This window comes from Thermobia domestica, chromosome 15 (genome assembly GCF_964235325.1).
Source record: "Thermobia domestica chromosome 15, izTheDome1.hap1.1, whole genome shotgun sequence".
Lineage (NCBI taxonomy): Eukaryota > Metazoa > Arthropoda > Insecta > Zygentoma > Lepismatidae > Thermobia > Thermobia domestica.
Window position 1 is genome coordinate 150,539,477 of NC_137468.1, and position 144,179 is coordinate 150,683,655.

The 144,179-nt window shown below is 36.7% G+C and overlaps 1 protein-coding gene across 1 annotated transcript; it reads left to right on the plus strand.

Annotated features, from left to right (window-relative positions):
- Positions 1-10,768: 10,768 nt before the first annotated feature.
- Positions 10,769-72,810, plus strand: LOC145671917 (protein D2-like). Its single transcript, XM_081741125.1, has 4 exons — positions 10,769-11,480; positions 21,507-21,593; positions 59,345-59,390; positions 72,283-72,810. Exons 1-4 carry the CDS (start codon positions 11,256-11,258, stop codon positions 72,471-72,473), a joined length of 549 nt encoding a protein of 182 aa, XP_081597251.1. The 5' UTR covers positions 10,769-11,255; the 3' UTR covers positions 72,474-72,810.
- Positions 72,811-144,179: the final 71,369 nt, after the last annotated feature.

Sequence of the window (144,179 nt, forward strand, 5' to 3'; positions counted from 1 at the left end):
CATAAGCAGGGATCGAACCCAAACGCATTTGGATTTCAAAATAAATGTTCCTCCACCACTAGGACGGAACCGAAACCTCGAGTCTATACGTGCGTCACTCACCTCCGCCATAGACCCTTAGGAAGCTTATATACTCCCATTCTAAACAAGCAATAGTAATCCAATAGCCTCTGTTATAGGCGTAGGATTAAGCATCTAAAATAACAACTTATTTCTTAAATCCCTATCATTTGAATATCCTATCTAAACGGCCAAAGCTCAATTGCTTAAGCGGGCATCTGTAATGTAGTAGAATCACTATTCTCTCTACATACAGTCTCTAACTAGAGGGGACTCTCTCCAAACTGCACTATTCACTTCCAGTGCAGCGGACTGGCTGGCCAAGATCCTACATTCAGAAATCCTCAAATTGCACAGCGACGAAGATAGGGGAGGCAGCCTTTTTATACGTTTTGACCTGCTAAAAAAAATAGCAACAAAAATTCTTTAGAAAGTTTTTTTAGCGCCAACTTCTAGAATGGAAAATTCCCAGTAAGGGAGACTGAAATACAATGGTTTTGGCAGCTAGCCTCCTCGACAGGCTTCTAAGAGAAAAAGTTAGCATGGAAAAAAGCAACGATAGAACTAGCAAAAATGTAAATAATAATATGGTTAATTCTTAAATAATAGGGGATGATGCTCTAATATATATATACATAAATATACAACATAAATTGATTAAATATTTCCTTACACTAATAATAATAAAATAAATGAATAGATATATATATATATACCAATAAATTAATATACTCCAGGCCTGGATTTCTAACTTATAAATAAACACAATTATTAAATAGAGCAATATTTAAATTATATCAGTTATATATGAATATAATATCAGCAAGGTCGCAAGACGTACCTTGCAGGTTTTGTATATATTAGGTATATTGGAAGTTGGCACAACTGTAACAAAATATTTATTATTATTATTATTATATTATTATTATTATTATTATTATTATTATTATTATTATTATTATTATTATTATTATTATTATTATTATTATTATTCATAGTGAACATACAATTTAGCTCGATGTAGCTCTACTTAACGTATTAAATGAAATCATAAAATAAGAATATTCTTACCTTCTTCATTCTGAGAATTCCGTTCCATTCCCTCCGAGTCTGGAACAAATAACGCAGCCGCTTCTCTCCATATTTTTATTTTTAAGTCACGATTCATGTAGTTCGGATCTCTTAAATTATATAGGCATGGCCTATTTTGTATTTCGATTATAAACGCCTTGTGTTAAACACACTAACCATGATTGGAGATGTACACAGGACACGTTTTCAAACACAACTGAAAATTTCTCTTTGTGATTACACTTGTGGTTATCTGTTTGGGGGTGGAGTTCGAGCTTCGGAGATAGGGGCTCAAATTCAAGTTATTTCGTTGTTTCGTCTTTTCCCTAAAGCCAAATATTTTGCTTATAGATTACCATGGCACCAGCTAACTGTCAGTCAAGTGTATCACGAGAAATCACCGTGTTACATAGATTTTTCTGTGATTAGCTATTTTTCGGAATTTCCTTCTATTTTTGTGAATTTTCTTTTGTTATACACATACATACTTTATAATAGCAGAGTTCCATTCTCTGCACAATGCGTCTTCCAAGCAGCTGTTTCTTGCTACAATCCCCTTGCCTGGCAACACGTCTTTCCTTTCTGTCCTTCCTTTTGAAATCTTTTAAACAGCAGGCGGTCTATTGTTCCGACCTGCACCAAATACGCTCGAGCCGACGTTTTTTCAGCGATTTTATTGCTTTCGCGTTCATGTTTAGCCGCCCAGATTTAAATACATGGTCAGCGTATTTCAAGCATACGCATGAGCAACAAATACGCTTTGCGATCGCTTCAAATAGCCGCCTACTAAGATTCCTGAGGGAGTGAGGTACATAGAGTATAAGAACAAACGACACATTTTGGAAAACATGGTTATAAAGGCAGCTTACCTCTCCCTAGCATTCAAAAACCTCTTGGTGCTGAGTAAAAAGAGAAATATTGACCGTAGATCACAAAAGAAGGAAGAGAAACTCCCGCATATATATATATATATATATAATGGAGAGTATATATATAGAGTATATATATATAATGGAGACAACGGTTTTAAGCTGTCCTTTTGCAAAATTTTATTGGGCAGAAACAATGAAGTTAGGTCGTATGGCGGTAGTGATAGTTGCTTGGTGGCAATCGGCTCGTAGCTGGAATAGACGGTTCGCTTTATCCCTCCTCTAACCCCAGGCCTGAAATGCTCCTCTGTATATATATACTAAAAAACATGCCTCTTTCCCTGCCTGTTTATCTTTCTATATTTATTTTAAATGCATTTTATTACTATAAGAGAGAGAAGTGGGTTCGGACAGAACTTGGCTGGCGTCTTTCGCTGTGGACAATTTTGAGACAGTTCTATAACTGCGACATAGTGTTAGCGTGTGAAGTGTGTGGCTTATTTCAAAACTTTGAATGCAGGGTGTTCCTCATCTCACCCACAAGAAAACTTAAATTTTCTGTTGTTGTAAAACCTGAAAAATGTGCGCTGGGAGGAGACGGTAGAGACAATAGTGTTTATTGCGTGATTGTTCGATTTTGCGTGCTGTAACTAACTTTCAAATTACATTTTTTATGTTCTTTTTTTATTATTTATTTATTTATTTTACTTGAAGTGACAGATTGAAAATCGCAGTGATGAGCACAAAACGAAAAGCAGGTACTTTACTGTCATACTTTACCCAAAAAATAAAGCATGGGTCATCGCTCGAAGAGAGTTCAAGAGTACCAGAAGGCAGTCCCACTATTTCCTCATCTCACCCACAGGAGCCTCTTCCTTCAACTTCTTTTCACACCGGATGTTCTGCTGTACAGGGAAGATCGAAACACGAATAACGTTTCATGACTTCTTGGACAGATAAATACAAGTGGTTAGTTTATGACGAGAATCGGGGAGGTGCATTGTAGTGTGTGTTCAAGATATTATCAAAATGATTTAAACGTAGCACAGAAAACTAAAGGCGTATTCATTACAGTTCCGTTCACAAATTTCAGGAAAGCAACTGGTACTACAGGGAAACTCCACAAGCATGATTCCTCTGAATATCACAAAAGTGCGATGGTGAAAGAAAATCTTCGAATTTTACATGAAAATAAACCTATTCATTCAATTTTACAGCAACAAAGCAGCACTGAAATCGAAGAAAACAGGCTGTAAAAATTCTCTTGCGCAGTTTATATTTTCTTGTGAAAGAAGAAGTGGCTCATACGAGTAAATATGAACATATTGTAAGAAATTTGATGGCTCTGTGTATTCAAAGTTTAAACGACTGGCTTCAGATAAAGAGTGAGCGTGCAACATACTGCAGCAAAGACACAGCTTGTGAGATGTTGGAGTACATGGGAGAAGTGTTAGATGAGGAGTTTGCTGCTGAACTTAAAGATAAACCTTTTGCGTTAATGGCTGACGAATCGACTAACACAGCGAATAAATCAGAGCTTTCTGTCTGTGTGAGATATGTTACTGACAGCTGCGTAGTGAGGGAGAGATTTCTATGCATAACTACGCTTCAGGACACTACTGCCGAAACTATTACAAATTGTATTGAAAATGAAATAACCAAACGAAATTTGTCATTTGATAACGTTAGAGCACTTATATAAAGAAGGTGGAGATTTTTGTTCTTTGGCAGGTGGAATATTAATTGAAATGGAAAGCTCGACCTTTCTTCTAACATTGTGCTTGTTGATAGAGATACTGGGATCCGTGTCAAATCTAAGTAAGTATTTGCATAAGGAAGACTGTCAGTTAGCGAATTTACCCCAGCTGATTTCAAGTACTGAGGCTCACCTGCAGTCAATTTCTGAAGATGCAAATAAAGCAGCAAGACAAGAGTCTAGTACCATTTTTACTACCTACGACGAAATGAAAGTTCAGGAATCCGAACAATCAAGTCAGATCCATCTGAAGAAAAGAAATGTTTGGGACTGCTTGCTAAATTCGCTGATGCTGTAGCCACTGAAATGGGCAGAAGGTTTAATAAGCAAGCTATTGATTTGATTTCAGCGTGTTCATTTTTTCAATCATTTGATTCTATTCAACATATCAAAGAATCAGATGTGAAAAGTCTCTGTAGCATTCTGTCCGGCATAGATGAAGATCACTTATACGCAGATCTTGAATCTTTCAAATTTCTGGCACCAAATGTGAATGACAAGATATCGCCATTAAAATGTATTTTAACATATTCTTTTGGATACGATGAACTTAAAAAAGCCAGTGTAAAAATTCTAACAGTGCCAATATCAACAGCCACCGTTGAAAGATCTTTCAGTGCCGTGAACAGAATAATGACATCGTTGAGGAATCGATTAGGGGAAACTTCCTTGAACCATTGCATGAGAATTTCCATTGAAGGAGAAGTTCCTAGTGAAGAATTTCTCTGCAAAGTTATAGAACGTTATGCAACCAAAAAGCAAAGAAGAATGCGTTTACGTTAAGTGAAAAGTACTTTTAAAATAACTAATACCAATTGCCTTTTTATTTTTTATTTATTTATTTATTTTATTATTATTATTATTATTATTATTATTATTATTATTATTATTATTATTATTATTATTATTTTACGTGAGAATGAAGTTATTTTGTGATGTGAGTGTGGATGCGTGTATTCGGGAGGAAGAATTGTCTTACAGTTTGACTTACGTGCTTCACAGTTCAGTTTTTTAGTATTACATAATTATATGGATATTATGAAGTGTTAGTGATTGAACTGCAAACAATGGTGTCCATCTCAGAGTTGTCGGCAGGTTAGCTTTGAGGAACATAACAGGTAGAACTACAAATTCTTAATTTAAAAAAATCGCATGTTATTATAATCATTAGAATCATAAATGTACTATAAAGTAGATTTACGAGTACGAATCTAATTCTTCAATCAAGTACTAACTGATCAATGTGTAAATAGTCGAATGTGTTGTGATCTTGCCTGTGTGATGCGTATCTACGTAGGAATACAATGGTGACGGGGCCCTGCCGTGGAAAATCAGCGCCCGGGGCGAGAGTATACGACGGCGCCCCCATACATATATTCCAAGCAATTTTTCCTATCTTTTTTCATTTTTCTCTCGAATTTTTCGCCCCGTTACTTCGGTGCCCGGGGCCAACGCCCCGCTCGCCCCCCCCCGGGGCGGCCCTCATTGGTGAAAATCAAAACTGTTAAACACGGAGTCACCCATAAGATTAGCATTGATTACATATACAAACTAAAGTGAAGTACCATCCCGAAGTCAATGTGCTAAGTCATCCACCATGGATTCACATATTTCTGAACTTTTCGAAAATCATGTAGTATTTTTGAACACAAATGTTCATGCAATTAATCATATCAGGATATCACATATAACGTCCTTAGTATCGTACAAATATATAATCTAACAGACAATATAATTGTTTTTACGCAATATACAGTATTTTGCGCTATCCTTGTTTATGTATATACCCACCGTCGCTAACGCACCTGGTACATACGGACTCACTCACACGCAATGGTGCGCGCCCCTTCCTGTGCTCCTGCCTTAACTCGCTTAGATATAATTTCTGCTTCTTAGTGGACACCTAGCACAAGTTGGTTAGTGCGTTTTACACAATACTTCGTATCGTGTACACAATACTACGTAGCGAGCTCCTCCGTGGCTAAGCGGTTAGCATACGCGCCTTTGGCGCGGGAGACCCGGGTTCGATTCCCGGCGGGAGCTCATGTGGTTCGGATTCCACGTTAATCAGTAGGTCCACGTCTCATATAGCCTCGCTGCTGAACGGGACGTAAAACTAAAAAAAAAAAAAAAATACTACGTATAGAGAAGCCCCCCTAAAATGAATCTGCAAAGAAAGCTGCAAGTCTACACCCAACAATGATTTTTCAGATACAGATAGTTGATGTACTGTAAAGAAAATATATGTATAATGAATTTATGTGTGGACGTCTATAATAAATCTGCATCCCAGCTTGTTCTAAAATACAAAGAGATGAAATAATGAGCTTCAAGGTACTTAACATTTACCACTGTTAACACTTTTATGCCCGGTTGCACCAACCGAGGATTCATCCGTGGATAGGGATTAAACTAAAGTTAATCATCGCAGTGAGGATAATGTGTTGCACCAACACTGATCTGAAGATTATATTGCCAGATCGTAGAATTAAGATTAGCCATCGAAAACGGGAGTTTAATCCTTGATAACGTCGTGATCAGCTGTGTAACGTTTAAACTCCCAGTTTTTTTCCTCTAGCATTCAAATGTGATACAGTATTATTAATACAATCCTATTTTGGACATTTATAGGGAACAGGCCATTTGAATATATGTTTGGGCCAAACTACACGGCATTTTACAGATGCCGAATGGAATGGAATGGAATGGATCAGCTGTGAGTAGAGTGAATATGCTTGCAAAAGATTTGGATATTTTAGGTGAATCTGAAGTGCTTGAACAGATAGAATATGCTATCCGACCTAGAAGAATAATGAGACAAGGAAAATCCTTTTGAATACTTCAACGATGATGCATTTTGTAATTGTTTTCTCCCGTCGAAGTACTCTGTTTTGTTGCAGGATTGCTTGCAGAAGATATCAATAATTTGGCTATTTATGTGGTTATGTGGCTATAAATGGTGTTACTGTGCTTATTTCAATTGTTCCTAAAGCAAGAAAGTGATATTTGTATCAATAAATATCTGTCATTACTACAATGGACCGATTAAAGTAGCATACTTGCACTAATTCATTATATTCATTGACTTATTTATTATAGTTTGTGAATTGAAGAAGTGTAGTTTTTAGTGGCTACCTAGTAGAGTTGGACAATGTAGGTTAAATTTACCTCACATTTAAGGTAATTATATTTATAAGATTCGACCTTGCTGCAAGACGCTCTCTTGGGGTCAATTATATTTTATGGTATACACTGCAACATTCGTTCATTTAACAGGTCTATTGGCATTTTAAATCTTTACAATTTTGGTTTATTTGGGTTGAATATGCTCTTGTATATTAAATACTGCAGAAATAAGTGTGAAAAGAAAAGTAATAAACCGAAGCAGAAAATTGGAACATTAACTTTGTATCTCATACACTAGAATTGCTCTCATCCTTACATTAAATCTGCTAGCATGTTCTGCAAATTTTACAATAAAAACTATTGATTGCTGTCATCGTGCTTCTACCAATAATCGTGCCCCTATACTTGATGTGTATATATATTTTTAAAAAATATAAGCAAATTTTCATTATAATTTCCGGTGCACCTTTACTGCACGGATCCATAGATTTGTAAAATTTACAGAACAAATTTGTAATAATATTTTAACAGACTAATGTGTTACTAATCGAAATATGTTTTCTTCTTGCCTGAAGACATCCCAAATACATAGCTACGTAAAAATATATTAGTGAAAGTCGAACCTGTTATTCGCGGACTTGGCAAGATTCTAGATTACTGGTCCCCCTTCCCATTGATCAGTAATAAAGACAGAAATCAACGTGCCGTGCGGGGCTCTAACTCGCCTTCACTCGCTAACGCTCGCTCGGCTGTACTGTGTAAATTAAATGTATATACTTTAGTACAGAAAGAAATCAACCGAGCTACTAACCTACATGGGGGACCAGTAACCTAGAACCTTCACCGTGGACTTTCTTATAAGGTAGCTATTAATCACAGTATATGAAGTAAAGTATCTGAAGACAATGTGCTAATTCATACTGCGCAACGACAAATGTCTGAGCTTAAGAGGTTCACATAATTGTGAAATTTACGTTAGTAATGTGTTATGTTAATTTGAGCATTTGTGCTGTATCGCCGGACTACACGAAAATCGAAGCAAAAAAAATACATTTCGTTAGATTAGATTAGATAACATTATATTAGGTTAGTGTTAAGTTTAGACTTACCCCTCCGTTTTTTTATATAAAAATTAGGAAAATTTACAGGAGAAATGCAGTAAGAAATGATGATTTGAAGTTTTTATGCGTTGTTTAGGTATGTAACTTTGGCAGTAAAGTTATGTTTAATACGAGAAAAGATATGTGGAAGTGGATACTATTTGCAAGACGCGGAAGGTTCGATGATTCAGCAGCGTGCCCATTTTATGTCAAGAGCAGAACCCTTCTAACCCGTTCCTACTCCTACTCTCACTACTACTACTGCTTATACTGTGGATCCGGATAGTAAAATTGCACGTTTTGATGTTTTTACTGCTTTTTGTAGATATGAAACTGAAGGAGCAACTGTAAACTTAAGCCTTAGGTTAGGTTAGGTTGAGTTACAAGTCAATTATCTCGAAAAACAGATAGTATAAGCTTTTACAGCTTGGAATAAAAATTCAATATATTCGTATAAATATGGAGTCCGGATATAGGTATGGCATAAAAACTACAGTGCAAAAAACAAAACAACTTGTACTAGGTGGCCACTATAAAGCAGAAATGCTACCAACCCAGTCGGGGCAGGGCGAAGCTAGTGGACTCACACGATAGCGAAGAAGTGTATCCGAAAGGAGCGGGCACGGAGCGGCGTGTACGCGCGCAAGTGAGGGAGTGAAAACATGTGAATTTTGGTAATGATACGAGTTTCAATAGCACTTGTCATGGGTTCATACTAATAACTATCTGCACTGTTTGCAGAAACACATTGTCGTAGTGGCCACCTAGCAGGTTAGGTTGGTTAACTTACATTTAGTTAAGATATAATTCGATAAAACTCAAATATGAGTGTCTGAACTTTGACACATACGCGCCATAAATCATAGCAAGTGTACCTATCCGCCAAATAGTCCCTTCCGCCTACATATGTAATGCCGGTTACATCGAAAACAACCAACAACAAACACTTCCTTAACTTCAACTTTTCCCATCACATGACTTTCAATAATTCTTCATCAGAAATCAAAATAAATTAACCAATTTACCCGGTAAATTTCCTAAAACTGGTCCGGCGATACAGCACTTAACCCTTAATTTGGAACACAAATATACAAGCAATAAAAAATCGGGATATTACCTATAACGTTTTTACTAACGAACAAATACATTATTCAACATGTAAGGTAATTTGATGCCATATATAGTGTTTGCACTATCCTCGTTTATATCTATATCCACCTTCGCTAACGACACCCTCGTTACCGATCGGGTCACTCCTCTGCGCTCCTACCGTGACTTGCTTAAATAGCATTCATGCTTTTAGTGACCATCTAGCAAGAGTTGGTTAATGTCTTTTGCGCAATAGTTCTTATCGTATACATACACTGAAGTTCCCCTAAAATGAATCTGTACAAGGGAATGCCTCACCCAAGAATGATTATTTAAGATACAAAAGGTCGATTTACTGAAAAAGAAGTAAATATATGCAAGAAATTAGTGCTGGATCCATACGTAAATCAGCACCGCATCGCGAATTGGTAACATTATGCAAACCCGACAGTCAATTACTAAAATAAACTTTACTTTATAAAGATGACGATATTTACGTACACCAGTGCTACTTTCTGGAATGAAGTATAACCAACTGGCGAAGCAAATGTAAACTTAAACCTTTTTTTTAGCGGAACTGGCGAGGCAATGTAGATGTAAATCTATATCAAAATTTGGATTTTAAAAAGGTGGTTCGAACAGAGTCGTGGGGGGCGAGACGGGGACACATAACCTCATTGTTGATGTCCCTATTATTCCCCCACTCATACTCATATAACTGTTAAATACAGTGTGATGGTGAGACACGGCAATATGATGAGTTAACCTAAACTAACCTTTCCTACTCTTCTCTACACTTCAAAATAATGGCCTAAATATTGATTGTAAGGTAACCTAACGTAATGTAACATAACTTACTCTACTCTACATTTGGAGCGCTTACCTCTGGTGCGTGGGGTCCCTTGTTCGATTGCAGGCTAAGTAAATTTGTTTTGGACAAGATCGTGTCCGTAGGTTTTCTCAGGGTACTCCTATTTCTTCCAATTCTCATTCCACCAATTTTTCTATCATTCACTTGTCTTCCTTAGCCTAAGTGGCATAAACGTGGGACGTTAAAGATTTCATTTCATTTTTCTGCCCCAAATTTTAAAATAGTGGTTAAACATTGAGCTAACGTAAACTAACCTACTCTACCCTACCCTACATTTGAAAAAATTGGCAAAGCATTGAGCTAACGTAATCTAACTTACCCTACGCTACCGTATTCTATCCTAATATTCTCTACTTCTCCCTATCCTATCCTAACCTATACTTCAGTGCAAATACCGAACGTTGGATTTTAAACAAGACGGTATTTGTGTGAAACTTAGCGTAGTTTGTAGTCAAAAATTATTTAAGAAAAATGGACTAACCACCCTTACTTGAAAATGTCTCTTAACAGCCGGATAAAGGAGTTTGATCTGCTAGAAAAAGCTATTCTTCTATTTTTTTTTCAATTTAATATTTGGACCTTAGATATCTATATTGGATTTGGTTTGGAGTTTAGCATCCGTTTTAGCAGCGAGGCTATATAAGATGCGGTCCTACAGCTTAATGTAAGATCCGAACTACATGAGCTCTCGCCGGTTGATCTTCCACGTCATTCCGCTTATCCAAAAAAAAAAAAAAGCGATATATTTTGGAATATCAGAAACAGCTTCTTTTTAGTATTTGATATGACTTTATTATTATTATCATTTGTTAAAGGATATGTTTGTCCAAAAGCATTAAAACATATTTGCCTTCCCGAGCAGTAAACTTTACCCGCTTTTTTCCCATATCTAGTACAAAAGTTACCACATGCTACGCGAATCAGTTTTCAGTTGTTACTGCACTGTTTTAGCCAATCAAATGCATGATATCGCATGACGTCATGCCATAAACGTCATAGTTTTATACAGCTTCCGATTACTCGTGGATAAGTTAATCCTTTCTCACAAACTGTTGGTGCAACGATGTAAGATTCTTATCCAAAGATAAAAATAATCAATGGATTATCTTATCCGATCTTAATCTTCGGTTGGTGCAACCGGGCATTAATATATGTTAATAATTAACTTATTCTGGTTATCTGTGTTTAAAAATTGAGTACATGCCCAACTATTTGAAAGGAACGAGAAGGCAACAAATAAACTCACTGTGATTGGTAGCTCCTTGAAGTAGCTTTGAAGAGGGTAAAATTGAGCAAAATTTTGCAAAAGGAATATGAATTTTGCATTATTTGTGTTTCTAGTTTGCCTACAACCTGATCTTATTTATGCAAAAAGCAACAAATGTTCTCGCAAAGAAATCAAAGATTCGTGCCTTGAATTGAATTTTATCATATTAGATTTTCCTTGCGTTACTATAGACAATACCAATTGCGATGTTGTAGCGCGTACAAATGATTTTAACCCTGAACCAACTATCACATACCCTGATGCAGATAAGGTGAGTTCAAGTAGCACTAAATCACCTTGACTTTAGTTTCGTTTTGACTTTTGTTAAGTAGTGTTCAATGAACAATACATATATTCAGTACCTACTACACATGATTCTCAGGGATACTGTATATATTACTATTGAAAGTGATTAGAGCATCTTAGTATAACGATACCATTTGCAAGTGAAATTACCAATGCTGTTAAAAATATCCCAAATTTACGTGCAGCTTTATTTTCAGGCAGGCTAAAATTAAAAGTGTTTTAAGAATACTTTCGAAAATGGAAGAGAACAGTGTAAGGGTAATAGTATACAACAGTTCCTCATCGTGGTTCCGTACTCGAGGACAGTTCTTACTCTTGCACCACATACAGAAATGGTGGTGTGTCATGTACAGGTGGTAATAGAACACATAAGAAACACAGATCATGTTGTACTCACACTGAAATGTGCAGTATGAGTCATCTGCGTTTCTTATGTGTGCTATTACAACTTCTACATGAAATACCATCACGTTTGTACGTAATGCAACAGTAAGAACTATCCACGAACACAAGACATGCAATATGCGTTCAAGTCCCCCCCCCCTCCACACACACATAGTGAAATATAAAGTACAAGGGCACTACAGAGGCGCATGTCGTGGTATGTCATGTACAAGTTTCAGTCGATAAGTAAATGAAAGTCGCTTTGTTACCCCATTTTCAAGTTCCTAGATCCTCAATGAATAATCCGTAAAAGACTGAACATCGTGAGTCCTCGGAAAATGATGAGGAACTGTAGTATACTATATCCATTTTTCTTCATATTAGGTTAGTTTTTGTTAGATTAGGTTAGGTTAGGTTAGGTTAGGTTAGTTTATGTGAGTTTGGATTATTTTAGGTTAGGTTAGTTTATGTCAGATTGTGTTAGTGTAGGAGTCCAGCATAATTTTCCAAAAAATGATAGAATTTCGCATATTTCTGCTTATATTAGGCTAGTTTAGGTTACTTCAGGTTAGCTTAGATTACTTTAGGTTTAGTTAGGTTTGGTTACGTAATGTTAGGTCTAAGTGCTTGCATCATCTATTTCTCCTGTAAATTTTGTGCTTTTACGTGCTTCTGTTAAACATAACCCGAAACGTGACTCTACTTATGGAGATTTCATTCCTTTGTATTTTACCGCATTATAGGTGCTTTAGTATAGAGGAATGGTAACACAGCATATTAGTTACAAACAATATCTCATGTATAAACAACACAAAAACATGAGATCGTCACATATGAACAATGCGTCACATTAATATTACAAACAAATGTTAATTTACAGCATACTAACCATTGCTAACGCGCAGTGTAATAACTCGGAAGACTCGCCTGTGTGAAGTTGGCCCCCCAAAACTTTGGGCTACACGAGATATTTATTGGGCCAGAAAGTACTTCATTTGGGCTGTTTGGGCTAGCAACTTTTAGCGTTTGGGCTACTCTGGAAACAAAGTTACGGCCTCCCAAAGTTTGAGGGGCCAACTTCACGTTAGCCCCCCGAGTGTTTGGGCCAGACGAGATTTTTATTGGGCTGGGTAGTACTTCGTTTGGGCTGATTGGGTCAGCAACTTTTAGCGTTTGGGCTAATATAGTTTCCGAAATATGGGCTATTAAACTTTTGAAAAGTGATTTTTCTGCTTCTTTTGTCGGGGCCTACTTCACTAATATGACATTTCTGATAAACACGTTTATTGGAATTTACAATACTTTGTGTCGACTAGCAGTTTAGGAAGTTTCAAGATTTGGGCTGTGTTCGAAACAGAATTAGAGCATTACAAAGTTTGGGGGGCCAACTTCACATTAGCCCCCAAGTGATTGGGCCAGACGAGATTTTTATTGGGCTGGATAGTAGTTCGTTTGGGCTGATTGGGTCAGCAACTTTTAGCGTTTCGGCTATTATAGTTTCCGAAATATGGGCTATTAAACTTTTTGAAAGGGTTTTTTCCTGCTTCTTTTGTCGGGGCCAACTTAACTAATATGATATTTCTGACAAACATGTTTATTGGAATTTACAGTACTTTGTGTCGACTAGCAATTTAGGAAGTTTCAAGATATGGGCTGTTTTCGAAACAGAATTAGAGTTTCACAAAGTTTGGGGGGCCAACTTCACGTTAGCCCCCCAAGTGTTTGGGCCAGACGAGATTTTTATTGGGCTGGATAGTAGTTCGTTTGGGCTGATTGGGTCAGCAACTTTTAGCGTTTGGGCTATTATAGTTTCCGAAATATGGGCTATTAAACTTTTTGAAAAGTGATTTTCCTGCTTCTTTTGTCGAGGCCAACTTCTCTAATATGACATTTCTGACAAATACGTTTACTAGAATTGGCAATACTTTGTGTCGACTAGTAGTGTAGCAAATTTTAAGATTTGGGCTGTAGTTGAAATAGTTGGACCTTCACGAAGTTTGGGGGGGGCTACGTTCAAGCCCTTCCAAGTGACTGGACCTGACGAAAATTTTATTGGGCTGGATAGTATTTCGTTTGGGGTGATTGGGTCATCAAGTTTTATTGTTCTGGGTTATTAATATTTGGTCTGTATTTCAAAGAGGTTAGAGCTTCAGATATTTTGCTGCCGGAAATTATAGGTTTCAATGTAATAGGTAGGGATTTTTGTTGTCTTATAAACTGTTTGGACTATACATCGGTGGAACAACAAATGGTGAAGAAAGATGCTATGTTCCACACATTATGCAAGAGGTTTTGACACATAGTTTCGTCATTATTAATATCTACAATAGTACTAAATTTACATTTGGCAGAGGTTGGAAGTGGTCACCCAAAACCATTAAAATGATTCCGTTCGATTTCGCACTGTACAGTTTCACACAGTGCTCATTATCGAGCAATTTCGCACCGTCTTCTTTATCGGATTAATCATTCTGCAGGTGTGGTGCATTCTCACACGGTCCACCTGTTAATCATGTGATTCATCCTGAAACCGCTTTCACTATAGGGCAGGGAGGACAGAAAAATGTCAACTAAATAAGAACAGAAACTGAGCAAACACAATTTAAAATAAATACGAACAATTGAATTAATACTACCTTAATCGAGCCGATGGCTTGAGCAGGCTGGGTTGAAGTGAGTGCATCGGCTCGGTTTGACTAGGCTCAACTGAGCCGATGGCTCGAGCCGGCTCGGTTGGATGAGTTGTAAGCTCGGCCAACTTCTCTGTTCAGCTCGATAGTGAATGAGCTGTGACCTGAGCAGCTCGAGCCCTTGACAGCCCTAAATCCGGGCCGAGCATTTTTGAACATGTTTGCCCGATGCCCTATAACTTTTAATGATCTTTGGCTCGAGCTCGAATACTTGCTTCTCCGGAACTCAAACCGAAAAGCTCGTAAAGGGTGTCATTGCCTCCTAGACTCGCCTTGCATTTTGGTATTCAGATATAAACCGCCTGTTTTTTCCTCTTTATATGCTGTGTTGTTGTTGTTGTAGTTGTTAATAATAATAATAATAATAATAATAATAATAATAATAATAATAATAATAATAATAATAATAATAATAATAATAATAATAAGTTCTAGCAGTAGTAATATCATTGATAATAATTATATTGTCTATGTAGGATACTTGAAGGAAGTACTTGAAATTATACACAGAATTTGGCTCGATTTAGCTCAACTCGACTCGAAACTTAACCTCAATTTGTTGGAGGAAATTGTTCGAGCCGAGTTCTTGACTCAAGCTTAAAGATGTCTGTTTCGAGTCGAGTCGAGTTTCAAAAGAACTCGCTCAAACTTGCTCCTACCCATCTTCAAAACCTGGAATAATGAACTATGATTTGTACAAAATGGATTGACGATGTACAGAAGTATGACTGTTCTACCTCAGCAATGTATTGTTCGCTCGGAAAATATAAAGACGACAAGTTTCGTCTTCAAACTGCCTTGGAGTATAGAGCTAATGTTTTGTGTTTCACAAATAACAACGTTTTTCTATGCTTTGGGGCGGGCACATTTTTTTCGCTTTTTAAACTTCCTGACTGAATTCTCTGATGTGCTGCTTATTTTATTATTTGTTTATTTTAATTTGTAATTGTTCTATCTCCTATTTCTGCTGATTACAATTTTTATGTTCCTTTTCTGTTCTTATTATTTATTTTCATTTGCTATTCTTTTTTGTTTAAATCTATTCAATTTGCGATAATTTTTGTTATTATTTTTCCTATTAATTTCAATTTCATATTGTTTATGTTATTATTTTCTCTCCTTCCTTACTATAACTTAGGTTTGCTTATCTTTTTTCTGTCTTGTTCGTAAGTTATTTTAATTTCCGGTTATTTTGATTATTCTTTTTGTGAAAGTGAAACATTTCCTAAGCTGTCCTCTGTAGTATTAATTGCAATTGTTCATATTTAACTTGTGTTTGCTCTTTCTCTGTTCTTAGTTAGTTGACAGTCGTTCTGTGTCCTCCCTCCTCCTATAGTGAAAGCGTTTTCAAGATGAATCAAATGATTAATAGGTGGACCGTGTGAAAGTGCACGACACCTGCAGAATGATTAATCCGATAAACAGGACCGTGTGAAATTGCACCGTGAGAAACTGAACGTCACCATTAAAATGTAGGTCTTGTAATTACGACTCCCATTTATTTACGACTGTACCTGTGAGCACCGTGATCGCCTTTGGACAGGGGCATCGCCCCGGTTGCCCCAGCCTTGTTACGCTCCTGGACCGGCAAGACCAAAACCAAGACTAAATGTGTAAGAATACCAAGACTGCCAAGACTCCAGCAAAAACTAGACCCACCTGCGTTGATACTTTTATAAATAGGCGAAAAATATAGAAAAGCTTTATACTTCAAATTCATAATTTTGTATTTCGTTTTCAGCAAGGTGGAGCAGAAGGATTCAAGTACTTCCCTAGAAACATGAAGTGCTCATCGTAATCTTTTAAAATAAACGAAGTGAGAAAAAAAGATTGCTTTCTTATTGCTTTTCCTATATACAATATAATGTGGATGAATATTCGGCTTAAAAATTACAAAGAATTGTTAATAATAATAATAATAATAATAATAATAATAATAATAATAATAATAATAATAATAATAATAATAATAATAATAATAATAATATAAAGGAAACTAGTTACAATATTGTATGCTCCTTGAAACTCCATTGGGAATCAAACCTGGAGCTTTTGTATCAAACACAGGTATATATTATTCACGTATTCACGAAAGGCTTACGTAAAAAGGAAAGAATGAATGGATATAAAAATTATTTGGACATAATTCTTCAACGTTTGACGTAATTCAATTATGTATGTAGTATATATAATTTTCACCAGTGTCTTATTCATAGGTCAGATCACCGTATATAACCAAACAATTGTAAAGTTATTGCTTTTACAGTTTATTAGGACAGTAATTGTTTTCCAGTCTAAATTTAGGAGATTAAAGCCGATAACTACTTACACAAAATTACCGCTGTCAAAAAATCAGATTCACAAAATCCGGATTTAGAATTTCAACTGAAACCGAAATCCGAATGTCCGATAATAAAATGTCAGAAACCAAATTTAGAATTTCGGACAATGAAATGTCAAGAACCGAAAACGGACTTCGCATAATGAAATGACGAAAGCCGAAATCCGGATTTCGTATAATGAAATACTAAAATCTGGATATATGCATGTTGGGCAGCATTAGACAAAATCTTATAAAAAACAATTCCAAATTGTATTACATAAAGACGAAGAAAGCATCGTATATTTGAGTATATAGTAACTGGTATCCTAATCTATTTCAAATTAGTTGGCACAAGTATAATCTCCATTATAAATAACATTTAAAGAACTGAATAAAAGAGAGAGAGAAATTGCACTAATTAGTAAAAGTATTTGTGACAAATATCACATTAGTGAAGATAACCCTGACAAAAGAAGCATGAAAACCACTTTTCAAAGAGTTTAATAGCCCATATTTCGGAAACTATAATAGCGAAAACGCTAAAAGTTGCTGACCCAATCAGCCCAAAAGAAGTGCTATCCAGCCCAATAAAAATCTCGTCTGGCCCAATCACTTGGGGGCTAATGTGAAGTTGGCCCCCCAAATTTTGTGAAGCTCTAATTCTGTTTCGAAAACAGCCCAAATCTTGAAACTTACTAAATTGCTAGTCGACACAAAGTACTGTAAATTCCAATAAACATGTTTGTCAGAAATATCATATTAGTGAAGTTGACCCCGACAAAGAAGCAAGAAAATCACTTTTCAAAAAGTTTAATAGCCCATATTTCGGAATCTATAATAGCCAAAACGCTAAAAGTTGCTCACCCAATCAGCCCAAACGAAGTACTATCCAGCCCAATAAAAATCTCGTCTGGCCCAATCACTTGGGGACTAATGTGAAGTTGTCCCCCCAAACTTTGTGAAGTTCTAATTCTGTTTCGAACACAGCCCAAATCTTGAAACTTCCTAAATTGCTAGTCGACACAAAGTACGGTAAATTCCAATAAACATGTTTGTCAGAAATATCATATTAGTGAAGCTGGCCCCGACAAAAGAAGCAGGAAAGTAACTTTTCAAAGGGTTTAATAGCCCATATCTCGGAAACTATAAAAGCCCAAACGCAAAAAGTAACTGACCCAATCAGCTCAAACGAACTACTATCCAGCCCAATAAAAATCTCGTCTGGCCCAATCACTTGGGGGCTAATGTGAAGTTGGTCCCCCAAACTTTGTGAAGCTCTAATTCTCTTTCCAACACAGCCCAAATCTTGAAACTTACTAAATTGCTAGACGACACAAAGTACTGTAAATTCCAATAAACATGTTTGTCAGAAATATCATATTAGTGAAGTTGGCTCCGACAAAAGAAGCAGGAAAATCACTTTTCAAAAAGTTTAATAGCCCATATTTCGGAAACTATAATAGCGAAAACGCTAAAAGTTGCTGACCCAATCAGCCCAAAAGAAGTGCTATCCAGCCCAATAAAAATCTCGTCTGGCCCAATCACTTGGGGGCTAATGTGAAGTTGGCCCCCCAAATTTTGTGAAGCTCTAATTCTGTTTCGAAAACAGCCCAAATCTTGAAACTTACTAAATTGCTAGTCGACACAAAGTACTGTAAATTCCAATAAACATGTTTGTCAGAAATATCATATTAGTGAAGTTGACCCCGACAAAGAAGCAAGAAAATCACTTTTCAAAAAGTTTAATAGCCCATATTTCGGAATCTATAATAGCCAAAACGCTAAAAGTTGCTCACCCAATCAGCCCAAACGAAGTACTATCCAGCCCAATAAAAATCTCGTCTGGCCCAATCACTTGGGGACTAATGTGAAGTTGTCCCCCCAAACTTTGTGAAGTTCTAATTCTGTTTCGAACACAGCCCAAATCTTGAAACTTCCTAAATTGCTAGTCGACACAAAGTATTGTAAATTCCAATAAACATGTTTGTTAGAAATATCATATTAGTGAAGTTGGCCCCGACAAAAGAAGCAGGAAAATCACTTTTCAAAAAGTTTAATAGCCCATATTTCGGAAACTATATTAGCCCAAACGCTAAAAGTTGCTGACCGAATCAGCCCAAACGAAGTACTATCCAGCCCAATAAAATCTCGTCTGGCCCAAACACTTGAGGGGCTAACGTGAAGTTGGCCCCTCAAACTTTGGGAGGCTGTAACTTTGTTTCAAGAGTAGCCCAAACGCTAAAAGTTGCTAACCCAAACAGCCCAAATGAAGTACTTTCTGGCCCAATAAATATCTCGTGTAGCTCAAACTTTTGGGGGGCCAACTTCACACAGGCGGAAGACTCCAGCTTCCCCCTTGCTCTGAGCGAGATTAGACGCAAATGTAGTTTGATTAACTATCTCGTATAAGTTGATCTAGTGATCACCACTGTAAGGTCGTATCTGGCAATGAAGGAGCCAACGCTGGTTTGAGCCAATTTTTTCGAAATTTTAAGATGAAACGTGTTGATACACAAAAATCAATAACTAAAATAAATATTAGAAACAATTCACGTATTGATTCACAAAAAAAAAAAAAAAAAAGGATTTTTAACAAATAACTTATGTTTACTATATACCTTAATCTATTAATGTGATGCAAATCAAAACAAAACTGCAGTAAACAAAAATTTTCATACCTGAAAGTATGTAAATTTCAAACAATCAATAACCTGTTTCGGGAATTCATCGTATATCGAAACCAGGGCCGTGCCGTGGAAAATCAGCGCCCAGGGCGATAGTATACGACGGAGCCCCCATACATATATTACAAGCAATTTTCCTATCTTTTTTCCCTTTTTCGCCCCTTTACTTCGGCACCCGGGGCCATCCCCTTCCACCCCCCCCCCGGACGGCCCTGATCAAAACAATTACTCAATTTCCGAGTTCTATATTCCCTGCAATGACGAGTCGACCATGATTGACATGCATATCATATGAAAGGGCACGTCATAGGGTTTATAATTACCTGTGGAACATGTCTCTCCGAATGCAACACTAGTCGAATAACTGAACGCAACAACTAGGTTTCAAAGCACGGATTTATTTCGGGAGGGATTCAAAGCTTTTCGGGAGATCCAAATTCAATATGAGGATAAATTTTATTCAAATTTGTAAAATCTCCTCCAAAATTAGGCTAAATTTTCAGAAAACTCGGGATTTTGGAGAGTGTGTACCCCAAGGACCCCTCCTGTGTACGTGCGGAATAATTGCCACTAAATTTTCATTAAATCGAACGGTTTATTCGAGTTACAAAGAACTATTTCATGTTAAAATGGTGACTCCGCAACAGGAAACTTTCTCTGCTTTGAAATTGTACAGGGCTCACTCTGTAATTGCGGTGCAGCAGGTATTTATACAGTGTTATGGTATTAATCCGTCAACAGCTAAGAGCATTCGTCGTTGGTACCAACAACTCTTGTAAACAAACTGTTGCATTACATTCATGGACACAAAGGTTTCCAGACATCACACCATGCGATTTCTTCTCTTGAGATTACATGAAAAAACTGTGGTATTGTGCCTTCGTTATCAACCGACATAGATGACCTCAGAGGAGAATCATAGCCAGGGGCGGATCCAGGAGTGATCACCCTCCCAGAAGAGGGCGATCTTATTTTATATATGTATATAAATAAAACCCATCCCAGATCTCTTAAAAGTAGCTCTAAGTAACAGTATTACAACCCACCGCCCCCCAGAAGTCCGTCCTGGATCCGCCCCTGACCATAGCAGCAGTGAATTCATTGTTAGGCAGTCAGCAATTGGGGCATAATTCATCTAATGCTTCGGTGTTGTCAGTCGAGGGGATATAGAACACTTATAACATGCCGCGTAAAATTTGACTCATTAAACTATTTGCAACTTCTATAATTATTTTAACTCATTTCACTTGCATGATTTGAGTTTTGAAATTGGATCCATCTATTTGATATATCCTATATAAAATATACCTCTCTTAGTAATATACAGGGTGGCCCACAATTATGTATATTTTTTTCAAAGAGTGTGGTAAAGAAACTAGTAACGTAACTAGAACATAAACAGATTACTCTCGTACCTCGCCTTACAAGAATTTTAATCTGTTGTCCAGGCATGGCCCACCAATGTGCTATCCAAATCGATACATGTCTGGACACGAAGAGCAACGTTGTGACAAGCAGTTCGACAGACCCGTACTGGAATCCTAGGGTACTCTTCCGTGATAGCTTCCCGTAGTTCGACCAAATTGTGTATATGATGTTGATACACTTTTTCCTTTAAAACACTCCATAAGAAAAAAACAGGTGGTTAAAATTGAGAGATTGCCCTAACCACTCCACAGACTCACGTCAACCGACCCAGTGGTTCGAAAATGTTTCGTTCAGCCATTCTCGCACTAGTATATCATGAACGGTTCCAAGTCCACTCTCAGGCCACACAGTGTTGCCATATTGAAACTTTTGTCCAGAATTACAAACGCTACAGTCAGTCAAACATCAAGTACATAATTATTGGCCACCCCGTACGTATGTAAGGAAGGCTGAGAAAATTAAGAACTGTAATTCCATTACAGGGTACGAAGTATGCAATAGTGATGATTGACTTAGACACAGGAAAAAATGATACGTATAACCTTCATTGGATTATAAGCAATATCCAGGTAAAACAATGTTCATATTTTATTTAATATTATTTTATTGCTTCTATGTTGTAGAAACTTGTAATATTATGCTACAGATCAAATATTACTAAATATTTTGCTAGTTTTTTTTAATTACATTACTGAGTTGAAACAAACAAGTGATTAGTGTTGTTGGTTCAACCTCCGGAATTTTGGTTTCCAATTGCCGTACTGAGCTACCATGACTGGCGATTTTCTTTTCTATTTTGAGTTCAGCGTCCTACAATTATGCAACGAGACAAATTGTGACAATGTTAATGTTGATGAATGAAATGGTAGAATGAATAAAGTAAGAGAAAAACTGGAGAACCCTCAGAAAACCCACGTGTTTGTCCACCACGAAGACAGTGCGGATCGAACTTAGCCAGATGCGATCGAACCAGAAATTCCACGGTCCAGAAGTGAGCGCTCTACAATTGAGCCAAAACGATGACACAAAAAGACACTAAACAAGAGACAAAATGACTGGTGTTTGAAATTAAAAAGTCGCTAAAAATTGTAGTAATAATACAGGGTGGGGCAGAGGAAACGCATGCTTATTAACCGCTAGTACTCGGCGACGAGGAGGGGTATTTATTTTGAGCGACTGTTGGCAGACAGCTGAGACAATGCAGTTTCAGTCGCTACGGAGCGTTAGAGCGTAGAGCATCGTGTATTCGCGGTCAAGCAGTTCTTTAGAAACAATGATTCCATGGTCATGGTTCAACGTCTTTTCCGTCGAAAGTTTAATGTCGAACGCTGAGGTACAGTCCCAGATTGAAACTCAATACTGCGATGAGTTGAAGTGTTCAGAAGTACTGGATCTGTGATGAGAACGAAACCACCTGATCTCCCACGCTCAGTTCGAACTCCGTAAAACGTAGACACAGTGAAAGGGGCAGTTCTTCTTAGTCCGAAGCGATCCACTAAGCGACAGGCTGTATCGCTGGGTATGTCACGTTGTTCACTTCATCGCATCATACATGATGATCTCAAATTTGTTTTTCATAATATAATCGAAGTCTTCATTCAAAAGTAATCACCAGAGACCTGGGCATAACTATCCCACTATTTCACAAGCCGAAGGATTATCTTTTCCCGGAATTCCTGTGGCTGTGACAGCTGCCAGTCCACCACTGTCACCTTCAGTTCGTAGTCCGAGTTGAACCGCTTCCCTTTGAGATGTTGTTTTAGCGGACCAAACAGATTGAAGTCACAGGGTGACATGTCCGGGCTGTTGGGCCGATGCTCCATAGCTCCATAGCTACTCCCACTTGAACTTCTCCAGTACACTCTATGTAACCTAGAAGACGTGTAGACGAGCTTTATCTTGGAGCAGAATCAATCCCTCCGTTTGCTCTTCATGGACTTGCGTGAGCTACGGAGTGTCTCACAGTACACATCACTGAGGGCACAGGTTTGAATTTTTTAAAAGGAGGTGACGACGCATGATTCCATTGCATGATGTCTTGTTTTATCTCTGGTTCGAAGTTATGGCACCAGCTCTCGTCACCAGCGACAATCCGCTTCAGGAATGCGAGTTCTTCATGATACCAGAACAGGTGTTGCAGTGCTAGCCCTATATGGAGTTCCTTTTGCGGTTCACTGAGCATCTTCGGAACCCATTGCCAGCACACTTTCCGGTAACCCAACGTGCCGTGTACAATTGTACACACTGTTCTAACACTGGCCTCTACTATCTCTGCCAACATTCGCATTGTAACTCGCCAATCACTTCTCACCAGGTCGTTCACTTTGTCGATGAGTTCTCCCGTGATTACCGTGTTTGACTGGCCTGATCTCGGGCCATCACTCAAACTCTCCTGGCCTTCACTAAGACGGGAGCTCTATTTTTTCACTGACTTCAGTCTCCTCCCTATTACGGCCACCATCCGACGATGAATTTGATCCGGTTTAACCTCTTGCGCAGTCAGAAATCTGCTCCTCAATCCTCAAATTTTTCAATGTGAACGTCATACGTGCCTCACACGTACTGCTTCGTCAATTGGACGGAACGCACAACTGCCTGATTCTCTCTTGCATCAGAGACCAGAGTATATAAATTATGTAGCACACCATAATAAAAATTATACATTTGAGTGAAAGCCTGCACCTTAGCTTTGCAATAGGAAATAGACATATAACGAAGCGTGCGTTTAACATCGTATTTCCAATAGTCAGCAATAGTCTTACAAGGAGAACGCCGCTGAACGAGGCAATGCCAGGTGTCGGTAAACTTTTGTACATATTATTTTTCCTCTTGAATAGATGTATTGAGATACCAGAGACGTCTGCCTCTTGATATTTTGTTAACGTTTAAAAGAATACTTAAATGTGGTACAAAATGATCAGAAACACATGTGGAGGAAATTTGCATATGAAGTAGCCCGCGAAGCAGAGGTTGAAAAACGAAAGAGACAATCTATCCTGGACGAGCTTGTATGCGTGAAAAAGGTAAAAACTGGGGAAGCCGGATGTAACGTAATCTAACAGTCTTTTAAACCAAGGCCTGTTACCAACCTGTGCGGAGTAGCAAAATAATTGTAGTCCAGAATTTGCTGTGATTGATGTATGACACAATTAAAATCACCCCGTCAATAAGACCGTCATAATTTTCGGCACATTCCTGGGCAACCACTGTTTCGAAAAATTCGTTGCAGGAGCCTTTTGATTATTCCCCGAAGGTGAGTACAAGTTCAAAATTTTGACATCTCCTATCATACTACTAATTAAGCCAGATGGATGGTAATAACACTGTCAAACTGTATACCTTGATGAACAAGAATGGCTCTAAATGTAGCTTTGTAAGTGAAACTATTATAAACATTATAGCCGTTAATAGTCACAAAGGATGCAATACCAACTTCCTGTGAGAAGCAAACATCAATGGAATGACAACGTAAAAAGTCCTGTAAAGCAGTAAATTTAAGAATGCTGACAGATTTGTTAAAGTTAAGTATTGCAAAATGAAAGGGAAACATAAGATACCGAGTAAAAAAACTGGGGAATGTACAAGCACCAATATACAAACATCTTGGAGAACGAGGAACAGAGAAGTCACTCGTATCAATACGAAAATAAAACACCAAAAACGTAAATACTATGGTTGAGTAGGAACTGCTAAAGTAACCTTGGGAGGTAACTGACCTTCACTTGGTGCTTCTAAAGAAGACTTAACACCGTCTGAAGTAAGTACAAGTGACGCTTGCTTGGCTGTCGATACTTTTCGTTTTTTTGTTTCGACTACCTCTGTCTTCGACGGTAGGAAGCAATAGATTATCAGCACAATGTATACACAACTCTCAAAGTGCATTACCACCTGCTATTCCCCTTTTCCTGCAATAGCAGGCAACCCAAAAATCTCGGCGGTTGGGTTGGTTGCGAATTTGAAAGGCGTAGGAACAAACTTCAATTTTGTAACAAATATATCAGTGTGGCAAACTGCAAATAAGAGAATAAAACAAATTCTTAAAAATGACAATTTTATTATTGTGACAGAGTTGGATGACATCAAAAGTTACAAAATGATCCTACTTAAGCAGTTCAAACAAAACGAATGGCAACAAACAGATACCAGAGGAAAGCATTTCTCTTTCCCCCAAAAAAATAATCTCATAAAAAGAAAAACGTTACATAATGTAAAGTTTTAATATAAAACCCACACAAAAATTTAGAAAGTTGACACCCGAAAGGCAAGAAAAACTGAACCGAAGTGAACGAAATTGGGCACAGATATTGGAAACGTAAAATGAGGGAATACGGGTTTCGTATTTTCCTGGAAAAAATGGTTGAGTGGGGCACGAACACCTACAAACCTTTGATCACGGAATATCCAAAGAGCTAGTAACAGTATGTCAGATATGTATAAAGGATATGAAGAATTGCAACTAGGATTTGTGTATGGACAATACGCAAAATAATAAACGAATACTGTTATTTTATTTTCTGCGAAGAAACGGTTTTACGGAGCAAAACCCACACTTAAAACTTTTAAAGTTGACGCCCGAAAGGCAAAAAGAAGTGAACCCAAGTGAATGAAATTGTTCACAGATATTCTAGACACAAAATGAAGGAATACGGTTTCGCATTTTCCTTGAAAATAGGGTTGAGGGGCACGGACCCCTGCAAACATTTGATCACGAAATATCAAAAGTTCTAGTAACAATATGTCAGATGTGTGTAAAGGACATGAAAAATTGCAACATAACTTCGTGTATGGACAATACGCAAAATATAAACGAATACGGGTTTTTATGTTCTTCGAAAAAACGGTTTTAGGGGGCAAAAGCACTCACCCAAAATGTTGAAAATTAGGCAAAGGAGGCAAGAAGAGGGGAACCGAATTTAATGAAATTGTGCACAGATATTGCAGACGTAAAATGAGGATACGGGTTTCGTATTTTTCTGGATAAAACGGTTGAGTGGGGCAAAGACCCGTCCATACTTTTGATCACGAAAAATCAAACGTGCCAGTAACATTATGTCAGATATGTGTAAAGGACATGAAGAATTGCAAGGAAACCTTGTGCATGGACAACACAAAAAATAAAGGAAAACGGTTTGTTTTATTTTCTGGGGAAAATGGGTTTCATGTGCAAAAGAACGCCATCCAAAATTTTGAAAGTTGACGCCCGAAAGGTAAGAAGTAAACCAAAATGAATGAAATTTTGTACAGATATTGTAGACACAAAATGAGGGAATACGGGTTTCATATTTTCCTGGAAAAGACGGTTAGGTGGGGCACGGACCCATACAAACCTTTGATCACGGAATATCAAAAGAGCTAGTATCAGTATGTCAGATGTGTGTAAAGGATATGAAGAATTCCAACTAAGTTTTGTGTATGGACAATACGCAAAAAATAAACGAACACTGTTTTTTTATTTTCTGCGAAGAAACGGTTTTAGGGTGCAAAAGTCCCCACCTTTGAAAGTTGATGCCCGAAAGGCAAAAAGAAGTGAACTGAAATGAATGAAATTGTACAGAGATATGGCACACATAAAATGAGAGAATATGGGTTTCATATATTCTTGAAAAAAAGGGTAGGATGGGACACGGAACCCTCCAAACATTTGATCATGAAATATTAAAAGTGGTAGTAACAGTATGTCAGATGTGTGTACAGGACATAAAGAATTGCAACGAAATTTTGTATATGGACAATACGAAAAAATAAAGGAATACGTTTCCTGTGGAAAATCGGTTTCAGATGCAAAAGAACACACCCCAAAATTTAGAAATTTCACGCCCAAAGGTAAGAAAAGGTGAACCGAAATGAATGAAATTTGGCAGAGATAGTGTAAACATTAAACGAGGGTATACGGGTTTCGTATTGTCTGGAAAAAACGGTTAGGTGGAGCACGGACCCCTTCAAATCTTTGATCACAGAATATCAAAAGTGGCAGTAACAGTATGTCAGATGTGTGTAAAGGACATGATGAATTGCAACGAAACTTTGCGCAAAGACAAACCCCAAAAAACTAAATGAATAAGGGTTTTTATATTCTGCGAGGGAACGGTTTTAAGGGGCAAAAGATCACACCCAAAATTTTGAAAGTTGACGCCAGAAAGCTAATAATAAATGAACCGAACTTAATGAAATTGTACACATAAAATGAGGGAATACAGTGTTCGAATTTTTCTGGAAAAATCGGTTGGGTGAGGTACGGACCCCTCCAAACATTCTTTCACGAAATGCCAAAAGTGCTAGTAAGAGTATGTCCGATGTGTACAGGACATGAAGAAATGCAACGAAACTTTGTGTATGGACAATTCACAAAAAATTAAGGAATGCGGTTTTTTATTTCCTGTGAAGAAACGGTTTAAGGGGACAAAAGAACCCACCCCAAAATTGTGAAACTTGACGCCTGAAAGGTTAGAAGAAGTCAACCGACCTGAATGAAATTTCGCAGATATTTTAGACGTAAAATGAGGGAATATGGCTTTCGTATTGTCTGGAAAAAACGTTTGGGAGGGGACCGCACCTCTCCAAATCTTTGATCACCGAATATCAAAAGTTCAAGTAACAGTATGTCAGATATGTGTAAACGATATAAAGAATTGCAACGAAGCTGTATGGCCAATGCGCAAAAATAAACGAATACCAGTTTTTTATTTTCTGCGGAAAAACGGTTTTATGAGGCAAAAGCTCCCATCCAAAATTTTGAAAGTTGACGCCCGAGAGGCTAAACGAAGTGGACCGAAGTGAATTAAATGTGCACAAATATTGTACAGGTAAGATTAGGGAATACTTGTTTCGTGTTTTCCTAAAGGAAAAAAAAAACTGTTGAGTGGACCGAGGAGTTGAGTGGCAGGAGGAGTGGACCGAAACGAAGGAAATTGTATATAGATAGTGGATATGTAAAATAAGGCCTTTCGTGTTTCACAAGTGTCGTGTCTACATCCGATTAATTGAAATTTGGCATATCAACTACAAGCACAAAGAGTATAGTGTATTTTATAGTATTTCAGGAGGCACTTTTAACCCTTACAGTGTTTTTGCGCATAAACAAAAACAAATGTTGATTTATTTCTAGTTTGCTGTTGATCTGTAACACTTGAGATCTTACTTTACATAAAGTCTATATAATATCTACACACAATTTGATTTGCTTCGGTCCACCCCTTCCTGCGCTATTACGGTATTATTTGCTTCTTTTCGGATGGGGTCTAGGCCCCAACAGTGTTTTTCCGCAAATATTAAAACACGTTTCATTTATTGTTTTTCAAATTGTCCCTATACGAAGTTGTGTTGCAATTCTCCTTATTCTTTGCGAACTTCTAATGTATGCTTAATTGCAATTTTTATATTTTTAAGTAACGGTTTAGAAGGTCCGTGCCTCACTCAACAGCTTTTTTCAGAAAAATACGAAACTGAATTACCTCATTTACATCTGCAATATCTGTGCACAATGTCGTTCAATTCGTTGCACTTCTTCTTGCGATTTGGGCCTTAAATTTCAAAATTTTGGATGGGGGCTTTTCCCCTTTAAAACCGTTTCTCCGCAGAAAGTAAAGAAAATGTATCCGTTTATTTTTTGCGTATTGTCCTTACACAATGTGTCGTTCCAATTCTTCATGTCTTTCAAGCACTTCTGACATACTCTTACTAACACTTTTGACATTTCACGATCAGTTTGGTGGGGTCTGTGTCCCACCTAAACGGTTTCCTTTTTTTTTTTCAGGAAAATAAGAAACCCGTATTCCCTCATTTTATGTCTACAATATCTGTGCACAATTTCGTTCACTTCGGTTCACTTGTTTTTGCCTTTCGGTCGTCAACTTTCGGAATTTGGGGTGGGGGCTTTTGCCCCTAAGACAGTTTTTCCGCGGAAAATAAAAAAAAACACTTGTTCGTTTATTTTTTGTAGTATCAACCTGGCAAATTTTATCAAAATTGGAGTATTACATTTGGGAAGTGTTACTTGTCAGTCATTGTAGAATTATTTCCCCTGTTCCTCCATCAATAAGATAATGGCTGACAAGTAAGGGGTCCAAATGGATTAATCGAGTGTCGGGATGAGATGTAGAGCGACTGATAGAGGATGTGGAAATATGTATATGTGCAACGTTATAAGTGCTGAACGTCATAAGAAACGGAGGGGGTCAAAATTGATGGGAGAAGGGCTATACTATGTTATTGAAATACATCAAATAAACTATTGAATCGTGAAAATAGTGAAAGATAGACAATGCAAACGGTGGTAGTTTCACATATTGACAAAAGAAGAATAGGCAGAGTAGATCACGTACTTATTTGGAAGATTTAGGATAATCTTCATAGTTATTTACGAAAATCTAAGAGACTGATACTCGTATGTTGAAAGTTTGAATTATCACGAAAATACATGTAAGTTGAACATATCCAAAGCCAAGAAAACTAACCGCGAAATTTGATATCCAAGTTGTATATTACATTTCACTGTCGAATATCAAATTTCACTGTTACAAAGGGTATTCAAAAAGCTTTGCACAGTGGTCTCAACTTTTTTTTTATTTTTTGCAGGAAGAGAATGATTTTTTTCTGAACATACTTGGAACATTTAGCTAAGTTGGTATATAAAAGTTTTCTTTTATTTACAGGTGAGCCATAATGGACCGTGAAGTAGATGTCAGATAGCGACAACGGTCAGTGATGGAGTTCCTCTTCAAGACCGGCGATGACTCTACCACATGGATTCACAGGAAGTTGTTCCCTGTTTATGGGGAGGGACACATTGGATCGCAGCAGTATCCAGAGGTGGTTGCAGAGGTTTAAAGAAGGTGATTTCTCTCTACTGGACAATCCACGATGCGGTAGACCATTCACGGTAGTTAGTGATGTGAATAAGAAGACCATTAATCAAATCATCCAAAATGACAGACGTGTGACGACACGACAGCTTGCTGAAATGACTGGTTTGTATTGGGTAAAGTGGTATCAGTGGTACTGTCACTAGGGTACAGAAAAATCTGTGCACGTTGGGTCCCTAGATTATTGACAAGAGAAATGAAAAAGATGAAGAAGGATGTGTGCGAGGGTCTCATGACGACCTTTACTGAAGAGTGGAAACAGTGTTTTGACGGCAACATTACCCAGGATGAAACATGGTTGTTTTTGCCCGAACATGAAAGCAAAACACGTCTGAAGGGCCACCTGCGCGGTAAAATATTTGATAGTGAGAAAGACCTTATTTCCTGTGTCAAGCGATGGTGTAAAAGTCAATCCCCAGAATTTTACCAAAGTGCATTTACATCATGGAAAGAACTTTGGACCAGGTGCGTCACAGTTAATGGAGACTTACCTGAGTAGGCTCAGTGTATAGCTAAATGTTCCAAGTATGATCACAAAAAAAAATCGTTCTCCTCCTGCAACAAATAAAAGAAATACAGACCACTGTGCAAAACTCTTTTGAACACCCTTTGTAGTTTTCTTTGTTTGTAGATATGTGAGCTATTTCTTGTCCATAATACGACTAATAATGCTAAAAGACTCACAGATCGAATTTAGTTCCTACCTTAATCATTTCTTACACTCAACGTACAATTGTAGTTCTTAGTCTTTCGAAAATGATAAGCCCCATAGACTCCTTCTACCATACAAATAATAGTGTCAATAATACTATCTATTAAAAACTATACAAATAATAGTATCAATAATACACTAATAATGTACTATCTATTAAAAACGGTATCTATCTTAACGGTAACCCACCAAACTGCAAGCAATCCCTGTAAAATGAAATGAAGTATTTCATTTCAACGAGCCACGATTATGCTCTTTAGGCTAAGGGAGACAATGATTAAGGCAAGTGAATGTTGATGGAAGATATGATGGAATGAGAATGTAGAAGGAATTGCAGTATCCAGAGAAAACCCACATATGATTCGATGGTGTCAAACACAAAGTTTCTTGGCTGAGGATCGAACCAGAGGCCCCACGTACCAGAGGCAAGTGTTTACCACTGAGTCAACGTGTCCTTCCCCAATCCCTAAGAGACGCGGGCATCCAGTTAAGAATAACTGACATAGAAAAACGAACTTACCATTTTCGGACGAAGGAAACTCCACGAATCCCACATTCTGACCGTTTGACCTTCTTGTATGTTGGTTTATCACACACAATATTTAGTATATCGATACATCTGTCAGAATCATAGTGTTTCCTCCAAAGTAGGGACAGGGTGACTTAGTGATAAGAGTGCTTACTTCTGGTGCGGGATGGACCTCGTTCGATCCCAGACTATAAAAGTTTGTAGTGGATACCATCGTACTACTAACAAGATTCCTGTTAGTTGAAATATCGTATTTAATTGTAGTTAACTTGCCTCAGTCAACATTTCATAAAATATCCCAATATTTTTTTAAATTTCTTTGGGGTGATCTTTGTGCTGCTCCTTTACACACCTGTTCACAAAAAGCTGGAAACTCGTGCAGAAACTAAGTCCGAAAAAGTAAGCCTAGAAAAAGTAAAAAGTAAGTAGTCACAATTCACGCAGATCTATACACAGGGAGTCGCATGTTCCCATCGTTCTTTATATAGACACTAGCTGCAAACCATACTGTCATCCGAGCGATGTGAAAATGTAAAAACGAAATCAAACTACTTATTTCTGAGATTAATATTGATTGCACACCTCATGCACAGTTCCAATATGCAAAATCAACCATTATCTTAAGTAGAAATTGCTGAAAACGACAGAAAATGGATATATAAACCTCCAAGTAGGAACCTGTGCTTGGAGCGATATAATTATCAATATTATAACACAATCTCTTGTAATTTGCATCTATGGTCAAGCGGGTTTAGTACTGCTACTGACATTTCTGAAACGAAGGGCGACGCTTAGAGCCTACATGCGGAAAGTTAGAGTTTTTCTTCCTTTTTTTTTTTAATATATGAGAAATTTTATAAATATAAATTGCTACTGTGAAGTGATTGGAAACACATTATCCGACGAACTGACACTTTTCAAATCCCTGTCACATTTTCTAGCCCGCCATGTGCATAATTCATATACGAAAACGCTAAAATGAGAAATGTGAACACAGTTGAGTACCGGTACCTAAAACCACACGTCCAAAATGAAAATTATTCATGATATATATATTTCGGGGGGCTTTGCTAACTTCATTCTTGGAAATGTGAACATTCTACAAGATATTTCATTCACTTTACAATATTTTATTTGAATAAACATAAAATTTCGAGGGGGGATCAAGCCCGGAAGTCCCCTAAAATACACACACACACACACACACACACACACATATATATATATATATATATATATATATATATATATATATATATATATATATATATATATATATATATATATATATGTGTGTGTGTGTGTGTGTGTGTGTGTGTGTGCTTGTATTATTTTGCATTACAAAAACTTAGGATACCTCATAATCTGGATTCTTATAAAGCAATTTGAACAATTATTTAGAAAATATGTACTGCTTAAAATCGGATTAAATCGCAATGCCAATAATCTGTAATATCTTACATTTTTATTTATTTACATTGAATGTGTACTTGTTTTATACTGTATAGCATAGATTTTAGCTGCTACATAAGAAACAATTATCTATAATTGAATTTAAGTAGGAAATCGATATAGTTATTATAAGAAGAAGCTTGTGAAATGAAGTGCATAATAATGGTTGTATCCGAAATAGATGTTGCGTTATGGTGTAATTGTTTACACCGCCAGTTTGGAATACTGGGCTCTTCAAACTGTCCATCATAGGGATGCGCAAAGTCGAGTCGAGACAGAATTTTCCTGACACAATTCGAGTCGAGACACAGCTCTTGCAATAGAAAAATATACATTTGTCGAGTCGAGACATCACTTTTACAGCATATTGTTGAGACGAGACGGCCTCAAATCTTGTCTCTTGCGCATCCCTATCCATCCTACCTAGATAAAATCAATTTTGGATGCGAATATTCAATTTCTTTTAACGGTAATTGTAATCTACGATACAGATTGAAGTAAGATGTTGGCTTGAACTGCTTTATTGCCCACTTAACCTTTTTATACTGCAATTACATCTAATTTTGGCATAAATATTTATTATTCTTAGAATGTAAACACTGAAGAATATATATGAACACATAATGAGGAAGAACTCAATGCTCGTAGTAATTAACAAATTTGTTGCAAGTTTATTTAAAATTGATTCTCTTGAAATCTAGATCATCATTATTAGAAAGAAAGCAAGAGAACCATTTTGTTAATTTGGACATATTATAAGAGATTGAGGAATGTGTATTTAATCGAACAGAATATATGAAACTAAATGGAATGGCATGTGGAACCGAACTTGAAAGATAATAGGATGTGTAAATGAAAAATGAAAGAAAGCAATGGTTAACAGCAGTAGTCACTACTTACAGTAGATGAGTGAAATCCCCTCCCCCCAAAAAACGTTCAACAATTCTGAAACATAAGGGCGTCACATTTTCTTCGTTTCCTGACAAAATCAAAAAATGGATTTTGCATATTTTTGTCTATACCTCTTAATATAGTTAGCTAACAAACCAAGTACGGTCCATTGACTAGACGTCAAGTGAGTGAAATTTATATAGAAAGTTTCGATACAGCGTTCACCGAAGTGACGCAGACGTCGTGTTGAAGCTTCTGGTAGGTCCTATTTCGTAATGGATTTTAGGTCAGTGAGATTTCTTTATACGTATGAGAGGGCTCTTTAACTCCATACTAAAGTCGTGTCGTATGACTTATTCAAATCGTCAGGTATTCGGACAACCATGAGCCCAATTCGTTTTGCTCCATTGCTCACAAGTTCAACTTGAAATAAGTTCTTACTTTTCCACGGAAACACAAACTGTTTTAATGCTCATTTTATTATTGGTGAAATGTATAATTCTGCAAGTAACAATAATTTTCATGTTCATCTCCGAGATTCGATCCCTCGTCCTTTGGCTCAGCAGTTCGACAAGTAGACAACTACACTAATTTTCGTTGTGTAACAGGTTGCAGGAAAATTGGTTTGAACTGCACGAAGGAAGTTGAGGGCATTGATTATAGATCGATTGAGGCAACTACCATGTGCTCCCATGTATACATAATTTCGAAATACTTTATCCTTAAGTATTACAATGATGAATTGTTTCTACAGTGCAGTTAATAACAGATCGACATATCCTATTACACTTAAAAGAGGAAAATACAGATTTACAGAATATTTTCGATTGTGAACGTTGGATTGTGGGTTAGAACCTATCATCTTTGGTTTACTGTTTCCCGAAGATACTCGAAGTTGAACTTAGGAAATGTTTGTCCCAAAAGACCAGTATTACACAGACCAAGTTCAAAAACAAGTTCTTATAGCAACTATAGTGATTTCCTAATTAAATGTAATTTATAGTTACCCCGTGCAGTAAGCGTAGGTGGACCATCGATGGGTAACTAGCGACCTCTTGCCAAAAATTAATGGCCCCACTGCAACGATCCGCGGCGGCCCCCACTTCCGTTTTGAAAATTATACCACCAGTGGGCCAGCGCTGGCAGAAATGCGACGAAATGCCAATGAATTACAAAATTACTCCACCAAAATATGTTAAATAGCCTATATGCATGATTCATTTACATTGAGATGAGTCTAAAAAGCACTTACAATATATATATAAAGTTCTCCCGGCGCGAAACAGCAACCTTGTGATGTAGAAGCATGGGTTACTCTTGACCCCGGAGCTCACTTTAGGAACATTCGTCAGGAAAAACAAATATATAATAATAAAGGTATGCACATGACTGGCAATAAGTCGTTTCAGTCCCTTTGCCGATTCTCCGCGACGAATCGAAAGATGGACCGAAAAGAAGTCATCGCCGCTACGTGGTGGTAAACTGTAACATCCCTCTTCTAGATGTCTGTTTCGACTCGACGAAATCCTGTCGCCAGGGACACACAAGCGGCAGTCTTTCGATGCGTCGCCATATCGACGATCGACATTTACCGGCAAGTGGGCCACTAGATATTGGCGACGTGAACGGTATGGGGTCAAGTTTCATCTCACAAATGTGAGATATTCTATTTTTGGCATAAATTTTAACTCCTTTCCTCTGTTAGGATACGCAATTTAATAAAAATGGCGTGAAAATAAGCCAGTCCGCGTATGGCACCCTAAAATGTTCTAGGACGGGGCTATCTTCATGGTTGCTATATATTATGTTTGGTATTTCTGTTTGTATACATTTCGTGAGTCAGAGGGAGGCCCACCCTGGCCCCTTCGGGTGCCCATGAGTCAGAGGTAGCTAAAAGTGTTAACTAATAAAACCATTTCAAACGGTTAAGCCATTTTTTGTTCTGATAGACGACGTCTTTTTCATTTATATCCTATGTAGATAGATACAAATTAATAGCATTATTACTGTCTTATTATTTATTTAATTTTTACTATATACTTTTCTCAACGTTTAAGTCCTTAGGCTAAAGAAAAAGGGTGATTCATGCAAATAAATTCTAGTTCAAGTAAAATTTTAATGGACCGTTAACGGGAATTGAACCCGCGACTATAAGACCCAACAACGAACGCGCTAGGCATTAGATATTAAAACAAAACTGACTTACAGAACGTTCCTCAGTAACTGTTTTTTTTATTTTTTATTGTTTTACTCGGTTTTATAGTTTTAGCAGTACCTCTTTAACAACAGGGGCACGAACACAGAATTATCACAGATAGGTAAAAACAAAATCCTCTTCCAGCGGGAATAGAACCCGGTACCCCGTACACCAAAGGCACACGTGCTAACCACTGGACTATCTGTGTAGGATAAACAAATGAGCAGAAATAAATATATATTGCACATTCCGACGAAACGCAAACGTCCCAATGAAAGCAATATTAAAGGAAAAATGGAAAAACTTAGTGAGCTCTTGAAAGAGCTAGAAGGTCACCTGAGTATGAAGACAAATCTTTATTCAGGTATTAATATTTCGTATAATCGCCGTTAGCTTCGATGACGCATCTTAAGCTTCTTGGTAATGAGTTAACCAAGCTAGCGGCATATTGATTTCCCTGTGCTATTTCTTCACACGTGTCAGAAACTAGCTCCCAAAGTGCGTAAGCTGTCCTTGGTGGGGGATCAGGCCAATTTTCGTGTAGAGTTTTTGTAACTTCCGCGCATAGATTTTCCAATGGGTTCAATTCAGATCCTGTTGGAACCCAGTCGACTAGTTCAACATTGGGTTCCTCTTGAAACCAGGCTTGAATTAGATTAGAATCATGTATTGAGCTATGATCTTGTTGAACTTCTACAATGCCGTCTTTAAATAAATTTCTCGGAGCGGGGAGCAAGCCATATTGCACAATATCCAGATACTTCTGGCTGTTCAATCGGCCTTCTATACGGTGTAATCAGTGTTGGGCAAATTTCAATTGAATTAACAATTAACAATTAATCTGTAAATTTAATTGTTAATTGCAATTAACAATTGAAAAAAGTAATGGTTAATTGTTAATTGCAGTTGGCCATTAATAAAGGAGAATCAATTGCAATTGATCAATCGATTGAAAGTAATTGCAGTGGAAAGTAATTGCAATTGAATTCTGTAATTCAATTGCAATTGAAATTAATTGGCAATTGATTCAATTGCAATTGATTTCCACAGCAATTACTTTCAATTGATTGATCAATTGCAATTGATTTTCACTGATTAACTTTCAACACTGTAGTTCAGAGAGGGCGTGGGGCCATGAAAACTTTAGCCACGACCAATTGACTCACCACCCGTCGTGACCCACGACCCACCGTGACCCACTGTGACCCACCACCCACCATAAACCACTAATACCCACTGTGACCCACAGACCCACCAAAACCCATTGTCATCAACTCTGACCCATGATTCACGCCCTCTTCTCTACTGACTAAAGAGTTTAAACTTGTATTAAAACAAGCCTATAAAATTATCACTCATCGGAGTTTGAATTTCTACGACCAATCGCTCAAGCACCGCACTAATACAATAACGGCGGATCTGACCTTTCTAATATAAATAAAATAGAGTTTGTTCGTGTGTCTGTCTGTCTATCTTTGTGCGGCCTGTGGGCGAGACGAGTGGACTTAACTTTTCAAAATTTGTTCACGGGTAGCTTGGTCTAGGCCCCAGACCAAGACGAAGATTTTTTTAAAAAAATTTCTTACTAGGGGGTCTCCAGGGGACGTTTACCGGGACCGGCCTGGGGACAAGAAAAGTCGACCGAGAGTTACCAAATTTTGGTCAAAGATACCTTGGTCCAGGTCCCACACCAAGGCAAAGCGTTTTCAACAAAATTCGAACCAGGGGGTCTCAGGGGGGCGTTTACCGGGACATGTAAAAGTAGAATGATACCAGTGTTGATTTCATAGTTTTCGCGGTCGCTGAGATCAATGGTGAAACTCCGATCGCATTAACTTCCAAATTCACCGTATTCGGCTGCGGGCCGTGGGTCAACGTGGGGGGGAGGGAGGGAGGGATACCGAAACGTAAAAGTAATCCAAAATGACCGATATTAGTGTCAAATCCATAGTTTTCGCGGTTGCTGATATCAATGGCGACACTACCATTAGCGATGACTTTCAAATTCATCCACCGTTGTATGCGGGCCTTCGGTCACCAAAGGGGGGAATTCCGAGACATGTAAAAATAATCGAAAATGACCGATATTAATGTCAAATCCATAGTTTTCGGGATAGCTGAGCTCAATGGTGAAACTCAAGACCGCGTTTACTTTCATATTCAGCCCCCATCAGCTAAGAAAGGGGGGCATTATAAAGGGGGGCATCACGAGACATGTAAAAATAATCCACAATGACCGATGTCAAATCCGTAGTTTTCGCGGTGGCTGAGATCAACGGTGACACATTCATTAGCGATGATTTTCAAGTTTAGCCACCACTGTATGCGGGTCGGGAGTCAGCGGGGTGGGGAATTGCGAGACATGTAAAAATAATGGAAAGTGACCGATATTAGTGTCAAATCCATAGTTTTCGCTGTCGCTGAGATGAATGGTGATACTTCCACAGGCGTTGACTTCCAAATACAGCCCCCATCGGCTGTGGGCCAGAGGCATTGTTTTTTCAAAATTGGAACCAGAGGATTATAGGGACTTTTACCAGCATATGTAAAAAGTAGTAGAAAATGGCAGATGTTAGTTTCACATTCATAGTTTTTGCGGTATTGGTTGGGGGTTGGTGGGGGCCAGAGGAGATTTTTTCACAATACGAACCAAGGGGGTCTGAGGGGGGTTCACCGGGACATGTAAAGGTAGTAGAATTTGTGTCGAATCCATATTTATTGAGGTTGCTCAGACGTATAGTGACACCTCCGATAGTGTTTACGTTCGAATTCAGCCCCCATCGGCCTTCCCAATGAAAACACATGTACGTTGTTGGATATATATTCACACAAAATATATCCAATTTTAGAAATGTTTCTTAATTGTTCTCCCGTTGTTCAGTTTGTTTACATTGATATTTTATCTGATCCGTGCGAAGAACGGGCATAACAGCTAGTACGAAATGGTAAAGTGTTTGTTATGGAACAAATTACAATGAATTCAATTATATAGATAATAATTATAATTAATAATTATTTTCTTGTTGAATTATATATACTTTTCAGTGGAAAACTGAATAAAATTTAAAAGTCCCAAATCAACGTAAAGTAGACCAACGTAAAGGAAAAATGTATAAAATTTTCCATATAATTAAGCTTACAAACTTAAATGGAAATTTAGCTTAATTACATGTAAATTTTTTGTGTTGTTTTATGCGCCTATTTCCTCGTTTTCTGCGTCACCGGAAATGGGTTAATGTTATCCTACAAATATGGCGGAACAAGTTAATGCTGTTCCGTCAGGAACGATTTCGAGGTCGTTTCCTTCACATCATCTTGTGCGTGTTTTCTAACGTTTTGTAAGCCTATTTCCACGTTTTGTGAATCAATGGTAGGGGGTCAAAATGGGCATTCAATGTGGGAGAAAAATGATCCTCTCTCCCACCAGTATCGAATTTCAAGGTCGCTTTTTCGCATTGTTTAGTGCATGTTTTTACCGTTTCTGTGCATATTTTCACGTTTTGTAGGCCAACGAAAGTGGGTCAAAGACGACCTACAAATATGGCAGAAAAAGACATATTCATTCCACTTTCAATGTCCATTTTGACCCTCTCCCACTGATGCACAAAGCGACACAAATCATGCATTAAAAATGTGAAGGAAATGACCTCGACATTCGATGGTGACGGAACAGCATTAAGTTATTCCGCTATACTTGTAGGCCATTTTGACCCATTTTCGTTGTCGCACTAAAGTGGAAATAGGAGCACAAAACAGTACAAAGCAGGCACTATACGATGCGAAAGAAACGACCTCCAAATTCGATAGTGGCGGAACAATGGCTCTATTTCCTCACACATTGATAGACCATTTTGACGCATTTCTGGTGATGCTCAAAACGTGGAAGTAGGCGAACAGAACGGTACAAAATACACACTAAACGATGCGAAAGAACCAACCCCGAAACTCGATAGTGGCGGAACAGTGAGCCATTTAACTCCCACTTTAAAGCCCCGTTTAACTCACCTCGGGTGATGCACAAGACGAGAAATAGGTGCAGAAAACTTAAAATAAAAAGGCACTAAACGATGCGAAAGTAACGATCTAGAAATTCGATAGTGTCGGAACAGTGGGTCATTTTCATCACACCTTGGAGGCTCATCTTGACACACCTCTGGTGACGAACAAATCGTAGAAATATGGGCACAAAACGTAACAAAACAGGCACTAGTCAATGCGAAAGGAAGGACCTCGAAATTCGGTAGTGGCGGAGGAGTGAGTCATTTTCGTCACACTTTGGAAGCCCATTTTGACACACTTCTGGTGACGCACAAAACGTACAAAACAGGCACTAAACGATGCGAAAGAACCGACCCCGAAATTTGATAGTGGCGGAACAGTGAGCCATTTAACTCCCACTTTAAAGGCCTGTTTAACTCACTTCTGGTGGCGCACAAGACGAGGAAGTAGGTACAGAAAACTTTTTTTAAAAAAATAGGCACTAAACGATGCGAAAGAAACGACCTAGAAATTCGGTAGTGTCGGAACAATGGGTCATTTTGGTCACACTTTCGAGGCCCATTTTGACACACTTCTGGTGATGCGCAAAACAGAAATATGGGCACAAAACGTAACAAAACAGGCACTAGTCAATGCGAAAGGAAGGACCTCGAAATTCGGTAGTGGCGGAGGAGTGAGTCATTTTCGTCACACTTTGGAAGCCCATTTTGACACACTTCTGGTGACGCACAAAACGTACAAAACAGGCACTAAATGATGCGAAAGAACCGACCCCGAAATTCGATAGTGACGGAACAGTGAGCAATTTAACTCCCACTTTAAAGGCCTGTTTAACTCACTTCTGGTGGCGCACAAGACGAGGAAGTAGGTACAAAAAACTTTTTTTTAAAAAATAGGCACTAAACGATGCGAAAGAAACGACCTAGAAATTCGATAGTGTCGGAACAATGGGTCATTTTGGTCACACTTTGGAGGCCCATTTTGACACACTTCTGGTGATGCGCAAAACGTGGAAATAAGGGTACGAAACGGCACGAAACATTCACTAGTCGATGCGAAAGGAAAGACTACGAAATTCGGTAGTGGCGGAGCTGTGGGTCATTTTCGTCCCACATTCGAGGCCCATTTTGACCGTCTTCCAGTGACGCACAAAACGTCGAAATACACACACAAAAGGGTACGCGATCTGAAATTAACGACCTCGAAATTCGATATTGGCGGAACAGTGGGTCATTTTCGTCCCATCTTGGAAGCCCATTTTGACCCACTTCTGGTGACGCACAAAACGTGAAAATGGGGGCACGAAACAGCACGAAAATTCAGTAATCGATGCAAAAGGAAGGACCTTGAAATTCGGTAGTGGCGAGCAGTGGGTCATTTTCGTCCCACCTTCGAGGCCCATTTTGACCGTCTTCCAGTGACGCACAAAACGTCGAAATAGGCGCACAAAAGGGTACGCGATGTGAAATTAACGACCTCGAAATTCGATAGTAGCGGAACTCTTGGTCATTTTCGTCCCATCTTGGAAGCCCATTTTGACCCACTTCCCATGACGCACAAAACGGCACAAAACGATGTGAAAGAAACGACCTCGAAATTCATTGGTGGCGGAAGAGCAATAATTTGTTCCGCCATATTTATAGGCCCATTTTGACCCACTTCCGGTGATGCACAAAATGTGGGAATAGGCGCACAAAGCGACACAAAACACGCACAAAAGATGCAAAACAAAGTACCTCGAAATTCGTTGGTCGTGGAACAAGTTAATGGCGCCGTGAGCACCAATATAATTATATACTGTAGTTCTTACCAGGGGGCGCGGTGGGTCAGTGGTAGAGCGTTCACCTCCGGTGCTTGAGGTCCCTGGTTCGATCCCAGCTCGCGCAGTTTGGACTTTGTGGTGGACAAACACCGTGCTCGTGGATTTTCTCGGGGTTCTCACGTTTCCTCCCACTTTCTTCATTTTATTCATTTCCCATCATCACCGTCTCCTTTAGCCTAACCGGCATAAGCGTGGGACGTAAAACTAATGATTTCATAACATTTTTTGTAGATCTTACCATCAAGGCTGAGAACTGCATGGTCCATTTTTTTTAGCGAAAGTAGAAGCCCAACCGGAATAGTGATGTCAACCGGCCCGGCTCGGTTCAACTGAGCGTACAGCTTGAGCTGGCTTGGTTGGGATTACCCATCGACTGGGCTCAATTGAGCCAATGGCTTGAACCGGCTCGGTAAAGACGACTTATCGACTCGGTTCGATTGAAGCCAATGGCTCGAACCAGCTCCGTTGAAACGAGTCCATAGGCTGGGTTCGAGTCATAGCTAGACTGAGCCAATGGCTCGAACCGGCTCGGTTGGGGTAAGCAATCACCTCGGTTCGGTTCGGCTCGTGTGAGCCATTGGCTCGAACTGGCTCGGTTGGATGAGCTGTTGGCTCGGCTCACTTCTCGGTTCGGCTCGATAAGTGAATGAGCTGTGAGCGAGCCGCTTGAGTCGTTCATAACCCTAAACCCGGGTCGAGCAGTTTTAAACATGTTTGGCTGGAATCCCATAACTTCTAACAATTTTTGGCTCGAGCCCGAATACTTGCTCCTCCTGAACTCAAACCAAGAACCTCGTGAGCGATGTCCTTGCCTCCTGAAGATTTCTTGACTACCGAGATCGACAGTCAACTAATTTTTAGTATTCCGATACAAACCGCCTATGTTCCATGTTTATACAGGTACACGGTGTTATAATAATAATTAGTTATAGTAGTAGTAGTAGTATCATTGATAATTATATTGTCTATGTAGGATACTTGAAGATAGTAGTACTTGGAATTACACAAAGGATTTAGCTCGAATTGGCTCGACTCGACTGGAAACTCGATCCGAATTCGAGTCGAGTTGGGGAAATTTTTCGAGCCGAGATCTCGAGTCGAACTCAAATATGTCTGCTTCGAGTCGAGTCGAGTTTTAAAGAAAACTCGCTCGAACTGGCTCGTGCTCATTCCTATTGTATGCATGACGGGCATATAGAGTTCTTTCGAAGGGGATAGAACCATAAACATAATATATTTAAACAATACTTAGTTTCACGACTTTCTTCCCGGGGGGGGGAAGGGATGGTAGGTATCCAGCATTTCTTATAAGTACCTTATTTGAAATATGTAAAACAGTAACAAGTGGACAATACAATATACACACATCTTCTTATCTTCAGTTTTAATTGCTGATTTCAATTGCAATTAACAATTACAATTAACAATTACAAGTTTCAATTGTCAATTGCAATTAACAATTGAATGTTTCAATTGCACCCTTTGCAATTGACAATTGACAATTAAAAGTTTCAATTGCCTGGTGACCAATTAACAATTAACAATTGACGAAAATTTAATTGCAAATTTTATGATTGAATTCAATTGCAATTTAAATTAATTGTCAATTACAAATTGAAATCAATTGCAATTGAAATCAATTGCAATTGATTTTCAGAGCAATTACTTTCAATTGATTGATCAATTGCAATTGATTTCAATTGATTTTGCCCAACACTGGGTGTAATTCATCAATTGTATCCTTCCACAGCCATCCCCAGCAGTGAATAGTAACACGCCCCATTCGTAGACACGTTACCTTTGAGTATTTCTTCCACCAAGTATATGCTGTAGAACAGGGAACACCAAGACGTTCGCTAGCTTGTCTCACACTACCACCATATTCAACAAGAGCAGTAAGCTGCTCGCGAACATTCTGACCACGATGAACCATGACTAATTAATCAATTGCAGCTGTTTGGCTGTAGGTGATTTCGTTACTCGTAGGCTTAAGTGGAGAAACTCGTCTGCAGCGACAAGGCATACGTCATGTTTTCGTAGTTCTGCATTTTTCACGAAAAGTGTTACAGAGTTGTGTGACACACACACATACACACACACACACACACACACATACATACATACATACATACATACATACATACATTCATACATACATACATTGTTTTTCCAAGCACTTCAAAGTAGAAATTTATATGTATCTGTTAAAATGCTAGTAGTGGAATCCCCTCTTTAGTACAGAAATACCTTCCTTGCATCCTACCGCCATATTGGGCGAGATGGGATTAGGCAAGATGGGAATACCCATCTCGCCTAAAATGGCGAACATTATTATCTTAGAAATATAAGTGGCTGATAAATCGTTAGGCGAGGTAGGATTAGGCGAGATGGGATGGAATCATCTGAAAAGGTAGGAGGACGGTAGGTAGTGGCATGGCGTCACGACGTCCCCCATGCCTATCTTTGCCCATGGTAATTTCTTTGGAACTGGTGGGACGCCGTACACATTATTTGGAGGTGGGGGCCGGGTTCCCCTGCGTTCCACCCACTTTTACCCCTGCTGCTAAGTATTGATTGCTGTGAGGACGAACCAGAAGTATTATGTGTTAATAATAATAATAATAATAATAATAATAATAATAATAATAATAATAATAATAATAATAATAATAAAGGATCTGAATGATAAATATATTTTTTCAACTTTCTAGTACAGTTCCTGTGTGAATCTGGATATATTGTTTTTTTTATAAGGAATAAAGAGGTTTGAAACAACAAATTGGGAAATATAATTTGTATAACAGAAAACTAGCCTTCAGTTGTTTTCAAAGAACTAAGCAACACAACTGACCTTGTGTCTGTGTGTGTGTTTTTTCTTTAACACAACGTTACAAGGCACAAAACAACGCCTGCAGGCAGCTTGCTTTTAGCCTGAGGCAGTTTCAGTACTAAATTTAAGACTTTTATTTTGTCAATTTATGTGTAGCTATCAGTCAATCACACAGGTTCTTTGCAACGCTGAATTTTACAAGAAAGGTTTTGTTCATCGGTTTACAAGAAAGTCCATCGTGCGTTGTAGTCACTTACTTCTCCTCTTTTGCACACTGTCTGAAATTTAACTTGTATACTGTAGTGAGTTACAGAAAAGAGAATGCTATTTTTTAAAAAATGACATTATCAAATATGATTGAAAATTATCGCAAAATATTCAAGATGAAAAATATTCATTTAACAGTAGTCGTACTTAGTTGTCAGCACTGAAATTCTCATAATGTGCTTTCTTCTTTACTAATATGAGCACCGAGCTTCTTCGTATGTAAGTGATTAGCGTGCGCGCCTTTGACGTGAGAGACCCGGGTTTGATTCAAGGCGAGAGCTCATGTGGTTCGGATTTCACGATTAATCAGTAGGTCCCGTCTCATATAGCCTCGCTGCTCAAAGGAACGATAAAATCAACTCAACTCTTATTGAGCACAATAGGAGATATAACTCCGAGAAGAATTTTGTCTCTGGAAAACCTCACAAAATCATCAACAGTATCCACCTAGACAGACAAAAGGAAGAATAGAGGCTTTCTCCCAGAAAACTGCGTTCGAGGGTGGGGGTCACACAGGCCAGTATCCACGGGAGTCTAGGGGGCCTGGCTCACCCTAAATTTTTACATGAGAATGAAATATGAGCATTAAAGTAGTCAGCCATTAGGATTCGTTGAATAAAACTCTAAACATGTGCTGTGACTAGTATGCAAACTAAAGTTTTTTTTTAGCAAAAGAAATATAAATTTCATGCTTTAGGCTCTGCCCTGTAATCCAGTTTTCCTGGAGGCGTGATAGTATGGTTGGAAACGGCCTATCAGATTCAAGCTCCGAACTCACATTAAATAGACCATCCTTTATAACCTTGGTGTTGTATAAAAGCGGAAAACAAAAATATACTGATAGCTGCAGTAACAGGTATTATAGGAAAGAGATTTGTAGCTGGTATTGAAATAGAGAAAGGACAGTACCCGAGCTTTATTAATATTACTAGCATATATTACCCGCTTCGCTGGGTTGAAATTAAAATTAAAATGCACTATTCAGTATTCCGTGAAATACGCTGTTTTTGTTTTCAATGGTATCGATTGAAACAGCATTGGAAAGATAATTGATTATTTCGAAGATTCCAAAAATCATGGATTCGACATTAATATTAGTCATTTTCGGTCATTTATATGTATATTTCCCCCTCCTCATGTTGCGGGCCTAGGCATCGAAAATGTCACTGTTCATCTCAGAGACCCCACAAAAATGTGGGTTCAGCACTAATATTGGTCATTTTCGATCATTTTTCAAGATCTCTTTCTCCACCTTCCCCAACTTGTGTGATTGAATTTGAATTGAAACGGGATCGAAAGTACCACTGTTCATATAAGCGACCCAGAAAACTATAAATTCGACATTGATAGTGACCATTATCGACCATTTATATATAACTCTTTCTCCCCTTCCCGCAAGTGGCGAAGCTGATTGTGCATTTAAACCGAATCGAAAATGTCACAGTTCATCAGAACGATCCCGAAAATAATGGATGAGACACCAATATTGGTCATTTTCGATTATTATTATTATTATTATTATTATTATATAGCTCCCCAACCCCTGCTCCGTCCTGCGGCACACGGCATCAGAATTGTCACTGTTAATCTCAGCTATTCCTAAAACTATGCATTCGACACTAATATTAGTCATTTCCGATCATTTTTAAATGTGTATCCCCTCCCCTACTTTGTACCTTCCCGTTCCTCAACCATCAGAGCTGAACTTGTATTGAAACAGCATCAAAAGTGTCACTGTTTCTCTCTCGACCCCGAAACCTATGAATTCAATACTAATATCGGTAATTTTTGATCATTTTAAAAATTTTCTCCCCCTCCCCTCCCCTACTTTGCATCGTCAAAGTGAATAGCCTAAAGCAATCCCTGTCCCTAAACTCATGTATGTTGGAAATTTGACTGACATTGGTCAGGTGGTTCAAGAGTGAAGAAGTCACAATGGTAGTCATTTTTATTTTAATTTTTACATATATTTCCCCTCCCCCTCTCCTACGTTGGCTCGTCAAAGTGAAGCGATAAAAACACCCAAAGCCCGACCCTCATACATGTTGAAAATTTGATCGAGATTGGTTGGGTGGTTCAAAAGTTATTATTTTTTATTAGTTTTTATTTACACGTCCGCCTCCCCTAGAATGTACCGTTAAAGTGAAATTACAAAACTGTTTCTAGATTTAAACCTCATATATCTTGAAAATTTGATTGAGATCGGTCAGATAGTTCAAGATTTATTAAGTTGCAAAAATAGCCACTTTCAGTCTTATATAAATTGATTTTTATATATCTCCCCCTCCTTCTCCTCCCTCACGGTGCTCCGTCAAATTTAAATCATAAAAACGGCCCCAGGCTTGAACCTCATCTATGTTAAAATTTGATCAAGATCGGTCGAGTGGATCAGGAGTTATAAAGTTTTATTTATTTTTTACACCACCTCCCCTCAGCTCTTAACAAAGTGAATAGCCTAAAGCCAGCCCAGCCTTGAAACTCATCCATGTTAAAAATTTGATTGAAATCGGTTGGGCGGTTCAGGAGATTTACTCACAAACATAGTTATTTATTATATATATAGATTGGTAGTGTCGAATCTAGATAATTTCCCATTGGGACAACGTAAAATTTTACGGCACTTTTCACCAGCTCCGCAACCCTTTCCAACAGAACGGCGGATGCATTTCTTTTACCACTAGCAATCCTCAACATTGAGACTTTTCCCATATAGGCAGTCCTGGCTTCGATAGAAGAAAAAAAGTTTGAAGGGCCAGATCAGGGTAGTAAAAAGAAGAGTCATCTTTTTTTTTAGCTACACAACACGACTAGTAGACGTGACGGCCACCATGGTCTCGCATCATGTGGTCCATTTTTTTTAAAAATTTTTAATGGACACCTGCCTTTGTATTTTGAATTGGAGAGGAAGGTAGGTTGTATGTATTAACATTACAAATGTATGAGCATACTGGTATTGATTTTTGAAAGACGTTTAGGCCAAATTGAATTCAATAGGTGATTGTATTTTTTTAGGAGCTTTTACTTTTTACTTTTGCAGCTTGTCGTCCCCTAAACTGCCGCTCGGAGCGTTCGCCCCTTTCCCCTAGACTTGGTACTGATTATTGGAGATGACTGTAATCTGCACAGAAGGTCATGGCTTAATTATAAACAATAATATAGTAAGAAACTAAAACGTAAATATAGTGAAAATAATAACTCGCTGATTGTGCGAGCTGTTTTTCTCTTTTTTCCCCTCAGCTGATCTAATAGTGTCTGTGCCGCACTCAGAACACATACAGAAGAATTGGCAACGCCACATGCGAGCCCGCCTGAAACAAATACGAGCTGAAACTTTTCAGTGATTCTACCAACCTATATTCAAGGTTTCTTTATAACGACAAAAATTATATTGTATATTTTACGTTGAACTTCGCTTACAATATTGTGTTCTTCTCTCCAAGATTTTAAGTTCAATCCCCTTCTTTCTCTTCGTTGATAAAAACTAACGACCTTTTATTACTTATTCGTAGCATGATTTCTTTTCCACACAGGTACTGAACTTTGAATTTAGAAATTTGCGTACCAAATAAATTAATTTTCACTAAGATACAGACAACCTAATAATTACACAGAAGGGATCAATATAATCATAATCTTGAAATTCCGTCTCGTCTCGGCTCAAAAAGAGGAATAGTTTCCCATTTAAATCAATGGGGATCATTTCAAAAATTCCGGCAGTATTCAGTCCTCGTAAGTGAAAACTGTCGCCGATCATTAGAAAATTAATATGGGAGAACTATGAAATAAAGTAAGCAGACACGCGTCATTTTGTAATAATTGCATGCCGAGTGTATTTTATCTGATCCGAAGCTGTTATCGTCGAATATACACGATTAACGGAGCTCTGATTGGCTAAATTAAAAAGACCTCAGCCCTTTATCCCTCTACAGGCGAATTTTTCTTCGTCGCCACTGGTGGGAATACAGGTTTCTCATTATCCTGAAAAAAAGAAAACCGTTTAGGTGGGACACAGACCCCTCCAAAACTGATGGTGAAATGTCAAAAGTGCTAATAACAGTATGTCAGAAGTGTTTGAAGGACACGAAAAACTGAAACGACACATTGTGTAGGGACAATACGCTAAAATAGACGAATACATTTCTTTATTTTCTGCGGATATACGGTGTTAGGGGGCAAAAGCCCCACCCAAAATTTTGAAAGTTCAGGCCCTAAAGGCCAGACTAAGTGAACCGAAGTGAATGCAATTATGCACAGACATTGATGACATAAAATGAGAGAAAACGTGTTTCCTTTTTTCCTGACAAAAAAGAATGCAGTTTAGATGGGACTCAGACCCCTCCAAAACTTTGATCGAGAAATATCAAAGTGCTAATAATAGTATGTCAGAAGTGCTTGAAGGACAAGAAGAATTGAAACTACACATTGTGTAGGAACAATACGCTAAAAATAAACGACTATGGTTTTTTCATTTTCTGCGGAGAAACGGTTTTAGGGGGGAAAAGTCCCCACCAAAAATTTTGAAATTTGAGGCCCAAAAGGCAAGAAAAAGTGCACCGAATTGAGTGACATTGTGCACAGATATTGTAGACGTAAAATGAGATAATTGGGTTTCGTATTTTCCTAAAAAAAAAAAAAAAAAAAAAAGGTGAGGTACGAGTGAGGTACGAACCTTGTAAATCGTTGATTATAAAATATCGAAAGTGCAAATAAGCATACGCCAGAAGCTCGAAAAGACTGGAGAATTGCAACGAAACTTCGTATAGGGACAATTTGCAAAACAATAAATGAAACGTGTTTTAATATTTGTGGAAAAACAGTGCTGGGGCCTAGGCCCCATCCGAAAAAAAAAGTAAATATTACGGTAATAGTGCAGGAAGGAGCGGACCGAAGCAAATGAAATTGTGTGTAGATATTATATAGACCCAATGTAAAATAAGGCCTTTTGTCTTTCTCAACTGTCCCTATCCGTTTTGCTTCAAATTTGGCAGTCAACAGCAAACTGGAAATAAATTGACACGTTTTTTATGCGCAAAAACATTGTAAGGGTTAAAAGTTCCTCCTGAAATACTATAAAATACGCTATACTGTTTGTGCTTGTAATTGATACGACAAATTTGAAAAAATCGGATAAAGACACGACACTTGTGAAACACGAGAGGCCCTATTTTACATATCCAATATCTATATACAATTTCATTCGCTTCGGTTCACTCCTCCCGCCACTCAAGGAACGGTCTACTCAAGAGTTTTTTTGCTTTCAGGAAAATACGAAACATGTATTCCATCATCTTACCTCTACAATATTTGTGCACATTTCATTCACTTCGGTCCACTTCTTGCCTTCTTGGGTCAAATTCCAAAATGTCTGACGGGGACTCTTGTCCCCCAAAACCCGTTTTCCCCCGAAAATAAAAAAACGTATTCATTTATTTTTGACGTATTCATACACAAAGTTACGTTGCATTCCTCATTTCTTTTACAAACATCTGACATACTGTTACTACCACTTTTGATATTTAGTGATCAAATGTTTCTAGTGTTCTGTGTCTCACTCAACCCCTTTTTCCAGGAAAATATGAAACCCGTATTACCTCATTTTATGTCTAGAATATCTCTGTACAATTTCATTCATTTCAGTTCACTTGTTTTTCCCTATCGGGCGTTAACTTTCAAAACTTTAGGTGGGAACTTTTGCACCCTAAAACTTTCTTCGCAGAAAAAAAACAGTATTCGTTTATTTTTTGCATATTGTCCATACACAAAGCTTAGTTGGAATTCTTCGTATCCTTTACACTCATCTGACATACTGTTACTAGCTCTTTTGATATTCCGTAACCAAAGGTTTGTAGGGGTCCGTGCCCCATTCAACCATTTTCCCCAAAAATATGAAACCTGTATTCCCTAATTTTGTGTCTACAATATCTGTGCACAATTTCATTCATTTCGGTTCCCCTCTTCTTGCCTCCTTTGCGTCAACTTTCAAAATTATGGGTGGGTGCTTTTGCCCACTAAAACCGTTTTTCCGCAGAACATAAAAACCCCGTATTCGTTTATATTTTGCGTATTGTCCATACACCAAGTAATGTTGCAATTCTTCATGTCCTTTACACACATCTGACATACAGTTACTAGCACTTTCGATATTTCGTGATCAAAAGTTTGGAGGGGTCCGTGCTCCATCTAACCTTTTTTTCAGACAATACAAAGCCCGTATACCCTCATTTAATGTTTACAATATCTGCGCCAAATTTCTTTCTTTTCGGTCCACTTCTTCTTACCTTTCGGGCGTCAACTTTCAAAATTTTGGGCTGGGTTCTTTTGCGCCATTAAACTATTTTTCGAAAGAAAATAAACAAAATGTTTACCTTCTTTTTTTGCACATTATCCATCTGCATAGTTTCCTTGCAATTAGTCATGTCCTTTACACACATCTGACATACAGTTACTAGCACTTTTGATATTTCGTGATCAAAGGTTTGGAAGGATCCGTGCCCCACCTAACCGTCTTTTCCAGGAAAATATGAAACCCGTATTCCCTCATTTTGTGCCTACAATACCTGTACAAAATTTCATTCATTTTCGTTCACTTCTTACCTTTCGGGCGTCAAGTTTCAAAATTTTGGGTGGCGTTCTTTTGCCCATGAAACTCATTTTTCGCAGAAAATAAAACAAACCGTATTCCTTTATTTTTTGCGTACTATCCATACACAAAGTTTCCTTGCAATTCTTCATGCCCTTTACACACATCTGACATAATGTTACTATCACTTTTGAGTTTTTGTGATCAAAGGTACGGAGGGGTCGGTGCCCCACCCAACCGTTTTATCCAGAAAAATACGAGACCCGTATCCTCAGTTTACGTCTGCAATATCTGTGCACAATTTCATTCACTTCCGTTCCCCTCTTCTGGCCTCCTTTGCGTCAACTTTCAAAATTATGGGTGAGTGCTTTTGCCCATTAAAACCGTTTTTCCGCAGAACATAAAAAACGCGTATTCGTTTATATTTTGGGTATTGTCCATACTTCAAGTTATGTTGCATTTCTTCTTGTCCTTTAAACACATCTGACGTACTGTTAATAGCTCTTTTGATATTTCGTGATCAAAGGTCTGTAGTTGTCCGTGGCCCGTTCAACCATTTTTTCCAGGAAAATATGAAACCCATATTTCCTCATTTCATGTCTACAATATTTGTGCACAATTTCTTTAACTTCAGTTCACTTCTTTTTGCTTTTCGGGCGTCAATTTCCGAAATTTTTGATGGCGGCTTTTGCCCCTAAAACTGTTTTCCCGCAGAAAATAAAAATACCGTATTCGTTTATTTTTAGCGTATGGTCCATACACAAAGTAGCGTTGCAATTCTTCCTGCCCTTTAAATAGATCTGACATACTGTTACTGGCACTTTTGATATTCCGCGATCAAAGGTTTGGAGGGGTCCGTGCTCCATCTAACAGTTTTCTCTAGACAATAGGAGACCCGTATACCCTCATTTTATATTTACAATATATGTGCCAAATTTCATTCTTTTTGGTTCACTTCTTCTTACCTTTCGGCCGTCAACATTCAAAATTTTGGGGTGGGTTCCTTTGCCCTTAAACCATTTTTCCGAAGAAAATAAACAAAATGTATACCTTCATTTTTTTCACATTGTCGATACGCATAGTTTCCTTGCATTTCGTCATGTCCTTGACACAATCTGACATACAGGTTCCCGCACTTTTGATATTTCGTGATCAAAGGTTTGCTGGGGTCCGTGCCCCACCTAATCGTCTTTTCCAGGAAAATATGAAACCCGTATTCCCTCATTTTGTAACTACAATATCTGTTCAAAATTTCATTTATTTTGGTTTACTTCTTCTTACTTTTCGGGCGTCAAATTTCAATATTTTGGAGTGCATTCTTTTGCGCCTAAAGCCTATTTTCCGGATAATACAATGAAAACCGTATACCTTTTTTGCGTATTATCCATACACAATGTTTCCTTGCAATTCTTCATGTCCTTTACACACATCTGACATAGTGCTACTACCACTTTTAATATTTCGTGATCAAAGGTTTGCTGGGGTCCGTGCCCCACCTAAACGTCTTTTCCAGAAAAATACGAAACCCGTATCCTCATTTTACGTCTGCAATATCTTTGCACAATTTCATTGACTTTGGTTCTCCTCTTCATTCCTTTCGGGCGTCAAAATTCAAAATTTTGGGTTGATGTTTTTAACCCCTAAATCCGTTTTTCCGAAAAAATAAAAACCCTTATTCGTTTATTTTTTGCGCATTGTCCATACACCAAGTTATGTTGCAATTCCTCCTGTCTTTTACATACATCTTACATACTGTTACTAGCACTTTTGATACTTCATGATAAAATGTTTGGATTGGTCCGTGCCCCACCCAACCCTTTTTTCCAGGAAAATTCGAAACCCGTATTCCCTCAATTTACGTCTACAGTATCTGTGCAGAATTTCATTCGCTTCGGTTCACTTCGTTTTGCATTTCGGGCGTCAACTTTCAAAACTGTATGTGGGGTTTTGCCCCGTAAAACCGTTTTTCCGCGGAAAATAAAAAACCCGTATTCGTTTATTTTTTGTATATTGTCCATACGTAAAATTTCGTTGCAATTCTTCTTGTCCTTGACACACATCTGACATACCGTTACTGGTACTTTCGATATTTCGTGATTAAATGTTTGGAGAGGTCCGTGCCTAACCAACAGCTTTTTGTCCAAGAAAATACGAAACCCGTATTCCCTCATTTTATGTTTCCAATATCTGTGCACTATTTTATTCACTTCGTTTCAGTTGTTCTTGCCTTTCGGGTGTCAACTTTCTAAATTTTTGTTTGGGTTTTATATTAAAACTTTACATTATGTAACGTTTTTCTTTTTTATGTGATTATTTTTTTGGGGGAAAGAGAAATGCTTTCCTCTGGTATCTATTTGTTGCCATTCATTTTGTTTGAACTGCTTAAGTAAGATCATTTTATAACTTTTGATGTCATCAAACTCCGTCACGATAATAAAATTCTCATTCTTAACAATTTGTTTTATTCTCTTATTTGGACTTTGCCCCACTGTTATATTTGTTACAAAATTGAGGTTTGGTCCAGTGCCTTTCGAATTCGCAACCAGCCTGACCGCCGAGCTTTCTGGGTTGCCTGCTATTGCAGGAAAAGGAGAATAGCAGGTGGTAATGCACTTTTGGAGTCGTGTATACATTTATAGAGTTGTCAAGGAAAGCACTTGAGTTAGCAGACACATCACCACTATTGAAGGATTGACTTGGTGAAGAAGAGGGAGGGGAGGCACAGCAGCAGGCAAGCACTCTCCGTAGCAGTGACACTGGTATGAATATCTCAACGTGGGATGATAGCACTAGTAAAACCAGGGGATAACGCTTGTGAATCTGGTGGTCTTAGGGAGGGGAAAAGTTGCACATCTTGTATGTTAGGAACATCTGGTTAAAGTTCGGACACATCCACAGCTTCTGACGAGGCAGTGGTGGGACGAGACAAAGTAGAGCTTGAGTATTGAGGAGTTTGGTGTAAAGATCCGACGATCCGACAATCATCTGTAAAGTACCAGACGAATGTCGGGCAGGTAGATTAGAGACTGACTTTTATTACAATGACTATAAACATGCGAACTACTGCAACAATAGAAGCAAATACGGGCCTGACGAGGATACATAACTGTAGCACGATGACCTTGAAATGTCACTTTAGACTGAATATGCTTTTTTTAGGGTCATATACACAACTTGAACAACATTAGATACTGGAAAATGTAATTTATCAGACCATTGTTTAGTGCTTACTTTAGAAATAGATCCATAAGGACTGAGTTCAATGGACAACCGTAAAACCCACACTCATGTGATATCTTCACTTCGCTGGAAATATGGACTATACTTTCTGTCCCATCGGAATGAGTAAAAATCAGCTGTTCAGGTGTTGTACGCAAAAAATTATCATAAGGACTAGGGGCAATAAACTTAACATAAAGACAATAATGTTCGTTGTGCAATTGAATGGCTTCAACTTGGTCCAAGGTGAGCTTTAATTTCTCGGGAAGCCAGGTATGAACCTCAAGCGGCGTCGGTCGTAAATGGCGTAAACTCTTATCAAACTCAATTTCACAGTGTTTTTTCGTATAGTATTCATTATTCACTGATGAACGAAACACGAACAGAGAACGATACGTTCTCGAGCAAATAGCTCGCTAAACAGCACTATATAGAAACACACTCGCAGAGTACTTTTCAGACGTCCACACAGTAGAGACCTGCACGTGCCGGGGTTGGGCGGGCCGACTCTATTATTTCTTTGGGCCGGGCCGGGCTTGGGCGGGCCGACACTGATTTCTCTTCAGGTCGGGCCGGGCTGGGGCCGATTGATTGCAATTCTTTAATAATTATTGACATTCGTTAAACGATAATTAGAATAAAGGCAAACGTTGAAGAAGTGTGCCTGTGAAAAATGTTACAAAAGGAAACTTCTAAAATTTATCGGGCCTGGGCCGGGCTTGGGCCAAGAATTTAAAAAACTTATCGGGCCGGGCCGGAAATCTCCAAAACTTTTCGGGCACGGGCTGGGCCGGACCTACGTACATTCGGGCTGAATTGGGCTCGGGCCGAACAATTCGGCCCGTGCAGGTCTCTACCACACAGTAGGACGGCTAGCACTCGAAATCACCACTGAGCCACCGCGCCCCCAATATTTTTTTTCATAATCAAATTTAATAGTGCAGCGAAATCTCTTCAACATAGACACACACAATTCTCTGCAGACGAAATTCTAAACAAATGAAAACTATTCTGTGCAGCGCTTCAAGGATAACCAATGAGAACACGAGCCACAGCGATGGTTCCGCTGAACATCGATGTAAAAACAAACTCTGTTGTTTATAATCGCGACCACTGATTCACTCTCGCGTTCGATCTCTAGGTCGCGATGTAGCGTACATCTTTGGCATGAGCTTACCCATTTGAATCCATATGTTTGTGCAGTATCAAGGGAGCGACCGCGACTTACACCTCGACCTAGATCGCGAGGTCTCTTCGGTATGTCTTTACAGCTACAGGTCATCTTATGCTTTTTATAGACAATCAAAGAAAGTTAGAAGAATACCATTCAATACCTCAAATTTACACATACATAGGAGTATTGTTCGAGACACTTGAATAAGGGGTCTCGATTGAACTTAAAACAACTTTTACATGATCATAGATGTATTGAATCATGTTTTAATACTTTTTGGTAGGTGGCAGTCCAAAACAAGTGACTGAAACTATGATAGCAAATGAAAGCGAAACTGCTTACCAATTTAGTTCAGACCTGCGCATGAATAGCTATAATATTAGCATAGATTTCCCAACTTTCTGCAGGCATTTGGAATTTTATAGATTATGTTAAATCATTTAGAAAATAGGTCAATTGATTTTGTAGCAGGCTCATCGAATTTTCACGAAGAATTTTGTCACTTTTACGTTAAATGTGGGATAGGTTAGCTTACGTTAAAAGAATAAAGTGCTGCTTAGCACAAAATTGTTCCTTGTACTAAGCTTTTCAAAAAAATCTCATTCTTCAAATAGCGTACTGACGACAGAATCGCCCTAAAAAGGAAAAAATCAAACTGTTTCTAAAATTGTGTGTATCATGAAGCAGTGACTGTCTTCTAATGTTATTTATGTTATTGGATCAAAGACTTAAAAAAAAAAAAAAAAAGCTGAAAACCCAGCAAACCAAACGAAGCTTTAATATTTTTTTTTCAGTTACTGGACATACCGTCCATATCTGCATCAGACTTTCTTCACGAACCTATCCCATATTTGGTACTGGTTAAGAATAGCCCGTCAAACAAATAGTAATTTGACTGTTAAAATGAGTGTGTGCGCATGAAAGAAGATTATCTGAGATAATAATTTCCACTGTCAGAACATGCCTGTATAATGTAGGAAAGCAGTATTTTATGTTTAGAACTTTAAAGTTACCAGTATCAAATCCTTACAAGGCCTACAGTTGAGTCCAAATGAATGAATACGATGTCAAGGGTTTGTTGCACTATTCTTATTTATGCATTATTCTTATTCTTATGTTCGTTGCACTATAACCTCCGTCGATGACTCGCCTGCTCTCTACGGAGGTACTCTCGTTTGGACTTCTTTCTATGCTCCATTCCCGACACTGTTAAATAATATTCTCAATTTTAGTGGGTTTTTTCACTTTCGTATATGTGGCATATCTCAGGACGCGCATTTGTAACTTACAGGAAAGCCCTCGTAAAATTCATCTGCACGCAAAGAAGCAACTCCTACTTTACGAAATAATTTCTGAAATACTACGTCTGCATTTCATGATAAAATAATTGTATTTTAATATAATAGCATGTAATCATTTCCTGGGTAATTACGTCAGTTTGCGAGCATATTATCAATCTGTACGCAATTATTTGTTACTATGCCAGGTTAATAATAGTACAAAACGTCTTATTAAAGCAAGGGAAGTCTGATATATATATTTTTCATTTGATGAACTCTTCTAGATAATCTACACCCAATATTCTTGTATATTAAATTCTCAAATTAATACTACCTAACATTGCCTGAAAATTTAACAATAGTTATGAGTATGCAATCACTGTAACTACATAAATCGTGTATAGTATAAAAAATACATACAATATCTTTCAGCGCAGATATTAGCTTTTGTTTATTGACCACTTTGAACATCAGATATAATGACCACTTTGAACATCAGATAACACTGGTCTACAAAAAAATATTTTTTTCTTTCACTAGAACAAGTGTTACTCCGCCTTATGCAGAGTCATTTTGAGCACGGTTAGCGCCATACTAAAGGCCTGACTACTGTATTTAACATATGTTAGTAGCACTCTTTAGTATGCCACTAATCACGCGTCAAAACGACTCTGCATAAGGCCCACTAAGTCTAAATTTACTTGTCCAGTTAAATATAAAAATGAAATCAGAATGTCCCCATCAGGCACGGTTTTCTTGTGACAGTCATTTGTTTATTCACGTTTGCACGCGAAATGGACTATAGACTATTTTCTTAAAACATTCTTGTGTTTGTAGCGGCATAGCTCAGCTGTTTATTAGCATCAGGGGCGGATCCAGGACCGACTTCTGGGGGAGCGGTGGGTTGTCATACTGCTACTTTTAAGGGCACCAAACTTTGGGATTATTTATATATATATAAAATAAAAAAGTTTCCTCTTCTGGGGGGCGACCGCCCCGATCGCCGCCCCTGGATACGCCCCTGATTAGCATAAGCTTATAATGTTGATGTCAGTGGAAGGACAAAGGTTATATCATATATGGAGTTTGTTGTCATCGATTCCATACGAAGGGAGGAGGGTGTCATTAAATTGTGTAAAATGTGGAAATTGTCCATTTCCATTGCTCATTTTAACAATAGATTGACAAAGTAAAGGGAACATCTTATTTTGCCGTTTTCGTCCTTGTTGTACATTAAAGAAAACAGAATCCTTGTTGTAAATCCCGAATGAGATAATTGCGGTCTGCCTGAGTTAAAAGGTGGGGCTCTGATGTAAAAGCCTTGAATGTTGGATCACTTCTATAATGAGCTTCTTCCTCAGTATGCACTGCCTCGGAGTCAGAGTCTTCACTTACGGTCATAAAATCGACCCAGGAAGATGGAAACATTTGAAATGTGGTATTCGCGCAGAATGCTGCGCATATCATGGATCGAAAGAAAAAGAAATAAAGACGTACTTAAGGAAGCTAATGAAAGACGACAGATAATGAAGATAATAGGAAACAGAAGAAACAGCATGCTTGGCCATCTTATTCGGCACTCCGATTGGATCATCGTGCAGATGGAGGGAAAGACAGAAGGAAACCCAGGAAGAGGAAGATCAAAGATAGAATGTCTAGATACAGTTACGAAGAAGAGACCTTATCAAAGCATAAAACAGCTCTCCTAAGGGAGAGAAAAGTTCTTAAATTTCCATGTTGCCCACCAACCTATGGTTGAGGAGAGAAAGAAGAAGTGGCTGTTAAACATTCCAACTTCGAGATAATTTTTCTCATGGCGCTATGGATGGATATGTTTTGAAAGAGTTCCATTGAATCTCGTGTCCTCAAATTAGTGTAAAAAGTGCGATTAGAAATCGATATAACCATGGGCATTTATACTATTAGCATGGGTGGTAGATCTAGTTCTTTATCGAACAATGAAGAAAAACCACGAACACGTATTTATGTTTGAAAATGTATGAACTTTTATGTGGTATCTACAGGATTAACAGAATACCTTGTTTCTTTGAAGTTTTTCTCAGAGCTGTTATATTGAAACACACTGATCAAAAACAGTGGCGTACGCAAGTGGGAATTCCGGATTTTAACCCTCTCCTTTGAGCATGACATTATGCAAAAGTAAACATATCGCGGAACATAAACTGAATATGTATATAAACATCTGAAACATTATGAACTTGGGAGTCTTGAAGTCCCCTCTTGATGATATTCTGCGTGCCCTACTGCTTAGAGATCTTTAAAAGGCTTTGTACTCAATTTTTTAAAACATAACACAGCTTCAAAATCAGTGTCCAGGCTTAAAGTAATAGCGATGCCTAGGTCAATTAACATTTGGTGACTCAACACTAGAATACAGTAGGATAAGTAGTGTATTATAGATATATATTGTTTGTTTGATAGAAAAAAAAATATTATACGCGTAAACAATTTCAAAATTTTTTATTAACATTTTGTCTCTTTTCCAGGGTTCTGATCTCCAAAAAGGCAAGACGAGCGGTGCCATACTCAAAGGCAAGTGCGAGAAATTCGTTGAGATTGTAAGATTTTAGCAACTACTACATTGTCTAGAGTAGCTGAATGGGCGTGTAATCTCAGGAGTTCGTCTCCCATGTTAATCAACCGACTTATAAAGAAGTTGTCAGCACTTTACTGATGAAGTCGGTCGGTTAGAAATGATGTATGAGGTGATACCCGAAATTTCTAAGGATTTTCTTGTATACATAAGAAAATTCACTGTAAATCTTCATTTCTACCGTTACCTTCAAAACAGTCATCTTGGGTATTCATGCAAAGATTACAGCTACTTTTTCATTATTGGAAGTATTCCTAGGAGTCCACTCACTGAAGCATGGCCAAGACTGTCACGACTCTGCTTGGATATCTTCAATGGGGTCAACTAATACATCACTCCATCATGGGCGGAGCTATAGGGGGCATGGAGGAATTGCCCCCAACGTTTTGACAAAAAAAATGAGTTATTCATATTAACTCCACACTCGTCTAGGAAGTATTCCACAGGTTCTAGACCGACCATAAGGTCTTCCCCCCAGCAGACAATTCCTAACTCCGCCCATGCATACCACCCGTTATTCGGAAAGCGGGAAAACGTAAGGATGTCATTTACTAACACTTCAGACTTGGCGCTGGTGCATGTCTGACTCTCAAAGCGTACTTTTGGCCTACTTTGGGCTTACCTTTAATTGAGAGCATATCTGAAAATTCTCTTGGGAGTAAGTCTTTGAGTTATGCCCTGTAGGGAATCCCTTAAATGCACATTCCATGAATCCACGTAGCTAAAATATGTATTTTTGGAGGCCATCGTGTCTTCCTTTACGCTGATATGAACGCCACCTAATGTTCCATATTCGAAATAATGTGTGTTGCAATGTAGCTTTTCCATGCTCTTGGATAGCCCTAGCTATGAAACTATTCACTTTAACCCCCATATATATATGGGTTGAAAGTGGTACTTATATACGAAATACAGTGTTTTCACCACCTCTACTGACTATTGGCAGCCATAAGCGTTTCTATTGCAGGAGGCTACGTTGTAACTAAACCATGAGTATTGCGTCTCACTCCTCTTTACAGAAACTCCACAGGCGGTGATGGTACGCACTCAGCGATGGGACAGGAGCTGCTTCAGGGGTTCGAAAACACAACAATTCATTCTTGAATTCTACCGATGTAAGAAAAAAGCAGTTAGTTCTTGCTACATGCTTTAGTTTCGTTAAAAGATTTTTTTGCGTATGCTGACGCAAATCGATACGAAGTGGTGTCCCTGATATTCTCAGGTATTTTCACTTACGTTTCGTCACTGCTATTTCAATACTTCGTAAGTAGATGGGAAACATGTGAAGAAGGGAGGTCACTATTGTGCAGGTAATTCGGAAGAATGTGAAGGGGAGGTCATTATCACATAGGTTAGTTAGAAGCTTTGTATATGAAGGAGAAGTCAGTATCATGCAGATAAATCGGAAGCATGTGAAGACAAGAGGTCACTATCGTGCAGACAATTCAGAAGCATGTGAAGAAGGGGGAGATCACTACCACGTACGTAGGTAGGTTGGAAGCATGTAAAGAAGAGGTCATTATCACATAGGTACATCACAAGCATGTGAAGAGGAGAGGTCACTATCACTTAGATAGGTCGGAAGTACATAAAAAGGGCGAGGTCACCTCCACGTAAGTAAGTCGGAAGCACCTTAGGAAGGAAGGTTAATACTACGTAGAGGACAGAAGCATGTTAACAAGGGAGGTCAATACTACGTAGGTATGTTGGAAGCATGTGAAGACGGGGTTAATACCACTTACGTATGTCGGAAGTATGTGAAGAAAGGGTAGGCAGTACTACGTAGGTAGGTCGGAACCGTGTGAAGAAGAGGAAGTCATTACAACGTAGGTAAGTCGGAAGCCTGTGAACAAGGGGAGTCCATCACCAAGTAGGTAGGTCCACTGCACTGCACTGATGAGTTAATCACTGCTAAAAACTTTTATATAGGTCTTGAATGTATTCGTTATTGTTACTTCTCGGTTTCCCTGTAAGTCAGTTGTGGTTCCCCAGGGTGCAATAGCACACAGTTTGAAAATCACTGCTATAACAAATATTAGAAATTCTGTATACGATACAGAGGCTGATCACTTATATTGAGCCGAAGTCAATGTACAACTGTGCCGCGCATAAGCAAGCCTCGCCATGAGATTGCCACGTTGCAAGCAACAGTATCTTATTAGTCAGACAGTAGTGCAGTGTGGTGGAAGGTAGTCTGATGCCACCGAAACTGAAGAAATTCTGGGAGTGGTTCATTATCGCCTATTCGGACGTTAAGATCATGGAGAAATGTGTCGCATCGTAGAAATGTGTCACGTGCGTAATTTTCGTTTCTCTATTATATGGAAATATGCGGAAACAGAGTCCTGAGACCACCACACCGATGCGAACAGCTAGAACCGTTCTCAAAAGTGTTCATGTTTGTTGCCGGTTTCTCGTACATGGGTAAACTGCGTCTCCGAAAGTTGGAGCGAAACGACAAAATAAATGTTGCATACTATTAGTCTCGTATCCTGCTGAAATGTACCAGCATGAAATTCCGGTATTGTACGTCCAAGATGTGAATCAGATTGAATCGCATCAAGACAAGCCACCAAGTCACACGGCAAAAACATCGCTGGAATTCTATTGCCGTGCGCAATAGAAGACGAGAATTTCGGCAATTTCCTTCTCTGACATCTCTATCAATAACCTAGATGCCAACACAATGGACTATCCCGATCTACTTACGAAGTATTGAAATAGCAATGACGCCTTATGTAAATGAAAATGTCCAGGATATCGGAGGCACCATTTCGTATCAATTTGCGTCAGCACACGCAACATTTTATTTATTTATTGACAAAACTACGAAGAACCACTGCGTTTTTTTTATCGGCATAATTCAATTCCATTTGATGAGTTGCTGTACAAATTCTAAGTCCATGCCTCTACTGGTGCAATTGCTTCTCCAAAGCCAGTTATAGATGATCAAATATTTAATGATATATTGAATCAAATGTTCCGTAAAAGTGGAATTTGAACATGTACATTCATGTCCAAAATTATTGTCGCATGTCTATAAATATGTTGTTGTAGGAATATAATTTGATAACGAATTCGCCTGGTATTTCTTATAATGTTAGTATGTGTATAATTGGCAAAGACATGTATGTGGCAAATTTCATGTCAAAAGAGCGGTAAATAATAACAAAACGAAAATAAATTTTTTTTTGTCCATTTAGGAACATTTTGTTTTACTCATTCTAATTTTCCTATGAACTTTGCCACAAATATACTTTTCCCGATTATACACATAGTATCAGTATTAAAAATTTCCTGCAAAATCATTATCAAATTATATTACAAGAAGACAGTTATAGCTATGCGACAATCATTTTGGACACGAGTATATAATAAATACAATTTATATTCAATTTTAGGGTTGCTTACAACATGTGTTACAACTGTTTTAAAATAAAACTTGTTATATTTCTATCCAACATTGCATTAAATAAAACAAACGAAAATCGCTGAGTATGAGTATGTGGACATGGAAAGCGGTTGAAATACTTATTGGACCATATAAGCAGTAAGGCTTGCTATACACTATAAGATAGATCCTAGGAAATCTCTTACGATTTGTCCTAGAGTCAAAATCTCAATGTGTATGGCATCAGATCGCATGTCATTTCCTGTGTTCTGAACGATCCTATGAGATTTCTCTTGTTTAGAGCACGCTCTATTTCGGAAAGAAAAGTCGTAAGATTTCGATTTAAGCGACATCAGGTGAGAGAAAGTGAAAACAAAACAAGTGAAAAAACAACTGATGAGGTACCGTCTGATCGTACAGGTTAACTTTAGATGTACCACACGAAATAATTGATGAAAAATTATAATTTATCACTGTTTCCTAAATGATTTACGTTAACCGACATGAAAATTATTCACATAGAATAAATAAAATCCCTCAAGAGAACCATCAAAAGCAATTGATGATAAACTACAATACTTTTACGATTTGCGTACAAATATAGCATAAAAACTATAGTGCAAAAAACGCAAACCAAGTTGTGCTCGGTGGCCTCTGGAAAGTACGAATGCTATCTAACAGTCAGGGCAGAACGAAGCCGGGGCCCGAGCGTCAGTCAGGGGGTGCGAGCGAAGGAAGCAGGCGCGTCAGTTAATGTACTGAAAACGAGTGCGTTTCGGCAATGATACGAGTTTGAATAGCAATTGTCATGGTATCGTGGTGGTAGCGCTCCACTTGTAAACATAAACTATAGCTTCTGTAAACTATACAGAAATAAACCGGCGGTGGAAAATAGTATCACCGGTCATCTTTCATATGCATTCACTTAGGTAAGTGTTTCGCAGAAGGGGTCCAAAAGTAGGCAAAACATACAAAATTTACAGAAGAAATGGAAGATGCAAGTACTTAGACCTAACCAAATCTAACCTAATGAAATTAACTAACTTAAACTAACCTAAATATTAATAGAAGTATGCGAAATTCTATCACCTTTTGAAAATTAGCTGGAACCATATACCAACATTATCTAACGTAACATAACCGTAACTAACCTGATGCAGCCTAAAGTAAACTAATGTAAATATAAACTACCGAAATTGTAACATTTCTAAGAAAAATTAGCTGGACCCTTTCTGCTAAACATTGTCTCCCACCTATTTTATTCGTCGTTAAAACATATATAATAATTTTACACTAGTAACCCTACAATTGTAAACATAAAATACAGCTGTATTACTTTGTATTTAATTCTGTTGTTTGCAGAAATTTGATCCTTATAAATATATCTTTCCATGCAAAGTATTAAATTTTATTTGTAAATCTTGTAACAAGTGGTACACCAAAAGTATTCCAGCACCCTTCTGACATTTATGTTCTTTTTTAGAGGTATCCAATTTAACAATATAACGGCTGTTATTAATTTCATTTCATTTCATTTTATTTATCCTACATTCTGTACAAACTTGGAAATAATTTTCCGATAGTACATGGGATTCGTCATGGTTAATTGATACAGTACATATATATTAGACACATTTGTTAAACATGATTCAGACATTTATATATTACAGTAATTTGAAATATCATTATACCAATACTACAGCATACCTTATACAAAAATAACCTATCTTGTTACTTTGCTACTACTATTTACATTGTGACTATTTAATTGATTATATTCATCTGTTGTATAGAAGCAATGTGACAATATATATTCTTTTAATTTTCTTTTGAATGTAACATTAGACTTGATTACCTTTAATTTGTTTGGTAACTTATTGTATAGCATAATACCAGCATATTTTACTCCCTTTTCGTACATTGCTGTTCTATGGTTTGGAGGATGAAAATGAGTCTTATTTCTTGTGTTGTATCCATGCACGTCACTGTTTGTTGTGTACTCATTTATGTTGGATCTTACAAATTCTATTAAGCAATATATATACAAACATGGTAAAGGTAGTATAGCTAGTTCTTTAAAATATTTCCTACAGGACTCTCGGGGTCCTACACCAGCTAGGATTCGTACAACTCTTTCTTGAAGAACAAAAATATCTCTACTTTTTACAGTATTTCCCCAAAATATTAATCCATATCTTAATATAGATTCAAATGAGCAGTAATATAATATTTTTGCTGTATTTCGGTTTATAGTATTTTTGATGGTTTGTACGGCAAAACACATTTTTCTTAACCTATTTGCAATTTTTTCTATATGATAATCCCATTTTAAATATGCTGATATATGTACACCTAAAAATTTTACAGAACTAACTTGTTTTATTTCGTTTTCTCCTATTTTTATACTTCCTTTATCTAGATTGTTGTTTGTTAATTTAAAACTTATTGACAAGGTTTTTTTCTGAATTTACTATTAACTTATTATGATCAAACCAGTTCGTTAGCTGTTTTACGGTGTTTTCTATGTTAGTATTTAATCGTTGTTGGTTTTCGCCTGTTATTGCTACACTTGTGTCATCTGCGAATAATGTGGCTTTTGCAAAGTTTAAATTATCCGGGAGATCGTTTATATATATCAAAAACAGTAATGGCCCAAGAATTGATCCTTGTGGTACGCCGCATTTTATTTTATTCATTGTAGATGTGAAAGTAGTTAATTTTGAATTTCTCCCATCTACTCTAGTTATTTCTACCACCTGCATTCTATCTGTCAAATATGAACGAAACCAGTTTCTTATTACTCCTCTTATTCCACATTTCTCTATTTTATATAAAAGTTCTCTATGAGGCACTAAGTCAAACGCTTTTGTAAGGTCTAAAAACAATCCTATGCACTTATTTCTTTTATCTAGTAGTTCGCTTACGTAATTCAGATATTGATAAATAGCGGTTTCCGTTGATTTTCCTTGAATAAATCCATGTTGATCTTTTGAAATTGTTCCAGTACTTTGTAAATACAGTGTAACCTGTTTGTTCATTGCTAATTCTAATATTTTCGCAAATGTTGTAATAAGAGAAATTGGTCTATAGTTACTGATATCCATTTTAGCCCCCTTTTTATAAATTGGTTTGACTTTGGTAACTTTTAATTTATCAGGAAATACTCCTGTTTGGAAAGAAAGGTTTATTAAATAGCATAAAGCTTCAGCTAGAGAACTGTTTACAACTTTTTTGATAAGCGCAGGAGGTACTTCAATGCCTGCTGACCATTTATTTTTCATTTGATTGATAAATTTTATTACGTCGGTCACATTTACAGGATATATATACATTGAAGTTAGATTATTTCTTATGTTAACTTTCCCAAATTGGTTGCTATTTTTGTGTTTGTCATATATTCTACTTAGATTTGTGTAATAAGAATTGAATGTGTCTGAAATGATTTGTGGGTTATGAATTACTTCATCATTGCGTTTTATTTCAGTAATATTTTCTCTTGTTTCATTTATTTTTAGTTCATTATTTACTAATGACCACAACGCTTTGGTCTTATTAGACGAATGCTGTACTATAGTTTCATAACTCTAAGCTACAGAGCGGAATAACTAAGTCGCTTTTCCTGAAACCAGCTACACCAGAGGAAATCTTACAAATAATAAAAAGCTTAAAAAGCTCCTGCTCTCCAGGTTGGGATGAAGTGCCATCCATGATTGTAAAGGAAAGTTCTCTTCTTATTGCACATCAACTCTGTCATATAATAAATCATTCATTTTTGACAGGAATTTTTCCTACGCGGCTTAAGTTAGCTAGAGTTACACCTGTGTATAAAAAGGGAAGTAAATTGGAGTTAAATAATTATCGTCCTATTTCAGTTTTGTCGTGCTTTTCTAAAATATTTGAGTTAGCAATGAAAGCACGACTAAATAACTTTTTCCTTTTAAATAATATAATATCCACAAGTCAACACGGGTTTCAAAGCCAGAAGTCAACCAACACTGCAATCTTTAATTTCATCTCTGATATAGCAATGGATATAAATAAAGGAAAGCATGTAATTGGTATTTTTGTTGATTTATCTAAGGCGTTCGATTCTATAGACCATGGTATTTTGCTAGAAAAATTGTATTCTTATGGCATCAGAGGTGTGGCAAACAATTGGATAAAGTCGTATTTATCTGAACGTAGTCAAACTGTTGGCATCTGTAAAGAGGTAAATGGCAGAAGAACAATGTTTAAATCATCTTTAATGAAAGTAACAAAAGGAGTACCACAAGGATCAATATTGGGGCCTCTTTTGTTTGTTGTATATATTAATGATTTGGTTAATAGTCTAGGCTGTGTGAAGTCAACATTGTATGCTGATGACATAAATGTTCTTGTCAGTGGAGACTCAGTAAATGAAGCAGAAAGGCTCACTACAAAAACGCTAACAAAAATTATTAGTTGGTTAAACATAAATAAATTAACTATGAATTTAGGAAAAACTAACATTGTCAAATTTCGATTCCCGGGCCAAAGAAATGAACTTGTACCAATAACTGTAGACACTGTAGAATTATGTCAAACACCATCTATTAAATTTCTAGGAGTATATGTTAATGAAGATTTAACATGGAATACTCATGTTGAATACATTAATACTAAACTCAGTTCACTCTGCTTTGCATTCCGTAGGTTGCAAGGTAGTTTGTGCAAGGAAGCTGTCATGTCCTTATACTATAGCAAAGTTTTTTCAATAATAAACTATGGTGTTATATTTTGGGGGAATTCGAGAATAAGTGCTAGTACATTCCGAATACAGAAAAAAATTATTAGAATAATGTTAAGTATGCCTGAACGATCCTCATGTAAAAATATTTTTAAAAAATATAAATTATTGACATTACCTAGTTTATATATATATCGCACAATTATGTATGTAATCGAGCACAAGGATTTATTTACTTTAGCTAATACGATTCACTCATACAATACTAGGCAGAATTGTAATATGTATATTATCCAACAGAATTATGCAAATTTTAGCAAAACTGTATATATGAATTGTATAAAATTATATAACAAATTACCAGCAAAGTATAAGAACATTAACGAAAAACGGATATTCAGAAATACTCTGTTAGAATTATTGTTAGAAAAAAGCTATTACTCTGTGGAAACTTATCTTACTGATAATATATAGAGAATGTAAATCATATCTGACAACTGTAATGCTTAATTGAGGATTGTCCTCATTTGTAAGCTATGAACAGGCAAATAAATATGAATGAAATGAATGAATATGAATGTGCATTTGTTTTGCTGCTATAATTACACGTTTATATATATATATTTATATTTCTTGTAATATTTTTCGAATGCTTCAGTAGTATTTCCTTCCTTCCTTAACAAGTTTAGTGTTTTCATTTTTTGACTGGAAATTTTTATACCCTGAGTACACCATTGTTTGGAAGCTTTTGTTCGTAAAGTAACACTCTTTTTGGGAAAAGCTACATTGAAATAGGAACTAAAGTTATCAAGAAAAACGTTCCAGGCTTCATTTACGTCATTGTGCAAAAATACTTCTTCCCAATTTTCATCTTTAATTAGCATTTTAAAGTGCATAATATTATTTGTATTGAAATTCCGCCTATATGCGTGTATTTTTTCTTGTTCCCGTTTTAAAGACGTACTTTTATTTATTGGTACATTAATAGTGAAGAGTTGACCGAGATGGTCAGAAAACCCAGTGTTTACTACCCTAGCATGACTATTTAATATTAAGTCATTTATCAGAAGTTGATCTATTGCTGTTTTGCTATTTTCGGTTATTCTAGTAGGTGTTCGTACGATTGCTTTCAAGCCATACGTTTCTAACATAGCATTAAATTTAAAATCAATCTTTTCAGTTTTCAAAAAATCAACATTTATATCTCCTATTACTGCTACGTTTTTTCTTCTTTCTTGGTAATATCTAACAATTGTTTCCAGTTTGTTTGTGAATAAGTCTAAGTTACCGTCAGGTGTTCTATACACACATACTATAGCTAAATTTAATTGCAATAATTCTACTATGCTACTTTCAAAATGTTTATCTACATTAAAATTTTCAAATTTCGTATTTTTGTTTGCATCCAAGCCTGCTTTAACCAATATGCACGACCCCCCTCTGTTCATGTGACATCTACATGAATTTGCTAGTAGTTTGAAACCTTCTACATGTAGGTACTCTATTTCATTTACCTTGTGCCAGTGTTCAGTTGAGCATATAATATCTACATCACGTAAATCATCTAGCATCGCTATTTCTAACATAAGCCTTTTTTGAGTGTTCCACCCCTGCACATTTTGGTGATATACCTTTATTGGAATTATGTTTGGTTTGTTTTGTTTGTGCTTATCATCACTAAAAAATCATCTGATAAGTTTTTTGGAAGCTTTTTGTTTCTCATTGGTTTCTGTTGTTTTTCTCCCTTCCCAAAGTTTGCATTTGGGTCGCTTACAACCTTTCCACTTGAATCTTTACTTTTTACATTTGCACTTGAATCGTTACTTATTCCTGATACCTGGATATTTGTATCAGTCATTACTGGCATATTGGTCTGACCATCAGAGATAATTGGGGAATTAATTTCATGCCATGGCAGAGGAATTGGTTGTAATTTGGTTTTATTTTGTATCATGTCTGCTAGTGTTTTTGCCATTTTTTCTTTACCTATTTTATTTAGGCGAAGCCCATGTCTTGTGAAACAAGATCTCTTTACATCAACGTCAACAAATGTACAGTTTGGGTATAGCTTCACCCACTTCCTGAGTTTGTTATTTACTCTACATATTTCATCATTTACACAAGAGAAATTGGCTAGATCATGTCTATAAGGTATACCTACTACAATAACATTCACCCCTTTCACAGATTCTAAAAATTTACACATTTCTTTAAATATCCCACCCGATTCATTTTTTGCTACATCATTAGCTCCAGCCCAAACCACAAGATAATCACATTGTACTAAAGAATGACTTATGCTCAAGATATCTTTCGCCCTTGCACCCGGCTTTACTATACCACATACTTCATAGCCATTACCCAAAATATGTTTGATTTCTGGAGCACAATCACGACTATGGCTATCACCAATTACATTTACCTTGGGACGGTCTGCTGTTTCACTTATAATCGTTCTTTTTTACAGTAACACTGCTTGCAGTCTTTCTCAAGAATTGATTACCCTTCTTAGCACTAGACAAATTTGAAAATGTTTCACTTCTATACTCTTTTACTCGTTCATTTATATGGGCAGGATGTTTTTTTCGCGATGGTTGAGAGTTAACTTCAGTCACTTCAAAAGTATTGTTTAATATTTTAACGCATCCATAATTTCTTCTTCCTGTTCATGTCTTCTCTTTCTCACTTCTTGCCTTCATTTCTGGGGTACATGGATTAGAACATGGATTAGAACCGTCTTTGAAGGTTAGAAAACAGCAAAAGAGGAATAAACCGAACCAAATGGTGCTGATTGTAAATCGGGTCAATATCCATTTTCTGCGAGAAGAAAGAAGGGAAGGAGGGTTTATGGCTCTTTACTCACTATATTTGTTACGGGCAGTCATTCGCAGAAGAGAGGGGAAGGAGGGAAGGATATAATGCTTGAGGTAGCACACACACACATACAAATTGTATATTTCTCTCTATACTAAATAAACTACAGATAGAAAATAGAAGTTTAGCCCTATAATAGATTTCTCCTCCCGCAGGAAAAGATGTACTTCTGATTGATTGTTCTTAATTTTTTTTATTTTAATTTGATATCATTAATATAATGATTAATTAATTAATCATTATCGATAATGATTGATATTCCTTCTTGGCGAGAAATTTTGCAAGCGATCGGAAATTTCAGGGCTTTGGGCGGGAAGTCTGTTGTTCTGAATCTGACAACACTGGATAGACGTGTATGTATGCAAAATAAACGTGGCAATACCGCTAGCCTCTCATTTGCTACCAGCATTTAAAGGAAACTTGGAGCGCCGTCTTCAAATGCCAAGATGTTTGTCATGCCGTTTATGGGTGCAGATTTACTTTATGAAGACTTCCACTTACGGTATAAATTCACGTCGGATGTATACCATGAAATGGTCTGAGCAAAAGCACAAACCAACTTGTCAGCTGGTCACTTAAAGCTAGAGTGGTTTCTAACCGAGTCAGGGTAGGAGCGTAGCAGGGACACAAATCACTTCACGTATATTAGAATTCTAAAAATATGTTTTGTGTTAATTGCTTAGAATTGTTGGTAATCTACTTTAAGAAGCTTATAGTTGAAAACTTAATTTGTTAACTGCCTTTCATCGTAGTTTGTCGTATTTGATTCACCTGTCTGGTGAAACGCACGTTGGAGCTCTCTCGGGACTATGTGGTTAGCTTATGCATTTTTGGCGCGGGAGGCTTGACGCGAGTTCAAGTGGTTCGAATCCAACGTAATTCCATGTCTCATATCTCCTTGCTGCTGAAAGGGACGCTAAACTCTAATCTATTCGAAGAAAGAATCGTACCTTGAAAGTAAAATTAATCCATAAATTGAATTGAGAGAAAGAAAACTGTCATATCAAGGTAAACCAGCAAACCATGCATGTTATTTTGTCTATATATATGTTAATATACAAATATCTAACATATATTCATAAGATGAATTTCAATTAACGTTCACTAATTTATACTCATCATTATTACCAAGCAATATACGGGTACGCTACGAGTAGTTCGTTCTCGTTATATCGTCCTATTTAATGTTCTTTGCTAAGGTTACTCCTACTTTTTTGAGTGAAGTGAATAAGTAAAAACAATGGAGAATATTTTTTAAAAATTAAGAAAATAAGGTATCTGCAAAATGGTGCCTAAAAACTGTCTCAAGATCTTTTCTCATAGGCCAGAAATATGGATGCTCCTTAGTTGTGACGTCATAAGCTACACGCTCAAATTTGTGACATATGCCTAGAAACATTAGTTTATTTACTTGCATCTTCCAAAAACTATTCACTTCATAAATATTCGATTGTTTTCATTACCTTTAAGCTGTCCTAAAATAAAATGATGTGTGAGTGAACTTAGCAAAGGGTTTTCAATAAGACGACATAACTCATACCAAGTAGGTAGGAAGCAGGTAGAAATACGTAGTGGGATATCAGTGGCGGCATAGCATGATTATGGCGGTCACCTCGCCGGCGAGACGATAGTATAATTAATGTAATCGATCAGTTAGCCTGGCATTAATATCCACTGACAGTCCGCTATTTGAACGGCCGTAAACCTGGGGTGGCCTCTTCGCGCTTATGGAGGAGTATGTCGAACAATGTCTCCTTGTCAATATTTGCATGTTACAAAATTTTATGGATTTTAACAATTACCTAGGTAGTTTATAAAAGTACAAATTCCGTTATTTTCTATCTTTTATATTTTGTAGATTATGACTCCCCATTTCCAGAACCAGGAACTGGATTACATAGATATGCGACTTTTGTATACAAGCAAACCGCTAGTGTGGATAAAGTTGTGGGTGAAAGTGATGCAGCAAGCTTTCGCCTTTATAATTGGGCGAAAGATAATGAGCTTTGCGGACCGGAAGCAGGGATACAATTTAGATGTCACGAGTAATGTATAAAGATAATTGGAAAATAGATAAAATGTACGTACTTGAAGAATTTTTTTAAAAAATCATTGTTATTTTGTTTCTATAGTTTCAAGCTATTGTTTGCACCACTCACTTATTTACTTTATTGTGTATTGATAATTGATTCGTTACAGAGATAACACAGTCAACATGTGTTTGTCTCGTTGGTTAGGTACATTAACTTTTTAATTGAAGCTTTTATGTTTGTTAGTGTTGGTGTTAATTTGCGGATTTTATTCAAGTTGTTTGCTTTGTCTATCTAACAGTACAATTTGTTTATTGAAGTGTCACATTTGAGTCTATTTGTATGGACTAGAAATAATAAAAGTTATGTTTCTTAAACACACACAGTTTCTTTTTCATACCGTAAAAATAACTATCACGTCTATGATTAAAAAATGTCCAATTTAGAAAAAAATCAAATTGCGCTTTTTATACTAGTTTGAGAACGAATACTCCAATAGAACTATTGTAAAACGTTGGTTGGTAGTTGGCATACAAATCGTTCCCATGTCCTTTGATCATAAAGAAGAAATTCATTGACTATCCGATACAGCAATAAGTTTTACAAAACGTTTTTAAAACGTAAAATCGTTTTTCTAAAATAAAAAAGTATCATATTTTTCTTGAGGAAATATATTCCATATGTTGTTCGAAACATTTTCTAAATAATACGAAAATATTTTTCTAATGGTACTAGAAACGTAGATACATTTTCAGACCATTAGAGACGTTTTCCAAAAATGTTCTTAGTATGATTTACAAACATCACTGAAAATGCATTTTAAACGTTTTGTATAATTTTTAAAGGTATTGTTTAAAAAATATTTTGCGGAAAATAATTTAAAATTATTTGTAAATATTTCGTAAAAAATTGTAAATAATAAAGATTTTTTTTCTAAACATTATTACAATGTAGTAGTTACATTAATGAAAATGTTTTCGGAACATTTCTAATTCTTTTTGAATTTTATTTCATATTCTGTAAAATATTCATTTTGAAATATGGCTGGGAGCGGACAGAAAATATTCAGAGTAAAAGGTAATACATTTCAAGAAGATTTTCAGGTGCGTTTTCCATTTATTTTATATACAATGGAAAACACTTGGAAAATATATTAAACTAGTTTCAGATATGAATTCGTACAAAGAAAATATTTATGATTTGTTTTTCTAACACCACTACGTATGTTTTTGATTTGTTATTGTATCTAGGTAAATAGGTTCAGAGTATACATAAATTATTTGATAAGTTCTTTTTTGCAGGAAATGTTTTAAATATAGTATATATTAATTACTTTCTGAATGTTTTTTCATCACCACGATAACACACCTACATGGTTTTAAAACTGGAGAAAATCCATACTGACAAATTTTCCAACCTATGAGCAGTGGCGGATGTAGCCTGGGGCCGGGGGGCCTAGGCCTCCCAGTTTTCTGAGTAACTAAAATAATTTAAGTTATAAAATATTTATGTATTTTTGGAAATTTATAGTGAACTCATGATATACCTATCATAGTCTGGGGTCTGGCTGCCCCCCCAGTATTTGCCTTCTAGATACACCACTGCATATTAGTTATTAAAATAGATTGATTTCGTTTCCACGATTCCAGTTCAGATGGCTGGATGATAGAAGCATGATTGTGATGTTGGAACGAAATGTTTTCAGTAGCCATCTACTTGTGTTTTGAAGAAACAAATCAATATGAAATCATGTAGGTATGTTATCGTGGTGATGGAAAAATATTCAGAAGGGAATTATAATATACAGTATTTAAAACATTTTCTTGCAAAAACATACAAAAAATGTTAGTAAACATTTCATCTGCGGTTCGAAACCTACTTACAAGAAAACAGAAACATACCAAGTAAAAAATGAATTTCGAAGCTTAAGAAATGAATCATAAATATTTTCTATGTTTGCACGAATTCATATCTGAAACTAGTTTAATATAGTTTTTAAACATTTTTCTACTGTATTATAAAATACTTGGAAAATTAGGTCAACTAGTCATGAAAGTTTAGTGATTTACATATGATAAAAATTTATAAACCATGCAGTGTTGCCAAAATGTTGACACAAAAAGTCGCTAAACGAGAGGTGAAATGAATCATTGCATATGACTCCAATTTTGAAAGTCACTAAAAAAGTTATTCTTAAAATCCGTTGTCTATAAGCATTGTTTTAAAGTTGTAGATATAAAATAAACAATATGTTCTACTCACATCTTTGTCAACAGGGCGCAATCAATCCTTGAATTCAGTTATCATTTCATATTGTTTCCGGTACTTTTGTTCATATTTTGAAGTCATAATAATTCCGAAATAATGTTATGATTTTTTAATAAAAGTGCAGAATAATTAAAGGATCCCAAAGGGCAAATATATCTAACACCCACTTCGTTTTTATTCACGCATCAATACCCAATTTCGTTGCTATCGGTAATACTGTATTACTTGTGTCTCTCAACGGAAGCTCTGCGAACTAAAGGACATCAAGTTTGTAACTGTTCTCTGTTAGAGGGCAAGGGTAACAGATGGATTGTGGGGGAAAGGGTACGCTGTATTCCCAAACTCTTCATCACTTGCGCTGATTAAAACAAAGACAAAGAAAGAAAAGAATATAAAAACGGTTTTGAACTAATAATGCTTCTCTAAAGATGAACAACTTGTTTGCAGCAAAAAGTCGCTAAATTTCTAAGTACGGTAAGTAGCTAAATCGTCATTTAAAAATCACCAAAAAAGTCGGAAAATTATTTTTTGGCGCGATCTTGGAGGTCAAATACCCCAGATTTAGCGACTTTTCCCCCAAATTGGCAACACTGAAAGCATGTCCAAATGACAAGATTATATCTATAGCGCCGTTGTATCAAATCGCGGAGGGTAAATATGATTGCCAATAGGTAACGCGTGAATTTGTGCCAATAGATGGTGCGCGGTGTCCAGTTTACAGGTGTCTTGAATGGCTTACAAGTTAGTTCCTGTTTCTTTACTTGCAGGGTTGGGCAAAATCAATTGAAATCAATTGCAATTGATCAATCAATTGAAAGTAATTGCTCTGAAAATTAATTGCAATTGATTCCAATTGCAATTGATTTCAATTTGTAATTGGCAATTAATTTCAATTGCAATTAAATTCAATCATAAAATTTGCAATTATATTTTCGTCAATTGTTAATTGTTAATTGGTCACCAGACAATTGAAATTTTTAATTGTTAATTGTCAATCGCAAAGGGTGCAATTGAAAAATTTAATTGTTAATTGCAATTGACAATTAAAACTTTTAATTGTTAATTGTAATTGTTAATTGCAATTGAAATCAGCAATTAAAAATGAAGACAAGAAGATGTGAGTATATTGTGTTGTCCACTTGTTACTGTTTTACATATTTCAAATAAGGCACTTACAAGAAATGCTGGATAACTACCATCCCTTCGCCAACCTGGAAAGAAAGCCGTGAAACTAAGAATTTTTTAGAATGTTTTTTGTTCCATCTCCCTCGAAAGAATTCTATATGCCCGTCATGCACACAATAGGAATGGGCAGGAGCGAGTTCGAGCGAGTTTTCTTTAAAACTAGACTCGACTCGAAGCAGACATCTTTGAGCTCGACTCGAGAATTCGGTTCGAAACATTTCCCCCAACTCGACTCGAATTCGGATCGAGTTTCCATCGAGTCGAGGCAAAACGAGCCAATCCGAACTAAATCCTTTGTGTAGTTCCAAGTACTACTTTCTTCAAGTATCCTAGATAGACAATATAATTATCAATGATACTACTACTATTACTATAACTAATTATTATTATACCACCGTGTATCTGTATAAACATGAAATATAAGCGGTTTGTATTTGAATACTAAAAATTAGTTGACTGTCGATCTCGGTCATCAAGAAATCTTCAGGAGGCAAGGACATCGGTCACGAGGTTCTAGGTTTGAGTTCAGGAGGAGCAAGTATTCGGGCTCGAGCCAAAAATTGTTAAAAGTTATAGGACTCCAGCCAAACATGTTCAAAACTGCTCGACCGGGGTTTAGGGTTGTCAACGACTTAAGCGGCTCGCTCACAGCTCATTCACATATCGAGCTGAATCGAGAAGTGAGCCGAGCCAACAGCTCATCCAACCGAGCCAGCTCGAGCCGATGGCTCACACGAGCCAAACCACACTGAGCTGATTGCTTACCCCAACTGAGCCGGTTCGAGCCATCGGCTCAGTTAAGCTGACTCGAATCCAGCCTATGGACTCGTTTCAACGGAGCTGGTTCGAGCCATTGGCTCCAATCGAGCCAAGTCGATGACTCGCCTCTGCCGAGCCGGCTCAAGCCATCGGTTCAATTGAGCCCAGTCGATGGGTCATCCCAACTAAGCCAGCTCAAGCTGTACGCTCAGTTGAACCGAGCCGAGCCGGTTGACACCACTATCCCGGTTGGGCTACTTTGGCTAAAAAATTGGACTGTACAGTTCTCAGCCTTGATGGTAAGAACTATAGTATATGCTTATATTGATGCTCATGGCATCATTAACTTGTTCCCCGACCAACGAATTTCGAGGTACTTTGTTTTGCATCTTTTGTGTGGCTTTATGCGCCTATTCCCACATTTTGTGCGTCACCGGAAGTGGGTCAAAATGGACCTACAAATATGGCGGAACAAGCTATATTCGTCACCAATGAATTTCGAGGTCGTTTCCTTCACATCATGTTGTGCCGTTTTGTGCGTCTACTTCCACATTTTGTCCGTCATGGGAAGTGGGTTAAAATGGGTCCCCAAGATGGGACGAAAATGAATCACTGTTCCGTCACCAATGAATTTCGAGGTCGCTCCTTTCGCATCGTTTAGTGCCAGTATCTTGCCGTTTTGAGCTCGTATTTTCACTTTTTTTTTTTTTTTTTTTTTTGCATCGGAAGTGGGTAAAAATGGGCTTCCAAGATGGGACGAAAATGACCAAGAGTTTCGCTACTATCGAATTTTGAAGTCGTTAATTTCACATCGTGTACCCTTTTGTGCGTCACTGGAAGACGGTCAAAATGGGCCTCAAAGGTGGGACGAAAATGACCCATTGCTCCGCCACTATCGAATTACAAGATTCTTCCTTTCGCATCGACTAGTGATTTTGCGTGTCGTTTCGTTCCCCTATTTCCACGTTTTGTGCGTTACCGGAAGTGTGTCAAAATGATCAGATAAAATATCAATGTAAACAAACTAAACAGCGGGAGAACAATTAAGAAACATTTCTAAAATTGGATATATTTTCTGTGAATATATATCCAACAACGTACATGCGTTTTCATTGGGAAGGCCGATGGGGGCTAAATTTGAACGTAAACACTATCTGGAGTGTCAGTATACATCTGAGCAACCCCGATAAATATGGATTCGACACAAATATTGTTCATTTTCTACTACTTTTACATGTCCCGGTGAACGCCCCCTCAGACCCCCTTGGTTCGAATTGTGAAGAAAATCTCCTCTAAGCTCCAGCCGATACCGCGAAAACTATTAATGTGGCACTAACATATGCCATTTTCTACTATCTTTTATATATCCCGGTAAAAGCCCCTATGATCCTCTGGTTCCAATTAAAAAAAACAAAAAAAAAAAACGCTTTTGGACCGCAGTCGATGGGGCTGTATTTGGAAGTCAACGCCTGTGAAAGTATCACCATTCATCTCAGCGATAGCGAAAACTATGGATTTGACACTAATATCGGTCATTTTCCATTATTTTTACATGTCTCGCAATTCCCCACTCCCGGTGATTCCCGGCCCGCAAACAATGGTGACTAAATTTGACAATCATCGCTAATGAAAGTAACACCATTGATCTCAGCGATAGCGAAAACTATGGATTTGACACTAATATCGGTCATTTTCTATTATTTTTACATGTCTCGCAATTCCCAACTCCCGGTTACTCCCGGTCCGCAAACAATGGTGGCTAAATTTGACAATCATCGCTAATGAAAGTATCATCATTGATCTCAGCGACCGCGTAAACTACGGATTTGACGCTAATATCGGTCATTGTGGATTATTTTTACATGTCTCGTGATCCCCTTTATAATGCCCCCCTTCCTTAGCTAATGGGGGCTAAATGTAAAGTAAACGCGATCTTGAGATTCACCATTGAGCTCAGCGACCCCAAAAAGTATGAATTTGACATTAATATCGGTCGTTTTTTATTATTTTTTACATGTCTCGGAACTCCCCCCTCTGGTGACCCAAGGCCCGCATACAAAGGTGGGTGAATTGAAAGTCATCACTAATGGTAGTGTCACCATTGATCTCAGCAACCGCGAAAACTATGGATTTGACACTAATATCAGTCATTTTGGATTACTTTTACGTTTCGGCTCTCTCCCCGTTAACCCACGGCCCGCAGCCGAATAGGGTGAATTTGGAAGTTAATGCGATCAGAGTTTTACCATTGATCTCAGCGACCGCGAAAACTATGAAATCGACACTGATATCGGTCATTTTTACTACTTTTACATGTCCCTGTTAACGCCCCCTTGAGACCCCCTATTTTGTCAAAAACGCTTCGCCTTGTTGTGGGACCTGGATCAAGGTATCTTTGATCACAATTTGGTAGCTCTCGGTCAACTTGTCTGGTCTCCAGGCCGGTCTCGGTAAACGTCCCCCTGAGACCTCCCTAGTTCGAAATTTAAAAAAAAAAAAAAAAAAACTCTTCGTCTTGATCTGGGGCCTAGACCAAGCTACCCATGACCAAATTTTGAAAAGTTTCGGTCCACTCGTCTGGTTCACAGGCCGCACAAAGATAGACAGACAGACACGAACAAACTCTTTATTTTATTTATATTAGAAAGGCCAGATCCGCCCTTATTGTAATAGAGTGATGCTTGAGCGATTGATCGTAGAAATTCAAACTCCGATGAGTGATAATTTCATAGGCTTGTTTTATTACAAGTTTAAACTCTTTAGTCAGTAGAGAAGAGGGCTTGAATCATAGGTCAGAGTTGATGACAATGGGTTTTGGTAGGTCTGTGGGTCACAGCGGGTGAAAGTGGTTCATGGTGGATGGTGGGTCAGAGTGGGTCACGGTGGGTTGTGGGTCACGATGGGTGGTGAGTCAGTTGGTCGTGGATAAAGTTTTCATTGCCCCACGCCCTCTCTGAACTTCAGTATTGAAAATTAATCAGTGAAAATCAATTGCAATTGATCAATCAATTGAAAGTAATTGCTGTGGAAATCAATTGCAATTGAATTAATTGCCAATTAATTTCAATTGCAATTGAATTTCTGAATTCAATTGCAATTACTTTCCGCTGCAATTACTTTCAATCAATTGATTAATTGCAATTGATTCTCCATTATTAATGGAAAACTGCAATTAACAATTAACCATTATTTACTTCAATTGTTAATTGCAATTAACAATTAAATTTACAAATTAATTGTTAATTCAATTGAAATTTGCCCAACACTGTTTACTTGGAGAGAGTTCTTTCGCCACGCGCATGGACATATCATGGATTCTTTCAGATCAGCGCAGAGCTGTAATCCAATTTCTTTGTGCAGAAGGAGAATATCTCCTAACGGAATTCCCACTTCTTCGGCCCCTTAAAATTATCACTTAAAAGTGAAATTTTCACTTCTGAGAAGTAGGTGCAGGCCAGAGTAGAAAATTGGCTTCGTAACGCGGCGTTTTTACAATGAAGCCATCCATTCCCTTCCTATGTGCTTAGGATCAATATCTCAATACCAATGACAATTATGTGTGGGTAATATGTTCACCGTTAACTGTATTTCACATATTACCTATAGTAAATATATTGTAGTAACATTAGGGGAGACCCTATTTGAGTATAGTAAGGAAAAACTTAAAATTTCGAAAAAAAAACGCACTTTAGAGTTTAAATAATTAGGCCATTATCTACGTACGTTATTATAGTACAACATATTAAAGAATAAAGAACCTATTAAATCATGGAAATTCAGGAAACGAATTTAAAATAAAAATGGCAGAATTCCAGACTAGTAAAAATCACGGGGCTATTTGGGTTTCTCAAGGGGCTATTTGGGTCATTTACTGTATCAACATTGTTTACATTAATTACATTTGTGTTCATATATATTCTTAAATTATACACTGTTTATATAATTTGTAAAGAACATAACTTCATAGCAGAAGAAAATAAGTGGAGCAATTCTCTAGGGAAGGGTGTTAAGGATAAGCTTAAACTCCTTCAGCGTTGTAATAATACAAGATATTAATTTTTTATCTGTTACATAATAGCTTACACGCGTAGAGTCATCTTAGAATGGTTTGACTCATTCTCTTTGAAGTAAACACTTGTAAAAACAAACGAGAAAAAAGAGAACTCTTGACAGAATAACAACTAATGAAACTTCGGATAGCTTTACATTTTCTACATTAATTTTCGGTAAATAAAATGAATACACAATAATAAAAAATGTAGTTCAAATTTAAGTGTTAAAATAAAAATGAACTCACAATAAGATTTATGATCAAAATCAATTTAACGAGGAGTCTTGTCTATCAAAATTAAATGTATAGTAACATAAAAATCCGAACTTGTGCTGGAGAAAGCAAAGTGCATCAAAATTATTTTTTATACAAACTTATGAGAAATGACTAATTTCTCAAACTTCTGAAGAACGAGACAATGAAAGTTATCAAAGAATGTGTAACCTAGAGGTACTTGTTGCACACAAACTGTTTTTCCCGTAAGGTCCAACACATATCTCATAGTACCACTGCTTACAATATTGGCAGCGAATGCGTTCTTCTTTGCTCACTGATTCTTTAGAGTAATATTTCACCTTGCAGAATCCTTATGACACGTTGTTCTCGGATTCATTCTAATCATGATCATCATCACTTATAGCATATGTAACACTTGAAGGCATAGACCTATTTATTTTTGTCGTCTTGATGCTTTTCGTTTTCGAGCAGGCTTTACCAGATCACTCCATTTATAACTTCCGTTTCGTGCGAAACTTTTGGACATTTTCGGGAGAAGTAAGTAGACCTGTACTTTGCTTCTTCTTCGTGGAGATACGTTTGACATTTTATGTTAGAGTGAAAAGAATTTCCATCACTGTACAGCATATGTTGGAATTGCTTTTCCATCATATGCTGTACATCCCATGTACTCTTAATTATATTTCCCAGACTGGATTTTTAAATTCGATTATCACTTGAATTTTCGGGCTGTGATGGACTGAAAGTACACTGCTCTATCCAGTGGCTGTAATATTATATGAGTGGTGTGAAGTGGCAAGAACAAAAGTTCAATAGAGCTTGTAGCGAACAGTGAGAAATATGTCTGTCAAAAATTAACATTTTCCCTTAGCCCAGTCTGTTTGAAAGAAACTGGATCTAGAAAACAAACAGCTCTTTATTAAAGTAACCACAATCTGATAAGGAAACTTGAGAAGCCGGTGGTAGATTGTTTACAAATTCTTCATTCATACGCTGATCTTTAAAATAAATCATGGGATGTATTGTCCAACTGCGTTCCAAGCGACTATCACAGTGACATTTTCGCCTCTCTCAACGTAAATACCACTCATTTTCCCACTTTCTTGGCAATGACTTTACTTCATCCACACTGTATGGGCTATGCGCTGCTGTTTTTATGTTGAGACCGGATTTTAAGAATTGGAAATCGGACTCACTGCTTCCTTATTAACGCCCTCAGCACGAGCTCTTGAAAGTAGCTCAAGCTTTCCTAATGATAAATTCAGATGTCTTTTTTTTATCAAACTTGAAAACCAATCTTCACCAGCTAGTTTTTCAAAGGTTGAGGAATTTGATTTACATAACGATGCATGTCTTTACGAATTGTTTCATGGTGCAGCTTAATCCTTTTTCCATGAGAGTCATATTTCGCAACACCAACTTCCCTCTGTTCTTCTGTCAGTATTGTGGAGTGTCCTATGACTTTCGGTTTTATACTTTGAACTGTTCCATTATTATCACCCAAGCAAGTCTCACCCTTTCGAACTGCACTTTCCTTCGCAAAGTGTTAAAAGGAAAATGGCAGACCTGTGAAGCTCCATGTATACTCAAATCACTTTTTGTTACATGTTGCATGACTTTCTCAATGTTTTCATTATTCCATTTACTGTATTTATGTTTTGATTTGTATGTTCGTACTATCTAAAAAGGAAATGAAGTGTTTTGTTTTATATGCATGCATCACAGAGGAGGCTGAACCATAAATACAAAACTAAAATTCATAAATTAAAGATATTCACGTAAGCTTACATCTGACTCGAAGAGCCCCATTGGCTCAGATAGCCCCAATTGTTTCGACTCGAATAACCCCGTTTTGCACATATTTACGTAGGGACGTACTATTTTCATATGAAACAGTGGAGAGCACTAAAAATGGTGGTTATAACATGCAGACGTTCTGTGTTACGCGTACGGTAATAATTTTAGAAATGTATGCATTTACACAGATTTAGCACCTTATATTATACAGATATTATTTTATATCAGACCAAAACACGAAGTATTGCAAACCACCTTGCTCAGAATAGTCTCATATTTACAGCAACTAATAAGAAAGCAGCATATCACCGATACATACAACCTTTCCTTTACCAACGAACTCACAAATGAATGCAAATTCAGCGCACTGATGCGCATATTAAGTGCGCAGTGACATTTTTTCTTAAGTTTGACCCAAATAGCCCCTCGACTCAAATAGCTCCGGTCTCCCCTATCTACAGCTATAACCGTAGTCTCCTCTTCATTTGGGAAACCCTTGTAAATTAACAAGGGAGCATCTTACTTTAGAAAATTGAAAATAGCTTAGGTAAAATAATAAATATTATAATATTTTTGTGCCTTCATTCAATTTATGCTTTCTATTCATATAATACATATGTCTGCAGGGTGCGAATTACCGGGGGGGATGAGGGGGATTTTCCCCCTCAATCACATTTTGTTCCCCCCCAAAGAAGTCAGCTGAAGTATCCCCACCGGGGATGCTCGCTTTCCCCCTCAAACTGTGCTTAGTGTAACTCCAAATTCCACTGATTTTTGTTATTTCTTGTAAATTTAATCTTCTAGCTGTATTTCGAAATGATCGATGTAAACTGTTCAGTTTTGGTCATTTCTACTTACCACCTAATTACCCACTATTTTCAACGTTGTTTAGTAGAACTATATTATTATGACTATGGTTGTTACTTGCAACTGTACCTTCGTACCCTTCAGTTCGTCATCGTTTGTGAATTTGAATGTACTAATTGCGTATAACAAAGCCACATATAGATTTATAAATGTTCTTAGCGGTTGGCCAAGAAGAAGTAAACAAATAGCTTCTTCTACCATACTTGGCGAAGTTCGGATATGTCTTATTCATCCTCTATATTTGTATCGATTATCATCTTATTTTAATTTTTGTTATAACATGTTATTTCATTTTCCAGTGTACTCTTTGTTAGCACATGGTCTTCATTCCCTAGTAGGTTGTGTGTATGCAATTTAAAAGTTGCATTTAATTTGTGATAATTAGCATAGTAATCACTGCTTTTACAGTTTACGGAAATGAACTTTTGAAACTGTACTCAAAATCTGAGATATAGGTATTCTCTCGTAAGTATATGTTAACGTACACGCTGGGGGATAAGCTCCTAGTGAGCAGACATGTTAATAAAGGTGATTTTTAGGTGAATAAGCGAATAATTCAAGATTTCTTTCAGCATTTGTTAATACGACTGGTTCTCCGTGTCATTGTCCGTGTCTGTATAAGCATTTCAATTGGAGCGGGTTTTTTTAAAGTTAACCCTTCATTTTTCCATCTTTTCGCTGTACAGTTTTCTGTCCACGCAATTAATGTTGTCTGAAAAACTTCAGTGTAATGTTTTACTTTATTTGAATAACGTAGCCCATAGTGAATCAACTCATCTTCAACCTAACAGTAAAGTAATTTTTAAGTGTTGACTTTCCGTGCCCATCACGGAATCGATATTTGGAGAAAAAAAGTCGTGATGAGCACAGCTTTAGCGGGAAGTAGAAGCACAAGCTCGAAATTTGAATTGAGAGATTTTAAATATTTGGCCTTCGATTTGACCTTAATGTGAGAAATCGGGACCAGCAACAATCCATTTCTTATTTGATAGGCTAATATCTAGATTTTCTTTTTTTTTAAAAATGTCCGGTTTAACTGATAATTTTTGTGGTTTTCACAAGACTGAAGTAGGTTTCTTTTCGCAACCTGTATGTATTAATGCAAAGTGGAAGCTTTCAATATGAGTGGAAAAAATAATATATGCTTGTGATCATGGCTATCGCTCGAGCCAAATTATTAACTAAATAAACCTTAGAGAGCTACGGGGACAAGAGTGAGTACAACAATAAAACACGTTCAGAAAGGTTTAGTGGGGTGTGTGTATGTCAGACAATATATATGTGCATAGTTATTGTCGGTAGATTTATTAAATTAATAAATCTCTCATTTATTACAGGTCACACACACAAACACACATAATATATATATATATATATGGGGGTAAGGCATTTATTGTCTCATTTTGAAATTTGAACCTTCAGACTATGTCCTTTGGCCTAATTTTATCCCCCCCCCCAATATAGATTATCTAATTCGCACACTGTATGTCTGACCAAAATAGAAAATATGGTTTTAATTATTTTTCATGTTTATTTTTGAAATTGACGTTACAGAGTATCTACATTATTCTTTTGAAATTCGTTACATAACAGGTGAAATGATAATTTACAATATTGTTTTTAGAAATGAGCATTATAAATATGCGTGTACTTTTATTAATGTTGTAGGTTTTCCTTTGAATTATAAATTTTAATGTAAATTCAGCAAAATCAGTGTGTCCACTCAAGTATTAAAATTAATTTCCCTGACTTTTACTGACCATTTTCTTTAAATTTCCCTGATTATTCTCGAAATCAATAAATTGACTACAAAACGTGGGGTAACATATTCTTATTTACCCCTAATAGTAGCGATCAAGACCTCGTTTAATAAACTCAATTGAATTGGTTAATTTTCAAATATGTCTCGTATTCTTCATCAGGCTGTTATGAGAAAAGCAAAGAAAACTCAGAAAGGTTTAACAGATAAATAGGGCCTATAAAATCAGGGAAGTTATTTTGACTTCCTTGGTTAGAGGGTGTGTATGTTTTAGCTGTAATATACATGCGGTCGTCCCTTTTTTCTTTTTATTTCATGTACTAAACCTTCCTGAGTTTTTCTATCGTTCCTATTAACGACTTGATAGAGAATACGAGCAGTATTTGAAAATTCGCAGACTCAATTGAGTTTATTAAACATGGTTCCTACTATAGGGGCAGGAAGGAATGTTCTGAAAATGTTTATGCGTAGCAACTTGTCCATTTTTTTTATAATTCCCACTATCTCCATAACTGACCATCTCTCTCCGTTTAAGCTAAAAAAAAAAATACCATTGTACTGCTTTATTTTCCATTAAAATATTGAACACGTATCAAACACACGACAATGAGCTCCATAAACATTAAAATGGTTCCTTACAGAAACAATAAAATTATATTAATACTTACTACTACTTATAAACTATTTTAGCGCAAAAGAAATTTGTTAAATTAAGCAGATTCCGTTTGCTTCATTTTTATGTTACATAATGCAATTAATACAATTTAAGTGCAAGGTAACTAAACATCACATGAACCTCATATTTGTCCAAAACGTTGGTTCACGAGTTGCACATGGCATATTTAATCTAGTATCCTCTTCTGAAGCAATTCAACCTGAGTTAAAATATTTTTTTTTCTTTTGCTTTTCTAATTTTATTCACTTGAAAGAAAATACTCTACAGCGAGGTATAGATGAAAGATTGTAGATGGAAAGCTTTTTTATTCATTGATATTCAGAACCGAGTTTTCATCGACTAAGCCTTAAAGAAAACAGTTATGCAAAATTCCTTGAAGCCTAGGCAAATTAGCTTTATCAGTGGAAGAAATTCGGAACAAGCTGATTTTTGGTACACATGTTCAGAATAGTATTAGAAACAATACTGGAGAGTTCAATTGATGCCAATGGTTGGAAACCTGGGAAATCTCCGCCATCTTGAAAAAACTATCTTTGGGCAGTTTTTTCCTTAACAATTTTTTTGCTAAGTCTATACGTTTCCCTGTTGTTGTGTATTTTTGAAACATACGCTGGAAGTATGTCCTCTCTTATAGTACGTCCCACATACAGTGACAGTTTCCGGTCCAGTTCTATTATTATTGGTATTATTATTGTTTTTAGGACCATTCTTTCTCCCATTTTTCTGATGGTTCTGATTATTATTTACGTTTTTCGGTTTATGACTATTACGGCCGTCTTTTCTAAATTGTGAGGCTTTCATAGCATTCTGGGCCACCAAAAGTGATAGTTCGGCCATCTGGTTTGCTAATTTAGAAAAGTCTAACGAAGTAGTTGTATTTGAAATTATTAGATGTGCTAGGCGCCGGGGGGTCGGGCGGGGGATTCTGACTCGCGGTTTGGTGGGAGGAATTTGTAGGTATTTGACTTTGTGGCAGACGCGGCTTGTCTATAAGTGCTGCAGAGCTGCGGAACTACCAGCTATTTTAGTGGAATAAATGTATTTTCAATTGAGTTGAATTATGTTTATTTTAATCAAGGTAATAACAAGTAATGATGATATTTGTTCTAACAGTGTTCTGAAGTTGTACTGCTGGATATGCTACATAGCGTAGAATTACTGGAAATACCTTCTGAAGCTTAATAATATTGCAAGAGCTGTGCACGAATTGCCCTATGCTTTAGCATTGAAACCAAAATCTTCACCAGCCGCACTGTATTACGTTTTTCTGGTTTGTTAGATAGGATTTACTGGACGACCCGCTCGGGAGAGTAATACTCCCGGAAGTACGTTTTTCCGCGCGCTACTCTAGACAGCTGTTTTACGCGCTATCCTAGCCAGTTGTTTTAAGTTGGTCACAAAATGTATATCATGAAGTACAAGGGGAACAAAACGACCCTATATCATGGAGTACAAGGGCATAAGTACTAGAACTACTTATCTGCATAAAAATAAATAAATCACTTTTTTAAGTATTATTTTCATATTATTTTAATTTAATAAGTGTTATAAAAATGTAAAAAAAAAAAATGTAAAAAAAAAAATTTCCGCGGGCAAGGTTTGAACTCGCGCCAAAAGAGGGTTTTATTACTAGCATATAGCGCTAGCCCACTCGGCCACTGAGGCCGATAACAGCAAGCGTTTGTTGTCTGCTATTTGAATGCAACGTAGCAAGAAGTGGATAACGCCAACCAATCAGAAATGTGTTTCTCGTTTCTACTTCCGGGAGCATTACTCTCCCGAGCTAGTCCTTTTACTGGAGCTGCACTTCCAGCAGCTCAGAACACACGAATACTTCCGAAGAAGTCGAAGACACACGACGTGATGCACATGAGGCGCCGTTCTCTTGTTTTTGATAAAGGTGTTCACTGTTGTGCGCTTTAAAAATATTAGTATTCCATGTTCGAGTTTGTGCAAAGTTTCTGAACAAACACAATTTGTGTAACCATTTTAAGCAAACCATAAAACTTTTAGCAGTGATTTATTTGTGGATTTTGTAGAAGGGGGGAATATTTATCAAGGGCGCCGACCCTGGGGGGCCCGAACCCCCCGAAGCCCATGTGTATTTATGAATATAAATTTGGCATAATTTAAATGCAATTTGTCTTAAAATCCTCATACATATACCTTCTGCATCTGAATGCCCCCCCCCCCAATTTACAGAGAAATCGGCGCCCTTGATATTTATAAAGAATTACTACAGTACTAAAACACGAGGTTGAATTATTCTACTTTGAAACAGATTATATAGCCTACGAAAGGGGGTAAATATCTTCCCAGGCTGGCAAGACTGGATTATACCTAAAGACAAGGAAGTCAAATTCAGAAGGGGGGAAATTCCCAGGCTTCCCTGGCTACAAATAAATCCCTGACTTTTAGAAATTCTTTTAACTACCCAAATGACAATAGCTGAAGCAGAACGTTACTTCTCTAATTTAAAAATAGTTAAAACATTTTTGAGAAGGACAATAGGCAAGAAAGGCTCAGTGCTTTGGCTGCCTTATCAATCGAGTGAGATTTCATATCCATCATGCCCAACTTTAATGATAGAGTAATAAGACATTTTGTATAGCAGAAGACACGTCGGATGGACTTTATTTACAAACGATAAAATATATATAATTCAGTAGTATTAATAACATTTCTGCCTGTAAACATTCCGTGAATCCGAATTTTTTATGGTATTTGAAACAGATGTTTCTTCCCAAATTGTATTTTTAAAGTTCGTTACACGCAACAGTGGCGTATTTAGGGAAGAGCTATCGGGCTCAAGCTCTCCCGAAATTCATTAAAACTTGTAGGCATTCAAAAGAAAAATTAAATGATTATTCATATGCTGTGTATAGCTCCTCCCTAAACAAAATCTTAAATACGCCACTGACACACAGTGATCAAAACAATAGTGTTTTAGTTGCATGATGCAGTCAAGTTGTATATATATTTGTTAATTTCAATTATAATTGTCATTTATAAGGGTTGGAACGCTAAAAGTTTATGATGGTTGGCGTACATTTTATAATTAATTACTCCAAATGGGACATTTAATATAGAAAAAAAACTTTGCAGAACTACCTCAGATTATGGTATCGAGCCGCTACTGCTTTGTGGTGTAGCTTGTAATTGTGGTGCAGAAGGTGCAGGGAACATAGGAGGAGGTTGTTGATATTGACTCCAATTATGCGCTGGATTATATAACGGATGTGTGATTTGTTGTTGTTGCTGGTGAACAGGAAAGGAAGCGCCAGCGATTGGTCTCGAATGTAAATTGCTGACTGGTGTATTTTGTTTTCACAACGAGTAAATGGCCTGTTGTAGCTCAACATAATCCCGTTTTTTCATCAAGTCATTCGCTTTTTCTAAATTATGTAAGTGAGTCTGTAGAGCCTGAACGGTTGTAAAGGATTCCAAAGCTATTTTTTGTAAAAAATTTTTCTACAAACCTAATGATAAGTAATTGATTTTCTGTTCCTCGGTAGCCTGAGGTAAAACTTGCCTAATTACTCTTAATTTCCTAAGAAAGTAAGCATCTATAGGTTCATTTTCCCCTTGCTGAACCTGGAAAATTTCAAATTCCGCCTTATACGCTGGAAGTTTCGGTCTGCTCAAATCTATTAATTTGCTTTTTAATTGATCATAATTTAGTGTGTCCAATTGATTCTGAGCTTTTAATTGCAAAACTAAATCCAAAGCGACGTCCTGCAAATACATAGGCAAGAGCTCTTTCTTCTTCTGTTCGTTCCACGAATGTAATAATGCAAGATGGTCAAAGAGCATAAAGAACCTATCGGGATCCTCCGTCACATGACTCGAGTATTTAGTAAGGTATGGTACATTAAAGGAAAGACGCGAATTCTGCTCCATGTTAAAAATGTTTTCTGGAAAAGTGTTTTTACCAGTTCTAGTTTGAGACATAAACAAATTCAGTTCACTAAAAGCACTAACACTTAGAAAGAAAAAAGTCCACTTCCGATTAATAAAAATACTGTCCGGTAGGGGAGTATTCAGAGCTTATTCTGAGTCGGTCAAGCCTCTACCATGTAAAAATTTATGTAATTTCGTCTCATATAAGGAATAGGTAGAGCTGTTAATAAAAAGAGTGTCCGGAATCGACTCCCACTACCAGTTTTTATTATAAAATCCACTATAAGAGTATTTGTACAAAATACTATACAATCTGTTCTCTATTCCAAAAGGGTAAGTAAAAGGCAGTCTTTGACCGTAAGGTCGCAGACAGGATCTCCAACAGAGCCCCGAAGCAGGCAAAGTGGAGTGGAATTAGGTGCCCAAAGCTCCGAAGCAAGCAGTGGGTAGGTTAGATGGCCAACAGAACCCCGAAGTAGGCAAAGTGGCTGAGGTTTGGATTCCCAGTCAGAGCCCCGATGCAGGCAAAGCCAGGAAAAAGAATAGGCATAGTCCCATAGCAGACTAGAGGGCCTGGGATAGGTTACTCCTACAGTCCCGAAGCAGACAGTAGGAGGGTCACCAGAAAACTGGTCCTGAGCTGGATTCTTCTGTCCAATTTATAGCGTCCCTTGGGTGGCGGTGGAGCTTCTGCTTCGATTTCGTCTTCTGCTCCGTGGGAGGGACTAAACGTCGTCTGCAGGTGATAGCAGGTCCCCCTGGTGGAAGTTCCTCTTGATGAAGCACGTGGTGATGTTTATAAACACTTGATGCGTGTATTTGTTTGTAAACAACTTCACATGGGATATTACACTATGCAAGATACGCAAAAAAGTTATTGGACCTTTCTTGTATAGCATGAAATTTCCAATAAATTGAAGAAAATTGCAATTCTCTAAAGCAGTGGTTTTCAACAGGTGATCCGCGGACCGTAGAGGTCAGTGGATATTCACTACAGGACACGAAATATATAGTTGGGAAAAGAGTTTTATCTTAAACCAGCTTTCAGCAAGCATTGTAATATCATTTTAAAAAATTCTAATCATGCTTTGTTGTAACACATTTAATTGGTGACAGGACACATTCAATCTATTTTTTTTAGAATTGGAATTTCAATTACGATTTTTAAGATTTAGTTTTTTTCGGGTCTCATTCATAATGACGATAAATAAAGTCCTCCAAAAAATTGTTGGAAACCGTTGCTCTAAAACTACTCGTTTCTATTTTCCTTTTCCGGACCATTTTTTTCTTTGTTTTCTTTCTTTTCTTTTTGTTGTTTTGTTTTTATTTTGATTTTTTAGTTTATATTTTTATATAATCTTAAAAACATCTTTACCAAGAGAGTATTACCTTTATATATTTACTCAATGTTCAAAATTGTTATATAAATTTAAAAGAAATATTTTTTTTTACCATTCTTAATGAGTTGCCAGGATAGAACTCAGGAACGCTAACCTCATGTAACATTCTTTATTCGTATTCTATTATATCTTTATCTGAATGTCCTGGCTCTTCGCAATCCTCTCTTATTGTCAATTTTTCGTCAGCCTGTGACTTTCAAAACGCTGCTATCAGAAGTACACAGCTCTACTTTTTCAGGTATCCTCAGTTTTTATCTTCATCACCAAAGAGTTGTTCTTCAGTACACAGCTGTCCTCCATCACCTATGATTTCTTCTTCAGTTGACATAGTAGGTAGCGAGTTGTAGTATTCCATCCTCTACATTGAGAGCATACAATACAACATGGAAGACCTGTATTTATGCATCTGCAACCTAAATAGCAACCCTTTTGACATTTACATGCTATTAGCTTCAAGAGAGTTTCGGGAGCGTGTAGTTTAAGCGTGCTGACTGGAACCAAAGAAATTCCATCTTCTTTCTGCCAGTCCCACTTTTCTGCTGGTAACACATTGCCCTTCTAAAGTTGCACTTCATACTCTGAATAGGTATTGTTGGGCAGGCTCTGTTGTTGGGGAAGACTAGCCAAGTTAACTTCAATTTTGACTTTAGAAACGAGTTGATAGAGTTTAGTGTATCTAAAGGAATTTAAAGAAGTTTATGTTTCTGTAGCTCCGTAGAATCGAAAAAGAAAATTTTCTTCCTCAGGCAGTAACGTAGATGTTTGTGCTGATGGATCATTGAACACTGAAACTGCATTTTGAAGTTCAGGGTTTTCAGAATCTGGAAGATTTTCTTCTTTCCTAGCATCAACAAAGATGATGTGGCGTCATAGCCACTTACTGCATGCAAAAAAATATTTTTGATATTTTTAAAGCAGTGTTGTGCATCAATAGAAGAAAACATTTTATCAGAAACTTTGCCTCGTCCTGGCTTCAAAATGTAGATAGGTATCTCATCAGGTGTAAGTGATGTCAGCAGAATCAGTAGATCAATATCTTCTCCTACTACAACTACATGCTTATTATTGACGCCGGTAGCCAGTTTGATACCGTTTGCACAATGAGACTGTCTGCATCATCATTTGCTTGAATGACAGTAATTCCTTTGCCTTGGAGTTCGTTTCTGAGTTGCTGAATGAAACAAGACTTATTTGCCAGATTTGCCAAAAACTTATTTTGTTCAATCGTTGAGTTCATACTCTTCAAAAACTATGTCAAGGCAAGTTATTTCAAGGATCGTTTCTGTCTTTCGACATCTTTTTTGTTAGTACTGTGCTGGATTCATAACCATCAAACGCTACTCTTGAGCTATAAACCAAGGTGCTTGATCACATAATAGTTGTATGTTTTGTATATATTTTCATATTTGGTTTGAGTAGGCCAAACCACTTTGCATAGCAGACGACCTCCATCAATTATATATTGACAGTTTTCCAGAGGTGGATTCTCAGTTGGTTTGAAAAGAGAATAGAGAGGTCTTCCTCATTCTACCCTCATCAAACAATGCTAATGGTACTGGTGCCAACTCATACTGAAAGAAGGATGATAATTCATATTTGTCCTTTACTGTTCTTATTACTCGTTGGTACAATACAGTTGATGATGTTGGTAGTGCAGTATCATTTATCTTGGTGTGTTTATTTATAGCAGAAAGTGGCAAAACTTTTGAGTTACACTTGTAGGTGATATCACGCAAATATTTGCTAGAACTTTCCTTAGTAAGATATATTCCGGTCTTTTCACTGTTATGACAGTTAATGCTGTCGTTATCAACAACTCCTGTTGCTAAGGACATGATGTTTTGATTTCGGGGAACAAAAGGCTGGTGACCTTGAGGCCATTTTTCAAACATTTCAATGTCTCTCATGTTACTTTTGATACAAGAGTTGGGTGCGGAAGTGTGTTGGCCCTCCTCCAGCATATTCATGGCCAACAAACATTTCAAGTTGAGAACAAACTTCAATACAAGCTAGCATTTCTAAAACCCATTTGGCTAACGTTGATGAGCATACTCCTCTCCCTTGAGTCCCCAGAAGTCTTCTTGGATTGCATCAGCGTCTGCTTAATTGCCATGCCAGTCCATGTTTCTGCCCATGCTCTTTCAGTTGTCTCTACGGTGAAATACCCTTTTTCAACGAAATGTCTATACTCTTGGTAGTAAGTCTACTTTTAAGTTAAAGCATTTCTTCCAAATGCAAGTGACTTGCTTTATCTTAATGAAAATAGGCAGCAGCATGAAAGAAAGGTATATATCCCACACAATGAAGATGAAGATCCCATTGCATCAGCGTCTGCTTAATTGTCATGCCAATCCATGTTCCCTGCCCATCCTCTTCAAGACTGAGAAAAAAATTGTAGGTAGCGTACTGTAAACGGTAGGTTACATGTAGTGTTTGGACTTAACCTTCAGCAGGCGTATAACTGAAAACGCATGTTTTATAATACTTTCCGTATAAGTGTTCCATCTATACGTACTTTCCATATGAAACAATATAAGCGGTCAGGATCTCACATACAAATGGACATATATAACATGTAGTTGACGAAAGTAGCATACATATATGTATGTAATATAAGGAATACAAATACTGTTAGGTATAAGACATCCTCCAACGGCAAGATGTAATATCTAAGGACAGTGCCTATGTGGTATACGGATAACGTATGCTCCGCACTGATTTCTGTAGTAAGCAAGAAGATACCGTATATTTGTACAATATATCGCTGTCCGGAAAACAGATTTTTCTCAGTGCAGTTCTCTGTACGGTGAAATACCCATTTTCAACAAAATATTCACACTCTTGGGTAGTAAGTCTACTTTTAAGTTAAAGCATTTCTTGCAAATGTAAGTGACTTGCTTTACCGTAATGAAAATAGCCAGTAGCATGAGAGAAAGGTATCATATATCCCTTACAGTGAAGATGAAAATTCCACATGCCTAAGCGCTCAACTTGGATAAACAAGCTAACCAACGATATCATTTTGAAATACTCAACCCACAATTTATACAATTTCTATAAAAAAAAGTACAGATTGAATGTGTCCTGTCACCAATTAAATACGCTACAACAAAGCACAGTTAGAAATTTTTAAAATGATATAATGCTTGCTGAAGGATAGTTTAAGATAAAACTCTTTTTCCAACTATATATTTCGTGTCCGGTAGTGAATGTCCACTGATCTCTACGGGTCCGCAGACCACTTGTTGGAAACCACTGCTTTAGAGAATTGCAATTTTCTTCAATTTATTGGAAATTTCATGCTATACAAGAAAGGTCCAATAATATTTTAACGTATCTTGCATAGTTTTAGCACAAAAAACAAAATTGTTAAGGAAAAAACTGGCCAAAAATAGTTATTCAAGATGGCGTCGATTTCCCAGGTTCCCCATCATTGACATCAATTGAACTCTCCAGTATTGTTTCTAATGCTATTCTGAACGTATGTACCAAAAATCAGCTTGTTCCGAGTTTGTTCCACTGATCGCCTCTTTTTTAGTTTAACTTGCCTAGACTATGACTAGAAAAAGTTTAACCGATTTTTCCTCACAAATTTCATTTTCAGTAACATTCCCTGACTTTTCATGTCTGTGGGAACCATGTAAATAAAATAATAAATCAAATTATTTTATTCATTATTCGAAATAAAAAGGAACAATAATTTAGTTAACTAAATATGTTGCTAAAGTGAAATGTATCATATTAACCCTTTATTGTGTTTCGTGACCATATGGTTACATAATAATATAACTTGTCTAGCTCGAACGCTAATTCAATATTCCGTTGTTGGTTATTGTTACCATATGGCCTCACCTTTCCGCTTCGTACGCTGACACGTGCTGACACCTTGTGAGTTCGGGTAACTTTACGCGGGAAAGATGTGCTGTGTTTGTTAGTAGAAGCCAGAATTAACATAGGGTGAAGAAGAAATATTCCTGGTTGTTAAGTAAGTAACAGTAATTTTATTTTGTTGATTTCTAGTTGTTTATAAAGCCTAACTGAAAGATTTTAAATTTATTTTTTTTCAATTATATCACTTAATGAGTACGGTTTTGGTTGTTAAACCTTGCGTAACCATATGGTTACATTGTTCAATGAGGAAACAAAATTGTATTTTTTCGCGCTATAATTTTTACGCTTTTATGTACAAGAGTTTTTATTGAGCTGTTGATACCCATACATGAAAGAAATGCTTTACGAGTCTTCTCTCTGTGAAATTTTACATTTTACGGCTTGGTTCATCTCTTCATTTCATAAAGGCATGTCCATTTTCATTTTTCGCTTTCGTACATCCAGTGACTTGTGGTCAGGTGCGTTGTCAGTATAGGTTCTGTGGGTATTACCCCATTTATAATGATACTTTAATATAGGATATTGGTATGTGTAAATCTATTTTCGGCACGATTTATGTACCCTTTTTTACCCAGATCTGTCCTGAACGCTTCCAAACTCGTTGAATCATGAGAAATATAGTTTTAGCTTAGTGACTTATTATATTTTTCATTTTTTTGCATTTCAAAGTTCATGGTTGCTCAAAATGAATGGATATAGTATCCCGGTCAACATGGTTTACGGAAAGGTCTTAAGGAAACGAGCAACAGCTGTCATACCAGATTCATCGCAATTGTCTGACATTGTTCTGACATTGATCTGTCCAAATCAGATGAAGACCTAAGTTGCAGTGATTCCGATCCTGATTATGTACCTGACAATGAGGTATGTTGGATCATTTTAAGCACCTATATAATTATGTTTATGCATCCCGTCGAAGTATTCCGCTGTTGCAAAGTTTCTTTGTCTTGCTGCTAAATTCTAGTATTTTATATGCCTGATATAGAGTATAGATTTCAAAACTACTAGTAGAAAAGAAAATGGATAATAACGCTTCCATGTTTGTTTCCTACTTTTCCACTATTTATTCTCGTCCATTGGGATAATACGTCTAACTTGTACTTTCTATCTAACATAATAAAATTATAAATTATATTTTTGAATCGAGATTTTTACCAATAACTATTACATGTTTGAAGGTTTTGCTTGATAAAAAGACAATCGAAAATATCTGATTTAGAATAATTTTACCTTTGCTTTTTTTTTTTTTTTTTTTTTTTTTTTTTTTTTTTTTAGAATAATACCATTCCAAAAGGTTTCACATCTATATCGGATGACATAACCGATTCTGATACTGACTCCGAAGTCTCAAGTCCTGAAACAAGTGTGCAGGCAAAGCAGGATAAAAACTCTTCGAACATCCGCTGGAGGAAAAGAGATATTCCATATAAACAGTTCCCAGAAAAGGATTTTACAGCGCCCGAAGAAGTAGGTACATCTCTTTATTTCTCCAAGATATTTTCCAATAGACTAATTGAGGATATAGTAAATGAGACCAACATGTATAGTGTACAAATTACAGGAACCTCAATTACAACAACAGTTTCAGAGATGAAGGATTTCTTGGCTGTACTATTATATATGGATGTAATAAAAATTCCAAGCTACCTTAACTATTGGTCAGGAGAAACAAGAATAGAACAAGTTGCTAGTATTATGTCGTTACAGCCAGTCTTCGAAGTGGAAAAAAAAAGCAGAGGCGGTATATTTTATTATGATTTTGACTCAACGTACCGGATATTTAAATATTGTCTTGATCATTGGAAAACCAGAGATGGTATGCCCTCATTACTGAAAAAACCAGAGGCGGTATGGCATACCACAGCATACCGCCTAACTTCCACCACTGGTTACAGCGATTCAAAATTCTCCGACAATATACACATTTTAATGATAATACAAATGCTCAGCTAAGTAAAGATAGGTTTTTCAAAGTTAGACCGTTGCTTGAAGCAGTAAGAAATTAATGCATACCAATAGAACATGAAAGAGACTTTTCAATAGATGAGACCATTATACCGTTTAAAGGAAAGACCGCTGGCAAATTGCGACAGTATATAAAAGGGAAACCCCATAAATGGGGTTTCAAATTTTTTGTGCGGGCTGGAGTTTCAGGCATAGTATATGACTTCTTGCTATACGCTGGTAAATCAACATTCTCTTCACTTACTTTCACACCAGAAGAAGCAGAACTCGAAATTGGGAGGTCAGATTGTAGTAACGTTGTGTAAAACCATTCCTGAACCTGAGGTTTCAGTTGTTTATTTATTTATTTATTTATTTATTTGCAAGCGTAAGCCTAATGCAATACTTGAAGAACGAAATGAAGCTGTTAAGTTTGGAAACCCTACGGCAGAATCGCTTTAACAGGATGCCCGTTAGAAGATGATAAGGCATTGTCCAAGAAAGGAAGAGGAGTTTTTGATTACTACAGCTGTGATGATTTAATAGTTGTGAAATGGGTGGACAATAAGAATGTTACAATTGGTAGCACTGTTACAGGAATTGAGCCTGTTGGGCAGGTAAAGAGGTACAATAAACAGAAGAAAGAGAAAATTCATGTTCAATGTCCAGCCATTATCAAACGATACAATAAACAAATGGGGGGAGTGGATAAATCAAATTTGCTGATTGAAATTTATCGTACGCCAATGAAAGCCAAACGTTGGTACCTCAGAATCTTCGGCTACATTCTTGATTTGGCTGTAGTGAACAGCTGGTTGATATACAGGAGAGACTATAAAATGGTTAGAGAAGTACAGAAACTGCTGAAGGTATATTGTTCTGATATTGCTCACGCACTTGCTACGTGTGGAAAACCAAAGAGAGGACGACCCTCTGTAGAATCGACAATGGAACCGCAACCCAAGATACGTCGACCAGTGAAAGTTCGCCTGGATGATGACACTAGAATAGATAATATAGCCTACTGGCCTATCCATACGTCTAAAGGAAGGTGCCGGTATTGCAAATCTGCTATTAGTCGAATTATGTGCATGAAATGTGATGCAAGGTTGTGTCTCACTGAAACCAAAAACTACTTTCTGGAATTCCATCAGTGGAAAATCATTGCACTGCTCTGAAGATTTTGTTATACAGTAAAGAAATATATTCACAAGCATTGCATTACAGTGTGAGGAAACGTCTACTACCGTAACAATTTTTTTGTAATTCATTTAATCCTTAAATAAATACACTGCCATTTGTATTCTAACAAAAAAACGCAGAAAAGCCACAATCTTTTCTTGACAATTGGCTGTAATTTGTAATTATATGCACCAGATATTTGATAACGTAACTATTTACGAGCTGTAACACGAAAATATTGTTTGTAATTGAACAAGGTTCAAAACATATTTAGTATTTTAAAATTCACCTCTTGTTTCAATTTATTATCGCACTGCTCTAGTAGAAGTGATTTTTACATGCCAAGCATACCATATTGACCAATGTTGCCATATGGTTACACCTATGAATACGGGCATAATGTACAGTCACGGACATTAATAAATGGAGGCTGAATCCATTATTTCTTATGGGTCCAACATCCATTTATTAATGTTCGTGAGTGTACAATGTAACCGTAACGTAACAATTCATAACTCGAACAGGTTTGGCAGGAAAATTTTCGAAATCAGTAGAAATGATACAGAATGTTTATATATCATCCTGTGCAAGTTTAAGATTTTCTGGTCAACTATAAGGCCTATATTTAAAAACACTCCTTAAGGCTACCTTAACTCAAGGATTCCTTGAGAAGCCTCCCTTGACTGAAATCGGTATTTATAATCCTTCCTTGATGTCAAGGAACCCTTGAGTTCAAGGAAGCCTTAATGAAAATCTCTCCTTGACTCAAGGTAGCTATCTACTAACCTTAAGCCTTCCTTGAGTTCTTTAACAGTATAGAGATTCGTTTTCTGGCATGGAAGTAAATGCATTTGTTGAATGTGTCATGTATGCGGAAGAACAAATATTAAAAAAAATATTACTTTGCGATGACTAATGATGCGTCAAGACATACGAGGCACATGGAAAATCCACTTGAGCTGTATGACGATAATCAATTCCTTGGGAGATACAGGTAAGTCAACTATGCATCTTGATTTTAACTTTTATGCTAATTTTAATAACAGTAACATAGTGGCAAAAATAACAAATATTCATTCTACACACAAAGTATGAGTAGTTCCACTCATTTTCCTTTACTTTTCTGGCAGTTTTTACAGTTGTATTCTCTATGGATCGTAGATCCTATTCTCGTTGGGAACTTCTCTCTTCGGACCTTTCGTTTTAACTATTTCGTCACATTTTTTGAACCAAGAGACATTCACTTCATGGCGTTGTATTCCATGTTTAAATTGCTCTAATCATAATTTTCATTTAGCCATGTATAAAAAAATTCCAAATATAATTTATAGTTTCAAGTTTACAGCAAACTTCTTAACACAATACGTACATATTATTTTAAAAATTAACTGCAATAACAAAATAGGTTAAGATGGTTTAGGTTGGGATGATTTAATTTATTAATTTTCACAGTAGATCCTTGTAATACATCTAGTGCAAGATACAATAACATAAGAACCATACGCATGGGTGCTGCTCAAGGTTAAGACAGAAAATCATGCAACTCAGGAACCAAGGAACATGAAGAGAAAGGGAAGTAGGACCTTATATATTGCCTATTACCAAAATTCATTACTTGTGTAAACAAATCTTATACTTGATACTGGCTTGTGTTTGTGTGAAATTAAATTGGCAGAAGTAAATTATTTACGTGCTCAACTTGTATCTCACCCTATCGGCACGTTCGTATCATTAGATTAAGAATGTAGTGTTTTGTTGTCTTTAGCCAAAAAGTATAATGCAATTGTGTTACAGAAGGGAAGCAGACACTAATTACATAAAATGTTTACGATTTGCTACCGAAGTAGACACAAGATTAGGTTAGGTAGGCATTAATTGTACACAATGTAAAATTTTCACAATTTGGTATTATTCCAGATTAAGTATACATGTTTGAATTCATTAATTATGACTTCTTTTGGACAGGAAATGGATCTTGTAAATTGTTTCTTATGGAGGGAATTGCATTCATATGTGTAGATTAACTTTAGGGGGACTTAAACATTATATGACATACCTTGTGCAGACATGCCGTAAGGACGACAGTTCAAAAATCAATTTGTGCTAGATAGCCTTTAAAAAGCACGAATGCTATTTAAACGAGTCAGGCAGGGCGAAACTAATGACCCCACTCTGTAGCACGGGGCTACTCAGAAAAGAGCAGGCGCGTCAGTGACGGTTGGTAATTTTTGAAGCTTTGGTTTGCTCCATACTCTTGTATGTCACATATACGCTGCTCGTCTTGAGTGTCATTTACCATTGTGATATTCTTCGTTTTTATGAAATTTTCAGCAGAGGTATAGGGACATTCACAGAATACACCTGTGTAGGAGTTATGTTTCGGAAATTATGAGGGGCGGACATAAAGGCCTATTCGGTTGTCCATATCTCCGCGCCTGGTTATTTCCGTAACATCTCTCCTGCACATGTGTATTATACAAAGGTTCATGTACTCAAAAACCGGTCTCGCTTCCATTGTTCATATATTCGCCCTGGTCATTTCTGTATCATTACTTCTACGCAGAAATAGAATTTCAGTTTGAAGTATGAAATAAAACTACAGTAACCTAACCTAGCTACTAACACTACACTTACTTTCCTGCTCCAAACTGGTCATGACCAGTCTTTCCGCCTTTAAAGTCTGCTAACACGCTCATTTGATTTTCAAGTATTAACTGGAAATGTTTAGGTTAGGTTTTATTACACATTAGGTTAGGTTGATCATAGGTTTATTACACAAAATGTGTCGATTTTGGTTTTAGTTTCAAAGTGTATTCATTTCCCGTTTCAGGTTTTCGTTTTAAACTGTATTCTTTTCTCGTTCCAGGTTTTCGAAAGTAATATTTCTCAGAAAAATTTTTCCATTACTGGGTGACGATTTAGAAAATATTATTTTGCGGGAACGTTCACTACCAGCAATTCTGAAAGTACTCACGGTTTTAAGATTCTATGTAAATGGGAACTATCAGGTAGGTGGTATTTTCTCTGAAGCACATAACATATGAATTTAAAAAATGTAGTTTGCCATTTCCACTGTTTTCTTCAAAAACTAGTTTAATAGTTTATTGCTCAATATTACCAGTAGTAAAATCAGTTTGTCTTTTATTATTTTCAGACCATACTATTATATACTGGGTTACATTTCCTATAATAGAAAATATAAAACTTTGTAATCCCCAATAAAATGTTACATCACCAAACACACGATGCAATTTCGATTATTTAATGATGTTGAACATTTCACAGCAAAATTTTATTTGTCACATAAACAGTAGGTACCAGCGATTATGTGAGTAGGTGGGGGATACCTGACACCCGGTAGCTGAAAAATCGCCTTTTTTTCCATGGTCTCCTGAGAGCAAGGACTCAATTTTCCACTGTCTCACGATACGCTATGACCCACGCACCGTCCACCCATGATCTTTTACGACCTCCATGTTAGGGGTGAATTTGTTCCCTTTTATGACCACTTTTAAGGGGGTGTATTCGTTCCCTTTTATGAGCACTTTTAAGGGGGTGTACTCGTTCCCTTTTATGATCACTTTTCCACCCCCTACGAACACATAGAAGAGCAGAGATAACACATAAGAGTACGTAACACACAGCAGAACAGATAACACATAACATAACAAGGGTGTACTCGTTCTCTTTTATGCATATTTTTCAACCCCTATTTTAACATAGGAGATAACACATAAGATTACGAACACATAGAAGAGCAGATAACACATAACACTACGTAACACACAGCAGAACAGATAACACATAAGAGTACGTAACATAACAAGGGTGTACTCGTTCTCTTTTATGAGCATATTTTTCAACCCCTATTTTAACATAGGAGATAACACAAGATTACGAACACATAGAAGAGCAGATAACACATAACACTACGTAACACACAGCAGAACAGATAACACATAAGACTACGTAACATAGCAAGGGTGGACTCGTTCTCTTTTATGAGCATATTTTCCAACCCTTATTTTAACGTAACATAACGAACATACAGCAGAGCAGATTGAACTCGTTACCTTTTATGAACACTTTTTCAGGGCTGAACTCGTTCTCTTTTATGCATATTTTTCAACCCCTATTTTAACATAGGAGATAACACATAAGATTACGAACACATAGAAGAGCAGATAACACATAACACTACGTAACACACAGCAGAACAGATAACACATAAGAGTACGTAACATAACAAGGGTGTACTCGTTCTCTTTTATGAGCATATTTTTCAACCCCTATTTTAACATAGGAGATAACACAAGATTACGAACACATAGAAGAGCAGATAACACATAACACTACGTAACACACAGCAGAACAGATAACACATAAGACTACGTAACATAGCAAGGGTGGACTCGTTCTCTTTTATGAGCATATTTTCCAACCCTTATTTTAACGTAACATAACGAACATACAGCAGAGCAGATTGAACTCGTTACCTTTTATGAACACTTTTTCAGGGCTGAACTCGTTCTCTTTTATGCATATTTTTCAACCCCTTAGCATAAGACTATGTAACATAGCAGTTACGAACACATAGTAGAGCAGATAATAAACACAACAACCTCCATTTTAGGGGTGAATTTATTCCCTTTTATGAGCATATTTTCCAAACCCTATTTCAACATGACAGAGACTACGAAACATGACGAACATAGAACAGGGGGTGTATTCATTTTCTCCATCCCTAATTGAACATAGCAGAAATTACACTGAGTCTACGTAACACACAACAACCTCCATTTTAGGGGTGGACTCGTTCTATTTTATAATTACTTTTCCAACCCCTATTTTAACATAGCAGAAATTACATAAGATTTTTTTCAACCCCTATTTTAAGACAATGAATACCAATGTAACATAACGATTCGATACGCTCTTTGAACCGATTTGGATGAAACTCAGCATATGGGGGTTTTCGACAATGCTGAGTACGAATATCATACCTATTTTTACCTGGGTCCTACAGTTTATGTGGCATACGCCCTTTCTATGACAATTTTAACCGATTTGGATGAAACTCGGCATATGGGGGTTTTCGCACGTGCTGATTACGAATATTATATTTATTTTTACCGGGGTCTTATAGTTTATGTGGGATACGCCCTTTCTATGACAATTTTAACCGATTTGGATGAAACTCGGTATATGGAAGTTTTCGCACATGCTGATTACGAATATTATATTTATTTCTACCTTGGTCTTATAGTTTATGTGGGATACGCCGTTTCTATGACAATTTTAACCGATTTGGATGAAACTCGGTATATGGGGGTTTTCGCACGTGCTGATTACGAATATTATATTTATTTCTACCTTGGTCTTATAGTTTATGTGGGATACGCCCTTTCTATGACAATTTTAACCGATTTGGATGAAACTCGGCATATGGGGGTTTTTGGACATGCTGATTACGAATATTATATTTATTTCTACCTGGGTGTTATATTTTGTGGGATACGCCCTTTGTATGACACTTAAAACCCAATCACTCATAAACGAAGCAACATATTGAAGTGGTGTTTCCACATTTAGCAATTGGTCATTAACTACTAAAAGTTCCAAAAATAATGACCATCGAGGTCAAAGGTCAACATACTGAAAAGCTAATCACTCGAAAACGGATCCATATATTGAGATGGTGTTTCCAAGTCTGGTAATTGGTCATCAGGTACTACAAGATCCAAAACATTGACCATCGAGGTCAAAGGTCAACCTACTTAAAACCTAATAACTCGAAAACGGATCCATATATTGAGATGGTGTTTCCAAGTCTGGTAATTGGTCATCAGGTACTACAAGATCCAAAACATTGACCATCGAGGTCAAAGGTCAACATACTTAAAACCTAATCACTCGAAAACGGAGCCACATATTGAGATGGTGTTTCCAAGTCTGGTAATTGGTCATCAGGTACTACAAGATCCAAAACATTGACCATCGAGGTCAAAGGTCAACCTACTTAAAACCTAATAACTCGAAAACGGATCCATATATTGAGATGGTGTTTCCAAGTCTGGTAATTGGTCATCAGGTACTACAAGATCCAAAACATTGACCATCGAGGTCAAAGGTCAACATACTTAAAACCTAATCACTCGAAAACGGAGCCACATATTGAGATGGTGTTTCCAAGTCTGGTAATTGGTCATCAGGTACTACATGTTCCAAAATAATGACCATCGAGGTCAAAGGTCAACATACTTAAAACCTAATCACTCGAAAACGGATCCATATATTGAGATGGTGTTTCCAAATCTAGTAACTGGTCATCAGGTACTACAAGTTCCAAAATAATGATCATCCAGGTCAAAGGTCAACCTACTTAAAACTTAAAAACTCGAAAACGAACCCACATATTGAGATGGTGTTGCCACATTTAGTAATTGGTCATGAACTACTACAAGTTCCAAAATAATGACCATCATGGTCAAAAGGTTAAAGTACTTAAAACCTAATCACTCGAAAACGGAGGCACATATTGAGGTGCGGTTTCCAAATCTAGTAATAGGTCATCAACTAGTACACGTTAAAAACGTACTGACTTTCGAGGTCAAAGGTCAAATATTTAAACCTTAATAACTCGTAAACGGAGTCAGCAAGAGATTTCTGTGACCTATTCATTTTTTTTGCTCCAAGAAGAAAAAGTGAAGAATGAATAAATTTTAGTGACTTATTTGCTATTGTACTAACGAGAAAAAAATCAAAACAACGCCATTTTTAACTTGCTCAGAATTTCTGTACATTTTGGGTTATTCAAAATAATTTGGATGGACTAAGAAAGCAAGATATGCCATTTTAGCTAGCTGAGAATTTAAAGAAACAAAGGGAACCTACTCAATTTTCTATCAACGAGAAATGCCATATTTCAACTACCTCAGAATTTATGTCTTCTCGTACTAATTAAATAAACGAAGGAATATTGTACCAATGAGAAATGCCATTTTTTCTAGACCATGTTCTAATATTTAAACAAACGAAGGGGTGAATTTGAGTGACCTATTCAATTTTGCACCAGTGAGAAATAACCTCCTATTTTAAATAAACAAACAAACGGATAAATTTAACCGGCTCAGAAGTGTACTATTTAAACAAACGAAGGTCTCTTGAGCGAGATTTCCAATTTTGTAGCAAGAAGGACTATTTTCTAACTAACTCAAATTTGGATGGAGTGTTTAGTTTTGTTCGAACCAGAAAAATTTGATTGGATTATTTCCTTATGTACCAACTGGGAAAAGTGAAGGAATAAATTTGGGTAGAATATTTAGTTTTGTACCTAGCAAAATAAGGAAAAAGAAGTGAAGAACGAATAAAATTTGAATGGTCTATTTTCTTATGTACCAACAACAAAATGGAGCACCAGCGACAAAAAAAGAAACCGAAGGAGGAATAAATTTGGGTGACCTAATCAGTTTGTAATACGCAGAATCATCATTCTATACTTTTTTCTGCCATTCATTGGGGTTGTCCTATTTCCCTTTGTACCAACGAGAACCATTTTTAACAGACATAGAATTTGTACCAAACAGAAAAGAGGAGCTACACGATTAAACAAAGCAATCAATTTTAACTAGCTCAGAATTTATGTGCCTTTTGTAACGAAGAAACAAATTTGAAGGAGGTTCATTTTAACTAATCCTGCTGCGAGTAGATCAATTAGTACATAGTAAAAAAATAAAACAATATGGCATTATTGTGACTTTCATTTTCGAATACATACGAATTAGGCTACTATGGTAAAAAATTCTACTCTCTCCTTATGCTTTAGAAACCCGTTAGTAGAGCGTCGATTCAGTAATCCGTATTGGAGTATACCGTTTATACAACAAACAAGCTTCTTAGTCCCACTCCAGAAATTAGAAAACAAATTCTTTCTTCTATGGTCTTCGGCACGCATTTTAGACCAAGGGCAGCAAGACACTATATTAAATAACACTTCTGCTGGATAGAAATTCGATTCTCTCGATCTTCTGCTTTATTTGGAAATTATCCACATCTTAGAATTTATCAGGTTACATCTAGTAAAAGAAAACGAACCGATAATTTTGAGACAGTTCCATATGGGTAAATACAGTATTAGTAGAAACGATAGTTTTTAATTAAGTAGAGATAAGGAGAGAGTGAAAAAAAATGGAAAATTAAATTTTAAATTATTATTATTATTATTATTTTAGAGGTCAAAAGGAAGAATAAATGAATTTGAGTGGCATATGTACGGAATTTAGTTTTGTACCGGACAAAAAAAATTTGAATGGAATATTTTATTTTGTATCAGCTGGGAATTTAGTGTTGTACCATTGTATCAATTTAAGTATTTTGTACTATTTAGTACCACCGAGAAGGTGTAGAATATTTAGTTTTGTTGGCTTCCTTATTTTGTATTAACGACTAAAACCTTTAACACATACTTGGTTGTGTGCATTACAATGGCCGAAGTTTTTCATTTCCCTGTGGTACAACGTAATGGTCGCCCCGCGTATTCTAGGTCTACAGTTAGATATTTTCGATTGGATAATGGTATACAGCCACGTTTTGTTGAGCACAATGCCCACTATAACGATGTGGTAGACAATTATTTGATGGATAGATATTTGTTTAATAGTCGCTATAACAAATGGTATATGATAGAATTTGTTAAGCATTTATCGCAGGTAGATATTAAGATAGACTTTTTGTCGTTGGTTACTCGTTTAACCGCACACAGTTCTCTTTTCCAATCAGCTACCTTTTTTGCCATGAAAACTAAGGGTAATAGTTATACTGTGACAGCTTTCTTTCGCTATGGGGGAACGCAGGACACTTTGGATGAGTTATTAAAGTTTTGGAATCATGTGTGCGAGTTCAGGCCAAGTATCCAGATTGCAGATTTACTTGGTTGCTTTACACGATGTGGTAAAACTGGCCTTTTTGCGGTATCTCCTGATACCTATTTGTTGGACCTCGCGGTATTTGGAAACTTGGTGAAAAAGAATAACAAATGGTTTTTCTCACAATAAAGCTATACATACAGAATAATCCATTATGGCAAAAAAATACTACTTTCTCCTTATGCTTAGTTGGAGTAGACTTCGATAACAAGAACGATACATTGTGTAAGAATTTCCAAATAATAGCGGTATTGCACTATACTTATAATAGTCTGTAGTAGTGCAGTTTATTGTAGTCTACTAGCAATAATGATCTCTAAGAGAGTTATTAGGTAAAGATAACAATTACACCGTCATTCTGCGAACACATTTATACGATCCAATTTCTCAGATTTAAACAAAGAAAGACCATATTCTGCTACTCAAACAAACGAAGGAATAAGCTCTGAATTTCTATACTTTTTTGTGCTATTCAAATAAACGAAGGAATAAACCTATTCACTTTTAGTTTTGTACCATCCACAAAAAAGGGAAAAAGGACCATTATAACAAGCTCACTATTTTTATACCATTTTGTATTATTCTATTTCATTTTTTGTAACAACCAGAAGAAAAGTGAAGATGATACATTTTATATATGTTTGGGTCATCCAGAGAACAATTTAAATTGCCTCTCCCGTCACTATACGGGTATTGACGTGTGTTTAGCGAATTAGGTTTACAAAATACTATCGGCGACGCTAAAGTCCAAAGTTTCCCGGTCACTAACTAAATTGCGTAATAATTGTGTAGAACAGACTACATAGCAATTAGCGTAATATCATGCATGGCCATTTTTGATCACATCAGAAGAAGAGATCATATCAAAGTAAGAAAAGCAGATATTTAAACAACGTTACGAATGCGTTACCTAACATTTGTATTGCTAAGGTACTGCCTATTGTTCAACGATTCAATTATTTATAGACTTTCCTTCCTCGTCTAAGTCAAAAAAGACAAATATATATTTTTGCAGTTATGTATTTTATTATAATGGAATATAAGATTATGGAGTATATTTGGAAATAATAGAACATACATCATGACGTTATATTAACGAATTATTTTGCATTGCCTTGAAACATATTATTAAACACGGCGAATGCATAGAATGCTTTTATTGTGGGTATATAAGTAGATGTGTCACACTTGATTTTTTTTGCGGAAGAGTAGAAAAATGACTAGCATGGAAATTGCTTATGTTTCACCTAGAGAAAAAGAAATTCAGCGTGAAAACGAGAAACCAATACTGTTAATCCAGCCGTCTGACCCTGATTTGCCAGATGAATTACGTGATAAAGTGAGAATCATATATCCAACACAAGAAATAGAAGAAGTGTATTCTTTTAGACGCTATAATAGATATAATGATGAAATACTCCCGGAAAGTGATGATGACAGTGTTTCAAATATTACCTGTTTTGGAGTGGAAGCTAATGAGTGCGAATGTACTAGTGAGAGTATTAGTCATACATGTGTTATACAATTATTTAATGAGTATACACCAAATTCAGTATTATTATGTGAGGCATGTTCTAAACATAATGAGAATGAAAAAGATCACAACTGTTTGCTGCAGTATGATTACGAATTATTGCAAAAGGTGTGGACAATCTTAATTAAACGTGAAATGAGAGAAAAAATCTATAAACTTTATTTAAAGAAGCATTTTAAAGGTTGTAATATTAAGGACACTTATACTGTGGAGAAAAAATTTAATCTGGTATATGAATACATTACAGAGTGTGATTATTATATCAACAAAATAGTAGAAATGTTTTTAGAGAAAGATAAACAATTATTTAATTCTGTAAATGAACACTGAGCCCACTGTAGCATATGCATTTGATTGTGTAAAAATAGAAGAACTTGAACTGTTAAATGGATCAATCTGTAGTATTGTAATATTACAAACATTGTTCTCTGGATGACCCAAACATATATAAAATGTATCATCTTCACTTTTCTTCTGGTTGTTACAAAAAATGAAATAGAATAATACAAAATGGTATAAAAATAGTGAGCTTGTTATAATGGTCCTTTTTCCCTTTTTTGTGGATGGTACAAAACTAAAAGTGAATAGGTTTATTCCTTCGTTTATTTGATTAGCACAAAAAGTATAGAAATTCAGAGCTTATTCCTTCGTTTGTTTGAGTAACAGAATATGGTCTTTCTTTGTTTAAATCTGAGAAATTGGATCGAATAAATGTGTTCGCAGAATGACGGTGTAATTGTTATCTTTACCTAATAACTCTCTTAGAGATCATTATTGCTAGTAGACTACAATAAACTGCACTACTACAGACTATTATAAGTATAGTGCAATACCGCTATTATTTGGAAATTCTTACACAATGTATCGTTCTTGTTATCGAAGTCTACTCCAACTAAGCATAAGGAGAAAGTAGTATTTTTTTGCCATAATGGATTATTCTGTATGTATAGCTTTATTGTGAGAAAAACCATTTGTTATTCTTTTTCACCAAGTTTCCAAATACCGCGAGGTCCAACAAATAGGTATCAGGAGATACCGCAAAAAGGCCAGTTTTACCACATCGTGTAAAGCAACCAAGTAAATCTGCAATCTGGATACTTGGCCTGAACTCGCACACATGATTCCAAACTTTAATAACTCATCCAAAGTGTCCTGCGTTCCCCCATAGCGAAAGAAAGCTGTCACAGTATAACTATTACCCTTAGTTTTCATGGCAAAAAGGTAGCTGATTGGAAAAGAGAACTGTGTGCGGTTAAACGAGTAATCAACGACAAAAAGTCTATCTTAATATCTACCTGCGATAAATGCTTAACAAATTCTATCATATACCATTTGTTATAGCGACTATTAAACAAATATCTATCCATCAAATAATTGTCTACCACATCGTTATAGTGGGCATTGTGCTCAACAAAACGTGGCTGTATACCATTATCCAATCGAAAATATCTAACTGTAGACCTAGAATACGCGGGGCGACCATTACGTTGTACCACAGGGAAATGAAAAACTTCGGCCATTGTAATGCACACAACCAAGTATGTGTTAAAGGTTTTAGTCGTTAATACAAAATAAGGAAGCCAACAAAACTAAATATTCTACACCTTCTCGGTGGTACTAAATAGTACAAAATACTTAAATTGATACAATGGTACAACACTAAATTCCCAGCTGATACAAAATAAAATATTCCATTCAAATTTTTTTTGTCCGGTACAAAACTAAATTCCGTACATATGCCACTCAAATTCATTTATTCTTCCTTTTGACCTCTAAAATAATAATAATAATAATAATTTAAAATTTAATTTTCCATTTTTTTTCACTCTCTCCTTATCTCTACTTAATTAAAAACTATCGTTTCTACTAATACTGTATTTACCCATATGGAACTGTCTCAAAATTATCGGTTCGTTTTCTTTTACTAGATGTAGAGTTTACTGAATCGACGACTATTAAACAAATATCTATCCATCAAATAATTGTCTACCACATCGTTATAGTGGGCATTGTGCACAACAAAACGTGGCTTTATACCATTATCCAATCGAAAATATTTAACTGTAGACCTAGAATAAGCGGGGCGACCATTACGTTGTACCACAGGGAAATGAAAAACTTCGGCCATTGTAATGCACACAACCAAGTATGTGTTAAAGGTTTTAGTCGTTAATACAAAATAAGGAAGCCAACAAAACTAAATATTCTACACCTTCTCGGTGGTACTAAATAGTACAAAATACTTAAATTGATACAATGGTACAACACTAAATTCCCAGCTGATACAAAATAAAATATTCCATTCAAATTTTTTTTGTCCGGTACAAAACTAAATTCCGTACATATGCCACTCAAATTCATTTATTCTTCCTTTTGACCTCTAAAATAATAATAATAATAATAATTTAAAATTTAATTTTCCATTTTTTTTCACTCTCTCCTTATCTCTACTTAATTAAAAACTATCGTTTCTACTAATACTGTATTTACCCATATGGAACTGTCTCAAAATTATCGGTTCGTTTTCTTTTACTAGATGTAGAGTTTACTGAATCGACGACTATTAAACAAATATCTATCCATCAAATAATTGTCTACCACATCGTTATAGTGGGCATTGTGCTCAACAAAACGTGGCTTTATACCATTATCCAATCGAAAATATTTAACTGTAGACCTAGAATAAGCGGGGCGACCATTACGTTGTACCACAGGGAAATGAAAAACTTCGGCCATTGTAATGCACACAACCAAGTATATGTTAAAGGTGTTAGTCGTTAATACAAAATAAAGAAGCCAACAAATTTCTGCTTGGTACAAAACTAAATATTCTACACCTTCTCGGTGGTACTAAATAGTACAAAAATACTTAAATTGATACAATGGTACAACACTAAATTCCCAGCTGGTACAAAATAAAATATTCCATTCAAATTTTTTCTGCCCAGTAAAAAACTAAATTCCGTACATATGCCACTCAAATTCATTTATTCTTCCTTTTGACCTCTAAAATAATAATAATAGCGATTTAAATCTCTACTTAATTAAAAACTATCGTTTCTACTAATACAGTATTTACCCGTATGGAACTGTCTCAAAATTATCGGTTCGTTTTCTTTTACTAGATGTAGAGTTTACTGAATCGACGCCCTACTAGCGGGTTTCTAATGCTTGGTCCTCTTAAGTCTGCTCCAAATAAGCATAAGGAGAGAGTAGTATTTTTTGCCATAGTGGCTTAATCCGTATGTATTCGAAAATGAAAGTCGCAATAATGCCATATTGTTTTATTTTTTACTATGTACTAATTGAACTACTCGCAGCAGGATTAGTTAAAATGAACCTCCTTCAAATTTGTTTCTTCGTTACAAAAGGCACATAAAATGATCTCTCTTTGCTTTTCCTCCGTTTATTTGTAGAGCACAAAAAGTAGCCGGATAATCTGAATACAAAAGATAAAATGGTCTTTCTAAAAGAGCCAACAAATTTTCCGCTTAGTACAAAATTGAACGGGTCACACAAATTTATATCTTTGTATATTTTGAGTACTACAAAATTAAATAAAATGGCACTTCCCCGTTTTCTTCTGTAGAACACCCAAATTTATTCCTTCGTTTATTTGATTAATGGCCCTTCACTTTTTCCAGTTGGTACATAAGGAAATAATCCAATCAAATTTTTCTGGTTCGAACAAAACTAAACACTCCATCCAAATTTGAGTTAGTTAGAAAATAGTCCTTCTTGCTACAAAATTGGAAATCTCACTCAAGAGACCTTCGTTTGTTTAAATAGTACACTTTTGAGCCGGTTAAATTTATCCGATTGTTTGTTTAAAATACGCAATTATTTCTCGTTGGTGCAAAATTGAATAGGTCATTTTTTCGGGTATTCCTTTGTTTATTTGAGTAGTACAAAATGATATAAAATTCTGAGCCAGTTAAATATGACACTTCTCGTTGGTACAAAATTGAATAGGTCACTCAAATTTATTTCATCGTATATTTAAATACTAAAAGATGATATAAAATACTCAGCTAGCTAAAATGGCATATCTTTGCTTTCTTTTTCGTTAGTCCATCCAAATTATTTTTTCGTTTATATTGAATAACCCAAAAATGGCGTTGTTTTGATTTTTTCTCGTTAGTACAATAGCAAATAAGTCACTCAAATTTATTCATTCTTCACTTTTTTCTGCTTGGTACAAAATTTATCCGTTGCTCCGTCTACTAGCTCTCGATGGTCATTATTTTGGAACTTGCAGTGATTGATGAACTATTAATAAATGTGGAAACACCACCTCAATATTTGGCTCCGTTGAGAGTTTGACCTTTGACCTTGATGATGATTATTTTGGAACTTGTAGTAGTTGGTGGCCGATTACCAAATGTGGAAACAACACCTCAATATGTGGCTCTAGTTTTGAGTTATTAGGTTCTAAGTATGTTGACCTTTGACCTCGATGGTCATTATTTTGGAACTTGTAGTAGTTGGTGGCCGATTACTAAATGTGGAAACACCACCTCAATATGTGGCTCAGTTTTCGTGTTATCAGGTTTTAAGTATGTTGACCTTTGACCTCGATGATCAGTATTTTGGAACTTGTAGTAGTTGATGACCAGTTACTAGATTTGGAAACAGCACCTCAATATGTAGCTCAGTTTTCGTGTTATTAGGTTTTAAGTATGTTGACCTTTGACCTCGATGGTCACTATTTTGGAACTTGTGGTACCTGATGACCAATTGCTAAATGTGGAAACAGCACCTCAATATGTGGATCCATTTTCGAGTAATTAGGTTTTAAGTATGTTGACCTTTGAGCTCGATGGTCATTATTTTGGAACATGTAGTACCTGATGACCTATTATCAGACTTGGAAACAGCACCTCAATATGTGGGTCCGTTTTCGTGTTATTAGGTTTTAAGTATGTTGACCTTTGACCTCGATGGTCATTATTTTGGAACTTGTGGTACCTGATGACCAATTACCAGACTTGGAAACACCATCTCAATATGTGGCCCCGTTTTCGTGTTATTAGGTTTTAAGTATGTTGACCTTTGACCTCGATGGTCAATGTTTTGGATCTTGTAGTACCTGATGACCTATTACTAGATTTGGAAACACCATCTCAATGTGTGGCTCCGTTTTCGAGTTATTAAGTTTTAAGTATGTTGACCTTTGACCTCGATGGTCATGATTTTGGAACTTGTAGTAGTTGATGACCAGTTACTAGATTTGGAAACAGCATCTCAATATGTGGCTCAGTTTTCGTGTTATTAGGTTTTAAGTATGTTGACCTTTGACCTCGATGGTCATTATTTTGGAACTTGTGGTACCTGATGACCAATTACCAGACTTGGAAACACCATCTCAATATGTGGCCCCGTTTTCGTGTTATTAGGTTTTAAGTATGTTGACCTTTGACCTCGATGGTCAATGTTTTGGATCTTGTAGTACCTGATGACCTATTACTAGATTTGGAAACACCATCTCAATGTGTGGCTCCGTTTTCGAGTTATTAAGTTTTAAGTATGTTGACCTTTGACCTCGATGGTCAATGTTTTGGATCTTGTAGTACCTGATGCCCAATTACTAAATGTGGAAACAACACCTCAATATGTGGCTCAGTTTTCGTGTTATTAGGTTTTAAGTATGTTAACCTTTGACCTCGATGATCAGTATTTTGGAACTTGTAGTACCTGATGACCAATTACTAGATTTCGAAACACCATCTCAATATGTAGATCCGTTTTCGAGTTATTAGGTTTTAAGTATGTTGACCTTTGACCTCAATGATCATTATTTTGGAACTTGTAGTACCTGATGACCAATTACTAGATTTGGAAACTGCACCTCAATATATGGCTCAGTTTTCGAATTAGTATTTGGTTTTAAGTCTTTTGACCTTTGACCTCGATGACCACTATTTTTGGAACTTGTAGTAGTTGATGACCAATTACTACATTTGGAAACTGCACCTCAATATGTGGCTCAGTTTTCGTGTTATTAGGTTTTAAGTATGTTGACCTTTGACCTCGATGATCATTATTTTGGGAACTTGTAGTAGTTGATGACCAGTTAATAGATTTGGAAACAGCACTTCAATATGTGTCTCAGTTGTCGAGTTATTTGGTTTTAAGTACGTTGACCTTTGACCTCGATGGTCATTATTTTGGAACTTGTAGTACCTGATGACCAATTGCTAGATTTGGAAACACCATCTCAATAAGTGGATCCGTTTACGAGTGATTGGGTTTTAAGTGTCATACAAAGGGCGTATCACACAAACTATCAGACCAAGATAAAAATAAGTATGATATTCGTAATCAGCATGTTCGAAAACCCTTATATACCGAGTTTAATCCAGATCGGTTAAAATTGTCATACAAAGGGCGTATCCCCCATAAACTATAAGACCCAGGTAAAAATAGGTATGATATTCGTAATCACCATGGTCGAAAACCCTCATATACCGAGTTTCACACAAATCGGTTAGAATTGACATAGAAAGGGCGTATCCCACATAAACTATAAGACCCCGGTAAAAATAAATATAATATTCGTAATCAGCATGTCCGAAAACCCCCATATGCCGAGTTTCATCCAAATCGGTTCAAATTGTCATAGAAAGGGCGTATGCCATATAAACTGTAGGACCCAGGTAAAAATAAGTATGATATTCGTACTCAGCATTGTCGAAAACCCCCATAAGCCGAGTTTCATCCAAATCGGTTCAAAGAGCGTATCGAATCGCTATGTTACATAGGTAATCATTGTCTTAAAATAGGGGTCGAAAAAAATCTTATGTAATTTCTGCTATGGTAAAATAGGGGTTGGAAAGGTAATCATAAAAGGGAATGAATACACCCCTAAAATGGAGGTTGTTGTGATTATTATCTGCTCTGCTATGTGTTCATAGTCTCAGTGTAATTTCTGGTATGTTAAAATAGGGGTTGGAAAATAAGCCATGCTCTTTTATTAGCTGTGCTATGTATTATCTGTTCTGCTGTGTTAAAATAACACCTCTGCTTTGTGTTCGTAAGGGTTGGAAAATACGCTCATAAAAGAGAACGAGTCCACCCCTCAAATGGAGGTTGTCATGTGTTATGTAGTCTTATGCTCTGTTGTGTGTTCATAGTCTCAGTGTAATTTCTGCTATGTTAAAATAAGGGTTGAAAAAATATGCTCATAAAAGGGAACGAGTACACCCTTGCTATGTTACGTAGTCTTATGTTCTGCTATGTTAAAATAGTGCTATGTGTTATCAACTCTTCTATGTGTTCGTAATCGTATGTGTTATCTCCTATGTTAAAATAGGGGTTGAAAAATATGCTCATAAAAGAGAATGAATACACCCTTGAAAAAGTGTTCATAAAAGGGTACGAGTCTTATGTGTTATCTGCTCTGCTGTGTGTTACGTAGTGTTATGTGTTATCTGTTCTTCTATGTGTTCGTAATCGTATGTCTAGGGGTTGAAAAATATGCTCATAAAAGAGAATGAATACACCCTTGAAAAAGTGTTCAGAAAAGGGTACGAGTTCAATTTGCTCTGCTGTCATGTTCGTTATGTTACGTAGTCTGATGTTCGTAGGGGGTGGAAAAGTGATCATAAAAGGGAACGAGTACACCCCCTAAAATGTGCTCATAAAAGGGAACGAGTACACCCCCTTAAAAGTGCTCATAAAAGGGAACAAATTCACCCCTAACATGGAGGTCGTAAAAGACCATGGGTGGACGGGGCGTGGGTCATAGCGTATCGTGAGACAGTGGAAAATTGAGTCCTTGCTCTCAGGAGACCATGAAAAAAAAGGCGATTTTTCAGCTACCGGGTGTCAGGTGACCCCCATCTACTATGTGGTTATATTTTAGTGGCGAATTATACAAAAAAAAAAAGGTTTATGTTGTTATCTTTGTCTTATCTTTCCTAATAATCCACATTTTAATCTTTGGCCTATGTTTAGCAGAAGGGGTCCAGCTCTTTTCTCTAAAAAATGTTTTCCCGTTTCCTCCCACTTTCTTCATTCCACCACTTCACTCATTTCTCATTATCACCGTCTCCTTTAGCCTAACCGGCATAAGCGTGGGACGTAAAACTCAAAGATTTCATTTCATTTTCATTTTTCTAAAAAATGTTACAATTTAGGTAATTTCTGTTCACATTCGGTTAGTTTAGGGTAGGGTTGGTTAGTTTAAGTTCGGTTAGGCTAGTTTAGGTTATGTTAGGTTAGTTTAGTTTATGTTATATTAGTGTAGGAGTCTCGCATAATTTTCTAAAAACATGATAGATTTCGCTTATTTCCACTAATATTACATTAGTTTAGGTTAGTTCAGGTTAGCTTACGTTAGTTTATGTTAGGTTAGGTTAGATTTGGTTACGTTATGTTACGTCTAAGTACTTGCATCACTCATTTCTCCTGTAAATTTTGTGTTTTTTACTTGCTTCTGGACCCCTTGTACTAAACATACCCCTAATCTTTTCCATAATTGCTCTTTTATTTTCTTGAAAGTTTTGCAGCTGGAAATCACGATTCAGTGCTAGATATCAAAGTTTATCTCTGATGAATCAACCGCATAATACTCTTTGTTAATATGAACATTACTTTCGTAATTAATTTATATCATACTTTTAGAAAATAGCTCAGAATAAAAATAGCAACAGAATAAATCAATTTATTCATGGTTCCATGATTTTAAACAAGATAAAGAACTACACAAGTTGTTAAAGAAAAGAATATACACGTAGGTATTTCTTCCTACTCTCCCATTGCATCTTCATAATTGATAATTTATAAAATTATGTAGGTGAGTCTTAGCTACAGCATTTGATGCAAAATAACATAATCTAAGAAACTTATTTATAATTTTCATTTTCTGATTAATTTAATTTATTTTACAGATAATAAACAAAGCAAACTGTAAATTAGAGTTGTTAAACTTAACAGCAGTGAGGCTGCTCCAAAAGGGATTTTATTAAAAAAATAGCTAAACTTTTACCATTTTTCATCTACTCATTCCTACAATCAAAAGTAAACACAAATGTGACTTGTCATTATTGTAGGTACCGTAGCGTTGTTTCATACGGAAAAGTTGCATCTGAATAATTATCAGTTTAAACATCTGAATAAATTTTAAAGTTACTAAATTAGCAAAGAAAAAAAATCCAAAAAGAATATTCCTGATTTTTTTATGTAACGTATTTCTGTGCCTGTTTTACAGATACACATTGAAGATAACCATTTCATAAGCCACTCAAAAATTTGTCAACTTGTGAGGAAATTATCATCAGTCTTTGTTCGTCGCCTGATATACCTGATTAATTCCCCATTCCTGATTGTTTGAGGACAGTTCCAGTTCAATTTCATCAAATAGTTAGTTTTCCTAGAGTTGTAGAATATATTGACCGCAACTATATTCCTAAAAGAAATCCTCACAGGAAAAGCAGTGAAACATTTAGAATCAAGAAATGCACCTTTAGCACCTATACAAGTGAAGAAATATTGGAAATGGTTAGCTGTTCTTGCACAGAGACCAAAACGTTTGGAACAGAGGAGCGTCCACGTGTGTGTGTCATACAAAGGCTTTTATAACAAATAAAACACAGTTCTGACCAGAGCAGAATGAAATATATTAAAAACTATACTTACAATGTGTTACAGTTTCAAGGACCTAACGTCCTCTTCATCAGACACAAACACTCTGATGTTTGTGTCTGATGAAGAGGACGTTAGGTCCTTGAAACTGTAACACATTGTAAGTATAGTTTTTAATATATTTCATTCTGCTCTGGTCAGAACTGTGTTTTATTTGTTACTCTACTTATCCAGAGCCATGGAGTTTGTTCATTAAAGGCTTTTATGTTGATGCTTATGCGTGCGTATTATGTGAAAACCAGGAACGTTCTCTGTCACCGAATCCACCTCGTCACAATGATTCTTCTAATGACTGATAATTCTGTATTGCTAATTTGATTGTAGTCCTTATTCCATCTTTATCACTGAGTATTCATACTATGATAACTATTTTGAAAGTAAGCATAGCGCAAATATCTGTGATATTGCAGCGCCAAATATTCTAACAAACAATGTGAAGTTTTAATATCGGTTGTTGATTAGTATATTCTTAAGAAATTTACCACAATAAATAAACTTCTCTCAGTATATTTGTAACTTTGTTGTTCGAAATTTTATTGTTTATAACTTCATGCAGAGCAAACATTGTCGTACAAACGATTGCTACTCACAATGTCCAGGCTTGGTTACTCGGCGCCCATATCTTTTTTTTTTTTTTATGATTGTCAGACGTTTTCATAGGACGGTAATATTTATGTTCAATACCTTCCCAAAATTGTTTTCACTGCAATCACTTGTAAAATCTATTCTTAAAAAAAATGCAAAGTATGCTTCATTGTAACCAAACATCATAAGCTTTAACATCTTGTTCTACTGTATGCGGCAAAACAAACAGTACTGAAATCACATCGTTGACATTTATTTATTTTTTGTACAACATAATGAAACATAAGAAAGGTTGGCAAATGGATGTCAACTAAATGTTATTCAACACATATTGTAAATTTACAAGGAAGCATTCTTGTAGATCATGTGTTCAAAATGTTGAACATTATGTCGCACATATTCTTCATAGCAGTCCTGTAGATCGATGAACATGTTAGTGAACACGGTTTGGTGGAATGGCAAAGCAAATAACCGACTCTTTTCTCTTAACTCCTGTATAGTGGTAGGAAGTTATCTGTTCGAAAAAAATTGCTTCCTTCAGCATACCCGTCTGTAGGCATTTGGTGTCATGAAAACAGGGGAGTGGGAAGGATATGGAAAATCCGTTCCACAGGAAATCAAGCGATGTCCAAACTCTTGTGAGCAGAAGGGTAAGTGACTCACTTGCAGTGTGGACAATAGCTTCATCTTGCTGCATCCATTGTTGTTATAACGACAGATTTTTCGTGCGGTAAAAGCCGCACAAATCATGCAAGACACGGTCAATAATCAATTGTCGATTGATGTGGCGATCAAAGTACACATGGCTCTTCATCACTGAACCATATGTTACTGATGAAATCTTCATTTTCATATGCCATAGCTAACACTTCAGAGCAATACAGTAGACGTCCCCGCTAATCTCGTGGCAGGGAAGGAGGTCCTGTTTTGGCCCAGTTCCTGTGGCCATCCCTTCTTTAGGTACTCACTGACGTTTGCGTGTAATGTTAAGGTAGAGGCCTAACTTTTTATTCTCTGTCACAATTCTGTCCAGAAATGGCTCATGTCTTTGACAGGTAAAAAGGGAACTGTAGATGTCAGTAACTGCTGCTTCTGTTGAGGCGTTAGTGCATGGGATACTCATTTATCGAGTTTTCACACGTACTTAAGGTCCTGCAGATAGCGATGAACGGTCGAAATAGGTGACATGGAGTTCCCTGCCCAGTTCTACAACAGTTTACATTGAATTTGTCTTCACTGCTGTTCGCAGGGGTTCTTGCTCAGCTGCACAGATGTTCCTTCTCGTTGCTCATCGATGAGGCTAGTATCCTCAGACTAATGTGGTACTTCCGCACATCCAAACTATCCTAACTATATACGAAATTGATGTTTCGTGTCGCTACGCTGACTGATATCCCTAGTGTAATTCATTCAACATAATATGCCGTATGTGATCCGGTCCTCCGACGCTGCCATAATCAAACACAAGCAACAAATCGTTCTTCTTCTGGGTGCTTGCCGTCATTTCACGTGCCGTCTACTTCACTAGTCGTCAGATGGCGTTATTATAGCAGTCATCGAAAAGACGACATTATTTATGGAATAAGCCGTTGAAATAATTGTAATTCTCGTCCTTTTTCCTTCTCAACCATTTACTTCCCTTCTAGGTCAAGTATTAAAAAAAACGCTTAAACATGTGAGTAATTATTTTCAATGAAAAGTTCGTATGACAAATTTCATGTCACTAAACTTCAGAGATTTCTTGATATGGGGATCTTATTACAAAAATTGTAATTCCTAAATCTTTTTCGTTCTCAGCACTTTATTTTCCCTTCTAGATAAAATATCAAACAAATCTGAAACACGTGTCTAATTATTTTAGATGAGAAGTTCACATAGCAAATTTTATGTCTCTGACCTTCAGGTATTGCAAGATGTTTTAGTATCATTTCTTTACTCTATTTCTCCCTCTTTTCATCGAATTTTCAAAATTTTTTCCTTATCGGTACCTTATGTCACATGTCTATACACGGGGTACGGTGGCTCAGGTATAGAATACTCGCTTACCTCTGGTGCGTGTGGTTTCTGGTTCGACTCCCTACCAATTAAGATTGTGGCGAAAAACATCGTTTTAGTGGGTTTTCTCACGGTACTCCCGTTTCCTCCTATATTCTCATTCCACCAATTCTTCTATCATCATTCATTTGCCTTAATTATCCCTCTCCCTTAGCCTAAAGGGTATAATCGTGGAAAGTTAAACTGAAAGACTTCATTCCATTGTCATTTCTATGCACTCTCAAAATTGGAAGTGATGGTGCTCTCAGCAAAGAAGAATGGTCCGTACACCTTTGCTCTGGAAACAGCGCAAAACACGTTCACTTTGGCCCTCAAACACGAACCAGCTCCACGTGCGCATGTGGATTTTTCGTGCCCCAAATACGACAATTGTGTGTGTTGACTCGCCCGGAAAGGTGAAAAGTTGATTCATCACTGAGTATCACATTTTTCAAGAATGACTCATCACCACTAATGCGATCCAACATGGTAACACAGAATTCATGTCGGGTATGTTTATCCGCTTCACTCAGTGCTTGAACCAAGTACAGTCTTCTTGTATGACTTCATGGACAAACGTCTACGCAATACGAGCCAAACAGTGGTCTGAGGGATACCAGTTTCTTTTAATGCACATCGTGTAGAGTTTCAAGGACTGTGGACAAAACTGTCCCTAACTGTTTCCACCACATCGTCAGTCACGGGTGAGCGCCCTGGAGCCTTTGTGTGTCGCACTGAACAACGTATTTCAACAAATGCCTGGTGCCATTTGTACACTGTTGGTCTGCTTGGTGTTTCTTTGCTGTATTGTATGTGAAACTTACGCTGTACACTCGTTGCTGACTTCGTTCCTTCAAACCAAAACACGCACTTAGCTCACCAGCGAAAGTCTCCATTTTCAACGAGTGACCGGTGGCGCCGCGTGTGGTCACCTCCGCAACTACTCACTACGTGAGTTAAACTTGAAGTGTTTTGCAGTCTGTATAATGACATATAAACCAACTCTATATGTGGTTAAAATCAAGAATTATAACTGATTGAATTTGTAAATCCTATAAAGAATCAGCCTTTTATATATTCAAATAATAATGGCTATTACTTTGGCATTTGATCTGCCAAGATCTCTGGCTGCTTGAACTTAGGAAACTGGAAGGCACCATGTGTAAGATGTTTGCTATCACTTCGTCAGGGTAATTTTGATATTTTTGTTAACCTTTTATTATTGTTATTATTTCTGTAGAGAGGATTGCACTGGAAGTTCCGCCTCAAGGGATGCTGAAATAGATACTGTAGCTTTTAGGTAGAACGTCAATTTGAACTCGGCCGAAAGATCCTGCACACGTGAAACAAGCAACGGCGATTATGGTGCTCAAGTTTGTGTTTTCTTCAGAAGTTCGTTCCTCATGGTTTTTCCCGTCCAAGATTTAAAAAAAAGAAAAAAACATATTGAGAGATTAGGAAGATGTACTAATAGCGTTAGTAGGTACAGCCGCAATTCAATATGAAAATTTATACCAAAAGAAAAAAGAACTGTGTTTAATGTGCATTATTATGTTCAGTAGAGGTAAAGGCACAAGATATGCAGTTTGATTATTAAGGGTGATCGGTGAAAGATTTATACAAAAAGGGAAAGAGTTGTATGTGATATTTATTGATCTAGAAAAGGTTTCTTACCGTGTGAATTGGAAATACAGTTGTTGGAAATTCTAAAGAAAGTTGGTTGGAAAAGAAAGATTGAAGACTCATAATAAACTTATATATGAACCAACAAGTAAGTTTTAGAATACGGGAGAAAATGACAGCGGAGAGTCCAATTGGAAGGGGAGTTCGATAGGGATGCTGTTTCTCGCCTACATTATTTAATATCTATCTAGAAGAATAGTAGAAAAGAGACTACAAAATGGAGACGGCATTTCAGTAGAAGGTAGAATAATTAGGTGTATACGGTTTGCAGATGATATGACGTTTGTAAAAGAATCTTAAGAGGAAAACAATAAAATGTTAGAAAACTTGAGGAAGGGCTGTGTAGAATATGGAATGAAAATAAATGTTAGAAAGACAAATGCCATGGTGACTGGAACGAATGGATTGGTGTCAAATATAGAAGTAGGAGGTAAGAAAATAGAACAAGTGATTAGTTTTCGATACCTAGGTAGTATTATTAATAATGATATGAAATGTGAACATAGAAAAAAAAGTAAGGATAGGAATGACGAAAGAAGCATTTAGGAGGAAGAAAATACTATTTTGTGGAACCATGAATAAAGAGTTGAGAAAAAAAATCATACGCTGCTTCGTATGGAGTATTATACTGTATGGGCAGAAACATAGACTTAGGCAAAAATGATGAAAAACGACTAGAAGTTTTCGAGATATGGTTGTGGAGAAGAATGAAGAGAATTAGTTGAATCGAACGAAAAACGAATGAAAGTGTGTTAGAAATGGTAGAAGAGAAAAGAACAATTTTAGATATTATTAAGAAGAGGAAGAGAAACTGGCTGGGACATTAGGTAAGAAGGAACTGTATCATGAGGGATGTGCTGGAGGGTATGGTGGCAGGTAAGAGAGGGAGAGGGCGAATAAGGTTAAAATTAATGGATGATAACAAAACAGAGAAATCGTACGTGAAGGTGAAGAGATTAGCGGAAGACCGTGGAGCATGGAAGCTTTCAGTTGCAGGAAGTGACCTGCCAATAATGGCAGAATACCTGTGATGATGATGATCATGTTCATTTTTATGACATTTGCAGGATTATAATAAGCATTTGTTTATATTGCCTAAATTCTTTGTGTGTGTTTATATTGACGTCATTTTCTATGGAAATCGTATTTGGTATTAAAGTATATGTCTAGTAGTACAGAGTGGCCAGAAAGTCCCGTTACCCCTTGACAAACGCTAATCTAAGTTTTCCATTACTACTTTATAAATACAAATGTAAGGTTTTCCATTGTTTCAAATTGTGTGAACGATGACTGATACTTCCAGTTAGAGTATTGAAGTATGTGTTATCGCAATTTGTTGAGTGCATGAGAGGCACTCAGGCCTCACTCCCTATGATAATGTGCTATGGGGGTTCATAAAGGGCATCGTTGCACAAAGCCGTTACGATACTACTACCGGGCTGACAGAAACTGTGAAAGAAGCTTTTGCTCAAGTTACACCTGCAATGCTCCTCAAAATGTCTCACAGAACCTGGCGGCGTATTATCCTTTGTTATGAGAATGGCGGTCGAGAGACTGATCCTTTAACTTAATGTTTCCTATCTCAGTAAAACTTCCAGAAAGCATTGTTGTTCACGTCATTCAGTTGTATCCGTGTAGCTATTTACGTAGGTTTAGTGGTTTGTTATTTTTTTTTCAAGGGTAAAGGAACTTGTAGTCGCCATGTATATTTTGATAATGATTTGTTTGCAGCACGGATATATAACTTATTTATACGTGACGATTTTTATGTGTAGTTTGTCTTATCTAGTAAGCCTAACAGAACATGGGAAGTTCCTGTTTAACTATGTACTCCAGCACACAAAAATTTGATAGTTGTAATACCATATTACATACAACTAAAAACAGGAAAAAACACAATGAATATGGTCTTTAAAAACCTTAGAATGGAAAAGCACGGAGAACGAACCTCTGAACAGCTAAACCAGATTTCAACATCAAAAATTGACGGGGTCCGCGGTGGCTCAGTGGTAGAGCGTTCACCTCTGGTGCTTGGGGTCCCGGGTTCGATCGCAGCCCCCCTCCATGAACTTTGTGGTGGACAAGCACCGCGTGCGTGGGTTTCCTCGGGGTTCTCCCGTTTCCTCCCACTTTCTTTATTCCACCATTTCATTCATTACTCATCATCACTGTCTCCTTTAGCCTAACCGACATAACGTGGGACGTAAAACTCAAAGATTTCATTTCAAAAAGTGACATGTTACTTCTCTTCGAGGTATTTACAAAAACTGCAAAATTTGTGGTAGTTTATTTTTGCCGGGAAAAATCTTATTAAATATGTAGCAGTCTTTGCTTTACTAGGCTTCTGCTTAAGTTATTTAAATATTAGATTGGACTGCCAAAGACTCCAATTGTAGATGCACATATTGTTAATAAGTTTTAGCTTGTTCATTCGAGCGTATCATATTGATTACTAGTGCAAGCACTGACATAATACAACAGAATATTAAACAAGAATGGAAGGTTGGAAGCAACAAATCATTGAACAATCATAGTAGTTTGAAAGGAATAATTTATAAAATGCGAATTTCGTACTTCTTTTATTTTATGAGTGCTTATTAGCTGTTGGCTATGACCTCATCACTTCTATGACGTTTACCCTTGAGTCTACCTTGAACTCAACCTTCGATAAGGAACGGCCGAGGAAGGTTCATAAATATGACTTCTTTTCAAGTAGTCCTTAAACTTCAAGAAGCACTTATCCGAGGAAGCCTTGAAGTCAAGTCAAGGAACAGTTCAAGGAGTGTTTATAAATATGGGCCTAAGTCATAGTGAACAGTAAAGGGTAGTTTAACTTGCCTAGACTATGACTAGCAAAGTATAACCAATTTTTTCTCACAAATTTCATTTTCAGTAACATTCCCTGACTTTTCATGTCTGTGGGAACTATGTAAACAAAATAATAAATCAAATTATTCATTATTCGGAATAAAAAGGAACAACAATTTAGTTAATTAATATGTTGCTAAAGTGAACTTGCTTTACCCTAATGAAAATAGCCAGTAGCATGAGAGAAAGGTATCATATATCCCTTACAATGAAGATGAAAATTCCACATGCCGAAGCGCTCAGCTTGGATAAACAAGCGAACTAACCATATCATTATGAAATACTCAACCCACAATTTATACAATTTCTATTAAAAAAAAAAAAAAAAAAAAAAAACAGATTGAATGTGTCCTGTCACCAATTAAATATGCTACAACAAAGCACAGTTAGAAATTTTTAAAATGATATTATAATGCTTGCTGAAGGCTAGTTTAAGATAAAACTCTTTTTCCAACTATATATTTCGTGTCCGGTAGTGAATGTCCACTGAAGTCTACGGGCCCGCGGACCACCTATTGGAAACCACTGCTTTAGAGAATTGCAATTTTCTTCAATTTATTGGAAATTTCATGCTATACAAGAAAGGTCCAATAATATTTTAACGTATCTTGCATAGTTTTAGCACAAAATCAAAATTGTTAAGGAAAAAAACTGGCCAAAAATAGTTTTTCAAGATGGCGTCGATTTCGCAGGTTCCCCATCATTGACATCAACTGAACTCTCCAGTATTGTTTCTAATGCTATTCTGAACGCGTGTACCAAAAATCAGCTTGTTCCGAATTTGTTCCACTGATCGCCTCTTTTTTAGTTTAACTTGCCTAGACTATGACTAGAAAAGTTTAACCGATTTTTCCTCACAAATTTCATTTTTAGCAACATTCCCTGGCTTTTCATGTTTGTGGGTACTATGTAAATAAAATAATAAATCAAATTATTTAGTTAACAATTTAGTTAACTAAATATGTTGCTAAAGTGAAATGCATCATATTAAACAACTGACATGAGAAAGGATAAAGAACGAAACTAAGAAAACTAAAATGGGCAAAGAATGAAATTTAACAGAAGATATATCGGAATGTTCATCCATTGTTATTGAGTATTGAAAAAATTAAATTATTAATGAAACAATATATATACAGTATATATTGAGGTGCCTTTGTAGCTAAATAAAACACAAGATTTCTCAGGGAAGAAATTCACTATTTCGCCGAACGCAATGATATTCTTACACACTTGTGGTTTCTCCAGATATCTCTTCTATCTCATCTCTTTCAGAGTGGCCATGTTATGAGACATCGGTCCTATCGTCAGGGAATTTTATTTTCACCTAAGGAAAAACAAAAGAAAATAATTTGGCTATCGCTTGAGCCACTTTGCTATCAGAGATTCTATAAGTAGTACATAGAAACAAGTGGAACGCCGTCTCTACGTTAATGAAATTTAAATCACGTGCAGAATAAGGGAGATATAATGTATCATGCTATATGGAAATAGAACCCAGGCCATATAAACCATCCGAGAAGGATTGTGTTTTTCTAAGACAATACTCTGGTAAGTGATAAGTATGGGCAGCATACCATAGCTTCGGCCAGATGTAAGTGTCTTACATCTTTACCTGTGCAGCAAGAAATTGTAGAACTAATTTATCAAGAGGTGGATCATGTATTTTTGTTAAGAATGAAATGAAAGTAAAAAAGTGTATTATGTTTGAAAAACTTAATGAAGAAAAACAGTTTGAATGTTGTATAATAGAGATACCTTTGCAAAAAATATGTATTATTTGTGTGTATAGGACGCCCGATAGTGACATTGAAATATTTATCAATAAGATGGATAAAATTTTGGCGTATTTTCATGTTAAAAAATACTTTCCAATTATTGTAGGTGATTTAAATGTAAATTTTCTAAGTGAAAAACTCAATGAAAGCTTTGAATCTTTACTTCAAACATACAACTTAAATCCCACAATTAAATTACCTACAAGAATAACAAAAAGCTCAGTATCTAACATTGACCAGATTTTAGTAAATCCATTAGTCATGAATTATGATTCAGACGTTATAAATACAGGGTTTTCAGATCATGAAGCACAAATTGTAAAAGTAAACATTTTAAAACAAACACCTGCAACTATAGAGAAACCCAATGATACACCTATAATAACGAGATGTTTTAGTTCAAATAATATTAGTTATTTTGTTTATTTGCTTAGCTTGGAGAGGTGGGACGATATTCATGAACTAACCGACGTGAATGACGTATATGAGAAAATATACGATACTGTAAAACATAGTTTTGAAGTACCATTTCCAATAAAAAATAATTTTAGTAAAATAAAGAAGAAAAAATAAAATGGATTACTCCTGAAATCTTAAAACCAAACATGGTAAACATACAACTAAATAAAACTAGGAAGCGTTACCCTACCGGGATGAATGAATTAATTTACAGACAACACAAAACTAGTTAAAAATTGTTGAAGATAGCGAAACAAAATTATAACAGTAGGAAGATTCTTCAGTCACACAATAAAACAAAGGCAATGTGGAAAATAAATAAAGAAGAGCTCAACATGCAAATACGTAGTACCCATATAAATAACATAATTTATGAGGGCGTGAACATGACAAATCCAAAGGATATAGCAACGTCTTTTAATAAATATTTCACAAATGTAGAGCAAACTCTTATTAAAAACAAAGGAACTAGTAAAACTAACTTAACGGAACTTAAAATTAAAAAATGTGATAAATCTATATTCTTGAAACCAGTAACAGAGAGTGAAATAATCATAATAAAACAAATGAAAAAATCGAATTCGGCTGGGTCGGACGAATTATCTAACAATTTAGTAAAAAGTTGTTACAAATATTTAGTTAAACCATTATGTTATCTCTCAAATATTTCAATCGCCACAGAAACCTTTCCTGATAAACTAAAGATTGCTAAAGTTAAACCTTTGCACAAAAAAGGTAAACTCAATGAAATAGAAAACTATAGACCGATATCATTGCTACCCATTATAGGCAAAATTCTGGAAAAAATAATGTTCAATCGGGTTATGGATTTCATTAATAAATATTCTATTGTATCCAACACACAACATGGTTTCTTGAAAGGTAAATCTAGTGACAGCAATTTTTCATTTTCTAGAAAACTGCAGAAAGTTACTGGATGAGAAAAAAATTATCTATAGGAATATTTTTAGATCTAACAAAAGCCTTCGATTTAGTAAATCATCATATATTGCTAGAAAAACTCAGTTGCTATGGTATTAGAGGCTTAGCAAATAAATGGTTTGAATCATACCTTAAAGATCGGAAACAAATAACTGAAATCACAGGAATAGTTAAAAATAAAATTCAAAAATGTGTGTCAAGTGAAGAAATTATTAATCGTGGAGTACCACAAGGATCAATTCTAGGACCACTTTTCTTCTTTATATAAATGATCTTTCTGAAAGTATTAATAGTTCATGTGTGACTTTATATGCAGATGATACAAACATAATAGTTAGTGGGAAAGATGAATGCGAATTAGCTTCAAACTGCCAAATGGCAACGAACCAACTTTCAAGTTGGATGAATAAAAATGACCTAATTATTAATGTAAATAAAACATGTACCTTAAATTTTAACAATGGTAAAAGTAATCAAGCCAATGCAATAATAAAAATAAATAATAAAACAATTAAATATGTAGAAACTGCTACCTTTCTCGGAGTTAAAATATCTAATAATTTCAACTGGGAACCACATATAGAACATGTAAAAAGTAAGCTAAGCAAACTATGTTATGCAATTAGATGTGTAAGAGATAAGATTAATGTAAAAACAGCTAAGTGTATATATTACTCAAATTTTCATTCTACAATAAAATATGGCTTGATGTTCTGGGGAAATGCACCTAAAAGTATTGCTATCTTTAGGCTACAGAAGAAAGTAGTAAGAATACTTGCAGGAGTAAAATGGAACTCTTCTTGGAGAAATATTTTTAAGGAACTTGCAATAATGACTCTTCCCTCAATGTATTTGTTCGAAATACTAATGTATTTGAAAAAACATAGTAGTGAATTTATTGTAAACAAAGACATTCACAGTTATAACATAAGAAGTAAAGACGACATTCACTTGCATGCACATAGGACAAATATATACAATAAATATGTTACGCACAAAGGTACTCAATTATTCAATCTACTTCCATCATGTATAAAAAATCAGGTCTCTGTCAATAGCTTTAGATCCAAACTTAAAAGGTACTTGATAGAACATTGCTTTTACTCGGTTGAAGAATATGTAGAAAATAATTCGTATACGTAAAATTAAATGTATAGTAAGTAAATTAGTGAAACCATAAGAATCTATATGTAATAATAGTATGTATGTTTATGTATACTGGTATATATATAAATGACATGTCCAATTTCGTTGTATGACGATGAACGGATGCAATAAATTATGATTATGATTATGATTATGAAGTGTTAAAGTTTAAGTACGCAGTATAAGATCTAAATCACACCTTTTCATTGTCTCAACTTCACGTTGTAATCTATTCAGAATTAGAGTCTTCAGAGCATCATGACAATCAGTATCATGTTTAGTAAAAACTATTTCCAACACCTTCAGTTGATCCACTGTGGCTATATGATGTGTTATGACATCCTTTTTGTTTTGGTATAATTTACCTGCAGGCCACTAACCCAGCAATATTAGTCCAAAATGTGCAGCAGGGTAGCGAATTGTAGATGGAATGTAAAGCTTACATCACGTCGTCTGCATAAGGTTGAATGTATTGTAGTCGTACCTTAATGATGAACATTTGTCAGTCAATTTAAGAATTAATGTAAAGAGTAGTGCTGTTAGTGGACATCCCTGTTGCAAGCCTCGACAGTGCAGTAAATCAGCAAAGGCAAAGCCGTTAACATAAATCGTTGCCGTCGCTATAGAGTAGAGAAATATCAGATCAAGAAATCCCGCTGGAGAATTATATTGTTTCAAAATCCACATGGGCTACAGTCAGAGCCGGATCCACGATTCTCTGAGGGGGTGCACCAATAACTACCAGTACATTTGAATTGGGGTTTTTTAATGCCTTTAGGTATTTGTGATGTGAATGAGGAATTCCTTTGGAAATGTGTGTCTGCTCTCAATGAATTCTTTTCCTTCAACCTTCAGAAAATTGACTTAAACTATTGTTTTTGCAAAACTTACTGCTAGCTTCTAACTTTAAGTAGTGTATATTTCCAACGAAGGGGGAGTGTACGTGCACCTTTGCACCCCCCCCCCTAAATCCGGCCCTGGCTACAGTATCAAAAGCACGTAAAAACTCCGAAGATAATACTGTAGCTTTCTACTGAGACACTTCAAAGTAAGATCACGCAAAGTCGAATGCGTTGAATAAGCCTTCTTTGTCTTCTGATAGATAATCTGATGCAGGCTAAATATGCATAGGAGCAACTGTATAATTCTGCTGACCATGATTTTGAGAAAAATTTTGAGATTATTGTGAATAAACGTAATAGGTCTGAATTAATCCCATGCATTTGCTTTTGTGGTCTTAGGAATAAATACCACACCACCATCATTTTTGAAGAAGGAGGGTTGACATAACAAGCCACTATAGTTAGATATATTTCAATGAGAATAAGGTGAATAATATCCCAAGCCATCTTGTAGAAGACACATGAAAGGCCAACGGAACCTGGACAAGAAATGAGTCTAGTTTGCCTCAGAATGGTAAAAATTTCTTCGATTGTAATAGGAGGAAGTGATTCACCAGGATTGGCAACGTGGGCACTAGTGGGAATAGTACAGTATTTACAAATTCTGGAAATGATGAGAACTCCGAACAGCAAGACTCACTAAAGATATGTATTGTATCATGAACATCATGAGGTTCATCCTATGTCGAAAACGGACAGCAGGAATATAATCATCATTTTTTCCTTTGTGTCTTTGAAAATAGTGATGGAACACTTTCACCTGTAATATCAGCTTCTATCGGTAAACCTACAGAATATTGAATAACATCCATTTGTTACAAGTTATTTTTATTAATTAGACTTTAATCATCTTAATCTCTGTCAGGTTGTCGGGAAGCTAACATATATCCATAATTCATGAAGAAGAGCGTAATAATAACTCCGCATATGCTCGCCATTCCGCCAAGTTTTTACACTGTTGTTTAACGCATTTGTTCCGCCGTAATGAATGTTAGAAAAGTATCATCTGAGTAAGCCATCACCACCATTTTTCTCGGACTGCTTCCCGAACACCGCCTTCATTAGAGAGCAGAAGATTTAATTTCCAACAATTTGGTTCAAATGTTGGCGATATCCCATGTGCATGTTTTAAAGTTAATAAAACAGTGTGACCTCTAAAGAATAGAAAATGAATATTAATATCCAATACTCTAAATAAATATTCGGAAGGAAGACATTATCTGTTAAGACGAGACTTATGTTCCTAAGGTTTGTATGTATTTAAAAAAAATACGCTACCAGCCATATTTTAATTGAAGATCTCTAATCAGAAATTGAGCTGCGATGCATGGTTGGCAGTTGCTAGGCGTATCCTGAAGCTCTAAAACACAATTGAAGTTACCGGTAAGAATAATGTTAATAATGTCTCTCGGAAAAGTGTCAGGATTGCCAATTGATAAAATTGCACCTGGTCTAGCCATCCTTGTACTTCCAAGGGAGAGTACAGGTTCAAGATAATAATACAACACAATATAGGCTTATCTCATAACCACTGGACAAACGTCTAACATTCTTGAATAAGATTCCCTTTTAACATGCTATAGCCGTACCACGGCCATAGGTCTCAATGTTAACACTGACATTGAATGTAGATAAAAAGCTAAAATCAGCAAACGCCACTTCTTGAAGGCACACTATATCGACGTCTGTCTAATAAACAAAAGCCTTGATTAATCATAAATTGGCAGAACTCGAGATGGTATTTAAGTTTATTATTGTACCACATCTATATACAGTAGAGGATATCAATACATGAAAAGGGAAAAGAGGCACAAGAAGCAATATGAAAATCCAAAAAGGAAGAAACACAAATATTTTCCCCATGAGAGAGAAAAACAAAACCTCTAGCTGAAATCAAGGCACTGAACACCAAGACAAAATAGTATACAATCTTTCTACTACAATATCTTCCCGATGTCTTATAGGCCTCAGTCCGCGTTCTGTATAAATGTTATATTTAATATTCTTCAATACGTTCAGTACTAGAATCACATATCTGATTTTAAAGTATTCATCTGGTCTATGTGTAGAAGGGGATATCAAAAAGAAAGTTCGTGCAATCACCTAGAAGAAATCCACTCTGGAGAACTTTGACACCATGATGGCATTAGTTCTTCTCTATGTAGTGGTGAATAGTGACACATTTTTGCCAGCAGTTCCTCACTTTCTGTAAGCCCATTTTCTAAAAGTCTGCAGTTTGGCTTTGAAACCATAGTTCAACCTCCGAAATAACGTCATCCTTAATGTTCAAATGACATCCTCCGAGTGGACGTTTCATTTCTCAGAAGAGTCACTTGGTGATAAGTCTGGTTAGTACGGGGTAGAGCAATGTTTTACATCCTAATTCCACTCCCATGGGTATAATGAGCTAATACATGGTGGTCGATGTAATCCTTGTGTAGGCGCTGGTTTCTTAATAATTCTTCGACGTTGCCTTGAGACTGTTCAATATATTTGCATTTCATAACACACAAGATAATATGAATTCAAAAAATACAAACAAACTCCCTAGATGAACATTATTATATGTGGATTAACACAATACACGTAGCTACCGCAGCTTTCTTGATGTCATGTTTTTACACACATACACTTATCCCTGCTGGGGAGGGAAAATATTAGTTTTTATGTTGCTGCCTCTTCATTTACTTACTGGCGTTAGTTTTTATTGAGAAGAACGGTCAGTTCTGAACATACCGCCCGCCTTGAAGGAATTCCTTCAACAAATCTATGAATGATTAGTTTGGTTCATGAACTTAATATACACAACAATAGATAACACAAGTTATGAATGAATGATATAAACATAAACAGAATAATGCACACACAACACAACACTATGAATCATACAATGTACACACTATGAATAACACCAACACATTAACTCTCCTTAGGAAGCGGGCACAATTGACGAATAGATCTTGTTGTTGTACCTCTGATAGTTTTCTCTGTCGCCACTCGTACTATTCCGTCCTTCCCAGGAAACAATTGCACAATACGTCCAGTTTTCCATTTTATAGGTGGAATGTTATCTTCTTTGATGAGCACCAAATCACCTTCCAGGAGATTGGGAAATTTTCTTCTCCACTTGGATCGTTCTAGAAGACTTGATAGATACTCCTTTGACCATCTGGACCAAAATTGCTGATGAAGTTGTTGTATGTATTGCCATCTCGAAAGTCTGTTGACAGGAATATTTTTCAAGTTAGGTTCTGACATGGTAGTGAGTGCGTCGCCTATTAGGAAATGACCAGGTGTTAAAGGATGTAGGTCGTTTGGGTCATTTGATAATGGTGTTAGGGGTCTAGAGTTTAAGCAAGCCTCAATCAGTGTCAAAATAGTGTTCATCTCTTCGTAAGTGAGTGAAGCATTTCCCACAACTCTCTTTAAATGGTATTCGAGAGATTTAATTGATGATCCCATAAGCCTCCAAAGTTTGGTGATCTTGCTAGAATAAAAACCCACGTGATGTTATCAGCTGCTAGAAAATTATGTAAATTTTCTTTATGGTATTCTGATTCAAATAAAGTCTTCAATTCTTGTAGTTCCCTTTTTGCACCAACGAAGTTACTTGCATTGTCAGAATACAGTTTAGCGCATTTTCCTCGACGAACCATGAATCGTTTTAATGCTCCAATAAACGATTCTGTAGTTAGATTACTTACGAGTTCAATGTGTACCGCCTTAGTCGCAAAACACACGAAAAGTGCTATATATGCCTTATGAAGTTTGGCTCCCCTTCGGTTACTCGATTTAAGGTAAATGGGCCCACAGTAGTCAACACCGCTGTAAAGAAATGGTCTTGTTGGTTGAATTCTGTCAGCTGGTAGATCTCCCATCATCTGTTTACCATCTTTAGGATTGTTTCTGAACATGTGACACACTGATGCACAACTTGACGAACCAAGTTTCGTCCACGTATTGGCCAATATGATTGTCGCAATGATGATAACAATAATTGAGGCCCGGCATGCAATAGCTTCTTATGTTCTTCTTGGGCGATTAACTTTGTCAAATTGCAGTTCGCTGGAAGTACAATAGAATGTTTCTGTCCTTGAGTAAGATCTGCTGCATTTAATCTTCCTCCGACTCTGATGATTTGCCTCTCATCCAAGTATGGGTTCTAATTTCTCAGCTGACCTTGGTTGTCGACTTCCTTTCCTGATCTCAACACATTTAATTCCTTGTGAAATGCTTGTTGCTGTGATAGTTTAATAAGACATTCGAGTGTTTCATGTAATTCACTTACTGTAAGATGTCCATGCTGCCTGTCACAATTAGATCTTCTCATGTTGTGTCCAAATCGTAGACAATAAGCAGTTACACGTTGCAATCTTCTTAATGATGAATATCTGTCTAAGAGTTCACACGGTGTTGTAGAAACCATTACTGCTGTATTCTTTCGTCGCTCGGGAACATCGCTTAGGTCACAAACATCTTCCCTCGTCTGTGAGTCTAATTTCTCAGATAGCCAGGAAGGCCCATGCCACCATAATTCATTATCAAGAATCTCTGACGGTCTTAATCCTCTCGATATATGATCTGCTGGATTTTCCTCTGTTCTGATGTGTCTCCATTCATAGTTACAAGTCAATTGTTGAATTTCCACTACACTATTTGCAACATACGTCTTCCATTGAGAACAAGGTCCTCTTATCCATGCTAATACAATGGTGGAATCTGACCATAAAACAACCTTATCGATCTTGCAATGTAATGCTTGTATTACTTTCTGAGTTAGCTGTGCAAGTAACAAAGCTGCACAAAGTTCTAGGCGAGGAATAGTTGTCTTCTTCAAAGGTGCTACTCGAGATTTTGAACATAGTAAGTTTGCTGTGAATTTTCCATTTTTTGTACTAGATGTTACATATATACAAGCTCTATATCCATTCTGAGATCCGTCGCAAAATCCGTGAATTTGTACCTGCGATTGTGTTTCTTGAATAACTTTCCACTGAACATGTAGTGATTCCAACTCTTGAAGTTGCTCCTCAAAAGTTTCCCACTCTGAATGCAATGGGGCTGGAACTTCTTGATCCCAATTCAATTTTAATTCCCACAAACGTTGCAGAAATATTTTTGCCTTAAGAATAACTGGTCCGATTAATCGTAAGGGATCAAATATGCTCGCTACTGTAGCAAGAATAGTCCTTTTTGTGATTTGTTGACGGTTGTTTCTTGGTTTGACAGAGAAAGAAAATGTGTCTTTAATGGAATTCCACAACAATCCTGAACTTCTTGTGATGCAATCATAATTTGGTTGAATGGTGAAATTTGATTCTTGGAGTTCACTGGGTATTTTTGAAAGCAGTGAAGTGTCGTTGCTACACCGTTTTCTCAAACAAAAACCACCTCTTTGCAGAAGAGTTGTGAGTTGACCTAGTAATGCATGTAGTTCCTTCTTCGTGTTTGTTCCTGTATGAAGATCATCAATATAGAAATCCCTCATTACAACTTCCGCTGCCTTAGGGAAATTCTTCTTCTCTTCTATGGCTAGTTTCTGAAGACATCTAGTGGCTAGGAAAGGCGCTGCTGCAGTACCATATGCTACAGTTTTGAGTCGATATATCTTTATTGCTTCTTGAGGGTTTTCTTTCCACAGTATTTTCTGGTAGTTTGCATCTGAATCATGTACCCTAACGTTGCGATACATCTCTATATCAGCTGCCATGACGTATGATGTTGCCTGAATCTTGCAGTTATGGAAAATAATTCTTGGATTGTAGGCCCGACTCTCATCGTATCATTTAATGAAAGTCCAGAAGTTGTTTTACACGATGCATCAAATACAACCCTGAGTTTGGTAGTAGTACTGGTCTCCTTCATAACGCAATGATGGGGAAGATAGTAGTCTGGTATCGTTGTATCGCTCTCTGCTCTAGTTATTTCTTCCATATGGCCCAAATATTCGTACTCTTTCATGAACGCTATATATGCCCTTTTTTCTGAGTATCCTTCATAAGCCTTTTTTCCATTGAATAAAGTCTTCTCGTTGCAACTTCTTTGGATTTACCAAGATTCCCCACCTTTTCTTTGAAGGGAAATCTGACGATGAATCTCCCAGTCTCGTCTCTCCAGTGTGTTTCTTTGAAGTGTCTTTCACATTCTGCCTGCTCTTGACTTAATAGATGTTTCGTTGAACATTCTTCTATCGTCCAGAATTTTTGTAATTGCTTGTGTATTTTTTCTGTTGTGGAGAGGTGACAAACATTTGTCGAAATGTGTGGTTGATTGTCTATTTTTCCAGCTACAATCCAGCCAAACAATGTTTTGTGCAAGGTTGGATACCCTGCCTTGAATTTTATTTGCCCTTCACAAAGTAGATCAAAGAATACTTCCGCCCCCAGTAACATGTCAATACGCTGTGGTATGTTGAAGCTAGGATCTGCTAATTCAATGTTGGAAGGTATTTCCTACGATGACATGTCTATACGAGCCATGGGCAAGTCTTGTGATATTTGCGGCAATATGATGAAGTCTAATGTGGCTTAATAATTGTTGTCTTGACTTAATTGTAGCCTGAACGCTATGGTATGACCTTGTATTAGCATTACCTATACCATTTATGTGTACAACGCTATTACTCTTTGTTAGTCCCAATAATTGAACCATTCTGTTTGTTAGGAAGTTGGACTGAGAAGCACAATCGAGAAGTGTTCGACACATTTGAAAATTACCCTGTTTATCTTTAATATATACTACAGCTGTGGATAGCATAACGCTTGGTGGTCTCCTAAGATTCTGCGGTACACTGTTTGTAGACCGAATATTCTTATCTTCACATTCCTGATCGACTGATGTGGTTGCAGCGAGCGTGTTTTGACCTTGACCTATTTCCCTTTCATCTTGTGGTTCATTCGCTCTAGTGGGCGATGGACAACGCGAGTAGTGCAGTAATGTGTTATGCTTTTTATTGCATATTTTACAATTACCTGATAAGCACTCATTTGCCTTATGCGCTCGTTTGAGACAATTTATACACAAAGAAAGACGTTTAACTTCTTTAATTCTATCTCCTATAGATTTTCTCAACAATGATTGGCATTGAAATAATTTGTGTGAGCCTTTACAGCTGGGACATGCATTGTTGTGGGAACACGTTACGTGTGCTGTCGTTGAGTAAGAACTCTTTTTGCCTGCCTTATTTGTTTGATGATATTTGTTACTTGGAACTGAGGGTGTATCTTTAGGTCTACGCTTATTATCAACTGCGTCTAAAACTTGGCAACGCTGTTGTAAAAATTGTCAGCTGTGACATGCTCGGTAATTCATTCGTTGATTGTGCTTTCTCCCACTCCTTATGTGTTGTATTGTCTAGTTTGGTCGCAATCAAATAAATAGTAATGCATCCCAGCTTTCTGTCGGTTGACCTAATGATTTTAAAGCCCTCAAATGTTTTACCGTGCTGTCTAAAAGAGATTTAAGCGAAACAGCCGACTCACGTTCCACCATTGGCACTTCAAATAAAGCTTTGACGTGTTTGTTAACAATATACATTTTGTTTTCAAAACGTTCTTTGAGTAAAGTCCATGCTACGTCATAGTTTTCAGAAGAAATTTCCAAGGCTTGTATTACTTCAAGCGCCTCCCTACGTAGAGAAAACGCAAATAATGAAACCTTTGCACTGGTTGCAATGTGCTATTGTTATGTATTAATGCCTGAAACGTGTCATAGAACGACAACCACTCATCGTAGCTTCCAGAAAAGGTCGGAAGGTTTATCACCGGCAACCTAACTGATGGATTAGAATTGCTTGCTTAATTGTTTTCATTTTTCTTTGCACTGGAGCTGTGTTGATTTATGAACATTTCCGTCTTAGCTCCTAAATCAAAATAAGTACTCTCGAATTGCTCTCTTTCTTGCGTTTCCTGATCAATTTCTGATGAACCCTGTAACATTTCTATTTCGGATTGTATTGCATCAAATTCATCATAGCACTGTTTTATTTTCTCGTAACGTAACACTAACTGCGTAATATTATGATCTGTAAAGCTATCTACAAAAGGTTTAAAACGAGTGAGTTTGGCCTAAATTTGACCTCTCTTGAAGACTAATTCTTTCATTCTGTCCGTCACGCTTCACTCAGATTAAATACACCTTTAACACTTACGTTCTAAATGAGGCTTTGCTAATACGGGCTTCTTTCGTATAAGTAATACAAGGAAAATATTACATTGAAATATGCACTCACTACCATTAGTATCAAGTTGGCCCCACCACTTTTGGACGGAGAAAAATAAATAATGCTATTCGTTTGTGCTACGTTAGTGCTAGTTAGTGCCCAAATTTCAGCGTTTATGCAATCAAAAGAACAAAGTTAGGAACAATTTAAATTTCGGGGCCAACTTGACGTCAAGTTGGCCCCGCTTTTTTCCCTAATTGAGATAGAATTGATTTTCTAACGTCAAACGTTTGTGCTACGTTAGTGCTGGTTAGCACCCAAAATTTGCCGTTAGTGCTATTCAAATAACGCCGTTATAACGAAATTAATTAGCGTCAAGTTGGCCCCGCCTTTTTTCCCTAATTGAGATAGAATGGATTTTCTAACGTCAAACGTTTGTGCTACGTTAAGTGCTGGTTAGTGCCCAAATTTCAGCGTTTGTGCTATTCAAATAACGCCGTTATACGAAATTAATTAGCGTTAAGTTGGCCCCGCCTTTTTTCCTAATTGAGATAGAATTGATTTTCTAACGTCAAACGTTTGTGTTACGTTAGTGCTGGTTAGTACCCAACTTTCGCCGTTAGTGCTATTCAAATAACGCTGTTATAACGAAATTATTTAGCGTCAAGTTGGCCCCGCTTTTTACCCTAATTGAGATAGAATTGATTTTCTAACGTCAAACGTTTGTGCTACGTTAGTGCTGGTCAGTACCCAAATTTCGCCGTTAGTGCTATTCAAATAACGCCGTTATAACGAAATTATTTAGCGTCAAGTTGGCCCCGCCTTTTTTCCCTAATTTAGATGGAATTGATTTTCTAACGTCAAACGTTTGTGCTACGTTAGTGTTGGTTAGTGCCCAAATTTCGCCGTTAGTGCTATTCAAATAACGCTGTTATAACGAAATTATTTAGCGTCAAGTTGGCCCCGCTTTTTACCCTAATTGAAATAGAATGGATTTTCTAACGTTAAACGTTTGTGCTACGTTAGTGCTGGTTAGTGCCCAAATTTCAGCGTTTGTGCTATTCAAATAACGCCGTTATACGAAATTAATTAGCGTCAAGTTGGCCACGCCTTTTTTCCTAATTGAAATAGAATGTATTTTCAAACGTCAAACGTTTGTGCTATGCTAGTGCTGGTTAGTACCCAAATTTCGCCGTTAATGCTATTCAAATAACGCCGTTATAACGAAATTAATTAGCGTCAACTTGGCAGCGCCTTTTTTCCCTAATTGAGATAGAATGGATTTTCTAATGCCAAAGGTTAGTGCTGGTTAGTGCCCAAATTTCACCGTTAGTGCTGTTGAAATAACGTCGTTATAACGAATTAATTAACATCAAGTTGGCCCCGCTTTTTCTCCCTAGTTGAGATAGAATGGATTTTCTAATGCCAAACGTTAGTGCTGGTTACTGCCCAAATTTCGCCGTTAGTAATATTCAAATAACGCCGGTATAACGAAATTAATTAGCGTCAAGTTGGCCCCAATTTTTTCCCTAATTGAGATAGAATGGATTTTCTAATGCCAAAGGTTAGTGCTACGTTAGTGCCTAAATTTCACCGTTAGTGCTGTTGAAATAACGCCGTTATAACGAATTAATTAACATCAAGTTGGCCCCGCTTTTTCTGCCTAATTAAGATAGAATGGATTTTCTAATGGCAAACGTTAGTGCAGGTTAGTGCCCAAATTTCGCCGTTAGTGCTATTCAAATAACGCCGTTATAACGAAATTAATTAGCGTCAAGTTAGCCCCTATTTCTTCCCTAATTGAGATAGAATGGATTTTCTAATGCCAAAGGTTAGTGCTACTTTAGTGCTGGTTACTGCCCAAATTTCACCGTTAGTGTTGTTGAAATAACGCCGTTACAACGAATTAATTAGCGTCAATTTGGCCTCGCCTTTTTTCCCTAATTGAGATAGAATGGATTTTCTAATGCCAAACGTTTGCGCTACGTTAGTGCTGGTTAATGCATAAATTTCACCGTTAGTGTTGTTAAAATAACGCCGTAATAACAAATTAATTAACGTCAAGTTGGCCCCGCTTTTTACTCTAATTGAGATATAATTGATTTTCTGATGCCAAACGTTAGTGCTGGTTAATGCCCAAATTTAACCGTTAGTGCTGTTAAAATAACACCGTTATATCGAATTAATTAGCGTCAACTTGGCCCCGCCTTTTTCTCTAATTGAGATAGAATGAATTTTCTAATGCCAAACGTAAGTGCTACGTTACTGCTGGTTAGTGTCCAAACTTGAGTTTTAGTGCTGTTGAAATAACGCCGGTATAACGAATTAATTAACAAGTTGGCCCCGCTTTTTCTCCCTAATTGAGGTAGAATGGATTTCTAATGCCAAAGGTTAGTGCAGGTTAGTGCCCAAATTTCACCGTTAGTGCTATTCAAATAACGCCGTTATAACGAATTATTTAGGGTCAAGTTGGCAGCGCCTTTTTCCCCTAATTGAGATAGAATGGATTTTCTAACGTCAAATGTTAATGCTACCTTAGTGCTGGTTAGTGCCCAAATTTCATCGTTAGTGCTGTTGAAATAAGGCCGTTATATCGAACGTAATTAGCGTCAAGTTGGCCCCGCCTTTTTTCCCTAATTGAGATAGAATGGATTTTCTAATGCCAAACGTAAGTGCTGGTTAGTGCCCAAATTTCACCGTTAGTGCTCTTCAAATAACGACGTTATAATGAAATTAATTAGCGTGAAGTTGGCCTCGCCTTTTTTCCCTAATTGAGATAGTATGAATTTTCTAATGCCAAACGTTTGCGCTACGTTAGTGCTGGCTAGTTCCCAAATTACACCGTTAGTGCTGGTAAAACAACGCCGTTATAACGAATTAATTAACGTCAAGTTGGCCACGCGTTTTCTCCCTAATTGAGATAGAATAGATTTTCTAATGCTAAAAGTTAGTGCTACGTTAGTGCTGGTTGGTGTCCAAACTTCACCTTTACTGCTGTTAAAATAACGCCGTTATAACGAATTAATTAGCGTCAAGTTGGCCCCGCCTTTTTCCCTAATTGAGATAGATTTGATTTTTTAATTCCAAACGTTAGTGCTACTTTAGTACTGGTTAATGTCCAAATTTAATCGTTAATGCTGTTGAAATAACGCCGTTATAACGAAATTAATTAGCGTTAAGTTGAGCCGGTTTTGTTCCTTTTTTGAGGTAAAATTTTTATAATGCCAAGCGTGTGTGCTGTGTTAGAACTTGGTCGTTCTTCCATTTGTTCTATAGTTGTGATGAAATTTCACGTCAGTGAACTTGGCCCCTCCTGAGGCATTAACAATAAAATTAGTGTCAATTGTTTTTTTCATCTTAGTGTACAACCCCTAACGTTAGTTCTTCATTAGTGTACATACTTTAAGTAAAAGAAAACCCTCATGGCTCCAAATTGACGCTGGCCTCCACTTCAAGCACTAGCTGAATAATTAGTCATTCATTAATGCATCGTCAGTGCTTGTAGAAAATACTAATCGTTTCCGCTAAATTCAAAAGCACTTATGATCTATTCTATTGCAATCGTTAGTGCTTCTTAGTGTACGAACCCCTAATGTTAGTTCTTCATTAGTGTAGGTTGTACAAGTAAAGCACCTCTGGAGGGCTAGCGTGAACTTGGCACCCATTTTAGGAACTAACGAAGAAATTAATGGCGTTCGTTAGTGCATCGTTAGTGCTTCTAGAAAACTGTGATATTTTCGTTAGTGCTCACTATTGATGAGGTTATGGCTAATTACATGTCACGAAACTTCCATAAGAAATGCATGGGTAATTTCTGATTGCGTCAAACTCTCGCCAAATTCGAGAGCACTAATGCTCTGTTCTAGTGCGATCATTAGTACATCATTGATGCGTTTTGGTGCATCAAGAACTAACGTTAGTTGTTCATTAGTGTAGATGCTACAAGTAAAACATATTTGGAGGGCCAGTATCAACTTAGCCTCCCATTTAAGCACTAATGAATAAATTATTGTCATTCGTTAGTGCATCGTTAGTGTTTCTTGAAATCTCTGATAGTTTCGTTAGTATTGAATTATTAGTGTAGTTATGGATAATTTCTGATTGCGACAAATTCCCGCCAAATTCAAGAGCGCTAATGATCTCCTTTTGTGTAATCGTCAGTGCATCGTTAGTGCTTCTTTGTTCAGCAACCTCTAACGTTAGTGCTCGTTGGTGTATGTAGGTGCTTCAAGTAAAAACCCTTTGAGATCAAGTTGACATTGCCCCCACTTCAAGCACAAACGAAATACTGCCGTTTTGTAGTCCATCGTTAGTGCTTATTAATGCACCAAACATTAACGTAAGTGCTTATGAGTGTAAGCTTTAGAACCAAAACCTTCTGCCCCCACTTCTAGCACTAACAAAAAGATAGTGCCATTCGTTAGTGGATTGTTCCTGCTTTTTAATGCACAAACTCCTAATGTTAGTGCTTCATTAGTGGAGGCTCTAAAGCCAAAACATGATGGTATGTAATTACACTCTGGTCACCACTTCAAACACTAACGAAAAAATTAGCGCCAGTCGTTATTGCATCGTTGGTGCTTCTAGGAAACACTAATAGTTTCGCTAGTACTTCATTATTAGTGTAGATATGGCCAATTACATGTCACGAAACTCCCATAAGAAATACATTGGGAATTTTTCATTGGCTCAAATTTTGGTCAAATTCAAAAGCACTGATGATCTTTTTAGTGCAATTGTTATTGCTTCGTTAATGCTTCTTAGAGCACCAATTCCCAACATTAGTGCTTCAATAGGCTGGACGCTAGAAGTAAAAAAACGTTAGCCCTTAAGAAAGCACTAACGATGACACCTAGTGAAATCGATACTGCATCGTTATTATTTCTAGAAAACTCTAATAGTTTCATCAGTGCTTCGCTATTACTGTAGATATGGCCAATTTTATGTCACGAAGCTCCCATAAGAAATTCATGGGCAATTTTTCATTGTCTCAAACTTCCACCAAATTCAAATGCACTAATAATCTCTTCTAGTAAAATCGTTAGTGCTTCGTTAGTGCTTCTTGGAGCATTAACCCCCAACATTAATGGTTCAATAGTTTGAATGCCAGAAGGAAAAAACGTTGGAAGGTCTAAATACATGTTAGTT

Excerpts from the sequence above, each read along its gene's own strand:
- LOC145671917 (XM_081741125.1), top strand. The coding sequence starts at position 11,256 with ATGAATTTTGCATTATTTGTGTTTCTAGTTTGCCTACAACCTGATCTT. Across the intron at positions 11,481-21,506 it reads CATACCCTGATGCAGATAAG|GGTACGAAGTATGCAATAGT; the intron begins GTGAGTTCAAGT and ends ATTCCATTACAG. Across the intron at positions 59,391-72,282 it reads GAGCGGTGCCATACTCAAAG|ATTATGACTCCCCATTTCCA; the intron begins GCAAGTGCGAGA and ends TATATTTTGTAG.